The sequence below is a fragment of the Curcuma longa genome, chromosome 1, assembly GCF_044706935.1.
Source record: "Curcuma longa cultivar G26 ecotype Majalengka, Jawa Barat chromosome 1, ITB_CL_G26_1.1, whole genome shotgun sequence".
NCBI lineage: Eukaryota > Viridiplantae > Streptophyta > Magnoliopsida > Zingiberales > Zingiberaceae > Curcuma > Curcuma longa.
Window position 1 is genome coordinate 20740453 of NC_133861.1, and position 136787 is coordinate 20877239.

The 136787-nt window shown below is 37.6% G+C and overlaps 21 protein-coding genes, 1 long non-coding RNA gene, 1 other non-coding gene and 4 pseudogenes across 31 annotated transcripts in view; 14 read left to right on the top strand and 13 right to left on the bottom strand.

The window, feature by feature from the left end:
- Positions 1-352: 352 nt before the first annotated feature.
- LOC141825960 (putative mannose-1-phosphate guanylyltransferase 2) lies at positions 353-2063 on the top strand. The gene is made up of 4 exons (XM_074713227.1): positions 353-463; positions 945-1007; positions 1096-1335; positions 1401-2063. Exons 1-4 carry the CDS (start codon positions 353-355, stop codon positions 2061-2063), a joined length of 1077 nt encoding a protein of 358 aa, XP_074569328.1.
- Positions 2064-8938: 6875 nt separating this feature from the next.
- On the top strand, positions 8939-10429 carry LOC141825970 (putative mannose-1-phosphate guanylyltransferase 2; annotated as a pseudogene).
- Positions 10430-11344: 915 nt separating this feature from the next.
- LOC141836330 (digalactosyldiacylglycerol synthase 2, chloroplastic-like) lies at positions 11345-16186 on the top strand. The gene is made up of 5 exons (XM_074723800.1): positions 11345-11395; positions 12682-13063; positions 13337-13603; positions 15041-15390; positions 15494-16186. The coding sequence occupies exons 2-5, from the start codon at positions 12782-12784 to the stop codon at positions 16002-16004; spliced, it is 1410 nt and encodes a 469-aa protein (XP_074579901.1). The 5' UTR covers positions 11345-11395; positions 12682-12781; the 3' UTR covers positions 16005-16186.
- Positions 16187-20277: 4091 nt separating this feature from the next.
- Positions 20278-22486, bottom strand: LOC141833131 (transcription factor DIVARICATA-like). Of its 2 annotated transcripts, XM_074720526.1 has the most exons (3): positions 22261-22486; positions 21643-22230; positions 20278-21089 (listed from the first exon to the last, which is right to left on the bottom strand). In XM_074720526.1, exons 2-3 carry the CDS (start codon positions 22077-22079, stop codon positions 20723-20725), a joined length of 804 nt encoding a protein of 267 aa, XP_074576627.1. In that variant the 5' UTR covers positions 22080-22230; positions 22261-22486; the 3' UTR covers positions 20278-20722. The 2 variants fall into 2 exon arrangements, with proteins under 2 accessions (XP_074576627.1, XP_074576618.1); XM_074720517.1 differs by having other exon boundaries at positions 21643-22486.
- A 7029-nt stretch (positions 22487-29515) lies between these two features.
- Positions 29516-38357, bottom strand: LOC141833070 (diaminopimelate epimerase, chloroplastic). The gene is made up of 9 exons (XM_074720470.1): positions 38036-38357; positions 37763-37930; positions 37201-37271; positions 36897-36954; positions 36601-36780; positions 35081-35165; positions 30373-30432; positions 30183-30256; positions 29516-30049 (listed from the first exon to the last, which is right to left on the bottom strand). The coding sequence occupies exons 1-9, from the start codon at positions 38291-38293 to the stop codon at positions 29927-29929; spliced, it is 1077 nt and encodes a 358-aa protein (XP_074576571.1). The 5' UTR covers positions 38294-38357; the 3' UTR covers positions 29516-29926.
- A 559-nt stretch (positions 38358-38916) lies between these two features.
- Positions 38917-43393, bottom strand: LOC141816712 (putative respiratory burst oxidase homolog protein H). 3 transcript variants are annotated; one of them, XM_074704595.1, is made up of 15 exons: positions 43002-43389; positions 42383-42542; positions 42250-42298; positions 42054-42167; positions 41529-41948; positions 40826-41212; positions 40638-40733; positions 40403-40518; positions 40224-40326; positions 40052-40140; positions 39845-39980; positions 39623-39766; positions 39412-39540; positions 39262-39340; positions 38917-39185 (listed from the first exon to the last, which is right to left on the bottom strand). In XM_074704595.1, the coding sequence occupies exons 1-15, from the start codon at positions 43351-43353 to the stop codon at positions 39076-39078; spliced, it is 2484 nt and encodes an 827-aa protein (XP_074560696.1). In that variant the 5' UTR covers positions 43354-43389; the 3' UTR covers positions 38917-39075. The 3 variants fall into 3 exon arrangements, with proteins under 3 accessions (XP_074560696.1, XP_074560640.1, XP_074560587.1); XM_074704539.1 differs by having other exon boundaries at positions 39623-39980; positions 43002-43390; XM_074704486.1 differs by having other exon boundaries at positions 38917-39340; positions 39623-39980; positions 43002-43393.
- A 4870-nt stretch (positions 43394-48263) lies between these two features.
- On the top strand, positions 48264-50222 carry LOC141825979 (putative serine/threonine-protein kinase PBL25; annotated as a pseudogene).
- A 530-nt stretch (positions 50223-50752) lies between these two features.
- LOC141843907 (calcium-dependent protein kinase 16-like) lies at positions 50753-55167 on the bottom strand. Its single transcript, XM_074731930.1, has 8 exons — positions 54421-55167; positions 53937-54080; positions 53555-53707; positions 53251-53366; positions 53003-53170; positions 51793-52023; positions 51575-51716; positions 50753-51079 (listed from the first exon to the last, which is right to left on the bottom strand). Exons 1-8 carry the CDS (start codon positions 55079-55081, stop codon positions 50928-50930), a joined length of 1767 nt encoding a protein of 588 aa, XP_074588031.1. The 5' UTR covers positions 55082-55167; the 3' UTR covers positions 50753-50927.
- A 3563-nt stretch (positions 55168-58730) lies between these two features.
- On the top strand, positions 58731-60716 carry LOC141843918 (protein trichome birefringence-like 28). The gene is made up of 5 exons (XM_074731940.1): positions 58731-59293; positions 59365-59536; positions 59605-59804; positions 59895-60050; positions 60123-60716. Exons 1-5 carry the CDS (start codon positions 58887-58889, stop codon positions 60484-60486), a joined length of 1299 nt encoding a protein of 432 aa, XP_074588041.1. The 5' UTR covers positions 58731-58886; the 3' UTR covers positions 60487-60716.
- A 616-nt stretch (positions 60717-61332) lies between these two features.
- TRNAH-GUG (transfer RNA histidin (anticodon GUG)) lies at positions 61333-61404 on the top strand. The gene has a single exon. It is a non-coding gene; the product is annotated as a tRNA-His (tRNA).
- Positions 61405-62342: 938 nt separating this feature from the next.
- LOC141843317 (putative phytol kinase 2, chloroplastic) lies at positions 62343-63911 on the bottom strand. The gene is made up of 6 exons (XM_074731389.1): positions 63722-63911; positions 63369-63436; positions 63157-63288; positions 62906-63021; positions 62708-62822; positions 62343-62597 (listed from the first exon to the last, which is right to left on the bottom strand). Exons 1-6 carry the CDS (start codon positions 63848-63850, stop codon positions 62420-62422), a joined length of 738 nt encoding a protein of 245 aa, XP_074587490.1. The 5' UTR covers positions 63851-63911; the 3' UTR covers positions 62343-62419.
- A 2626-nt stretch (positions 63912-66537) lies between these two features.
- On the bottom strand, positions 66538-71331 carry LOC141841670 (protein FLX-like 1). Of its 2 annotated transcripts, none has more exons than XM_074729862.1 (5): positions 70744-71331; positions 68715-68878; positions 68433-68515; positions 68061-68182; positions 66538-66860 (listed from the first exon to the last, which is right to left on the bottom strand). In XM_074729862.1, the coding sequence occupies exons 1-4, from the start codon at positions 71295-71297 to the stop codon at positions 68093-68095; spliced, it is 891 nt and encodes a 296-aa protein (XP_074585963.1). In that variant the 5' UTR covers positions 71298-71331; the 3' UTR covers positions 66538-66860; positions 68061-68092. The 2 variants fall into 2 exon arrangements, with proteins under 2 accessions (XP_074585963.1, XP_074585956.1); XM_074729855.1 differs by having other exon boundaries at positions 68061-68188.
- A 612-nt stretch (positions 71332-71943) lies between these two features.
- Positions 71944-72560, top strand: LOC141831133 (uncharacterized). The gene is made up of 3 exons (XM_074718584.1): positions 71944-72028; positions 72127-72220; positions 72294-72560. Exons 1-3 carry the CDS (start codon positions 71974-71976, stop codon positions 72436-72438), a joined length of 294 nt encoding a protein of 97 aa, XP_074574685.1. The 5' UTR covers positions 71944-71973; the 3' UTR covers positions 72439-72560.
- A 2552-nt stretch (positions 72561-75112) lies between these two features.
- Positions 75113-80169, top strand: LOC141811925 (WEB family protein At2g38370-like). The gene is made up of 2 exons (XM_074700009.1): positions 75113-75334; positions 78652-80169. The coding sequence occupies exons 1-2, from the start codon at positions 75113-75115 to the stop codon at positions 80131-80133; spliced, it is 1704 nt and encodes a 567-aa protein (XP_074556110.1). The 3' UTR covers positions 80134-80169.
- Positions 80170-80533: 364 nt separating this feature from the next.
- Positions 80534-82388, bottom strand: LOC141821397 (uncharacterized; annotated as a pseudogene).
- A 597-nt stretch (positions 82389-82985) lies between these two features.
- On the bottom strand, positions 82986-84227 carry LOC141825988 (transcription factor WRKY45-1-like). The gene is made up of 3 exons (XM_074713253.1): positions 83962-84227; positions 83426-83530; positions 82986-83334 (listed from the first exon to the last, which is right to left on the bottom strand). Exons 1-3 carry the CDS (start codon positions 84225-84227, stop codon positions 82986-82988), a joined length of 720 nt encoding a protein of 239 aa, XP_074569354.1.
- Positions 84228-85877: 1650 nt separating this feature from the next.
- On the bottom strand, positions 85878-87395 carry LOC141846733 (unknown protein 1-like). Its single transcript, XM_074734776.1, has 2 exons — positions 87231-87395; positions 85878-87084 (listed from the first exon to the last, which is right to left on the bottom strand). Exon 2 carries the CDS (start codon positions 86937-86939, stop codon positions 86262-86264), a length of 678 nt encoding a protein of 225 aa, XP_074590877.1. The 5' UTR covers positions 86940-87084; positions 87231-87395; the 3' UTR covers positions 85878-86261.
- A 1200-nt stretch (positions 87396-88595) lies between these two features.
- Positions 88596-91380, top strand: LOC141838029 (uncharacterized). The gene is made up of 2 exons (XM_074725417.1): positions 88596-89015; positions 90783-91380. Exons 1-2 carry the CDS (start codon positions 88635-88637, stop codon positions 91317-91319), a joined length of 918 nt encoding a protein of 305 aa, XP_074581518.1. The 5' UTR covers positions 88596-88634; the 3' UTR covers positions 91320-91380.
- Positions 91381-91798: 418 nt separating this feature from the next.
- LOC141825999 (protein IQ-DOMAIN 5-like) lies at positions 91799-94207 on the top strand (annotated as a pseudogene).
- A 400-nt stretch (positions 94208-94607) lies between these two features.
- On the bottom strand, positions 94608-95750 carry LOC141834914 (uncharacterized). The gene is made up of 3 exons (XR_012602353.1): positions 95239-95750; positions 95054-95144; positions 94608-94969 (listed from the first exon to the last, which is right to left on the bottom strand). It is a non-coding gene; the product is annotated as an uncharacterized LOC141834914 (long non-coding RNA).
- Positions 95751-98204: 2454 nt separating this feature from the next.
- On the top strand, positions 98205-103239 carry LOC141820501 (uncharacterized). Of its 2 annotated transcripts, none has more exons than XM_074707858.1 (2): positions 98205-99746; positions 102496-103239. In XM_074707858.1, exons 1-2 carry the CDS (start codon positions 98205-98207, stop codon positions 102877-102879), a joined length of 1926 nt encoding a protein of 641 aa, XP_074563959.1. In that variant the 3' UTR covers positions 102880-103239. The 2 variants fall into 2 exon arrangements, with proteins under 2 accessions (XP_074563959.1, XP_074564033.1); XM_074707932.1 differs by having other exon boundaries at positions 98205-99740.
- Positions 103240-104626: 1387 nt separating this feature from the next.
- LOC141820654 (heterogeneous nuclear ribonucleoprotein 1-like) lies at positions 104627-109396 on the bottom strand. Of its 2 annotated transcripts, XR_012601154.1 has the most exons (3): positions 109093-109396; positions 105603-106859; positions 104627-105013 (listed from the first exon to the last, which is right to left on the bottom strand). XR_012601154.1 is itself a non-coding variant. In XM_074708050.1 (2 exons), exons 1-2 carry the CDS (start codon positions 109312-109314, stop codon positions 105690-105692), a joined length of 1392 nt encoding a protein of 463 aa, XP_074564151.1. In that variant the 5' UTR covers positions 109315-109396; the 3' UTR covers positions 105274-105689. The 2 variants fall into 2 exon arrangements, 1 of the variants encoding a protein (XP_074564151.1); XM_074708050.1 differs by lacking the exon at positions 104627-105013 and having other exon boundaries at positions 105274-106859.
- Positions 109397-115529: 6133 nt separating this feature from the next.
- On the bottom strand, positions 115530-117005 carry LOC141828157 (MYB-like transcription factor ODO1). Its single transcript, XM_074715532.1, has 2 exons — positions 116545-117005; positions 115530-116296 (listed from the first exon to the last, which is right to left on the bottom strand). The coding sequence occupies exons 1-2, from the start codon at positions 116805-116807 to the stop codon at positions 115777-115779; spliced, it is 783 nt and encodes a 260-aa protein (XP_074571633.1). The 5' UTR covers positions 116808-117005; the 3' UTR covers positions 115530-115776.
- Positions 117006-118228: 1223 nt separating this feature from the next.
- Positions 118229-119462, top strand: LOC141813623 (uncharacterized). The gene is made up of 2 exons (XM_074701582.1): positions 118229-118470; positions 118771-119462. Exons 1-2 carry the CDS (start codon positions 118392-118394, stop codon positions 119361-119363), a joined length of 672 nt encoding a protein of 223 aa, XP_074557683.1. The 5' UTR covers positions 118229-118391; the 3' UTR covers positions 119364-119462.
- A 661-nt stretch (positions 119463-120123) lies between these two features.
- LOC141828134 (endoglucanase 24-like) lies at positions 120124-124542 on the bottom strand. 2 transcript variants are annotated; one of them, XR_012601745.1, is made up of 7 exons: positions 124176-124542; positions 123393-123676; positions 121753-122190; positions 121276-121423; positions 120798-120964; positions 120286-120675; positions 120124-120203 (listed from the first exon to the last, which is right to left on the bottom strand). XR_012601745.1 is itself a non-coding variant. In XM_074715508.1 (6 exons), exons 1-6 carry the CDS (start codon positions 124378-124380, stop codon positions 120346-120348), a joined length of 1572 nt encoding a protein of 523 aa, XP_074571609.1. In that variant the 5' UTR covers positions 124381-124542; the 3' UTR covers positions 120250-120345. The 2 variants fall into 2 exon arrangements, 1 of the variants encoding a protein (XP_074571609.1); XM_074715508.1 differs by lacking the exon at positions 120124-120203 and having other exon boundaries at positions 120250-120675.
- Positions 124543-127509: 2967 nt separating this feature from the next.
- On the top strand, positions 127510-132274 carry LOC141828146 (protein XAP5 CIRCADIAN TIMEKEEPER). Its single transcript, XM_074715522.1, has 12 exons — positions 127510-127718; positions 129199-129264; positions 129387-129451; positions 129535-129647; positions 130401-130455; positions 130557-130633; positions 130704-130765; positions 130841-130972; positions 131081-131134; positions 131574-131639; positions 131818-131892; positions 132001-132274. Exons 1-12 carry the CDS (start codon positions 127551-127553, stop codon positions 132049-132051), a joined length of 984 nt encoding a protein of 327 aa, XP_074571623.1. The 5' UTR covers positions 127510-127550; the 3' UTR covers positions 132052-132274.
- Positions 132275-133140: 866 nt separating this feature from the next.
- The window catches only part of LOC141838566 (uncharacterized), a 5916-nt gene continuing 2269 nt past the window's right edge, over positions 133141-136787 (top strand). The window contains exons 1-2 of one of the 2 annotated variants that reach the window (XM_074726086.1): positions 133141-133961; positions 136708-136787. The exon at positions 136708-136787 is cut by the window's right edge and continues 11 nt beyond it. In XM_074726086.1, coding sequence (XP_074582187.1) covers positions 133240-133961; positions 136708-136787 — 802 coding nt within the window. In that variant the 5' untranslated portion in view covers positions 133141-133239. The remainder of the gene's footprint in view (positions 133962-136707) is intronic. The other variant, XM_074726079.1, reaches the window with a different exon arrangement.

A 136787-nucleotide genomic window follows, 5' to 3' on the forward strand; every position in this document is an offset into this window, starting at 1 on the left:
AAATTTTTATTTGCATATATTTTAAAAACTTCTCTTTTCAAAGAACTATGACCTATTAATATAGAAATTTATCATATTGTTAGAATTATATGTATCCTTTGCAGTTTGATAAAAGCAAAAAAAGAATGTTAAATTCTTCATTATTCTAAACCAGTTAAATCAGAATAAATTTATCTCATTTTATGATGTTTACCTTTAAAAAGACATCCTATGTTGGTTGTTTGGTCTGCAATTAACATAATATTCATCATATATTTTCTGTTTCTTGTCAAGGCGAGGCTTAATAAATTTGGTTTGTTGTTTGGTTTTCAGATCTTCCACCTGATTTATAGAAGTAAATCAATTATTCACCATGAAAGCACTTATCCTTGTTGGGGGATTTGGCACTCGCCTCCACCCTTTGACACTAAATTTCCCAAAGCCATTGGTTGATTTCGCCAACAAACCAATCGTACTTCATCAGGTATGTGCATTTTGGCCCTATACCATGTTGGCACATACATAAATGTAGATATAAAATATCAAGTTTGGTGATACAAAAGATATGTTTTACATATTGCCCTTGTAAATAGCCATGTACATGAGGATGCCAGGATGAGTTGTGAAAATCTACAACTATTTTACTTCTAGTTGATTTAAGTTTTCCTTTCAATAATTTTGCTGTCATTCATTTGTCAAGATTTGGGTTTCAGTTCTGCTTTTTGGTTAATTTTGTAATTCCATAAGTAACTTTTCATCCTCTTAATTTTCCTCTTACTCCACAAATCTTTCATCATCTAAAGTTTTCTTCCTGAATTGTTTTATTTTGAACAAGAAAGAAATTGGCATAATTGTGACTTGAATCTTGCACGAATAATTTGCTTGGTTTTCTAGTTGGGAACAATTGTGCATGAGGTTTTAGTTGGTCTTATTTCTTCTACTGACATGTCAGATCATTTCTTCAGATTGAAGCTCTTAAGGAAGTTGGAGTTACTGAAGTCATCTTGGCCATCAACTATCAACCAGAGGTATGAGAAATCATTGATATGCCATGAATTTATCTTCATACAGTTGCGTTATACATCAATGGAGAGCTCTCTCTTTGTGATTGTTTAGGTTATGATTAGTTTTCTGAAGGATTTTGAGGATAAACTTGGAATTAAAATCAGATGTTCCCAAGAGACTGAACCACTTGGCACAGCTGGTCCCTTGGCTTTAGCCAGAGACAAGCTAGTTGATGGTTCCGGTGAGCCTTTCTTTGTCCTCAACTGCGATGTCATAAGTGAATATCCATTCGCTGAACTAATTCAGTTCCACAAATCGCATGGCGGGGAGGCAACGATAATGGTGACCAAGGTACATTACCAAGGTACATTGATTCAGTTTATCGTACACCAGTAACATGACCTCTCCTACTCCAGGTTGATGAGCCATCCAAATATGGTGTTGTTGTTATGGATGAAGACAGTGGAAGGAGGGTTGATAGATTCGTGGAGAAGCCAGAAGTTTTCGTAGGAAACAAGATCAATGCAGGGATTTACTTACTGAATCCATCCGTCTTAGATCGTATTGAGCTGAGGCCAACCTCTATGGAAAAGGAAGTTTTTCCAAAAATTGCATCAGATAAACTGCTATATGCCATGGTCTTGCCAGGTTTCTGGATGGACATCGGGCAGCCAGAGGACTACATCACAGGCCAACGTCTCTATCTGGACTCCCTGCGGAAGAAAGCATCAACTAAATTAGCTGCTGGCCCTCATATCGTAGGGAACGTTCTGATCCATGAGAATGCTGTGATCGGAGAAGGATGCATCATTGGACCAGACGTTGTAATTGGTCCAGAATGTGTGATTGAGTCTGGAGTCACGTTGTCAAGATGTACTGTGATGCGAGGGGTTCTCATCAAGGAGCAGGCATGCGTCTCCAGCAGCATTATTGGTTGGCACTCAAGGATAGGGCAGAGGGCGCAAATTGAAAACACGACCATCGGGGAGGGCGCCCATGTTTTCGATAAGGTACACATCAATGGAGGGGTTGTTCTACCACACGAAGAAATCAAATCAAGCATCTTGAGCCCTGGATAGTCGAGTGATGCGAGAAGTGAGACCTGCTTGTTCCTCGAGTTTATTGATTAGTAGTGATTCAATTTCAGTGTTCTGACCGTAGACACCCCTGGATATGGAAGCTCATTAGGTGTGTTTTTCCTGTTTCTCTAGTTCTTCGCCTCTGCACTCAATCAAATAAAGCACTGAAGTATTCTTGTTTGCGTTGGTCGAATTCATTCTTGATTTGTGAAATGATTGCAACTGAATGTTTTGGTTTACTTCCTTGCAGACTTCAAACATCAATGGCAAACCAACAAATCCTACAACTGCTCCTGCATGCTATTGTGTCGTTCAGCTATTAACACGATCTCGAAAGAAAAACTGCCATAGACTGGAAGTTCAAAAGTGAATCCTGTGCTGATAGTTTCAGTTACAATATGATTCAACCATGAAATTCCTAACCAAACCCTGCGAGGAAAGATTGTTACTGAATGATTCATCCCGGAATATTTTAAATGTTTTACATCCATCTAAACAAGAACTTGGCAGTCGAAGTTACAAGAAATGCCCCCAGCAAAGAATATAAGAAACATGGTAAATAATGAAACAAGCTGATGTAGTAGAAAAGCTTAAGAAACATGCCCCAATGGCGAGTGCCCACAGTACGGTTAGAAGGTTGCAGAATGTCAACCACAGGATGCAGCTAGCTGAAATAAGAGGTTGAAGTCATATTAGGAAAGAGATATGTAATCTGGATACTAAAATGATATTCCTGAACTTACTGACTGAAGATATCAAGACAAACACCCAGCGAGGATGATCACATATATGGATTGCTCTTTTCGTTGATGGTCTTCCACGAATTACAGGCCTATAATAAGAATGCCATTATATAATTGACATGAAAGAAAGAGATAATATTAACTAAGTTCTCGAGAATATTAACTACGTTCTTATGCAATAGGCGGTTTCAACTTTGCAGCTAGATGAGGAGAAACCTGTGTGACAGTACTTGTGTTTTTCTCGTTAAAAGAAACTGCAAAGCTGTGAAAATTATCCCATTTAGAGTAAGTAACAGGGCTCAGCTACTAATAGTATACATGAAAAGAAGATGAAGAAGCAGCATCTAGTTTTCAATCATTTTATGCCAGCTTTTGTTTCACAGTACATAATTAAGATACTGTTAGCAGATTCACTACCTTGTTTCTCCTTTGATCTTAGCTTCAAAAGAAATGTAAAAATTTCCTCAGACAAACGATTGAATGACAGTACAAAATCATACTTACAGTTAATATATACTAGCACAAAAACTACTACTACTACACGCCAAAGGGAAAAAAAGAAACAGCAAACTAGAAGTTCTCTCATAAGGATTCGTTCTCTCTAAAGAGAATGGTTGTTTCTATTTGCACATCAAAAATCCTCTCTAAGATGAACTTGTTTGCATAATAACAATTATATATCACAATTAATTTCTTAATGTTAAGTTCACAACCTTGATAATTTATTTAGATCATTATTGCTCCAAACAAATGTAAAACATTATTCAGGATTTCAGACAGATACAATTTCAGCAAAAATCAATGTCATGATCACTGACAAAAATGTCAGATGTCTGAAAGACAATTATTATGTCTGCTAAAGTAGAGGCCAATTCGTCAAATGCTTATGGCAACTTGGATGACCAAGATCAGATTCCCAGTTAAACAAAAACCCCTCTTAACTTCTAGAGCTCTTTGGCAGCAACAGTGTAGCTAGGACATCCTCTCTTTTAAATATTGGTTTGATCAATTCCTAAGCTCATTTCTAATATCAATAAGTGAAAATTCATCATTCTGCATTTTTTTCCCCACATGAAGCCATGTGTAAGATGATATCATGACAAACAGATACACAAACATGTCTTTTTTTCTTTTCATCCTAAAAAACTATCTGAAACATAGCAATTTATCGATAATTCAAGTCCATGAAAGCTCCAATGACAAGTTTGAGCTACAAAAAAATTATTTTGTTGTTCAATGAGAAGAGATTTATGAAAATCCACAAGAAGAACATCTAATCCAGTTCTTTGTGTAGTTGAGTGTCTTTAAGTTACAAGAAAGATGACATATTTTGACATAATTTATAACCTTGCAACGCGAAGGAAAAACAATGCAAAATGTCTGTAATTTAAATTAGTGTAATAATCAACCAGAAATTTTGGTTGATGAAAATTGTGCATCTGCATAAATACTTAATTTGCTTCTACCACCAATGTCAAAATGTCATTCGGAGTAGATATCTAGTTGATACAAACAATGTGTTGATCTCTGATTCCAATTCCCTCCTATAGAAGCAAGTGGTCGAGCCATTAGCCATGTGAAAGGTGTGATATGAAATTGACCTGCATTTCACTAGAGAAAAGAAAATAACAGGGACCTGATCAAGGAGTCAAATGTGCTTCAAGAAAGAAAATTGGAGACTGAATTTCAGTTCCTTAGACGGAAGGAAAAGCATCTGCTGCAAAACCTCTTAGAAAGCTTCAGACACACCACTGACAGAAGTATTGTAAGTAGGAGCCCTTTTACATATTGGCTTATATATTGTTTCAATCAACTTAAATGCTTGGTTTTAATTATCAGGGCACCATTAGCTCTGTTCACATTGATTAATGTTTAGATAAGCATATTACCACAAAAGGCACAAAGGTATTATTAAATTTTGCCTACAATGTAAGCCCATGCGAGCTCCAACAAAAAGCTGAGTTTTAAAATTTTATTTTGATGTTCAATAAGGAAAACTTGGTTCTTGAGGTACCAAAAATTCAATTGTGAAATAGACAAGGAAACTATTATACCTATAGAAACCATCTTTACATCTGCTAAATAGCCATCTACTTGAAACATCCAAAAGACCAATATCTAGTCTAGTTTATTCTTGTGGAAAGGATGTTCAAGTTATAAGAGGAAAGGTTTGTTGACATACTTTATCTAGTAACATAAAAGGATATCAATGCACAACACCAGTATTAAGTAAAATCTACATAACCAAACAGAAAATGTGACCACAAGCATGCAGACTCAAATGTGATTTTAGCACCCGATGTCAAAATATATTAAATGATCAAGGTGACACTTACCACATGATCCCTTCTTCCAATAATCTCTTATTAGACAAGTGGCTAAGAAATTGGCCATCTGTGATATTTCTTGTAGGAAATTGACCAGCATTTCACTACAGAAATGAACAGGAGAAGGTTCTAATGGAATAGCATCATGTGATTAAGTTGAAAGGTGGATACTGAATTTCAGTTCCTTTGGTGGAAGACAAAGCATCTGTGCAAAGCTTCTGACCATAGGAACAGTCAATTGCCTTGTCCATTCTCACAAATTACAACATTATAATAAATAACTGTTGTATAATAAGGAAATTGGAAAGCAACATAGCAAGACCCACCTAAATGAAAAAGGATTTGATGTACCATCAAGGGATGCCAAGGATCGAATGTAGAGAACTAATACAATGCGCTCACTGCTCTCATCTCAGTCATCTGCTATCGACTGACAATTGGATCGATAAACAGCAGATGCCATCATAACTTTCTCTTTTTTTTTATTAATATAACTCTGCTTTAGTGTATAAAAAATTAGTGTCTATCGGTATGATTCTGAAGCAACCTATTTATGGCCAGAACCTTACCTATCATTTAAAAATGCAATGCTTAAACCAGTGCTGATATAATAGTGAGAGGCTTCAAAAGAAATCCCACTTGTTGTAGTAAGGAGTGCAGAAAAAAGAGTATGGGTAAAATAACACAACCTATAACTTACATCAACGAAATTATGCACGGCCTAGCGAATTAATTTTTAAAATAAAAATAATTAATAAATTTTTAAATAAATGAATTTATAAATTTTTAATTTATTAGTAAATCTTTAATACTTAAAAAATTTGATTATTTTTCAATCGAATAATTGATATTTTATTCGGTTCAATTTGTTCGATTTTAATTTAGAATTTTGATTGATTCAGTTAATTCAAAAAAAATAAATTCGATTCGGTTTCAATTAATTCGATTTGATTCAATTCGATTTTAATTGAATATAACTTGTGAAACTATCTACAAGAGGTATGAGAAATCTCCAACAGACTATACAAACTTCTTTGGAAATTAATACCTTCATATCTGAGTTAGTATATATTTATGAATCTATAAATTAATATCCATGAAAAAAAAATCCTAAAATAAAACCTAGTTATCAACCAACTTTTAAGAAACTGGAGTTTAAAGAACCTAAAGGAGCATGCATGAATCATATATTCTGCCGAATCATATATTCTGCCGATCTTGTCAAAGTTTGTATGTCTTTTTTCAATATACTCAATTAAATTGAATAAATTGATCAAATCGATCGAATTTAAAAATATAATTTGATTATTTTAAAATTTTAATTTTTAAAAAAAATTGATTAATGCGATTCGGATTTGATTTTAAAATTTTTTATTCAATTAAATTGAATAAATCGAATTAATTAAAATAAAAAATAATCAATAATTTTTTAAATAAATGAATTTATAAATTCTTAATTAATTAGTAAATCTTCAATAATACTTAAAAATTTTAATTATTTTTCAATTGAATTAATTGATATTTTATCGGTTTAATTTGTTCGATTTTAATTTAAAATTTTGATTGATTCAGTTAATTCAAAAAAATTAAATTCGATTCGGTTTCAATTAACCGATTCGATTGATTCAATTCAATTTTAATCGAATACTCAACTCTACCGACAATGATCTACTAAAGAATCATTGATCTATCCAACAGTACTATACAAACTTCTTTGAAAATTAATAGCTTACATACTTCAATAGAAATATATCACTAAATCTTAAAAAATTAATACCCCATGAAAAAGAAGTATCCTAAAATAAAATAGAAAGTTGTCAACCAACTTTCAGGAGAGACATAATTGACTACTCTCACGGCTTGTTTGGGAGGAGGTGAGGGAAGGGGAAGGAAGGGGAAATAAGGGGAAGGAAATTTATAACCTTGTTTGTAAAGAAGTGAGGGAAGGAGAGAGAAGGGAAAGGAAGGGTAAACTTTCCCCTTGTATGCCCATAAATAGACATAATTCCTTACACTCCGATTTGGGGTGTAAAGAAAGGGAAGGAAATGTTAAAATATATTTATTCCAATTTTACCCTTATATTAAAATATTAATTATTAAAATAACTTATCTATTAGATTTTTGCACCGTTGCTCCTCGTCACATAACGCAGTCGTCACAGGATCTCATCACTCGCACTCCTTCGATGTCGACCTTTGTCACAAATTTTTACATCAGTAAATTTTTATAAAAATATATAAAAATGTTGATTTATCTTTTATCGTACCAAAGTGTACAAATTTTGTATTTCGTATATTTTTTATATATCTACTTATTATTTTTTTAATTTTTTATTTATTTAAATTGTAAATATTAATTTTTGTTAATCTTATGAGCTATATATATTTTTTCATATATAGATTTATTTTAAAAAATAAAGGTATTTTTGTAATTTTATATATTTTGTTTATAATTTCGATTAACGAACTCATTGAACGAATAGTTATAAGGCATTAGATAAAATAAAATATCTAACGAACAATTATTTCTAAATTATTGTAGATCTATTTTAAAAAATAAAGATATTTTTGTAATTTTATATATTTAACCTTCATTTCCTTTCCTTCCTCCCAAACAAGGTAGCACATGTTACGTTAATGAACCTTTCCTTCCTCCCAAACAAGAAAAATATAAATACTTCTCTTCCCCTTCCATTCCCTCTCTTTCCTTTCCTTCCCCTTCCGTTAATGAACCTTTCCTCACCCCATCCAAACAGAGTGTTCAGTCTTCCTAAGTGGCGGTGACGTCCATTCTCCGATCGAGATGATCTGAGCTAAAGTCAGTGTTAATAAGGGTCGGCGTTGTTAGCGTGACTGCTTCGATAGTCAAGTTAACGTTGTGGGCTGAGAAATTAACCTTATACATAGGTGTGATCAAGCGAAAGAGCTTGAAGAAGAGGACGGTTGCGCCAGAGGCAACAATCATTGGTCTGTACTCATAATATTATCGAGTTATTAGCCCATCGTTGCTTTCCCAGTGAGCAGTCTCGTTGGAATTGGTTTAGCGTTAAGAACTATCGTTGGAATTGTTTTTTTCTTTTTACTGCTAAAGATATTAGTATGCCACGTCGGATAAAACGGTATATTTACTTTAATTTTTTTTGTTTATTTTAATGATGTCATAAAAAAGTTAAATTTAATTAAATACTCATTTTAAAATCCGCGCTTATAAAAGAGCAAAGGCGGGATCCGAAGACAGTCGTCTTCCTCTTCTTCTTCTCCTCTTCGTCACAGGCAGCGCAGAGATCGGTTCCCTTTATTCAGATCCGTAGTTCTGGTGAGATCCCGATTTCGTTTTTTTCCCGCTGGTTTATGTTTAGAATCGCTATGAGTTTTTGATCTTTTCTATGGCCTCCGTTTTTAGTTTTGAATCCGCCGTGAGTTCTGGGATTCGTGTCGTCCTTCCGGAATTCCAAAAAGAAACATAACTGATAGTCGTCTTTTTCCTCTTCTTCTCTTCCTCACAGGCAGCGGAGAGATAGGCTCTCTTTCTTCAGATTCGTCGTCCTGGTGAGATCCGACCCTCTCTGTTCTACTACCGCTGGCTTTTTGTCTAGAATCGCTATGAGTTCTTAATATTTTCTATGGTCCTCGTTCTTAACTTTGAATCCACCGTGAGTTCTGGGATAGATTCGTATCGTCCTGCTAGAATTCCGAAAAGTAACATAGCTTCCCTTGGTTTTTGCTTTGAATTGCAGAAGCAAGTTTATCGTTAATAAATTTGACTTGTTTGGTCTTCAGATCTCCCACTTGAAAGTACATCAATATGAAAGCAGTCATCCTTATTGGGGGATTTGCCACCTTCAACCTTTGGCACTTATTTTTTCAACGCCATTAGTTGATTTTGCCAATAAACCAATGATCCTTCATCAGGTACGTGTTTTTTGGCCCTCTTAGTTTTTGATCTTTTATGTTATGAAGTAAATGTTTTATATGTATCATTTCTCTAATAAAAATTTGTAATATTTTATTTAGATTGAAGCACTTAAAAATGTTGGCGTCACTGAAGTGATTTTGCCCGACAGCTATCCACCAGAGGTATGAAAATCATTGATGTGTCTAACTACACTCTGCAAACTTCTTTGGAAATTAATACCTTACATACTTCAATAGAAATATATCTATTCAGCGGTCTCTCTAATCTTCCTCATTGTTTAGGTTATGGTTAATTTTCTAAAGGATTTTGATGATACATTTGGAATTAAAATCACATCTTGCCGAGAGACTGAACCACTTGACACAGCTGGTCCCTTGGCTTTAGCCAAAGACAAGCTAGTAGATGGTTCTGGCGATCCCTTCTTTGTCCTCAACAGCAATGTCATAAGTGAATATCCATTTGCTGAACTAATTCAGTTCCACAAATCGCATGGCGGGGAGGCAACAATAATGGTAACTAAGGTACATGACCGAGGTACATTATTACTCATTTGTGTATAAACCCTGGTAACATGACCTTTCCTACTTAATAGGTTGATAAACCATCCACATATGGCGTTGTTATGGATGAAGACAGTGGGAGGGTTGATAGATGCGTGGAGAAATCAGAAGATTTCGTAGGAAACAAGTTCAACGCAGGGATTTACTTACTGAATCCATCCGTCTTAGATCGTATTGAGCTGAGACCAACCTCTATTGAAAAGGAAGTTTTTCCAAAACTTGCATCAGATAGACTGCTGTATGCAATGGTCTTACCAGGTTTCTGGATGGACATAGGGGAGCCAAAGGACTACCTCACAGGCCAAGGTCTCTATCTGGCCGCTCTGCGGAAGAATGGATCAACTAAATTTGCTGACGGCTATTGTAGGGTAGGGAACGTTCTGATCCATGAGAATGCAGTGATCGGAGAAGAATGCGTCTTTGGGCCAGACGTTGCTATAGGTCCAGGATGTGTGATTGAGCATAAAGTAAAGTTGTCACGGTGTACTGTGATGCAAGGTGCTCACATCAAGAAGAACTCATACATCATCAACAGCATCATCGGTCGGCGCTCAATAATAGGGCAGCGGGCATATATTTGTCACACACCACCACCATCATTGGGGAGGACGTCCATGTTTCCGATGAGGCATGCCTCCGTGGGGGATTTTTTCTCTCATAATAAGAAATTAAATCAAGCATCTTGAAGCCTGAGATAGTCATGTTAGACGAGAAGGGAGACCTGCTTGTTGGTGTTACCTTGCTCATCCTCTACATTGCAATCAGAACAAAGCATCAAACATACAATAAATCACGTTTGCTTTGGTTGATTGGTTTGTGAAATTATTGCAACTGGATGTTTTGGTTTACTTCCTTGCTTCCTTCAAACATCAATGACAAAGCGACAAATTATACAACTGCTCCTTCACGCTATTGTATCGTTCAGGTAACAAAACAATTGATCTCCAAAGGAAAACTGCCATAATCCTGCGTCGATAGTTTCAGACTTTCAGTTATAATATGATTCAGCCCTGAACAGAAAGTTCCAAATTGAAACCTGCCTGGAAAGATTCAGTCACACCGAATGATTATTCGTCCCTGAATATTATAAAAAATTTGCATTCATGAAACATTACATGACGTAGTAGAGAAGCTTAATTAAGAAACCGGTACCAGGCAATCACACCAGCAAATAGGGCATCTGTCAAAGCTTTAAATGATTTTTTTTTTATAAAGTTCCTCCACATCAAAAGTACAAAAATTTATTATTCTCTCCCCAATCAAAAAATCTTCCTATAAATTTGAAACCACATTATTAATTAATTATTGATCCCATTCACCTAATTTTTTTTTTTAAATTTTGAATTTTCAAAACTACTCTTAAACTAAAAATCTTAAACTCCTTACCCACGGTTCGAATTTTTTAATTTGATTTTTTAATTACACAACCGTCGTTAAAAAAATCTTATATTAGAGATGCCCTTGACATCAAATAAGATTACAATATGCAATCATTGCAAAGCCCACGTGCTGTCACCTAAATCTCCATCACCTTCCAGTCCCGAACAACCCGATTGACTGATGATGTCGGACCCTTCGTCGTTGTCACCGTAACGTTACAACCCCGACTGCAACCATTCTTCTTACCCAAAAGTTTACCTTATTCTTAATTGGGTTATAGTGGACCCCAACTGCTTAATCAAATGAAGAGCACCTATAAATGAATTGCTTCTTGCGGGGTTTTTTCCTTTCGCTCTTCCACTTCCTCTTCCTGTAACATCACATCTTTTGCCTCTATTCGCGAGAGGTAATGTGTTCTGGGTCAATCCGCCTTCTCCCCTCCTCTTTTCCCCATTTCTTATGTTTTGTTAGGTCTAATTTGAATCGCAAATATGTTGTTTTTTGGGATCCCTAATTCGTTCAATAGCCTATAAGATCTGAATATTTTAGCAGTTTGACGTTCTTAACATGCAATAAGGTAAACAAAATTGTTATCTTTTCTTCATTGATGCCGTTTGGTGTGGGAATGTATTGGTTGTTTATTCGTTTATCAATCTAGAATCAGGCAATATAAGAATTGGGAGCGTTTGCTGGTACTTGGAATAAAAATTCATGAGCATGCTTATTGATAGATGTGGACGACATGTTTTTTGAGAGAACTCCCGATATAGTCAGAGATGGAAAGAACGTAGAGAGAATAAAATCAGGAAACAAGCATGAATTTTAGTAGAAGATAGACAACACAAAATTCGTTTTGGAGGGTTAACATAGGCAGGATTGAAAGATACAGAAAATAAGGTCAAGCAAAGTTAGGATAGAAAGATGCAAGAAACAAGGCCATATGAGTTCATATGCACTTCAGGTGAGTCATTGCTTGGTATACGTATTGTTCTTTTAATTGGAGATTTAAGTGCACTAAATCTTTAACCATGGTTGAGATTTAAGTCAATCTTTAACCATGGTTGAATTCAATTTGCACTTCAGGTCATTTGTTTGCATCATCTGATTAGTTTGACTTTGACTGTAGTTGATAATTTCTTCACAGGAACAACCAATAGAAAAGTTTTGACCTCAAGGTATATGTTTTAGAATTTCGTTAACAAAGTTGTTGTTGACACATGATCTTTTTTGTATCCTCAAAAGGTTCTCATTTGATTGTTGTGCTTTATGGTATGATATATGAGCTATCTTCTTTCTTGGATTTTGACAGAGCTTCTCATAGAAGATAAAATTTCTAGTTTACCATAATGTGTTAGCGCATAATTGTTTCACCTTAAGGAGTGTTTCATAGCCAAGGTTGGACATACTGATCTTTGGTTTTTCCACCATTTGAAACTTGTTTGTGTTGCAGTTATGGATTAAAACCTCCAAAATAAGCTTAAGTAGTGAGGTGGTGCCACGCCTTGGACTCTGGTCATTACTGTAATTCAAGGACTGTTGTCAATCACAAATAGATTTTTTTTTCTTTTAGAAGTAGCTTATAAAATTGCCACTAACATGTTCCTTTTTCCTCAATAAACTTTCTCTAGACATCTTATTATTTTGCAAAATTTTACTTCTGTAGAATTGTTCATTTCTCTTGTCTGAATGCAGCTGGCATTGGGCTTTTACTTGATGTGCTGTTTCTGTTTGCCTATTTGGCACAAGTGAAAAATCACTCACATGGCAACCACCGGTAGTATCTAGTGCTTTGATGGCTCCGAAGCAGCATATAGCAATTTTCACAACAGCAAGTCTACCATGGATGACTGGAACTGCTATCAACCCTTTGTTTCGCGCTGCTTACCTGGCCAAGGATTATGAATGGGAGGTCACTCTTGTAATTCCTTGGCTTCCTTTGAAGGATCAAGTTTTAGTGTATCCAAATAAAATTAGGTTCAATTCACCAAGGGAGCATGAAGCCTATGTTCGTTTGTGGCTCAAAGAGAAGGCTGAAGTTGCCTCAGAATTTAATATTGCTTTCTATCCGGGCAAAGTAAGATACTATGGGTCAATCATGCTGTTACATGCTAAGTATATTTTAATATAGTTTCCTGAGCTCTTTGCCATCAGATACAACTAGAGTAAGGGCTTTCATTAACAAAATATGTTTGTTGCAGCCGTTTTGTTCTGGTTACTCCTGCTTTCTGATCTAATTTGTTAAATGCTATTAAGAATGACTTGAACTAAGTTTCTGACCTCACATGCATACATGACTTCTCTTTAGATTATCTGAAGAACTGATTTTGTTACTTCTGAAAAATTGCAGTTCTCCAGAGAGAAAAGAAGCATTCTTCCTGTTGGGGACATCACTGAGACCATTCCTGATGAAGTGGCTGAGATTGCTGTCCTTGAGGAACCAGAGCATCTTACATGGTACCATCATGGCCGGCAATGGAAAACCAAGTTCCGGAGTGTGATAGGTGTTGTTCATACTAATTATTTGGAATATGTTAAGAGAGAGAAGAATGGACAGATACAAGCCTTTCTGTTGAAATATGCCAATAGTTGGGTTATTCAGATCTACTGCCACAAGGTTAGTGTGCTGAAGCATGTATCAATTGAATTTTCTATTCTTTTTTTTCACACACCTTCAGGGTTTTGCAAGGAGAAATAATTTCTGCCTAATTATGTTGTGGATTTTATTTTATTCTTTCGTTGGCTGAAAGAAACAATCCCATGCTGACAGTATGGAGTAAGCTATTGGAAATAACATTATGCTTGGATGAACTTTATATTTAAAATTCATCACTTTCTACCCTAACTTTACTTATTTGTGATTATAGGCACTAAATGGCTGAGATGTGGATTATCTACAGGAGCGGGCATTATTAGTTTGGTGAGGAAAATCAAAATCAAATCAAAGTATTTTGGTTTCAAAAATCCAAACCAAAATTGAACTGAAACATCTCGGTTCAGTTTAAAATCAAATCAAAAAATTTTGTTGGGTTTCGGTTTGGTTTAGTTTGAAAACGTTAATTAAAAAATAAATATAAATTAATTTAAAAATTAAACAAAAATTCATTAGGATTAATAATAAAAATTATTATAATTTAATGTCTATGTTGATTACAAAATATAAATAGTAAATAACAATAAGAAATCATGATAATCAGCATACTATTTATCTATGTATCTATCTACATAATATGTGCATATTAAAAGAAACTTTAATAATTCAGTTTGGTTTTAATGTTTTGTACAAGTTGAATCTGAAACCAAATGTAAACTCTTATTTTTACCTAGTATGTAAACTGAAACTAAGCCGATAAACTGAAGTTTTCAGGTTGGTTCAATTTGGTTTTGGGTTATATTCAGGTCCACCCCCAATTAATAACGAGTATAGTTAAGCCTCAGTCATTTGCCTGTCTTTGATGCTTTGTGGCAATTCACTAAATTTGATGTCAAAACCTTCAGAATATGCTCTTGATTACAAAGGATCATCACTTTGAAATAGTGAGGAAAAATGCTATTTCTACTTGAAATAGGCTTGCTGAACTTGTACACTAAAAAAATTTATTGTCATTTAGAACAAGTTTTGCTAACCATTTATTCTAAAAGCTGAATTGGTCTATATGATCAAGAGCAGGCAAATAATTATTGTTACTCTGTTCATGAAAGACTTGCAGTTAACTTTGTCGAGGCAGGTTGCAAGAAAGTATATATTTGGTGTTAGGAAAATAAACTGAGATAATGGAGCTCCGGTTGATTGGCCCTTCCTGTCGGCAAGTTGTATATGATGATTAGATCTGTGTCTTATAAATGGGAGACAAACTGTTGGTTGTTGTCAGATAAGATTTGGCAAATGTTTCTAATAAGTTGTTATTCTGGTGACTAAGATAAGGATTTCCCTCTAATGTTATTATAAAATAAGATAAATGGAATACAATAGCAAATTGGTGTGTTTAACACAAATCAGCCTTTCAATTTCAGGATAGCATTATCTGTAATCATCCACTGGATTTTCTTCTAGGTTGTGAGATTATCAGGTGCCACCCAAGATCTCCCAAGGTCCATCATCTGTAATGTTCATGGTGTAAACCCGAAATTCCTTGAGGTTGGGAAAATGAAGCATGAGCTAAAACAGAGAGGTCATATTGCCTTCTCTAAAGGTGCATACTTCATTGGGAAGATGATTTGGAGTAAAGGCTACAGAGAACTTCTCCAGCTACTCTCGGACCACCAAGATGAACTTTCTGAATTACAAATTGACTTGTATGGTAATGGTGAAGACTACGACGAAATTCAAGACTACTTCAATAGATTGACCCTGGGTACAAGAATTTATCCAGGTCGTGATCATGTAGATTCTTTATTTCATGAGTAAGTTGGTAAATGATTCATATTTGCATCACAAGTCACTTCTCTTATTTGTATTTTTCTCTGGGAGTAATTCTATTTCGCTAAATCTGTCTTCTTGTTCCAGCTACAAGGTTTTCATTAACCCAAGCACTACAGATGTGGTTTGCACAACGACAGCAGAGGCTCTAGCAATGGGAAAGACTGTAATTTGCGCCAACCACCCTTCAAATGAATTCTTTAAGCAGTTTCCGAATTGTCACACATACAACAGCAGCAAAGAGTTTGTGAGATTAACTCTTAGAGCTCTCAATGAAGAACCTACGCCTGTCACGGATGATCATACATATGCTCTATCTTGGGAAGCAGCCACAGAGAGATTTATCGAGGCTGCAGAGCTAAATGAGGTCATACATGAGAAAACACTTTCCCCGTCCAAGCCTTTCATGTCGATGTTCCCTGATGACTGGAAGAAGAGTGCAGAGGAAGCAGCTGCTTATTTGCATAATATAATTTCTGGAATTGAGGCTGCTCGGCGAGCCTTTGGTGCAATTCCGAATACTCTACAACCTGATGAACAACTGTGTAAGGAGCTTGGTTTGTCTTTCCCTCGGCCTAAACTGTTCGTCGGACATTAATTCTGTTGCTCCTCGTTCAAGCCTGTCAAAATGGCTTTAGTCTAATACCAATGTGGTTGAGTTCTCGTGTGTGGTTAATTGACTTCCTTGGCAGATTATGCACTGTATTAAGAACGAAACATTGTACAATGCAACGAGTAAAACTAAATATTTGAAGTATAAACATTGTAACATTGGATCTACCTTTCTAACATTTACCAGATATTTGCAATATGCCCAGAAAACCAAGATATGGTTAACGCATAGAATTGCAAAGGCATTAAGGCAGTAGTTCAACATTGCAAAAATACAGTATCATCATTTGGTTTGTTGATATTAACAACATTTCTGTGTTTCTTGTAAGAGTTTATAAGGCTTAGTTGTGATCTAGAAGCATTTCATCTTCAAATAGTGATAGCAAATATGATAGGAGAGAGTGGAGAAGTAATGTGAATGATTTGGATGAGTTAAGTGATTTGAATTGAATCACTAGATCAAACAATTAGCTTAGATCAACTACACACACATTAAGTTCGATAGTTAACTGACAAATTATACAACTAAAACATATGATATATGCCACATATTGATCAGATCGTGTAGGATGAATCGATCAAGAACATGCACCTTGAATTATTATTCAGTGGACTGTACCTCTTAAAGCACTTTGTTAAATTGCTCCATGAAGCAAGACAAGCCTAAAGCAAAGCTATTTCACTACTTTTTTGACCAAATCATCTCCAAAGTCTCAAGAAGCCACGCACCATGAATGTCCACCACGACCAACGTGCTCTCAGTGCTCCTTTGCATCAACACAAAGAAACATGCTCAGCAGAAGAGCAGCAAGGCGCACTCTTTGCGGAATCTCTGACTCTTAATTTGATGGTGCCAATAATTTAGTTCGAAAAGCCACCTCTGCGAGGACTTCGACACATCAGTATTCAGCAATTTGGAGCAGCAGATGAGGGACCCTTTTGCTCAATTCCTGGCATTCCCTTCACCCACGAAATCTTATTGGATCTGGTTTGCAGGAATTCTGGAATCATGTAGATTTCAGAAACTGATACTGGAACTGTACATGCCTTACTTGGCCTCGATTGAGCTTGACTTGCACTCATCCTATTGTTGGAATTTTGATGGATCTAGGATGAGAAAGCAAGAATGTAAGAGAACCTTTTGTGAGAGAGTATGAAGAGAGAATTAAAGAGAGACTTTCTTATTCTTATTGTACTTGTTGATTATCATACAAAGTCTCTATTTATACACTTAGACTCATCCTTCTACAATTAATATATCACATCATTAAATACAAGACAATTGAATTTTGTTCTTTTATATACTAGTGACTCTTGTCATAAAGAGTTTCATTGAACTTAATAAGATAATTGAACTTTGTCTAGTTGATGAAGAGTCACATGAAATCAAATTGATTTTGACTACTTCCTTGCATGGTGGAAGAAGTCAATTTGTCTTTAGCTTTAGAATAAATTTACATGCCAACACCTATGTCCTCATCCATAAATGAATCAAGAAATAGACTGCATCATCTTTTGTCATCCCAACAATGAATAGGGCTGGAAATTCTAAGCAATGATATATGGGAATGAGTGCCACATTATTGACTTATTGATCTACACCCAAAGGTAGCACTGGAGTTGGTGCCCCACAATGAGAACCTTCTCCATTTTCAGAATAAATGGAAATTGAAGCTTCCTCATGGGTTCTGCCTCTGCTTGTTAGATCACACAAAGAAGGAAGATTTCAATGAAGGAATCATAGTCCATGAGCTTTGTGGTTTAACTTGTATCTGGTGATTTTTCTGATTCCATCATAATCAGGGGACAGAAGAGTGCTGGAAGCAACCATTTTGTCCAATAACCAGGGCACCATCTCCACTATGATGTGTCCTCTTCAAGTGTACCATGAATCAGCCATTTCAAATCCAATGAGCTAATCTTTTCTAGCCAATTCACTTTAACATTGAGTTTGAGTTTATCGCGAAAGATGTTTGTTAAAAAGGGACCGTCACCCGGTTCACAATCTATTTCAAAATGATTAGTCACTCGCGAAGAGGGCACGGGTTGCCCAAGAGTCTTTAAAAGGCCATGTAGGTGTTCAAGGAAGACATCTTCTCTTTACTGTTGCATTGTTGCTGATGTGGCCACGAGAGAGAAGAGAAGAAAAGAGAAGAGAAGAATGCAACAACACCTACGGCTCAAGGAAGCATCCAAAGGGATCGCATTGATCTAGTTTTTCCTTTCAGAAGCTATGGCAATAGAGATCAAGATTGGATCATGCGATCCATTTGGATCCCTCCTCCAGCCATAACTCATGCTTACCTTCTTCTTCTTCTTCCTCCTGCCATCATGATTTCTTCTTGGATTCTTTGCCTTTGCATGATCTCTTGTGAAATTTTGTAGTCATTTAGCGTCATATTCAATGGATCCATGATTCAGGGGCTGTCTACAGACTACAGAAGGCCAAAAATTTTGTTGAATTCTACAGGTAAACTTCCTCAAAGATTATATTTCTTTTGATTTTTTTTCTTTCAAAAATTGAATCTTTTTTTTATTATTCCTGAAAAGAGCAGATTGAGAGAATTGGGGTTTGAATGACGAGCATGTAATTGCTTCAAAGATTCCTCACAATGCTAAATAAGTTGATTAATTATATATGCTTGTCAGATGTTGCCGTCCAATGAATGGCAATTTTGGTGGCTAACAGTGAGCACTGTTTACAGCGTGAAATCCGCCACCTAACAATCCCACACAATTAGTCCCACGATCATTATGTACGGCACAAACCTAAGCAATGTAAATGCTAAGGTCTACTTGATTCCTGTAAGTATAGGCAAATGTGGTATGTCTATTGTCAATGGGCTTGATCTATTGTCGATGGCTTCAAACCCGGACCAGAGGTTCAGTTCTTAACACGATTTTTCTCGTTAAATAGGTCAAAAATCAAGTTCAATCATAATATTAGATTCAATGTCATCACCTCAAGTGGGAAGTGAACTTCATTCATTATTTGTGATATTGAGAGGAATGAGTTTGGCGAATTCTGTTTGATTCAAATCTAAGCTATTTTATAAAACAAAATTATGCATATTTTTATGAATGTTGATCAGTTATTCTATAGCTATCTTAATTTAAAATGAAAATTTATTTAATTTTTTTGGAATGATATTTTGATAGAAATACTAAGTACAAGGAAATACATTACAAAACGAATAGAAGTAGAAAAAAAGGATAAAATTTTAAATAATTATTAAACTTGTGAAAGAATATATATGAAGTAATTAATTTATGTAATGATAAATTATCCGGATACATATGTGTTTGCCCTTTTAATTTTTAAATAATTAGATTTTTCCCTTGACTATTATATCATTAAACAGGAAAAACAAAATTAAGCCCTTTAGTTGTTCATTATTTGCAATATTTCAGGGTCCACCTACTTTCAACAATAACTAAGATATAGAAAAATGATATCTAACAACACTAAGATATGAATAAGTTAACAACACTAAGATAGGAACAACAAAATTAAACCCTTTAGTTTTTTTTCTCTACCATTAATGATAAGGAACTCTTCCGTTATAATATATTCCTTCAGCTAAACAACTAACAAACATCTTCGACAAATCTTAAGAAATGCAATATAAAGTCAAGCTCACTTGTACCAAGCTACTTGAGTTTATGGGATTATTTTTAAGAAATGTTATCAATAAAATTATTCCACATTTAGGATTATATTTTTAATTATCAATAAAGTTTAGTAGAATTATTTTTAAGAAATTATATCAATCATGATTTTGTTTAATACAAGGATGCATTATAAATACACTACAAAAGAAGAAGAGATGAACGAGATGCCAAGCTAGTGTAATGGGGACTCAGATCCAACTCTAGTTAAAGTAGCCAGACCGGCAATGGAACACTGATAAGATAAATGGAATGACTACAGATGACAGAATCAGTATGGCAAAAATCAATACAGTTAAAGTGGCCGAACTGGCCCATAAGCAAAGTTGCCTTGTAAGAAATGCCCAGTGACTCATCTCCATAACCCTTTTTGTTGCCTGCAAGAACAAATAAGCAGCAATATAAGTGAACTTAACTTTCACATTGTCGATCTCTCTCACTTTCATCCTCTAATTGTAGATTTTTCCTACCTGAAGCCCTGCAGTTACTACAAGCAACAGAATCGTGATAATCTCAGACGAGGAACAAGAGTAAACCAAAAAAAAAAAAGGGGGCCTAAAACTGAGGACAAATCTCATACAAGCTCATGCTTAGAAAACAAGTAATTTGTCCTCCCATTGATACATCCAGTGTAAAGCCAATTTATCTGATGGCCAATAAACTAGAAGTCATTTTTAGTGCATCAAAACATATGGGCTTTTGGCCTTCACAAACTGTTACGGTATATGGATGTCAAATTAGAAAGAGGTGTAATTCTTGCACGCGTATCATATAGTATTGGAGTGCATAACAGAAAGCACACAGCTAGTGCCTTGCTGCAGATGCAACTTTATTTCTATACTGTATAGTGGCATCTTATAAGTAGTGAGGAAGGAGAAGAATAACCACAAAATCTCCACAGTCTGTGGGCATTCGCTTGCTGCTGTATTTATCATCTCAGCCATGAAGTTGATGATGGCATTTGGAAAAACAGATTGATGCTTTGAAACACAGGGCCATGAAGAATCACTCCTAGATGAATGAGCTTCTGACTTCTCATAAGGTTGCTGATCCACGATGTGTTTGCACGAACTGTCTCCCTTTCATTAACGAACTTAGAATACCAATTGCTTCATCAGGCTGATTCAAATCTTGGATAGATGAGGAGGAGCTCGACGCTGAGATTAACTGAGTGCTGAGAAAAGGTAGTTGAGATGGAGAAGAAGGCCTGTTATCTGGCAAATTGGCAGTAGTGATGTCATGTATGCTGGATCTTCTCTTATCTTTGCCACCTGAATTTAGTCTGATGAAGTATTTCTGGGCATGACTAGCAACTTGAGTAGGGTTCCTAGTAATCACAAAGTTCCTAGAGATATTTCTCCAGTCCCCTTTACCGTGCTTTCTAAGTCCAAGTAGGAATCGCCTGCAAAAAGAACCAATTGAGCACTTAGTTAACATGTTGAATATTGATTATCCAGTAATCGATCCTCAATGATAAGTTTTACTAGGAAGAACCCAATTAGAGATTTATGGTTTAGCATCCTCATCCCATATCAAAATCAAGGTGGATTAAACTTGAGCCATGGGCAGTATGCAATGGTTTGAACAAAAAAAAAAAAAAAAAAGAGGCTGCACTAAGGGTGAACAACAGAAGAATAACAGTAGAGCATGACTCAAAAGTCATTCTCCGATATCATGGTAAAGATTCGATTGAAAAAAAAAACTACCACTACTAAAAGTTTAAGCAGACCCATTTAGATTTATCATTTAAAATACCAAAAAGGAAGGAAATTGTAAGATTCCAGAACCAAACCAACTCAGTTCAAGCACCAGCAATCCTAAACTACATCAGTTAGAAAGTAGAATTAGATGGAAGCCAAACAAGTACATAAATCATGCACCAACTCCATAGACAACAATATTATATTGAATCAAAGCTTGCGAAACTAAATGAACATAGTATCTAAGTGACTTACTTGTGCTCTTCCTCAGTCCAGGGGATTCCTTTTTTTCTTTCTTGATCTGATGCACACACCCCTGACCTCTTCCTACCGATGCAATAAGGTTGCTTCATAGCTTCAAATCCGTAATTGCCGTCCCATTCCCGAGAAAATGAAGAAGAGCCATATCCAGGGCACGGAAACCGTCCAGCTTCAATCTTGCTCACATCCTCCACCAAATTACGGTAATGGCTTTCCACGTCCTTGGCGGTCTTGCCCGGGATATACGCCGCGACCTTCTCCCAGCGGTCAGGGGTGTCTCTGTCGAACTCGGCCAGAGCATTCTCAAAGAGCTTATTCTCCTCCCGGGTCCAGTTTCCAGTCAGGAACCCGCCCCAGTTCCTTTTCTCTCCAAGGAACCAACTTGATCTGGGGAACCACTGTATCGAAGGAGGAAGAAATCTCGCCATCATCTCCCAGATTCGCCGCTCGAACTAATAAACGGGAGAAGAAAAAAAATCTAACGGGATATATTCCCCCGATCGAGATGTGCACTCACTGAGCGGCCAACGCATCAATTTTTGTGGTTCCAAATTAAGATCTGCCAACTCGAAGAAATCAGACCTGGAGATTAGGTTTTTCGAGAAACCAGACCTGGAGATTAGGTTACGGAGCCGCCCACTAGAAGTCGCACGAAGCCAGCGTCGTCTTCTTCACTGACCTTGGTTGGAGGAATTGAGGAGAGAGCGAGAGAGAGAGAGAGAGAGAGAGAGAGAAGAGAGAGAGTGACGAAGGAGAGGATCTACATGGCCATGGATGGATGAAGCATAGCTTCCGCTTGTTAAACCGATGATTGCCTTTTCCAGTGCTCCCTCTGAGATATGAAACTGAAGGCCACGAGACGGAAAGGGCAAAGGTGTGCTGTGATTGGTTCATGGTGGAGATTGGGGCCCACACAAACCATTTCAACAAGGATTTGTCCAAGCGTGATTAATTACGAAAATAAGGGATAACTTTCTTAAAATGATTCCAAAACTTTATTAATATTAAAATATTTTCTTCCTCTAAAATTGTCATTTTATTATATATTCGAACTCAGAGATACCTAAAAAGAAAAAATAAAAAAAATCCAACAATAAAATCGAATTAATGTTGTCCAATCCCTGCCGCAGCTTGAGATCAACTTTCTCTTCTTTATTTATTCATCATAAAATATATAATTCGTTAATAGTTTATTAATATTAACGAACATGATTATTAGATCTACATGTGAAATTCACATTCGAAATTTAAAGTCACTCCATACAAAATATATTAGATCACTTAGCATTGGAGTTTAATCTTAATGATAATTTTATATATTATTACTTATTAATTCATATATAGCCCACCAAAATATCATACTAATAATTAGTGGAACTTTGTTTTCTTTCTATTAAAGCCCACCACAATATATTTCTTTATCTCATGGAAAATAACTCAAACTACTTACTTGCATTAATTATTAATTTGGTGTGTGTGTGTATGTATATATCCTCACGTTTGATCCACTTGATATTTGTGGTTTATGTCTACGATTTTTTTATTAAGAAAACGTGTTTTTATTTTGGGATGGAGTTATTAATCCAGTCTGGGATGTGTTCTTCCACTGAAGAAGTTGACTTTGAAGATCTCAATGCAAAGATTGCTCTGACTTCAAGTTTAAAAGTGAGAGTCAACTTTTAAAGCAACCAAAAAAAAAGGTAAGACTTTTGCAAAATAGTACCTCAACTAACTCCTTTCTCCTTCAAATATAATTTAAGTAAAAACATTATATTTAAATGTCTCAATCTTCTCTTAAAACCACAAGGTCGGACTGAGCTGGTAGTATCATTCTTTGCAAGCATTTTAAAACCATCAGATAAACAAGTTTAACAAGGTTACTTGACAATGAGAATGAAAATGTCTTTATTTGATGGAAAACTCTAAGTCGATGCTTCCAGCAGATGATACATAGCGTTCACGGAGCAATGGTGATCAGAATAACTGTACTCTCTTCAAAATCAATGAACATTAACACCTGCAAAGCTTCACTAGAATGATACAATTGATGCGAAGACAAAAAGAGAAAGAAAGTAGATCAGTATTTGTTTCAAAGTGGCAGTCAACCAGAAAGATACTCAGCCAACTTGTCTCTTAGTATGATGCCTTCATTGTCGGTTGTGTCGCAAAATTGTTGCTTGTAACTTGTATCATGTTCTTGTAACAAGGGCATCTCATCCGTCACCTCATTTTCTATGTCGATGACAATGTTATGCAGCAAGCAGCAAACAAGGATTATTCTTGGCAGTCTATGCTTATCGGGTCTCCACATCTCACCCTGAATGATCCTCCACGTATCTTTCAGCCTTGCCAATGCCCTTTGTGCCATCCCCCTGGCTGTGAAATGTATCTTATTGAATTCAATTTCAGCATCCGAAAGATCCTTCCCCTGGTACGGAGTTATAAGCCAAGGAAGAAGGGGAAATCCTGAGTCTCCAATTATGTACTCCCTCACTTCTACGCCATTGCCAAGCTTCACTTTCTCACCATTCAGTCTCATACCTTTCTCGCACATTTTGAAAAAGCCTGAGCTGCATAACACTGGCAATTCATTCATGCTCCCAGGCCAACCAGTGACTATGTCTCGGAATCTCATATCAGGATCAATAACGGCCTGCAATATCATACTGTGTTTCCGTTCGTGATCGATCCATACTTTGCTAGAAGTGTCCACTGCAGGAAGACACATCATGATATGGGTGGTGTCAATGGCTCCGCAACAATTTGGCAAACCCCAAAGTGTGTGAAACTTGTACTTATTAACTTCTATTTCGTGACAGTTGGGCCATTTGAGATGGTGGATCCCTCTCTCTTCCATGGCTTCTACAAACCGCCATGTCACCTGGGAAACAGTTGAGTGATTTATCCCAAATGATACTCCGATATTTAATAGAGACTCCCCAGAGTTTAATCTTCTCAAAGCGACAGCAACTTGATCTTCTACAGATAAGATTTTTCCATCTGAAAAGGCTAAATGTGATACTTTTGCCATGAGCTCATCCCTGACCAGTGAGCATATGTAGTCGAATGTCTTCCTTGATACTTTGAAAATTGACTCAAAGTTTATTGGTTCTTCTGGTATGGACAAGTGCCCTAGAAATATTCAGAAGAGGAAATTCTAACTGGTCAAGTCAAAATGGTTTGAGATTATCACATGATATTCACATAACATTCATTTGTCAACCAATTAGATAGAATTAGGATAAAATATAAGGTTGAATTAGACTAAGGAGCATACTAATAACCTAAAATGGAAGTCCTTGATTTAAGTATAATGCAGAAAATCATCACATTATTTTCATAAAGACAACCAATGCTTTGTAAATCTAATCAATAAGCATTCCTGAGTATTCTCAAACCAAAGTTTTAGACAAACAAAAAAAATCCACAAACAAAAAATTGAATATATAGCAAACTATTAACAATTACCAATTGTATAAACAATTAGAAAGAACACAAGCCAACATTCAAAAATAGTTCATATTGGATCATATAGCTGAATAACAACTACAATCTCCGCTCAGAATCTTAATCTGCCCCATCATACTCATGTCAGACACCTAACATTCAACACTGACACTTTGAATTGGATACAGACAACCCCATTGGCCACGTATATAAGTTATTAGAAAACCAGATTTTAGACAACTAGATGTATTCCTGTTTCGGATACTCATTCTTAATTCCAAGTAATATAGACTGTATTCAAGAGCATCAATTGACCACAAGGGCTCAAATTTAATAAAACACAAGCAACATGAAATATTAATTAGTTCTACGCTGCAAGTCAATCAGCATTTTGTCATTCATTTGTAGGAAATAATATACATGGCATCTGTTAGAACTACCTCATCAGAAACTCATGACCAGTTAGATTACCATCTTCAATCTTATTCATAATTCCAAGGAGGATGGTAAAGACTGGTGTGATATTGAAAAGAGATATTACAAAGTTGTGCTGAATGGTGGAAAAAGGATAGGCAAGAAAATTTATTAAATGAATATTCAGTGTAGGCCATCAATACATCTCCATTTTGTAAGCTATAGTATAGATATCTTGGAAATATTACTCCTTAGCAACATTCAATCTATTTGCAAAAGTAACTTTCTAAATTTATCAATGCATGCATGATAACTGCATATTTTTCAACCAACAAATCAGAAGTTGACCATAATTTTCCACAATCATAATATGTTTTTCAATTGGAAATGCACAAGAATTAGGAGGTTATTATGATTACAAGAAAGCATATAAGCCGAAAATAAACAAGTGGCTGAGAACAAATGAAATGCTTGCCATTTCCCTTTTCTAATGGAAATTAGGGAAATCAAAAGTTATAATTGGCAGGAGTTTCAATTCTCAGCTTTCTTTTATCATGGTCCTTGGTTAGATGCCGATAGTGCAAAGTCCCATGCATCTTTGACTTGCAATCTGCCAGTCTCTAGCATTTTGGTCCACAACTAAAGCTTTGTTTGGCTTGATTCATGGAGGGGGCTGATAAACGTAATCTACAAGTTAGTTGTTTATCAATTAGCTTAAGCTAAGGAATTATCTGTTATCCTATCAACACTTAACAATTGCTTTACCAATAGTGTGTATTTTTAACTGCATAAATACACAGTTTTCTCTCACTACCTATGTTCTCTTTTAACGACCATCTTCTGTCACACTAATAGCAGTCAAGGACAACTTACCAATTGAAATCTTTCTGACAAGCAAAGCAACGGCCTTTATTCAATGATAAAGGAGATATGTAAATAATAAAGGATAAAGTGTAACCATTATGACAACAATAGTGTGCAGCATGTAATTGCAGAGTCATTTCTACATCTAAAGCGTATAATATTTTTGATCAATAATCAATGATATTGTTAAGCAATTACTTTTTTCCCATGGGAAACTCTCTTAACATGAAATACATAAATTGCTTCATGCATTTAATCCCAATTCTTAGCTCCTGACTCCTTATTTCACTTTAGCTTCCTTTCCTTGGCATGATAGAAATTTTGGTCCTTGTTAAAGCATTTGACAATCTGAATATTCCTTGTTTGAGTTGCTGAAAAAAAGTACTTTATTATGAGAAAAGATGGCTGCACATCAACCTTAAAAAAAGTTGTGGTGCTTGTCATAACCTAATCGAGCAATTACCTTATGTAATAAGATAACTCCACTTTTTATCATCACAAAATGTATAATCTATTAATTTCCATCAGATAATCTACCCACTAATTCAAAGAAAGAGAGACCTATTAGACATTTTTCATGTTTTGCAGTTTCTGCTCAATTCAAATCACTATTGACTAAAACACCAGTTTTCTTTTTTGACTCCTACACATTTGCTGTTATTACCTCATGAACTATGAATCTCCCTGTCAGTAAAGCAATAATAGTAGACAATGCTTCTTCAACAATGCAACATATGACATAAGATTACATAGTTTCAATTCATTGAGCTACCAAGATAACTTCACATAGACCCTTTCAAAATACAACTTATGAAATATTTGACGAAACAAAACCATTACAAAATAAAAAGAACTATGCCCCTTTCCTACTGGTGTTTTTTTCTCAAAGACAAGGTTTTACAACCACCAAGTGAATCTTATATAATCAAACTATTCCAAAGCACAACACTGAAGACATTGATGAAATACTAGCTTGCCTTCAATTTTCATGATTAAAAAAATGCAAGAGAGCTTAGCCAACAAAATTTCCTTTGAATTCATGGTTTACAGTACACACAAACCTCTATGTCCATGGGGTTTCATAGTTTTGTGTGACTATGTTATCGTATTTAGATTCAGTTTCAAAATTTTTCCTTGGATAATTACACTGGTGGTTCCTCACTTCTGTTAAAATTTAATGCTACATTTTTTACATTTCATGCTCGTTGGTTCTCATGTTAACAGAAATTACTCGTCAGATAATCATGAACTGCCAGAAATCAACACTTACAAGGCGTCCTGATTTTCTGGTATTTTTATCGGTAAAGAAAAATTAAACATTTTCTATGCCTAAAATTCAAGATGTGACAGCTACAAATACAAGTTCGAGCATTGGCATTCATAGTAGAAATCATTTGCATCCAAAGTACATCCCTACTTTGAATCCATGAAACTACAACGGCAGTAGCAAACTAGCAATGCCCTTAAACTAATTACAACATCAAATGTCTCGATGCAGAGCATACACTAATAATCAACACTCACATAGTAATTGATAGCCACCTGAAGCTTATAACCAGAACGATATTGATGGATATTATATGATAATTGATAGTTAACAAGATTCCAATTTGGGCACATATGCATCACCATAAACAACTTCAAAAATCCTAATCTTGCAATCTAAACAAGACGATACTCATCCACTTTAAAAAGAGAGACTTGTTCGTCTCCTCGACCACAACTTCGCTAAAATTGATGCGGACACGAAAAATCAAACGACAGCCAACCAAGAAGAACAAGAAGAGGGGGAAGAAGAAAGAGAGCACCTGCAATCCTCGCCGAGAAGTCAACCCACCAGTCGCCGCTTCCCTGGACTCCAGCCGCCGCCACGCTCTTGTCGGCCCTCTTCCGCCGCCTCGACCCCCTCACTGGTCCCATCACCGAGAACTCAGCAGACTCGCCGACAAGAGATCAGCGATTCCGAACACCAAAAGAAATCAAAAGGCCGAGTTCGGAGAAGACATGCAAGCGTGGATATATATGAAGCAGGGAGAGGAGTAAAGGAGGACGATTAGTGGTGGGAGAGAGAATGTTGTGGTTGGGGAGTGCTGCTACTGCTCGTGCTTCTGCTCATCCATGGCATGCACAAAAGGATGGTTCCACGGATTGAGATCGAGTTCGAGATTGGTTTGTGTATTACCTCAAGGAATAGTTTGTTTGGCTTCCCGAGTCACTGCAGAGCTTCCGAGCCACCTCCAAGCACTTCATGCAGCACTACACAAATCGCAAAGCTAGGTCACGGTGATCGATTCTTGAATCACGAGCGGAACCTTTTTTTTTATAAGATTTGGATTGAACGAGAGAATCGATTGGGAGACGATGGCCTTAATTTTTGTGGAATTGGAACGGATTCAGCGAGTGTAATCCACGAACCAGAGTTTGGTTATAGGAGTGATAAAAGAGGGTTAGATTTGACAAGCTGAGAAATTTAAGGCAAGGTTGGTGTGCTACCTGCCAATTGGCAGGAACGCCCTCAAATATTTATATTTACTTTTTTTTTAATTTTTTTTCAGTTTGACACCCTAATTTCATATGATTTACACACAAACAAATTTAAAGACAATGAGAAATACAAAGTTTTAATATTTAAATCCTAAGAAATTTTTAATGAAATTTGGGTTTTTATATTATAAACATTTATAAGATTTGTGATTTACTTTCTAAAATTTGAATTGTAAAAATATTATAACAATTAAGATTTATAAATCTATATTTAATTATTACCTCAGAAATAATAAAACTAAATGAAAATTTTAATATTTTATTATTCAGATTTATAAATTAAAGAAGAGTAGAACGCATGGAATCTGGAGCATTTACTTCTTTTTTAATAAATGTTTTCTTTATAAGATTTTCTTAGGGAAGCAAAATAACTAAATTACCTTACGATCTGCTTACTTTTTTTTTCAGAATTGTTCAGTATGGAAAGTAGCTCACTCTGACCTCTCAATCAAATTCAAAAAAATTAAATTGCGAAGTCTTCCTTTTCTTCTAATTTCAACGTCCAGTAAACATCCGATAAATATTGCATTTAAAGCCTTTTTCTCATCTTCTTCATGACAGTTCAAAGTTACAAAAGTTAACTCCAATTCAAACATAATCTAGGAAAAAGACACCCATATTTATTATTTAAAAAAAAATCAAAGATGGAGAAAGACATTCTTTCAAGAACAACCGGAAGAATATGTTTAGGAACAGGATTGTTCAACGACAATTCTGTCAACGTGTTTGCAGAAATGGTTCAGATGTAATAGCTAAAATCCAACATGCGAACAGGCCCAAAACAGTTTCAATAACACAAGACCGAGATATCCCACCGAAACTAATGCAGCTAGACGTTAGGTCCAACGACGATTAAACACGCGAATAGAAGAGCTATTCTACATGAAAACATAGACAAAGTTTTCCAGAGTTAAAACTTGATCACATGTTGCACTGCAGCACAGAGTTAACCTTATGGATCAGTCGGTCTCTTCTCTTGATCCGAGGTCTTCGATATCTAAACTGATGTTCATTGTTGAAGGGAGATACGTCCGTGGAAAACTAGCTCGGCAGGTCCCGTCATGTAAATATGATTGTCTTCCTCCTTCCATTCAATCTCTAATGGGCCTCCCGGCAAATCAACAACACATTTCTGCTTCAAAAGAAAATGTGCACTCGAATAGGTAATTGTCATGGGGGAATATCTACCTCTAACGGCTTCCAAAAAACAAATGGAAGAACAAAACCAACAAAATAAAACAGTTTTTTTTTAGAAGAGGGGGTACCCTTTCTGTGTGACCTTCAAGAACAGCTGCAACGACAACAGCACAAGCTCCAGTGCCGCAGGCTAGAGTTGCTCCTGCAATTTGAGAATATTTCAGTCATGGATCTCGAGAATACTGACTTTAAGAATCAAAATCTCTTAGAATAGTATAAAAGAGAGGACTAAGAGGAACTTTATATCAGTGTTCATACCTGCACCACGCTCCCACACTCTCATTTTTAGGTGTGAATGAGAGATTACTTGAACAAATTCTATAAAAGAAGACAGTCAGTCAATACAAAATGGAAAATACAAGAGACAAGGGGAATCGATAAAATGCAGAAAATATTAGTATGATAGGTACAACAAAATTATGCGGATATAAAGGTATCAGTTATCTGGATAAAGTATAAGTTACATCTCAAATAGCAAGTAGATGTTGAAAAACAGCCTGTCAGCATTTAAATGAGCAATAAGAGTCTACATGTTAAATGTACTCTCCTGGTACAATCAATATGTTAAATACACACTTGGTCTTTCATTGAATATTCATGTTGGTACATTTCTACTTACTAAGCCAAGAAATAATATTCATGTTGGCCTGTTATCTCCCAGCAACAATAAAAACATATAAGTATTTGCAGCCTAGATAGGGCTTGGGCAGGAGGATGAGAGCTGGTGCCTTGGCTGCCAGTGAAGGACCACAATAGTCAGTCAAATCCACACCATGATAGCATAGTTGCAGCTCCAGCTCCAACGCATAGTATACTGTTTGTTGGACAAGCACAATTTTTCCTCTATTTTATGATTTTTAAGTGAGGCATCAGGAGCAGCAATGGATTTTCATCTCAGGAAGCAAGTTAGAGGTCAGCAGCAATATGGGGTGCGCGCAGAGGTGATTAGACACCAAATAGGTTGTAGAGGAAGGGTTTTTTCCCCTCTAGAGAGCTTGTAGTTCGTGAGTGAGCTGAGATTTTTCTTAATTTCTCCATTGATGTTGACATACGAGTCTTGGAATGATAGGGAAGACTTCTATAGATAGTGTGGGTGGCAACTTGTCCAACTTCTGATGTACTTCTTACTCATATAAGCTTAGGATTTTCGCCATAAAGTAAACATTGGTTAGATCACATTATATTATTTTGTTCATTTCTTGTGCTTTAATGACTTGGTGTTTGTTCTCCTTTTGGTGTTGGAGAAGATTGTTCCAGTTTGCATGCAATATCTTCAGAATATTGCTTCTACAGCAAGAGGTAAAAATTGTATTGGGTAGCAACACAGTGAGGTGACTGACACATTCAGGGTCTGCTTGGTGCTGAAGTTTGATGAGAGGATGAAGGTGATAACTTCATACGTCCACCTTAATGGAGTTGATTCTAGCAGTGGTTGCTTGGTAGCATCGATACCAACGAGTGATGCTACAGAGATTTCAACCCAAGTAACTCTAAAAGTCGGTTGCTAAATTAAATGGGTATGTACCTAAGGTTCATAGTACATAAGCAATTAGCAGAGAAGATGGATTAGTATCGAAAGTGAGCTTGATGGATGGTTCGAGGCAGCATATTTAGATATCCAATGTGATCAAATTTAGATAGGTGAGATCAAATTGGATTGCATCACAGATTAGATTAGGTGATGCAAGTTCTCTTTGTGACAATTAAGGATATCAAATAGATTGATGTAAAGAGGCAGACAAGATCTTTGACAAACAGAAAGGCAAGCCACCAGAGGAGAAATTAGTATCATCATATTGAGAAGCAACAAAACACCACAGGGTGTCACAAAGAGATTAGAGTGTCAATGTAGTCCCAGAGGGGTTTTATAAGCTACATATCATAGACAACAGACCTGTTAGAGCATCTACATTCTTCAGAGTGTCATATATGGGTTAGCCAAGGTTGATGTAAAAGATATAAAATAGTGACTAGGTGAAAACTTTGACTATTTCTCTCAAGACATAGTTAGCTGGCAAAAAACAAAATAACTCTACGAGTGATAGTGAATGAAGTAGTCACAAATGTTACTCAAAAGAAAGAAAATTTATTATTTCATAATCAAGCAGAGGTGCATTAGTTATATAAAGCAAAGTCATAATCACTAAGGCTCGAGTACAGATACAAATCCAAATCTAGATCACTAAAGGATGTTTAAGAGTTCAAATCCAAGATATATGGTTACTATAAAAGAATTTCACTAAAGGAAAGGCCTATTGTAGAAAAGATAATTGATTCTAAAACATTATTGTTCTAGCTATCTCAGAGAAATAGAATGCATCTTCTATGATTTAGTATTTTGATTCAATGTGCACAACGAATATTTGCACCAAGAGAGTGGTTTACAACATGTGATGCAAGTGAGACTAAGAAACTGAATTTGGAGGATAATGGAGATCCTAAATGTCAAATAAGTTAGAGATAGTTTCCATCAAAGAGCACAAAGTTTGCGATGACTATGGGTATTCAATAATCAGATGCTCACAGGTACTCAACCTGTTTAAGTCTAGTTTGGGTACTTGATTATGCAAAATGGAGTTTGGATCAGGTTCATGATTGCTAAAAAAATTTCAGGTACTCATAGGTATCCACATATCTTGCTAATTTAAATTGGATACTCATAGGTTTTAGACACAAGTTATCATCCAATGGGTATTTAAATGAGTTCAAATAGCAGATAAGTAAGGCATGAGTTTGGATAGTATCCAAACACCCGGCCTGATGTCATACCTACACAACACATCTTCGAGTAAGTAGTCTTTACCCTAAAGATTAGGAAGAATTAGATCTCATTGAGCTTGTCATATACAGGCAGATGCCATTACAAAGAAGCTGCAAGAGTTGTAAAGGTGGGTCATGAGAGGCAGATTTACATGAGAAAAAGATTGTAAAAAGATTTGTATCCTCTAGGTACGATCCAAGAACACAACGTGCATAGCATGTGAACTCAAGTGGCATAGTGCAACTCAAGCCCCCAGATGGACAAAAGATCATTTCCCTTTATGGTTGGGTAGCATCATTGACCAAATCAACATCACATGGGCTCAGCCAAGGTGGAGTTGGAAATGTGAATGTTAGCATGTGCAGCGGAGGAATAAGCTGACAGGAGCAAAACCCTAAGGCACAATGGAGTTTTAGATGGGTTGATAGAGCAGAATTTCACTAAGGTGATGAACTATTTGTTCAACTCAAATTAGGCAATCACAGCCTAGACCGGTGAGCCAGACAGAGTGCAAGTAAGCGTACACAACCAAGCGCATGCAATCCAATTTGATCTATGATGAGGCAGCATATTTAGATATCCACCTTAGTGAGATTGATTTTGCATGGATCATTTGATGGTATTGATAGTGACAAGTGTTGTTAGAGCAACCTCAAGCCAAAGAAAGTTAGCATGCAATAAAATAATGAATTTTGCTGGAAGTCAGAACAGCAAGGAAATTGTATACTCAGAAATCTACCTTAGTGAGATTGATTTTGCATGATCCTTCAACAGTATTGGTAGCAACAAGTGTTGTTAGAGTGACCTCGAGCACAATAAAGTTAGCATGCAACTAATAATGAATTTTGCTGGAAGTCAGAGCAGCAAGGAAATTGCTACTAAAATGATTAACCAAATCATGTTATCCAAGTACATTGAGCTAACAATCACAACTCTGATTGACCCTCAAATATGACCAACATCTTGCTTTACCACCCTCTTTAAAATTTGAAGATGCATACATGGTTGGAAGTATCGGCCAGATTGACTGGATCGACTGAGTTGGATCAGGATCAGCCGATTGCAACCCAATTTTGGGTGAAAAATAGGACACCCCTTCAGGATTTGTGAAATTTAGATTATTTGAGGAAAATTTTATAATGAATTCATATTAGTCGCTCGTAACAATTAAAATATAGGAAAATAGGTAAATTTGAGAGAAATAAAGCTAAAGGTGTGAGAAATATCAAGGATTCAATGGAGGTGGAGAGGTCGGAAACAATCCCCTCTTCTCAAATGCTCTCATGAAGGAAGACAAGCAAAAGTATCAATCAATTTAAACTTAATTAATCTAGTTGGAGTAACACAAATAATTTTATTAATTAAATTAGTTAATTTTAACTAATTTTATTTTATGCAATTGGTTAGTTAATTTCAATAATTAAATTACATTAGATTCTGGTTTTAAATTGATAAATTAGATTCATACAGATTTTAAATTTATATTAAATCTAAATCTAATTTAAATCATTAATATTTATTAAATTTTAGCTACAATTTATTTTAATCGGATATTAAAATTAATTTAATTAAACATATTAAAATTAGTCAATTTTATTAGATTTAATTAATGATATTTAATTAAAATTAAGTTTGAATTGTTTTTGGTAACTAAAATTAAGTAAATTAATTAAAAGATGCCATTAAATTGATTAAATTAGAATTACATTGATTAAAAATTAATTTAATTAGGATTAAAATTTGATTTAACAGAATTGAGTTAACAAAAATCGATTTGAATCGTATTTTAAACTTGATTTAATTAAATTAACTAAGTGAGACAAGGGTGTATTAATTTAGTGATATAAACAAAGTAAACTTTTAAGTTACAGTATTAGTATATCCACATGAAATATAAACAACTTTTTATATATCTTTTTTAGGTTATTTTAATCTTTTCTTATTTTTTCCATTTTCTTGAATTTTTATGCCGAGTTGATCCCATCAATCCCACCATTCCGATAGGATTATCAGATTCTTTTGAATTTCTGATAACAATACTGATACCGATGCTATCCCTCATGGCTAAAGATGAATATTTATTTTTGAATTGAGAAAAGTTAAGTACACTTGGGAACAAAAGAAGATACTCTACACTAGAGATCCTCAAAATTTCAATATTATGAAATTGAAAAGTAATGTTTTTTCATGAAAAGAAAAACCAACCAGTATTAGTTCGAGCAGGAAATACTTCATGGTGCTCAAACAGTGGACCAATGTCGCCCAACTTTAATTCATCAACCTGCAGAACCTGCCAAGATAATGCAAGGATTGAATCAAACTAAAGTACCAAAACTTGTACCACAATACATCCAGACATGATGTTAACATTTTTATTGAATGACCTGTGTCAGTAAACCTACAGCTTTTGTATAATAAGCATATTTTCAGCTGCTTAGTAACCAGGTCTAGCAGAAAAATAAAGAATATATGAGATGTTAAGTATAGTGAAGAGATGATGATTTTGAACACAACAGGAGTTGTTTATACTTAAAATTCATGGATGAAAACATAATAATGTTCTACCCATACAAGAAATAACTTGCTATAGAAGATATTTGTTCATTATTACTAAATTATTTTACTTATGGACCAAACTCTAAGGCTAAACAACCCAATTCCATCTGTCCGACCAACTTCAGAAAATTCAACATTTTTCAACACCATCAGAATGAATCACATTAATAAAACAAGTATCACATTACTTGAACCAGAGTGAGCATAGAATACAAAATGTGATACTACCATGCAAGGGGTATAACATGCATACGATGTAGATACCAGTGATTTTTTTGTCACAAATATTTGGTTAAAGGACTTGGCAGACCATCTAGAATATACAAAGAATGGTCAGTTAATACAGTTTAGCGTAGTGACTGGTGATAAGACAGGTCTAACAATAAGCTGATTGCTGAATCTGCCAATATATGACTTCTATTGGCAATCAGAAGGATGGATATGTTATAATATTTTAGCATTTGTAGTCTTAAATTTCTGAAGGTGGCCCTCACTGAGTATTTACATATGCCTGGAATTTTGAGACTTTTACAAGGTTTTCTTCTCCCTTTAATCTAATTTGCATCTTTGATTCTATTAATCTATAAAAAGATTCTAGAGGAAGTGCTAGTAAAATTCAATTTAAAAAACCTTCATTTCTGGAGAAGAAACCTGGAAAACTACATTAGTCAAGTTATTCCACAGCTCACAGAGGCGGAGAGTCAAGTGAATATATTATAATATAATTTAATCATCTTATGAATTCTATGATTAATCTATGTGCAGTGATAATTTCACATTAGCACGTGAAAGTAAGAGAATTAGTCAAAACTTCAAAACTCATTTTCAACATAAACATTTTTCTAATTGGACAAGAGACATATTTTCAGTTTTATAAAGCTAACCGGCATTTCCTCTTAAAATTATCTGCAACCTTCGATTCCTATCAAGACCATAAGAGATTCCAAAGGAAGATGAAAGGAGGCAACACTTGGTGCGAGGATGTTTCATCACTACAGTTCAGAGCAAAAAGCTAGTCATTCAGGTCCAGAGAACCAAAAAGATAACTGCATGCATATACAAAACAATATGAAGATATTCAATGATCATACTGTGTTACGCTACTAAAAATAGGCGCATGACAAACAGTTCCATTAAACTGATGCAATAAATAGTCCTCAATTACTTACCTCGCCCTCTTTTGTACCAAAAGTTACACAATGTGGATTGCCCATGCTAACACATGTCACATTCCAAGCTTTGCCATCAACTGTAAGTTCACCTCGAACAACAGATCCATTCTTGTTTGCTGGAAGTTTAGTAGGAATGTTTACTGGATCAAGTATAGGCTGTCCCATATCAACCTTTACCTGAAAGCGTCAAGACAAAAAAAAACTTTAGCAAAAACATTAATGTGCATGACAAAACAGAGATGTTGATTACCAGAAGTTCAGAACAGTGCATGTGACTTCATCCCACAACATACCTTGCCATCATTTTGTATTTCCGGAACAATCAAGCCAGCTCCTGTGTGAATCCTAAAGCTGCAAGGTAAGATCCAGTCAATACAAGATGTTATTAATTGTACAACATAAAAATTAAATGAAAAATAAATGTGCACATCACATAGAGCTTCTTTCGGTTCTTAATGTGGATAAGCATTTAAAGGATAAAAAAGGAGAAAACAAGCCAACAAGTAGCATCTTTCAGAAGGTGAATCTCTGCCGGTTAACATAGGTTTATAGTTTAAATGGATGGCACGAGTAAAAGGAAAGGTTCAGCAACTGCACCTTCTTATCCCAGTTGAATTTTCAAGCTCAGCAATGAATCGAGCAAAGCAACGAACTCCATTACCACACATCTGGATCCACCAAATACTTTAAATTGGCATAAGAGAATTCAAAATAACTATGGAAACTGAAGCTGAAATTACAAATTTTTAAATTGAAAGTCATTTTTCGCATCAAATTTTGTTGCTTCGACCAAATTATGCTCATATAAAATCATGTGCTAGACAAAGTTATACTTCAACAGCAGATGTGCACATTTTCAATATTATATATATATAGTTGAATTCTACCATAATTGCAGCTGGCAGCCTTTGAAATGCTCGATGATACTTTTTCCCCTTTTTTCTTTTGAAAACCAGAAGAAACATATTTTCACCCAGATAATTACAACAGGAGGTGTGCAATAAAAATCACAACCCTGCACAAGACCTGCTAACAACACTCCCAGGAAAAAAATACCACACTACAACTACAACCAAGACCGTTGCAGGGAACACAAGCTTGACGATACCTTTACAAACTTAAACCAAACAAGTTAAAGTGTTAGCGCCACGTAGAATACCTCTGGTTCGCTACCGTCCGAGTTAAATATCCTCATGGTGTAATCAGTGCCATCGACCCCCGGCAACACAAAGATCACGCCATCAGCACCGACACCAAAATTCCGGTCACAAAGCTTCACAGCTTGCTCTGGAGTGACCTTAGGCTCGGAAGTGTCCCGGTTATCAACCTGTTTCAAAACTTGGTCACCAGTTACCCTCATCCAGGATCAACTTCAAAGCAATCCAAATAGAAAAACGAACAGAAAGGAAGTGCGAAAAAAAACGTCGGATACCATGATGAAATCATTCCCGAGACCCTGATACTTGACAAATTGCAGGAAATCGGACTCCTTCCTATCAAGGAACGCGATGCTGGGTGATCTCTCCGGGGCCTGAACGCTCATGGTAGCAGCAGGAGGGCGAGATCTAGACTTCCGGAGCAAGGGAAGGAAGATCGTGGAGCGAAGCGGCGAGACGAAGCAGAGGGCGCGTGCGGTGGCGAGACGATCACGAGGGAGAAGCGAGATCGTGGGGGAGATGGAAGCCGCCATGGATGAAATCGCACTCGGCGCCAAGTACCGCCTCTGCGAGCAGAAGGGAGGCGACTTTGGGGTTATCGACTTTTCCGAACTGGCCCTTTGCAGTTTTCAAATCGGCTAAATGCCCAATAATTTCTTAGGATGCCTTAAAATAAATAAATAAAACTTTCTCATTTCACCTTCCAATCAATAATAATTTAATTTTCATACCCTTGAAAAGTTTCAAAGAGGTTGACTTAGGAATTAATTTTGTTAATATTTTTAGTTTCAAGTTTATTAATTGATATTTACGTTCAACAAGCTTTGAAAATCATTTTCATGGCAATAAATACATTACACATTTATGAATAAAATTAATCAATTCAATAAAAATAAAAATAGATAAATTTTAACATTAATAATCTTAGTTCATTAAATAAATTTATTTATTAAACTATATAAAACTTATTTCTAAATTTTTTATTCAAATATCTAAAAGATATAGTAATTTGTAAATTTTATAATTTTAAATTATTTATAATATATTAAAAATACAAAAAATAATATACATTTTATATATTAGATAAATATTTAACTTAATTTATAAGGAATTTTGTTACTTGAGCTCGTTGATAGTTTTAATAGATAAGTTTAAATAACTTCAATAAATAAACTTAAATTATATTCCTCATAGTTCACAACTATTCAAACTTTCCAAACATTCTTATACGACACCAGCCACTGTTACCCTATCTTTAAGTTGTACCAATACCGTACATTAATGGATTGCCTACACAGTGCATATTGACTTTTCTCTAGAAGTTCTCCTTGTGGAAATAGAAACGAGTGGTTGTATTATGGCTGAACTCTAGCGAAAGATCTCTGAGTTGCTTTGTGAGGGCAGAGGAACCACAATAGAAAACACCTGCAAAACCAGAAACGAGGAGACAATAAATGGAAAAGGCAGCACTGGATGAATCGGAGACTGAAAAAATATGCACCTATTCGAGAAGCTTTGTGGGCATTTGCCAAGTCAGAAAACACTTTTCTCCAGTTTGGCCTTGCGAAGTGTGTTCGTATCTGTCATGCATGAGTTAGCAACTACATGGAGAAAATGGTTTTCTTGTATCCAAATTGTTCTGGACAATTACCCGACTTCCCGAGACAACATCAACACCACTCTTGGAGTATTGAAGTGCTTGAACCGTGGCGATAAGGGCTGATCTTGCATCTCCTTCTTCATACACACTTGTCAAGTAGTTGTGCATATCTATAATATTCTGTATATCCAACAATTTTCAGTCAGTTATGGTAAGAAAAGTGGAAATTATAAGAAGAGGTTCCAGAAAGCAAAAATGTTACGTTATGGTCGCTTTCTGCAACTTCATTCATGACACCTTTGAACCATTCAAATGAACCTTGTTCCCTGGTCACCCAGTAGAAGTAAGCCCTTTGAGGACCAGTTACTTTGAAGTCATTAACATCATCATTCTGGTTTATTTCCATCTGAATGAGAATTGCATATGTCAAAAGTAAGTTCAAGAATTTTGATCTGACAATTTCTGCTGTATCATTGAATTTTACATTGTTCAGAAGATCCTTCAGTATGCTGATAAAGGGAGTTGCGCCAATTCCCAAACCAATGAGCAAAAGAATGTCATACTTGTCGTAATTTTGAGCTGGGGCACCATATGGCCCATCAATGTATAACTTTGGGAAACTGAAATCAGTGTGATGTTATTCAGTTAAGACCGATATGCAGGATGTTACTTGCTTTATGACTATCAGTACCTTGTATCATCAGATTCAATATCTGCGATGACGGTGGTCTCAAGCCTAACAAGGTTAGCTTTCTTCAAATTGACCTGAACCTGGCAGACCTGGGTGAAGAGAGTTCCTTACAACTTAATTTCGACTTCTAGCATAATTTACCCAGGTATCAATAACTTTATGCTAAACTAACCTTTCCAAATAGATTTCTAAGCTCAGTTGTCCAGTCACCCAAAGTTCGGATATGAACACTCAAGTGCTCATCTCCAGGAGCTGAAGTGATTGAGAATGGATGCCTGTTTAGATCAATAAAAGGGTTCAATAATGCTGAGGCAATTTGTCAACACAATACATTTGAAGCTAAGATGATACCACTCAAAAGGTGAGACATCTGGACATTTGATGAATAGGTACATTCCACTTTTGTAACTGAAACCTGGAGGCTTTTTCATATGAATTGAGAGGACATTACCTGGATATATTGCTGCCTGCATGATTATGGGAAGGGTAAGAATTTGATATTAACACTGTTCTCTTGATCTAAAAGTACATGCATATTATTCTATATCTTGGTCATTAGTCAAACATATTTCACTAAATAGCATACCTTCACGATGCTGACACTAAAACCTGTCTCACGAACTTTCCGAATTGATCTCTCAGAGACAAAAAAGATGATGGGAACCGCAAGATACATCCATGTCTGAAAATTGCATACAATTATTTTGTGTGTAAGTGCCTAAAGATGGTCCTTACTTAATGATTGTTAAATGGACAACGAAAGTCAGGGCCTACCGTCTTCTTGTACCACTCCTTGGTTAGGAATATGAAGTAAGAGTGCACTATCAGAAGAACATAAGCAACAGCCAGAAGATGATGAGCGTACCAAAATGAATTGAAACCAGCCAAATGGTGGAGGGGTGATGGCAATTTCACAACATTTCTCCTAAAAGAATGTGTTGCGAGAGTAAAAGAAAATGCCATGATGACAAGAATGAGGATGCCAGTGACCCCAGGAACACTCGCCAAAAGAGATGGATAAGTAGGTTGCTTATAGTGGAAATTAGACCCAAGGGTTCGCATGAATTTTGAACTTGGGCATGTGATTAACCTTGGGAAGTCGCATGTAACATGAGCAAGAGTATGTACCAGAGCTCCAATTGTGACTGCCAGTGCAATGATCTGCATAAATTTGCATGTGCATAGATAGCATTAATGGATAGTTATAAGTATCTTCCTGGAACATATAAGCTTCTTCTGATAAATTTAATTGTCTAACCATTGCCCATTTATCTCAAAAGTCAAGCCATTAAAAGGAGATCAAAGTATACTTACTATCTTTTTAACAAAACACTCTCCTTCACATGTGGGTAGGCATATTGAACTCAATAGAAATCAATCCCAAACCAAACACATGAACCGGTATGAAAATATAATCAACATAGAATTCAAACACAGGTTTTGCACTAATACCACTAATCTATACATTAGCACTTACCTTGTGGAAATTGATGTTGTCATCAAAAGGAAACACTGAATTAAGACAAGTTGATCTGAACCATGTGAGGGTGTTTCGACAGACAGTGAAGAGAATCAAAGCCATATTCAGTTTCACAGTCTCAGCTGCAGCCTTGGCTATGCAAACACAGTAGCCCATAACTTCAAAAGCTGCTTTCCTTCTATATTGATAAAATTTCCATGCTGCTAGAACTGCATTTAAGGTCAACCAGAAACAAAGAACCCAAATTCTCTTCCAATTATCATGAAAAAAGTCCACAGTCTTGCCTACAGATCTTGTGATTGGATATCTGTATTGCTTTGGTATCATTGATCTTGCAATGCTGTGAGTGCGCTTCAGTTTTTTCTCAGTTTTTTGTGAGCTGGCCATCCCTCGAAGTAGTGTTTCAAGTTGCGAAATCTGGGGTGAACCCATGAGCCACCAAAGTAGTATAATTAGTCTTGCTAGATCATTTGTTTGAGAAATTTGTCCAAGTTCCTGATAAGCTCAAAACTAGCTTCTTACCTCAATATAGCCAAGGCCATCTGGATCAAGCTCCTCCATTATGAGAGCTGCATAAGTTGAAGCATGTGCTTTGAACTTTGCCAATTTGTTTGCCGAGGCACTCAGCGCAATAACCTGACAATGAATTTTTGTTATCAAAGGTCCACAATTGAAAGAAGAAAAAAAAAAAAAGATATATGAAAAGTAAACATGTTACCTGCTCCACTTCGTTTTGTGTGAGTTTTCCATCACCATTCTTGTCGCACCTATTTCATTGACATAACAGATCAAACCCTGAACACAATCATCAAGACAGTGCTGAACTTGAATAATAAAACACGACTGCTTACATGTCAAAGAATATCTGTAGTCGAGAATCAAAGTTTTGGTCCATTTCTTTCCAGAACTCCTTCAAATCATCTTTAGTTATACCTATTTCTGCATCCAAGCTCTTCCTCCTCGTTAAAGCAACAAACAGCTCCCCGGCAAACTCCTTTGACTCGCCCATTCCTTAAACAAATGAAAACCAATCAGTTAGGATATATGAGAAATCATACAAATCCCTAGATCTGATGAATCAATTGCACACACTAAGATGACGCAAATTGAAATGGCATCTCCAAGTGCAACCATTTATCTCTCATAAACTTGATTTTGATGTGCTCTTCTTTTTCTCAGAAGCACTTCTTTTGAGCCAGCAGATTTTTAGATTCACTGCTCCGTTCATTAGTAAAATCAGTTGATGTAATGCTCGAGATCTAGCCTTACTACATGAACAGCCTGATCCACTAATGACTAACCGCTGATGGAAGAAAAAAAAAACAACGACAACCATTTTCCCTTTCGATTTGGACAAAAAGGCTGTCCTTGTCCTGCAGCCAAATCCAGGTATTTGAAGCATTTAACCTATGGAGGGTGGTGTGTTCGCTGCCAAGTCTAAAGTTTTACAAAGTAGATCAAGGGAGTTACCGATGCAGCGGCCGAATTGGTCCTTGGGAAGCCTCCCGTGCACGGCTAGTTCGTCGAAGCGCTTCTCGACGGTCTTCCACCCGTCCTTGCCACCGGAGGCGTTGTCGAAGAAGCGAAGCCCCTTCCGCGCGCTGGAGCCGAGCCTCGAAATCTTCCGCTTGTCCATCCCGACCATCGTCACGAGTTGCTGCACTCCGGACTTGAGCTTTGCGAGGCTCCTGGGCTTGGCTGGCCGGGCTTCGGCAGCAGGAGCGACGGGGGCGCCGCCTTCGGAGACGACGATGCTCTCGAGCTCGGGAACCGGGGGCGGAATGCTGATGGGCTCGTCGACTGCCCCCATCGCCATCGCCATGCTGCTAGTGGAGATTTGGCCGCCAGCACTAGCAGGGGAATGAGCGAGAGAGAGGCTCGTATGATTAGTGTGCTAGCGAGCTATGGAGGTGAAGTGAAATGCTGCTGTATTTGAGCAGACAGGGAACGTGCTTTCCCGCACTATTCTCATGCCCAATAAAAAAACACCACACCAAGTTGTCAGTTTAAACAATGATTGTCGGACCTGTTTACCCCCACGAAAGAAACAAAACCCTTCCTCATTGTTTATATGGAGAAAAAAATAAATAATTTATAAATCGAATATTTATAAATAAATTCAATACACATAAATTAATTAAATAAATAATTTATTAAATTAAATAAATAAATTTAAATATGTATATATTTAATTTATTAATATTCATAAATTATATTCATCAATAAAATTCTTATCAATAAATTAAATAAATAAATAAAAATTTTTAAAATAAATAAATAAATTTATATTATCAAATTTAATAATTTATTAAATAAATTTATAAAAATTTTAAACAATTAAACAAACTTATATTAAGAGTTTGACAACATTAATCAAATTCAAATTAAATTTGAATCGAACTTAAATTCATAAAAAAAAAATAAGATCAAAATTGAATAATTATTTCAATAAATTAATTTATTTTAAATTTAATTTAACTTAATTTAATTACTTTATCAAATAAATTTGAATATCATAAAACTTAACTTGTTGTTTACATCTGAACTTGTCTTGTCACTCATCCGTGAGATCAAAAATTGAGTAGATTGTCCTCCGGACATAGCTAAGCTGAGTTGGTTACGACGGAGTAGACTTGTAGAAGAGGGCAAGGGTTCGAATCTTAGACGAAGTCAAACGAAGCCGAGCAATACCCTCCCCCGTCGTGACCAACTGTAATTTCTCGATTTACCTCCTCATAAATGATCGTGGAGCTGACCGTATGAGGCCGATAAGGTGACGAATTTCACCTTTTTTATAAAAGAGAATTGAGTAGATTATTAGCAGAAGAGCATGTGGTGGGTTGTTGGTGGGCAATGAACCAACTGTTGATAGTCTCCCAATTGGAACATGATACCATTCATCATTTAGTTGTCACGCACGCCCTTCGTTTACTATAAATGTATCCCTTGATCACCGCCTTCTATTCAACACTTTGACGTTCATTGCCCAACAACCGCGCACTAATTAAATGGTCAATTGTCATCGTCAAGGGCCTCAAGGCAATAGTTCGTTCCATTCAGACAATAATCACCAAACACATGATGCATTCTTTAGTTTTGGCACAATTTTCAAATGGCTTTGCCATATATCCAATCCTTGTTCGTAGACACCTATGCCCTCAATTCTACCATCATGTGCATTGATTCTCCTGTAGCAAATTCATTATTATAATTTCACCATAAGAAACTCGTGTGGAGACAACTACTACTTCTGCCCATCTCGGACACAGTATTTTAATCATTCGTTGCGATCCCTTGGGAAAGGTAGATAATAGCAGCACAGGCATCGTGCTGCCAGACGAAGCCATGAAATAAATACTGTATTTTAGATGGTGAAGGTTCAATTAGCCGAAAGTATCATTAACTTAAGCTCTGACTTGAATAGCATAGGACATGTGGAATCTTATGAATGAACAAGGACCACCTTTAAAATTAAATACTCTTAGATGACTGATAGTGAAGTAGTACCACGAGAAAAAGGTGAAAAGAATTCCATTAGAGAGTAAAATAGAACATGAAATCATGAGCTCCCATGTAGTGGGAGGAGAAATTTAAAAGTGTGATCGTCTTATTTGATCCCCTAAATACTTTATGATTGCACTCATCCACGAGGTCAAGAATTCAGTAGATTATTAGCAGAGCAAAGCATATGGATTGCCAGCTCATTCTTCAATAGATAGGCTATCTCGTCCATCTCCACCCCATCATATGTCAGATTTCAGTGCAGACAGATTGACCTCATTCTTCAACAGATGACCAATTTAACAGCTCAGATTTCTCGTAGTAGATAGGTAGAAGATCATTGAGCGGGGAAATGTTTGAGAAAAAAAATGACTCGATTTTTTGCCAAGCATCTGCATGCTTTGGATGGTGAGATTGAGCCCATCGAAAGCAAATAACAGCCCATTAAGTCCATATAATAATATTATTGTCACTGAGATCGATTAGTTTCATAACTGCATGCACTAATAAAGAATAATTTTCAGTATAAAAACATACAATTGATAATCATCCGCATGTGCATGACAACAGAAAATTTTAAAAATAATTTAACAATAAAAAATTTTAAAAAATAATTTGAATGCTTACAACAGAAAATTATTAAAATAAAAATGGTTTTACAAATTATTTAAAACCTTTGGCATTTTACCAAATTCAATTAAAACTTAGTTAATGCTAAAAATATATTTTTTGCATCAACTAACTAATTTTTAGTGTTAATCCACACTTTAACTTGAAAAGAAGAAGAAGAAAAAATTCAATTTTCCATTGGAATTAAAGAAGAAATTAATAATAATCGAAAGCCCTCTGTTTTCATGTCTACGCGCCTCCTCGTTCCAATTCCGTGATACGTCTGATCACACACAGCGAAGCGCGTGAGACGCGGTTGGAACTCTTTTAACTTTTGATTTCAACCAGCACTTGAACTTCCACTTGCAGCCGATCCAACCAGAAACGGACCGATGGCAGTGGGCCCCAAGCAAAAGAATCCATGCTAGTCTAGATTTAGTCAAGCAAGTCTTAATGGCCCCACACCGACGACGCATTCAGTGTGGTCCCGGTCCTGCGTCACTTGCACACGTATAACAGGACCACGTGATTCACGAGCGACAGTAAGATGCCCAATTCAAGTCCTATATAAAGCAAAGCAATAGTTGCTGCTCCTCGTCGTCCTCGCTTAGGTAAAATTGCCGAGGAGGTCCATGGAGCGCCCATGCACGAGGGAATGCAAGATCCCGCCGAAGCGAGGCCAAGTGAAACCTCAAGCGTTGAAGTTCATCATTCGCCCGATAATAAATTGCTTCCAAAAAAAGGAGGAGATCATAGTAGAGACGGCTCAACTTCCGTCTGCGGTTTGGCCAACCGAAATGGTGCCGGTAAGTAGGAGCTTGAGAGTATTTTTTTGTTGAGTGTGTGTTTTGGTGCGAGTTTTGTGAAGATAAGCATGGCTAAGATCAATGTCCTCTTCTAAAGAGAGTTAATGTATAGAATCTAAGGTTTGAAGGGTGAGCTGAGTTTTTCGGTATCAGTTAGACAATTGTATGTTTTTGTCTACTTGTGTGGAAGCCTTGTGTCCTTTACGGAAGGCCCATGTTAAAGTTCCATTTTGATCATCACTATCTTACGTTGACTTGCTCGTCGACCGCATGAAACACAGAAACAATATTGAAAAAAAAACATATTTATTAATTGAAAAAATTGAATAGACAAAACTGTTGATCGCTCCTATTTTTTTAATAATCCAGATATTCCAACTATAAAATTTTTTCATAGATCATTAGTTAAATCTATAAACATCATAGTACTATATTGGCAGACCACCAACTTCCATAATTCTTTCTACTACCACTGTAGAATTAGACTCCGAATCAAATACTTTAATTGTGAATTCCTCGATACAACTTACTCATTTAAATTAAATGTCCAAGTATATATGCTTTCATTGAATATCGTAGTATTCTAAATGTCTTCCAAATAACCTTACGTACGGTACGCAGATCACCCTTTAGTTGAAGGATCTAGGCCTGATCATAATAATTGATTTGAACAATCATCACGAGGACAAGAATGTGGTTCTTTTTTCTTTGTTTTTAATTCCTTTTCCCTTTAACTAACATTCAATGCATATCATCGCTATATTAACTGACATTCATATGCATATCATCGCTATATTCTTCCTGTGAGGAATGAGAAAAGGTAGGAGAAAAAAAGCTTGTGCTTAAAGGAAGATTCGTTACTAATGGAGGACAAGAGGATTAGAGGAATTTCATAAAGTTTATGAATTTAATCACTAAAGCATTGAGTTGCACACAATGTAATGATTTCATCGAGCAGAGCTTTGAGTTGGTGACCCTTATTAGATATGGTCAATTTTTGTCATGGGTAGTTTTTAAAATGAGTTTTTGTCAAGGGTAATTAATATTAAAATAATTTTAATTTTATATTTAGAATGTCCTCCTCCACCTTTCAACTAATGATGAGCACTTTCATAGTTACACGAAGAAAAGAAAAGAAAAACTAAAATGATTTCATAAAAATCACAAAGATTAAAAAGAAGTTATTATATATATAATGTCTAATCAACTGATCAATAACTTCGTAAGTAATATTTGGGTGTTTTTAGGAAACTTGATTTTGTTTATAGGTGTGAAATACTAAAATAATAGTTAATTATAAGTGGCCAAATTGGCAAACACATAGTTGATAAAGGATTTTAAATTTTATTTAGAAAACAAACTAAAGGGTTTTATTATAAATTATTTAAAAGGGTACTCACCGCATAATGAAAAATATTCAATTAATTTTGCAAATTTTTTATGTAAAAATATTTATATTTAGCAAAGTTTCAATTTTTCCTTCCATTTAAAAAAAAAATCAAAAATAGGCAACGGCTTCTCCCCCGATCTTCTCATCTCTGTCGTCTTCCACCGCAAAATTTGGATCGACGTCCGGCCGCCGGAACACTTCGAGTATGCCCTCGATTCCCACCCGTCCCTTCCCAACGAACCTCCGGCTGCCGTTGCGCCCTCAAAAGCACCCTCCTTTCTTGGCATTTAACCGCCGCCGAAAAGATCTCTTTCTCGAGCCGATTCACGTCCTCAGGCAGAGCTCGACGTTCGACCTTGCGGCGTCGCTGATCTAGTCGTGGGGCTTCTGGGTTAGTTTAAAGTTCACATTGTGTCGAATGTTTTAATCTTGCCAAGGATTTTTCGCCTGCGAGCCTGATGATTCTGAAAATTTTTGGGCGGAGCTGTCTTCATACTGTTTGAGGAATTGTCTGACTTGACAATCGTAGGAAAGTTAGGTTTTTTCCGGGAGACTTGAGCTTGGCAGGAACATAGAGAGTGGGAGGCGATTCTAAGCGTTGGATTGAGAAATGAGTTGCTTTCCTTGTTTCTCGTGGAAAAGCATCCCGGAGGAGGAACAATCTCCCGTTTTATGCACCACAAAGAAAATGAACTCAGGAAAAAGCCTGGTGAGTTCCCCTTGATTCACTACTGATTAATATATCATAAGGTTGCTGAACAAGTTGAGATTTCATAAAATAAATTATTCATAAGGGTGTACGCGCGTTCATGTCACTTTGATTGTGTATAATTTTGTCATGGCATTTCCATTACGCGTTCATTTGGTGTTTTCATATCATTCAATTTTTTAACTTTACCAATGCATGCACAAATGTTATCATTCGACAGTGTATGCTACACAAAAATCCTCCTATGAACCAACTCCAAAAGATTCTGGAAATGGCAGTATTGCATCACAGAGTTTCACAGAAGCAAGATCAAAAAATGCTGCAAATGGCAATATTTAAGCTCGAAATTTCACATTTCGTCAGCTTCTTCAGCTACCAAGAATTTTCGGTCTGAGTGTCTTTTGGGTGAAGGTGGGTTTGGTAGAGTTTACAATGGTCGCCTTGAGAACCTTGCACAGGTCATGTGTAATTATCGTTCTTGTTGTTTCTTAGACAACTCTTAAATCGTGTATAGAGTTATTCATGATCTTCCAAATTCTGTTGGGTTTAGGTGGTAGCTGTTAAGCAGCTTGACAGGAATGACTTCATCGTCGATGTAATGTTGTTTAGTCTCCTTCATCATGAAAATCTAGTCAAGCTTATTGGCTACTGTGCTAATGGTGCTCAAAGACTTTTGGTGTATGAATACATGTCTGGCTCCTTAGAAGACATCTGCTCGATAATAATCTTCTTCATTGGATCTTTTTCAAGATTGTAGTGCAGTAATGATTATTTGTCCTGGATGAAAGAAAGCTTGGATGATCCTAAATTGCTTCTGAACTTTGTATACCTATTTGATTCTATAATAATTCTCAATTCTTAGTTATTTAGATTATAAATTTTAGCTACTCAAATATGAAACTCTGTGATTTATGATAACATGTTTTTTTTTTCTGTTTTCAGATATCCAGCCTGAGCAGAAACCTCTAAAGCTGGTACACTAGGATGAAAATAGCATATGATGCCGCCCGAGGTCTAGAGTATTTGCATGATCAAGAAGGCCAACCCGCCTATGATCTACCGCAATCTCAAATCATCCAATATCCTACTTAATGAAGGTTTCAATGCAAAACTGTCTGATTTTGGTCTTGCAAAGCTAGACCCGATGGGGGATGAAATCCATGTCTATTCTAAAGTGATGGGCACTTATGCAACTGTGCACCTGAGTATGCTAGAACAGGTGAACTTACAGTGAAGGCAGATGTATGCAGTTTAGGAGTTGTGTTGCTTGAGCTAATCACTGGGAGGACTGCAATTGACACATTGAAGCCAACAAGCGAACAGAATCTTGTCTCTTGGGTATGCAATCCTCAAACCATGTCTTGTATGACAAAAAGCAATTGTAGCTGACACTTCAGTACTGCAAACTTAGGATCACAACAAACTGTACTTCTTTGACTACGATCCTATCTGTCACTAGCTCTAATTTGCTGTTCCAACAGGCAATGCCAAAGTTCAAAGATCAGAAGAGGTTCAAAGAGCTAGTCGACCCACTTTTGAGAGAAGACTATCCTGCAAATGGCTTGAGCCAAGCGGTTGCTGTTGCTGCTGCATTATGTCTTCAAGAAGAAGCTGCACCTCGCCCAGTTATGGCTGATGTCGTCACGGCGCTAAGCGTTCTTATAGATGCTTCATGAGTGCAGACCCTTGTCCAGCATCAGCATTGGATGATTATTTACAGATGAGAAGAGCGTCGAGGAGCTGACAAGTTTGAGAGCCTCTTCCATCTGAAAATTTTGGACGTGGTCGAGTTACGTTTTGACAACACAAAAAAGCGCAAGTTGGTCGATCGATAATTTTAGCCATTAGAATGATCATTCAGGATATTTATTGGGGCTTCTCGTTCGATTGTGGATTTGCAAAGAGGAATTTATGTCAAATTTGGATAAGAGAAATGATACATTACATGAAAATGCAGTATGAAAATACAATATAATACACTATAAAAAAAATAAAATCTGGATCATACAATGTATCATGCTGCATTTTTATTATTATTGTAAAAAATAATAATTTCAATATTAAATATACTGGTACTATTATTTAATAGAAGTCTTGGAAAATTATAGAATCAAATGCTGAAAAGTATGACATGCTGTTCTAAAATACTAATTTAGTTGATTTTCTAATTGATCTGAATCAAAAATGTGCTAAAGTTATACCACTCTGAGTATCAAACTCCAACACCAAATAAGATGTATATATTTGACAAGGAAAAATCCATAGAAATCGACTTACAAAATCCTACATTGAATATTGAAAGTTAGTTTCTTGAATGGAATTGTAATTTCTCAGGATAGAATGAAACAAGTACAGTCTTGCACCAAATCATTAGCTCCTCTTCAAACAGCAGCATCATGAAAAACCTTATGAACTTGCCTAACTTTAACTATCATCTTTGTCGGAAAAATCAAGTGTAGTGCATTGGAGAAAGGAACAGATGAAGCTGAGAAATCATTGTTCCTCTTCATCATCCACAAAACCAGAGCACGCCCTGCAGACAACCAAATAGATATCATTATTCCTTGTGGGTCATAATCATGTTGCATTGCATGTGAGAAAAAAAGGCATTAAAAGATGAAGAAGAAAAAAAGCTAAAAGCACGCTATACTGTCTCCGGAAGTTTAGATAACAAGTGGCAATATTTATAGAGGATACTGAACACGTAATAATCCAAAAGGAAAAAAAAATGCATACAACATGATCACATAAAAGTCCCATTTGTACCAATATCTCTTCTTTTTAACCAATGCCCATCTTCATTACAACAAACCCTCAATTGGTACAAAAGTCCTACAGCTAACACAACACGCTGTACCAAAGATAGTGGAACTTGCACAAAGCAACAAGAACATCCCTGCACATCTACAGTGACTGAGAAGAACTAATTCCATAGGAAGCAAATCGAACGAGTCCATCTAACCGAATACTGTCTAAGAAAGTGTTAAGACACACAACAGTTTTGTCTATCAATTTAATGGTTTCTCACTGCCTAAGTTCAAGGACCCATCCTTCATTAATTTGACACTCAAGCTGTTGAATCTTCCTCTCGAGTAGTGTCGAGAAGCCTTCCTCCAATCTGTTCCAGTCTTCATCATTGCCGCAAATTCATCATAGCTGATTCGCCCATCCTATGATAAAAAAAGACCTGGCTTATTAGTTATGAAGATGAGAAGATTGGTAACCATCCAAGTGAAAGAAATATACCTTGTCAGTGTCCACTTCTTGTAAGATATCCTTGGCGGCATCCATACTATCAGGAGCTCCATCTTCAGCAAGGGCTTGGTGCAGTTCCTCAGGTTCTATAAAGCCATTCGCATCTTTGTCAAAGTATGAGAAGGCCCTTCTGAGATGCTCATCATTTGCCATTCTTTGCAAGTGAAGAGATACGGCTAGAAATTCACCATAGTCTAGGGTACCTTTTCCATTCATATCAACCTATTCAACAAATTGAAATCATTTAATGATGTTGCAGTGCATTTACACATTTCACCAAACAATTAATCCATCCTCTGACATCAGTTCTTGTGAAAAATCTTAATTCGATAGAAGCTTTTGTCAATTTCTGAAACAATCACAAATTATGACCATATGTCCTGTTGGTTCATAGAACTTGTAAGATCCTGGCTATTACCAAGACTTGGCGAGGGAATGATGCAACATAGGTCACATAAACAGCTAGTTCTGCTGCCATTTTACACAAAACTAGAAGAAACTGATGTGTCTTCCATATTTTCAGTATCTATAAGGCTAAATAAGTTCTTCAAAGTACATTTTAAGCTTGTGCAGCTTTTACCCAAGCTTATTTATCCAGTTCTCCTTCAAAGATAAGTATGATCTAAGATGATGTTGATATGGCAAAGGAACCTAATAACCCTCAGAAATCAAATATTAAGGAGATTAGATTCTGCATAACGAATACTTGCTAATTTCCTATTCTCCATCTTAACTAACATAATCATAAGAAAGACATAGAGAACTTCATTAAATTAAAAACAAACATATTTCTTGATGGTTTACCACTCCCTTACCAGAGTTGATAGAACAAAGCAAGATAGACAGTTGAAAAGACAATCTTTAGGTTAATTTAAAATTTATAGTTTTTACAAAAAAAGAAGAAAAAAAATATCCCCCACGGCCATTAGATTTTTATGATTTTGTGTTTCAGTTTGATTGCATATGTGTATAACAATTATTTTAAAAAATGTTCATAGTAAAAAATTTTCACCCTGAACAGTAATAACTTGGATAGATAGGTTAAGGTTCTTGTACAGAAATTAGTTGGTCAGCAATAATTCAGACAAGATCTAGAGTTTGAAAAAAGTGCAAAACACAAAGAAGTAGATGCCATTTTTTCATCAAAGCTTTGAACATGTTTCCCATTTTCAATCCAAATCAATTTAACTAATATACTCACTGCTTCAATAAGCATCTGCACTTCAGACTCCACCAGATGCGAACCAAATTTAGCGAGCCCAGTTTTGAGTTCATCATGGGATACAATGCCATCATTGTCAGCATCCATCATCCTGAACATCTCTTTAATGTCTTCCACTTCTTCAGTAGATAAGTGATCAGCAATAACCTAATGAATAATCAACCAAACCAAGTTATACTCTGCAATCAAAAACATCCCGTTTAACTACTAATTGCAGTGAGACACACCCTTAAAGCTCTCCTTTTGAATCTGTTCATCCGTGAAAATTGTTTAAGTCTTGACTTGACAACATCACCAAGAGGTACATTTGGGGCTTTCTTTGCATTCTGAAGCCAATGATGCTCTGTATGGGGCAAAAATGTATAAGCATCAGTTAAACATATGAAAGAAAACAACACCAAATATAAAACCCAAGAACTGGATGACAATCTAAAGAAATATGGATACCATGATCTCAATTCTCAAATTATCAAATGTTAGGGACACTTCCATTGAAGTTATATTAACAAATAGCATACAATGTAAACATACCAAGCACTTGCTTTGCAGTTAACCGAAGCTTGGGATCAGGTTCCAACATCAGCCGAACTAAATTTTTAGCACTGTCAGAAATACTAGGCCATGGTTCCCGTTTGAAATCTATTACACCCCTAAGAATTGCTTGTGCAACTCCCTGTTCAGTTTCTGCAATTCAGAAATCATAGCTCTTGTTAGATAGAAAATGTGTCTGAAGAAATACAAAAAGTGTATTAATTAATAGACAATAAGTAACTTATTAGCAGAAAGTGGTAGAACAAATAAAGCATAGATTTATTCACGGAAAGCTTACAGTAGACAATAAGTAACTTATTTGCAGAAAGTGGTAGAACAAATAATGAAGTGCGCAAAATTGATTGATTGATGGAAAGCTTACCAGCCCAAAATGGGGGAACTCCACACAGTAAAATGTAGAGTATAACTCCGGCACTCCATATATCAATTTCTGGACCATAATTCCGTTTTAAAACTTCTGGAGCCATGTAATAAGGGCTTCCAACTATCTCAGAAAATCTTTCACCTAGAATTGGGGGGAAAAGAGAGAAAAAAAATTAAGTAGAGCATGTCCTTATAGTAAACTAAACTACAAGTTAGGTTATTGAACAGAAGTGATCATTAATGAGGCTCAACAAAAATGAAGATCATTAGTATGCATTCATATGGTAACTAATCATTATGCTCTGGAGAAATTTTTTCAAAAGGATCAATAATCAATAATAAACATGAAAATATGAATCGAATAGTTATGCCACTATGTATTTTATTTGGACAATCTCTTTGGTATATTCCAGACAAGTTTACACTATTAAAGCATTTGAAAACAGTAAGCAATTTTAATATGGATCAAGAAATGCTCTCACCAGGCTGGAAGAATATTGACAACCCAAAGTCAATCGCCTTCAAGGGCGAGTTCTCCTTCTTGTTTGCAAACAAGAAATTCTCCGGCTTGAGGTCTCGATGGATCACCCCATGGCGGTGACACAGCTGCACGACCTCGACAATGGTCTTCATGACCACCGCTGCCGCGCGCTCTGAGTAGTGGCCCCTCGCCACAATGCGGTCAAAGAGCTCCCCGCCCTCGCACAGCTCCATGACCAAATGCACGGCCCCGTCGTCCTCGCAAGCCTCCCGCAGGCTCACGATGCTGGAACTCCTCGGCAGGTGCCGCATTATCGCGACCTCCCGCCGCACGTCCTCCACGTCAACCGCCGTCCGCAGCTTCCGCTTCGAGATCGACTTGCAGGCGAGCAGCTCTCCGGTGAAGCGGTCCAGGCAGAGGTAGGTGACCCCAAACTCCCCGCGGCCGAGCTCTCGGTCCAGCACGTACTTCTCCTCGATCCCGGCCACCGCCCTGGCGTCTCCGCTAAGAACCGCCGCCATTCGCTTGGAGTGCCCGCCGCCGTTGTGGCGGAGGTGGTTCTTGTTGGCGAGCGGGCGGGCGCCGTGGTCATGACGGGGACGTGGGAAGGTCTTGACGTCCTCCCGGGCGACGGCCTCCGGCGAAAGGCAGCAGTTTCCCATATCGAGCTCGGATCCGATACCTCCGCTTACACAAATCGACCTAACAGTGGGGTTTCACATCAAATCAACCTCTCACAACCACAACAAAAAAGAACCATTTTTTTCCCTTTTGATTGGGGGAAAAGGGACGGAAGCAACTGAGAAAGCGTCCGATTGGGGGAAGGTGGAACTTTTATCGTCGACTGGGAACGAAGGAAAAAAAAAACGAGACTGCGAGAAACGAGGTGGCCGAGGTTTTACAGCGCGGACTCCTCCTCCTCCTCCTCCTCCTCCTCCTCCTCCTCCGTAACCGTGGCCGTGGTTGGTGGAGCTACAGGCGATATGAGGATGAGAAGCGGAAGCTGCCATGGCGGTAGCTTTATCCTCCGCTTGGTCGAGTGCGAAGTGTAATGAGGACATTTGCCGGGCCGTGTTCCGTCTTCTTCCTCGTTTTGTGTGCTTGAAGCCTTGCGACTTTGATTAGGGAACAAGAGTGCAAGACATCTACACATGCGATCTCGACAGTTTTTTCCCAAAGAAATTTTTAAATATATTAAAGTGAAATAAAAATTCTAAAAAATTGAATTTAAAGTAATTATTTTATAAAACCACGATGGTTAAATATTAACTATATCGTAAATTCTTAATATAGAGACAAACTATTTTTTTTTTTAACAATTCGTCTTTAGGTGTCATTCATCTCATAAAAACACGAAGATTTCATCTGATTTATTTTTTTTATAAATAAATTTTAAAAGTCAAAATGATAAATAAGATGAACATTTAAAACTACTTTTTTTTATATATATTAAATTTTTTATCATTGCGAGACAGTGATTAACTTTGGGGATTTATGGTCGGAGGACAATCATCATAGCTCTATTCAAACATTAGGAGCACGATGTTATTTTTAAAATTTAAGGGTCAAAATGAAAAATCTAATGAGCTGCCGTGTGAATTCAAATTTCCCCATAATTCTACATTGGCAATTACAACTAAAATTAATAAAATTGTAGATGTTTATGAGTTTTCTAAAATAAATTATTATTATTATTATTATTATTATTATTATTATTATATAAATTTAGATCTAATGAAAAGTTCTTAAATGTATTTATTATAATCATTAGTGATAGGGTGGAGAGACACGGGTCATGTGATAGGTTTAAGATTAAATCAACGCAGGAGTCAGGTGATGGATTTAGAATTCGATCAACATAATCAAAATTCAATCTATCGAACTGGTCCAACCTATCAACCTGTTGAGTCGATTTATCGACCTCCCGATGTGTTACTAGTTTGATCTCTCGATATGTGAAAGGACACAATAGTTATCCTAATGTAAAAAGACATAACTGTTATAATGACATCCTTTAGTAAAATATGTCTCTTAAATTTCTATCTATAAGTTATATTTTTGAGCTTGCTATATAAGATAAGAGGAGGAGACTCTCTAGATATATTTGATCTTATCCACTTTTTTTACTTAATTATTTATCATTTCTTTTTTATATTATTTGAGATTCCATGATAATTTAGATATAGAAGGAGATTTTATCTGATAATTTTTATAAGCCTTTAATGTGTGTTATTCTTTACATAATCAATCGTATCGAAAAAAAAGTGAAAAGACAAATTTTGATGTCATGCGAGATAGATTTCTACTGCCGCGTGAGTGAGATTTCTATAGTATCAATTATATTAAATAATTGTTGACATAACTTGAATTGCTTATATATTTAGACACTGTTTCCATTTGTTTGTCTTTTAGGATTTCAGTTATGTCAATTCCATGCCAAAATAAAACTTCCTTTGATGGATCATTTTAAAAAATAAAATAAAATGATACTAACATACTAGCTTTTCTTTTCAGCCTATAGAGAGTCCATTTATATCAAGGGCACTAAGGATTAGTTAGGTTAATTCCTTCTTAAAATGATATTAATATTCTTTAATACTATTTATTTCCCACCTAAAATTCTAAATTAGTCGAATACATCATAACAGCTATCATTTCATAGCTGCTACAACATGAAAAAAATTAAGATTAAAATTGTTCGGAGATTCTAGAAAAAACAATGACTCTGAAACTTGATCGTTATGGATTTTATTCCATAATTGATTGTAAATCTACAAACGAGTTTTGATATATTATACGTCTTGTTATTCATTTAATGTCAAAATTATGTTATTTCAAAATTTAAGATTTAACATTCACATTTTCGTAGTTACGAAATCATAATTATTACAATTGTATAGTAGTTACGATTTTATAGTTGTTACGAAACTAAACTACGACAATATAATGTTAAATTTTTTAACTTTGAGATATTATAAATTTTGATTTAGATTGTATCTTAACACATAATATATCAAATCAAATTCGTTTAAATTTATATTTAATCATGAGATAAAACGCATAATGATAAAGTTTCAAGCTAAGAAATGTGGTTTAAATCATTTTCAGAAGTTCTAAATAATTTTAATTAAAAAGGGCAACTTTTTGACTTTTACCTAAAATATTTTTAATATATTTTAATAATTATAACTGTTATAACTATGTGATAGTTCAATTGTAACAGTTATAAAATCATAACTATTAAAATTATATAGCATTGTTTCTTAATTACTCCAACGTGCTTATAATTAATTTAGAATTTAGACCCCAAAAAAATGAACAGTACTTTTTTTTGATAGAAAATAAATATAAGACATCCTTTACAATTTAATAAAAAAGGAGTGTAGTTTTTACTTTTACCTTATATCGATTACAACATAACAAGCGGTCAAAATGACCATAAAAAATCTCTAGTTGTTTAACATTTTAATTTATGATATAGTTAATTAAAACATTACGTCCTGTTAATTTCTGAAAATTGCCATTTAAAATTTGCAATAGCGAATTTTTATTTAGTATTCGTATATTTAGAATATTTATTCGTCATTTATGTTATAAAAAATCCAGTAGGCGAGGCTGGCGTGTAATTTAAGCTTAATTCTACTTTGAGATACTCCACTCGATGTCTGTTCCCGTACCGATCTCTGTCGGGTTGGCAGATGAGACCTTGGACCAACCTACCTACCTACCTACCAACCTGTGACCTTGCCTGCTATAAAATATAGATTTTTTAATTAAAAAAAATGAGGGGAGAGGGACTTTTATTTTTTTTTAAAATATTTTTTAATGATTCTATTCTATTTGATAAAATGTATTTGTTTTTTTAGAATACAGAAAAAATATATATTTTTCATATTTTCAGTTTAAAACTGACAAATTTGTGATTTTATATTTCCTCGTGTATTTTCAAAGTTTTGTGGAATGACAAGTCCTTTTATTAACTCGTTGGATGTGTTTTCTAACAACTCTGGAGATCAAAGGAGAGTTAAAAATAATGTTTAAACATAATTGAGTGGGTTATGATGAAACAGAATTATAGAAGAGAATAATGATTCGAATTTTAATGAAATTGAGATAATACTCTTTTTCGTCATGATCAATTATAATTTTTTAATTTATTTTTTTTATATATAATCGTAAGATTAATCATGTGAGATCGTTGAGACGAATTTCACTTTAGTAAAAAAGTGAAATTTGATTTATGAAAATAAAAGTAAATAAAAAAGATCGCTAACTGCCCACTTCAATGGAAATCACTTGCTGTTCATTCTTTCCAATCTTCGTATCCGTGCCTTCGTAGCCAAGTGCATGTTCGTCCCGGTGATGATCGAGCGCTGAAGGCGGATTTTGTAGGCCCGCGACATCCGCCGAGATCCGTCCCCTTCGCGAGCAAGAATCGCAGCACTGATCGAACTACTACCAGGCGAGATGAGCTGGAAGTCCCTCTTCCGCCCGCCGCCGGAGTTATCGATTACTGCGGCCAAGCTCGCCGGATCCTACCTCCGGAAAGGCGGCAAGCTCCCCGTTCTCGTCGTGGTCGTCTCCGTCTTCGTTTTTGCTGCCGTCATGTACGGCGAGGACATGCGGAGCTTGGCCGAGTACTCCTGGTGGCGCTACAAGGCCGTCTACGCTGCAGACTACATCCCCGGCGAGGTCTCCGTGCCGGAGACTTGCGACCTCTCCGACGGAGATTGGGTGTTTGATGAGAGTTATCCGCCGTACCGGGAGGACAGGTGCGAGTTTCTGTCGAAGCAGGTATCCTGCTTGCAGAATGGCCGGCCAGACTCCAAGTACCAGAAATGGCGGTGGCAGCCCAAGAACTGCTCCTTGCCTAGGTAAAGATCACATCTTCCGCCCTCCATGGCTCGATTAGAGCTGACGCAAAGTCCAATTCGTGTAACCCTAGATTCGACGCGAGGCGGATGCTGGAGTGGCTACGGGGGAAGCGGATGCTGTTCATCGGCGACTCGATTAACCGAAACCAGTGGGAATCGATGGTGTGCCTGATGCAGATGGTGGTGCCTCGGGGGAGGAGAAGCCGCATCGTCGACGGATCTCGCCTCATCTTCCCAATCAAGGTACTCCCGCCGATTAGGGTTTTTCCAGATCGAGTACCCCGATCCCTAATTTCTCATCTGCTCTGTAGGAGTACAGTGCTTCGATCGAGTTCTACTGGGCGCCGTTCCTGGTGGAGTCGAACTCCGACGCACCGGAGTTCCACAGTATCCCGGTAAGGATCATCAACCCCGACACGGTGGAGAAGCACGCGGTGCACTGGAAGGGAGCCGATGTTCTCGTCTTCAACTCTTACATCTGGTGGATGAACGATCCCCAGATGAAAGTGCTGTGAGTTAATTAGCAGCAGATTTGATTTGAGCTCAATCAGCTAGTACCACTCGTTCACTGTCAAAATTCCATCTTTGCGATTGCGAGCAGGCGTCCAGGAGGCAAGAATTGGACGGAGCACGACGAAGTTGGAAGAGAGGAAGCTTACGAGAGAGTGTTGCGGACCGTATTCGATTGGGTGGATCAAAGCCTCAACCCCAACACCTCCTCCGTATTCTTCATGAGCATGTCCCCTCTCCATGGCAGGTGATCATTCATCTCTTCATCGGAATTCCTCAACTCAAGCTTCTTCTCCGCAGCTAATCTTCTCGAACGCAGCGGCATGGACTGGGGCAACCCCGATGGGATCAAGTGTGCAAAGGAGACGGAGCCGATATGGAACATGACCGGAGTGCACGTCGGCACAGATATGAACCTTTGGGCATTGGCGAGGAAGGTGACGGGCTCGACAGTGCGCGTGCCGGTCACCTTCATCGACATCACGGCCATGTCGGAGCGCCGCAAGGACGCCCACACGTCGGTGTACACAATGCAGCAGGGGAAGATGCTGGCGCCGGAGCAAAAGGCGGACCCAGCCAAGTTTGCCGATTGCATCCATTGGTGTGTGCCAGGGCTGGCTGACACTTGGAACCAGCTTCTCTATGCCGAGCTCCTCTCCGGCCGGCCGCGCCAACGACAGTAAGGCTGTCATCTTTGATCGCCGGCAATGCTGGCGCCATTGCTTTTTGATCAGTGTCTCTATTCTTTTTCTGTTTCGCAAATGGGGGAAAGGAATTTTGCCAAGGTTTGTGCCACAAATGATCCTTGATCAACAATTGTTCAGAGTAGAACACCTTAAAATCCTTTTCCTCCGTTGTATTATCCAAAATTTATGTCCATGAAACCCAAAGAAAGTGAGATTGATCTTGAAAAGCTGGTGACATGCTTGAAAATAGCGTAGTGAACTCTTTCAACTGTATCGATCATACTCCTGTTAAATCCCATACAGGTAAATGTGGTGCTCAATCATATAAATGCAAATTGTTTTTTGAATAACACTAACTCTCGAACTAATTAAGCTACTTCAATTTAATAAGACTAAAAGGTTTATGGTCTAAATTCTAAATGTAAAGAGGAAAAAAGAAAGTTTGTCCACTTAAGAGGGATGTTGTAGTTTGTAGAGCTATGAACAAGCATTAGTAATCGAATAGAATAGCTTGCCATTGAACGTACGTTGTATTATTATTAAGTCCAAATCTTGGAGGACATGCGACTGTACTGAAGATATTTCCAAGTGGTCTTCAAGTTTACGTCCTCCCTAAATCCTAAACCACAAACCTTGACTATCATTGTTTAAATGGTTGAACATGATCACTCAAATATAGAGGTTTCATGACAAATATTTGGAAAAGAATGGCAAATTGATCGATATTGACGGTTCGAATGCAGTGTTAGTGTTGCAGTATTCATTTCCTTGTAGCAAGAAAAACTGAATATGTAAACATTTATATAATTTATTTATATAGTTATTAAAAACCTCTCATCAAAAGTGGCTGTAGTTTAGTGGTCAGAATTCCACGTTGTGGCCGTGGAGACCTGGGCTCGAATCCCAGCAGCCACATTTTTCCCATTTTTCCCCTCTTCCTATATTAGAACACGTTCCTTTTTTGTTAACAACAAATTTTAATTTTGATAGGACACATTATATATATATATAATATTTTGAAGTATACTGATATCTTGAATGTTATCACATAGAAGTGTTATTGGGGAGGATAATCAATATACTTATGTAGCTTATCCATTAAATCTTTTTGAAGAAAGTTTTGTTACTAATATATTTATTTCCATTGTGGATAATGTGTTTGGTTTCAAAGCCTTATGAGCTCTACGTTTGAAGGATCTACGAATTCTCACCTCCTATTCCAAAACTTTCTAAGACTCATCTCACGACATTCAAGTTGAAAGAGATAAGTTGAACAAATATGATCGTCCCCTATTAGGATGTACTAAATCAAATTTGAAATTATCTATAAAAAATTATGATAGAGTAGTTTATAAGTGTCTATATAGTTGGCTTGATTTTATCAAATATGATGAAAATCTGAACTCACAATCATTTATGTATTGAAGATACGATTTCCTATTTTATGTTGAAGTAATTTATAAAGCGTAAGATGAAACAAATAAAATTAAAGGACATTACTTAAATGCTACTGCAGGTATGTATTTGAAGGGAATTAGGAGTTCCTTTTTAAATTTTGACGTCAAAGTCAAGGAGGCGGTGTTTCACGTACGTTATATCAGACCCAACGGCATTCTTAATTCAAAACAAGAATAATAAAATCAAGTTCCTCTCGCACATTGTCAAAAAAAAATCCTTATTACGATGCATGCTCAACAACTGCCATTTTTTATAGTATATTTTTACAGAATCCAAATGTATAATTAATCCACGGAACAATAACCAATTAACACGTATCGATCGACAATGCGAAAAGTCAAGAAGATCGGAATAGTTTTAACAACAACTATATATATATATACCACTGCAACAACAAAAAAGAAACCATACTTCTTTTATTGCCATAAATCAGATTGTTGGATCTAAACAGACGCCATCATCCAATACAACATCAGAAAACAAGGCCACCAACTAACATGGATGCCACTGTAACTGTTAAGTTATCATCCAACTCTGTGCTAACTGGCAGCGATTCAACAATTGCAGCAGCAAGAGACACAACCAAGAATCCCATGACCATGCTCCAGCTCTCTTCGATAAATCCAAAGGTGTGGAAGTAATGCATGAATCTAGTTCATGAGCAGTTTCAGCAATCCACAAAGGCTCAGGTTCTCAATTTAATTACACACACATCAGAAAATATTAATTGCAAGGAAATTAAGGAAGCATACATACATACCCGACTGAGGTCACAAAGCCTGCCAAGAAATTCGCAATGCTACCCGCGAAGGATTTGCTAGGGTTGTAAGGAAGTTTAGCCTTTCCAAGTCGCCTTCCTACGATGTCGGCCACACCTGATCGATGGCACATGAATGTTGTTGGCCAGCTCAAATTCATTAAGTTGTTCATTTTGATGAAAGATTAGCCAAATATGTACCATCTCCAGCACACAAGTTGCAGATTGCAGCTACTGCAATGGGAGATGTCCTCCAGAATACTGCTGTAGAGAATGTTAAAGTGCAGGCGTAATACAGTGGACCCTTCAGAAGTTCCCTAAGGAACAAACTCAGAAGATTGAGAAGAGTTTTGAAAGACCAAAATTAAAAAAATGCTAGTTTTATTCAGCAACAATTATCATCTCTGATGAGTGGTTATAATTAAAGTGTTATATATCAAAAGCACTGGAACCTGTAGTCTCCATATCTGCTCATCGACTTGACTGTAGCTTCATTTTTGGATATTCCAAGACCCAAAAGAAGCATCCTGAAAATGTTAATTCCTGGTGAGAATGCTGCAAGAAATGGTGCCTGAGTTCCTGAGCTGCAGCCAGTAGAAGTGGATCAATCTAAAGAGGAAAATAATCAATTTGTATGGGACTACTGTATCGAACTCTAGAATACCTGAAAAGAGGCCAGCAGAGCATGGTAACCAATCCTGCACTTATATGGACAAGCTTCCTGCCCAGTTTCTAACACAAAAGGAATTTGTTAGTTTAAGTTATTTGTTTTAAACGATTGAAGGTTTAATTTTTCAGTATGAACTTTAATATCTGAGTTTAAAGTAGACACTGTGGCCCGCCGTGTCTCAGGAGATCTTACTTGCAGATCGCATAGCGCTAGAACTCAGAGGAATTCAGTAAATTTCCCACGAATTTTAATGGAATTTGGCAATCAAACAGTAAATAACTATACTCGTAAAAAGAAATCTCATCAATTTGACGAGGCGATCGAGAGAATAGGATCGCCGAGCTGACCTGTTCAAAGACGCCTCTTTTAGCCAGCACCTCCCAGAACCGAAGGAGGAGGAGGAGAGCAGCGGTCGCCGCAGCTGCCGCTCCCAAATCGTGGACGAGTGTGCTCTCAAGTAATACGGGAGCAGCCATAGCGCGGCGGCGGCCGGGAGAAAGCTTGGAAAAATCAAATGCGGGCGGCGGAGGAGCAAGTGCCAGCGCGGCCGTATCCGGCGGATATAAACGACCAGCTCTGGGTTACCAAACAACATTATAACGGCATGTCGCCGAATCGGTTCATTGTAACTATAACTGCTACAAAGCACTGTAGCGGTCATCGTGACCTCTTTGAAATCATTTTTAAATTTCACTGCGAAAATTAAACAAAAATATAAATTCCCATTTTATAAAATTTTATGACTACGTAAAACAGTTAGGTCAAAATCAACTTGTGGGACAGAGTGAAGGACGATCGAAAGAACCAATAAATAATGCCGTATAATTAAGAGATAAATTTTAAAAATTATTATTAAATCGGTAAGAGCATCTGCAACGCTAAAGACGTTATAACACTTCCATCTCATCAAAATGCTGGGGTCCACTGCCACATCTGCATTATAACATGTTACATTTTTCACCCCACAACACATTTAACGTTAATACGAGTCTCAATTGTCGTGGTCGATCAGCCGGTCGACCACCACATGTGGTGGTCGATTAGCTGGTCGACCACCATGTGTGGTTCATATCTTTTCCCTTGCAAGCCTTCTAGGTTGTGTGGTCTCCTATTCATATCTCATATATACTCATCCAAGCTATTCCATATACCCATCCAAGAAGATAAAACATATCCATATATCTATGAAATCGAATCAAATTGACATGTAATTATAAAATTGAAATACAATAATAACTTATAATAAACCACATATAAAATACTAAATCACAGATTATTATTGTATTGCTCCCAAATATGCTCAACTAAGTCGGCGCGAAGTTGGTGATGAACTTGAGTGTCACGTAGCTCAGAATTTGTCCAAAGATAATCCTGAAATCCTCGATTTGAGCCATGAATAGGCTGGACGCGGTTCATATGGACTTCGAGCTCCAAAACCTTGGAAATTTTGAAGATTTTGTGGAGGAAATGACATATTTGAAAATGGATATGGGTATTGATAATTTGGTGGAATTTGAGGATTTTGGGGATTTTGGGTTGGATGCGGTTCATATGGACTTCGAGCTCCAAAATCTCTATTATTTTCATCCATTTCGAATGGGACTGAAGAGAAAAATTTAGAGAATAGAATTGCAGAGTGAGTTGGAATGAAACAGATTAGATATTTATAGACAAAATAGAACCGTTAAAATAGCCGTTATATAAAATCCAACGGCTATAACGGCTATTTTCTGAAATCCAACGGCTCAATCCACAAATCCAACGGCTATAACGGCTATTTTCTGAAATCCAACGGCTCAATCCACAAATCCAACGGCTAAAGGGTCAACCACCATGTGGTGGTCGACCAGCTGATCGACTACCTCCTACCGCAGAACTACGTAAAAAATTTTAATATTAAAATAAAAATTAATTTAATAAATTAAAAATTAATTTAATATATCAATGGAGCCCACCACATTCGTTAAAACGCGTTCAAGACTCTGAACGCGTTAAAAACTTTTAACGCACCGCAATGCGGCCGCCATTCATCTGAGGCGTTATAACACCTTTTGAACGCCTTTTAACACGGCGTTGCAGATGCGAATTAATTAAGAAGAGGCAAGCAAGGCCACCACCCGCCCCGGTCCGCCCGCTAATTGCTAATATTAAAGTACAAACGTTCAAAATAAATATTGTTTTTTAATCGAAAATAGTATTAAAGTTTATATTCATGTGCGCCATGCAAATGCCCTTCTTTACTAGAGTTTGTTGAACTCGAAATTGTGTATATTTATTTATTATTGCTTGCCAAATACTAAAATATTTAATTTTAAATTTGAATTTGATTTTATTCGAATTGGATTTCATTTGAAATTTATTTGAAAAGGGCCTTAAAATAATGGGGGTTTTGAAAATTTTGAAAATTGATTTTAAATAGATTTATATTTAAGTTTCAAAATATCAATAAAAACTCAACTGCATTATTTTTTTTCAATTAAAAAATCTACCAAAATAGAAATAACTTGATTAAATTTAAGGATTTTCTACTTATCTTCTATCAATTTATAATTAATCTAATTTTAAAGGAATAGAGTAGATGTGTCATTATTAACAATACATTGATACGAAGGCTCCAGTGTTATGATTATTGCTAATACACTTATCGTAAACTTTCTAATTTCAATATTAATTATTTTTAATGAAGATCGACTAAATATATGGAAGAAAAAGAAAAGATAGGTGACTTAGATAAGGAATCAAGAGTTGTCTTTAACTAATAAAGAAAATTAATTATACCTAAGATTTTAGATTAATAATTTATACCAGCTTTCTAGAAGGAATCAGTGTGCAAAAATTTATTTAAATTCATTTCTTTCGTCTAAGTATATATTCCTTTATAATCCACAATTAACCAAATTAAGTAGAATATTAATTATATTTTAAAATTTTTAAAATATTATTATTTGTTTGAAGTAGGTTAAAGTATGAAATCTAAATTTAATTACAGAAGATTACGAACAAGTATTTTTAACATTTCAATTTCTCCCAAAGATAAAAAACCATTACTGATTAACATTAAACAACAGATACAATAACATATTAAAGTGCTAATAATAAAAAAATCAAATTATTATAAACACCAGGACTTTCTGAAAATACGCAAAACCACCTGAGTCATCGATATCTGAACTCGGGCACCCAACCCGCAACCCGTTAAATTGAGTATTCACAGATATCGTATTGTTAAAAAGAATCCATTGTCGCCCATAGAATTAGGAGGAAAAGTGCTCCAAACTACAACATATGCCAGCCAAACCAGTGGCACGTTTACTGCCATAGAAATACAATTTTGTACAGTTTGCATATTCAAAGGGAAAACTAAGAGATCATAATCTGGAAGATACAGATTGCACTAGAGGTACAAACTTTCGATAGTTAGCTTTGAAATAATGAGATGGAGGGTGGTCAGGCTTTCTTTTCCAAAACTCGATATCGCCTATGGTCCTGCAATATAAAAGCAAGATACGATGAGGATGTAACCTCAATCATTGACCACGCAGGGGTACAATTTAAGATAGCAATTTGAAAATATAAACTGTGACCTTCCTTATCAAATCCAAACATAATTTAAATCTACTCAAATCCACTTTCGATAACAAGTTTGAAAGTTGTTGGGTGAACACCGGTTGTAAACAAAATAATACACTTCAAATTTCAAATGCAGACTAACATTGTCAGCACCTTCTTTATACAGCACAAACTTGGATACAAAACCAATAGTATTTTGAATGACTGAAGATTACCAGCTTTTAAGATACCGTCAATAGAAAATATATGAACAATAGGAGTGAGGCTATTACAAGGGGCATAGTTATGCATAACCATAAAAAGGATTGAAAGAACTGATTCTTGTAAAAACTAAATTGAATGAATCTTTAGTATGCTTTAACTAAGCTAAAGATTATCAATAACAATAACTAACTGATAGATACATATCAGCATATGTAGTGAACCATATTTTTATCAAAAAAAAACTATATATTTACGCAAACACATTGGGAAGCGGTGGAGAAGCAAGTTATAATTGGCATATAGGCATGCATCTGTTGGATGTGAATACTACCTCAAGCACGCTGGGTAAGATTTATCAAGATAACTTTTAATCTATTCAAAAAACATCCTTCTATTACAATTTTAATCTCAATTTAATTTTTTTAGGGGACTGAATTGTGATTCTGAAATTTCAAGAATATTTCTGTAAGAGACTGAATATGAAAAAAGAGAGAAGTCAGACACATCTCATAAAATATACAAGTTCATAAGTAACACATACATATCAAATTAATGCAGGTATTGATATCACAAAATTTCCACACATTCACTATATCAAACTAATCATCCTAAGCAATTCATAATCCTATATAAAACCATTTTACATATGAACCTAAGAAATTTATTACATAAAATCCACAACATAAAGAACCTTTTACATTTGACCCAAGCAATTAATAGTTTTTTTTTTGGTTTATATGGATTGAATAGATTAAAAAAATCGGTATCAAGACTTTGAGATATTCGGGAAAGATATTGCATAATATGCATGAGGACCAACAGCAGATGGAACATGGTTCTTCACTGTATAAGCATATACAAAGCAGCATACCATACTGTTTTAAATAATAAAGGCACATATGAGAATATCACCTCGGGTAGGATTTTGCAAGCTTTTTTTGCATTTATCTATGAGTGTACATCTGCTGGATGTCATATTGACTTAAAGGAGCAACTGCAGGTCCAAACTGAGAATTGGCATCAGCAGCAAATGGCTGGACCTAAGAAGCAACAAGTGAGGTGTATGTTAGCCTTCTATTGTGATAGACAATAACTGAAAATTAAACTTGCCAAGGTTATCATATAATAACAGTAAATGCAGTTTTATGGAATAAAAATGCAACTTTTTAGAAATAAATGACTTTAAATGCCACTGATGATGAACGATATTAAAGAGCACAAGGTTAACCATAAAAGTTATCATATAAATTTATATGGTGAAATGAAAAAACCCAAAAGATAAACCTGATGGAAAGGATAAGTTCCTGCATATGAAGTTGCTGCATACATAGTCTCAGGAGTCCCATAAGCTCCAGCATATCCAAGACCTGTAAAACATAGCTTGAATACCAGCTAAAGTTTCTACAGTTCTACTTACTATTATAAACTGAAGAACAATTTCAAGCATAAGGAATCAGAAGCAACGCCCAGTAGAGTAGAAGAAATGGAAGAAGAATATAGATGGAAGCAGAGAATAAGAAATTTAAGAAAAATGTCTACTGCAAGAGATCAACCATGTAAGAGTACCTGAGTTAGCTGCAGCTGCATCTGCCCGTGCTCTCTTTTCTATGTTTGCAAGTTCAGCACGTAATTTTTCAACTTCATGAACCATTGAAATCATATTGTTCTCCATTATCTGGCTCTGACCAAGGTTATCAGCATGAGCCTTCTTCTCAAATTCTATTGCAGCCCTATGCAGAATCAAAAGCTAAATAAGAGAATCAGCAACTACAAATTTAAAATGATAAAAAACCATTGGTACTCAAATAACATATTGGCTATGGCTATTCAACATTGTTTTAAAACGTGGTCAAATGTGTACATGCAGCATATGCTTTTCCAAATTTCATAAGAAACTATAGTTGTTGAGGAAAACAGGCAAAAAGAAAATAATAAATTCAGACAAGCATACAATCCTAACCCTATTGATTAACTATAGTGGAAGAAAGGAGAGAGGCAAAAGAAGTAAAAAGGAGCATAACAAATTTGGACAATCCTAACACCAAGAAATATAGTAGCACTATAAGCTACACAATGGCGTCACAAAAGGATTTTGGTCCAAGATACATTTGACAACATAATATAAACAATTTTCCACATGCATTATAATCCGCATGTTTGCTTCTACGCATTTGTCCATTTTGATGATTAATATTGCTGCTCAATCTAATTCAATGATGGTTGATGTTGTTGTTAAATCATAAAAAATAGGTACCATTTTAGAGTTTTGATGCATATCAAGCATCCATTACTGTCTAAATAAAACATCAGATCATTCAACAGGAATTCAGCAGTTGATCTTCATGCAATGCCCAGGTTATACTGTCTTTCTAGAAATTGAGGGCAACTAGTCTTCCAAATAGTAAAATCTAGTAGAACAAAAGTATTCTTTCAGGAAACATATACTTTTGTAATCATGTTTTTAAAAGCCTCTGCTTGGACCACATATGTGACCAACTAAATGAATTTTAAAAGAGAATGCTTATAGGATATTTGGTTTGCATATGCACATCCAAAAACATCATATTTGGTTCATTTGAACCAATTTAGATTTTAGAATTTAGATTAAACCAAATTGATTTGAAATCCTAAGCTACAATATTTGAGAGGCAGTTTGTAACTTGTAAATATTATCTCAGACATTTATTTTGTACGTTATAGATACTTTAGATATTAAATATATTCATTTTTTGAATTTTTTTTATCAATACCGATATTATTGGATGTACCAATTGATATCTAAGTTTTTAGAATGACCAATAAGGCTATCATATGACAATCATGATATATATATATTATTGGTCATTCTAAAAATTATATATATATATATATATATATATATATATATATATATATATATATAAATATATAAAACTCATATAACATTAATGATTAAATATAAATTTAATAATATTATCATTTCTACTATTAAACATGTAAATATGATTAATGAATAATAATGTAAATCATTTTAACATATTTATAATTTTTATCTAACGCTTATTATTCATGGTTTGATATGATTGATTTGATAATTCTTCAAAACAATTCACAAGACAAACCTCAATTTGAAATCTTGGGTCAATCCATTTGGGATGGACAAAGCTTGAAAACTATGATATACACACACTCATATGTTGCACAAATGACATTGTATTATTTTTGATGAGTTGGTAAATAGATGATATTGTACGTATGATATACATTATTATCCATATAAATTTCTCAACAAAAGAAACAATTATTAATTTTTAAGTTTGTGATGCTCTATGGATTGTGGAATACACGAGCAAATTGTTAATATTGATTATCACCATTAACATATCAGATGTTGCATTGAGTTTGACCCTCAGAGACAGGAGGGACTTTATTTGTCTCCAGTATTCTTGATGCAGTTCATAGACCAAGAAGGGAAACAGTTCCTATTAAGCATGGCATATATTGTACGTCTTAAATCAAATATTAGTAAGAATAAGAATAATTTACATGTAAAGGAATGCGGTTATCTGCAGTAATATTCGGAAAAGAGAAACTGAAGCTTTCACAATTAACGCACCTGCCCTTTTGGATTTCCTTGCGCATGACCTCTATCTCACTTTTGATAGTCCCGACTTCTTTGTGGTTCGATTGAGCTCTAGCCAGCTCTCCCTTTAGCGATTGCAGATTCTGGCCGAGCTCTTCCTTCTCAGCACTGAACGCCCGGATGTCGGACTGCACCTGAGCCATATCGGCGCGCATCCCGTCGATCAGACGCACCTCCGCCTCGGCCTTGCACAAACGCTCGAAGATTTCACGGACCTCAGCGTCTGTCTTGGCCTTGGACTCCGCAACAACAGCCGCGGCGACGCGGAGCTCGTGTTGGGAGGCGTCGAGGTCCCGTTTCAGCGACACGTGGGAGGATGCGAGCTCCTCGTTGTCATTGATGAGGAGATGGATGTCACGGAGCTGCGCAGCGAGCCTCTCCTCGAGGGCGATCACGGCGTGGCGACGGGACACGAGCGGGTCGTCGACGTGTCGAAGGAGCGCAACAGGCGGCGGGGCGCGTCCCAAGACCCGCGGAAGAGGCTCAGGGAGCGGCAGTAAGTGTGCGGGGCGGCCCCTTTCCGCCATTGAAAGATGGAGTGAGATTGATCTCACTAGGGTTTCGAGGAAGGTAGAAGAGTAAAAGATGACAGTGGCACTATATCAGGCCTTGAAGGCCTTTTTATATGGGCTTCAGTCAGGCCTGCAAACTGGCCTGCTTGATTATTAAATCATATTTTAAAAGAACCGATTTATTTACCGTAAACCCTTTTTACACAACGTAAATTCAATGACATCATTTAAAATAATTTTAATCAAAATTATTTTAAAATAATTTTGAAAATTACAGGTGGAGTGTTATTTTTATAACTTTTAAAATAAAGGATATCCTTTTAATTTTCTACCAATAAGATAATAATAATAAAATTAAAAGAGATTTTGTTTTAAAAAACAAAAGACCGAGGGGTAAAATGAAATTCACACTAATTTATTTATTTATTTAACTCCCACGGTGTTGCCGAAACCACGGCAACCTGTAAATGCTAAGACTCGAATTCCTTGCTTTCCATCTCCTTAGTCAGCGTGCGTGTCCCCGGATTACACTCCCTGAAACAAAAAGGCAGCAGTTGGCCTGCGGTTTTTGGTCATCGTTCACGGGTTCCAACCAAAACCATGGGGCTCCTTACTAGCTATATACCCACCACCCCCTCCACCTCACTCTTCAAACCTCACTGAAAGTACCAGGAAGAAGAAGAAGAAGTAGATGAAGATGATCTCCTTGCAGGAATGGGTCGCCGAGCACAAGCTCACAAGCATCGGTAGCCATCACCTTCCCCTGCTCCATCACTCTGTTTTCCGGTTCCTTCCTCGCCGAGATCAACTAATCCCGTAGAGTTTGTGTTTGTGATTGATTAAGGTGCTGTTTGGGCTTCGGCGCTGGGGACGTCGATGGCGGTGGCCCGCTGGAGGACGCCCATGGTGAAGACCAGCCTCCGGCTCATCCACGCCAGGTACTCGTTAATTTGCCTTCGAATTGCATGCAGTCAGATGGGCGGGGCTGATTGCTTGGTTAATTACACGCAGGATGCACGCGCAGGCGCTGGCGCTGGCGGTGCTGTCGGGGGCGGCGCTGCTGCACCACTACGACGTCGCCGGGGAAGACCGCAGAGCGGCCGCGGCGGCGATGGATGATGGCGAAAATGTCGACACCCCCAGTCCATTTGCTTAGTTGAGGAAGGACGGGCATAAATAAAACGGTCTAGTGTCGCTGGCCTCTAATATGAACTGTATACCGATGAAGTTTCTGAGCCATTAAATGCTCTATTAATGCTAGTTTCTTGGTTGAATCGATCGAGTTTTTAAAAGAAAAAACAAGCCAAATTTTCAATTCGATCGAGCTGAATGATCATTTCATTGGATACTGAAATAATGAGCCCACTGTTTGAGCACTCGGAATGGCCATTTTGCCTCAAGGCGAGGATTTCAACTCAAAAAAATAATAATAATAATAAATCTCAGTCAATTTCATGGACTCAATTTTTGAGGGTGGTCGGTCCGATCCCACGGAAGTTTTCCATCGACCATCAAGGTAAATCGGGAAGCGCATACGACGGTCAATCCAGATGTCTAACATCATCCCCATTTGGAAAAAAATTCGGGCAAATACGCCATAGCTGGGGATCGAACTGCAGGTCCCTGAATCACAATCCGAATATTCTACCATTGCACCATTGCCCCGGAGACAAGGATTTCAACTCAAAAGTGTTATTCAAAGTCGCCATCGTACATTCAATTAATAACCGAGGACGGGAAAAGGGCATCCTATGCACGCCGCGTCCTCTTCAGGATTCTCTTACAAATTACAATAGTGCGATTTGGTGGGCATTAACTTTTGATAGTGGACGCTTAATTAATAGAGAAAATTTAAATATATTAAAAAAAGTTATTAAATACATCACCATTCCAACAATAATAATAATAATATATCGTTATTCGTACCCATCGCTTCGCATTCTCTACCGCCGTTTCTCGTATGCGGAGAATGGAATTTTGATGGCCACGTGGCGTTGGAATCTACTTATGATCCGGATTCGACTCAAACTATCACCGACTTTACTGAATTTAATTAATTAAAATATTAAAGGATTTTTTAATCTGATTAAATAATTAAATAATAAATATGAAGACTGATTAAATAATTAAATAATAAATATGAAGACTTTTGGATATGAGTATTGATGTAGCGGATTCTAAGTAATCTTACGTGGTAGTGAAGGTCGAAAGACAGGTTAATGTGGTAAGTGAGAGGGTCAACAGTCAATCTTAGGTGGATTGGCTCGACCCTCCCGACCTCTCACGAACTCGGTCACTCGGCCTATTTCTCGGCCACTCCAGACCTCCATGAACTCGGTCACTTGACTTATTTCTCGACCACTCCCGACCTTCATGAACTCGATCATTCGGTTTATTTCTCGGCCAAACCTCCACGAACTCGATCACTCGCCCTATTTCTTGAGCACTCCTGATCTCCACAAACTCGGTCACTTGACTTATTTCTCGACCACTCTCGACCTCCATGAACTCGATCACTCGGCTTATTTCTTGACCACTCTCTCTCTCTCATCCCAAAAGGTGCCAGAAGCCCTCAAGCGTGCGAGCCTTGTCAGGCCATAGGGCGGTTACGAGATTGTCAGAACTGATTCTCTATATCCTCGTGTGTGCACCTACTGTCAAAAGGCCAGAATATTCCGCATTGCCAAGCCATAGGGCGGTTACGAAATGATCAGAGTTAGTCCCCTAGATGTCATCTGTCAAGATCACTCGTAGTAATTGTCAAAACTTACCCCCTCAATCATGATAGGGGGCTACCCCCATACCAGCATGGAGATTCCTTCTTTTCGTGAGTATATAACCTCTCCCTCAAGTATGAAGATCTCTCTCTCGATTCTCAATTACCTATCTCAATTACTTCATACACTTCTTCTTCTTCGTCTTCTTCTTCTCCTACTAACTTGACCGTGATCAGTCGGGAATTTTTGACACCCTGCTAATCCGTTCGCTCAGTCTCCTTCCTCAAGTCCTTTTGCAGACAGAATTGACAGCGCGTGAGGTGACAGATTCTTGACTAATGACTTGATCGTTCACGACATCCCGTCGTAACAAATTTGAAAATGAATCTAATAAAATTACTGACATCGATTTGATTATTCAATAAATAATATATATAAATTTATTTTTTTTATTTTATCAACGATCACTTAAAAAATTTTAAAAATAAATTTGATTTTATCCCATTCTTACTTAGATTTTTTTTCCTTAGATATTTATTTTATTTTTTTATTAAATTATATATATTTTTGGATATAATTCTATTATATTTTTATTGAACGATAATAATTAAATAAAATGAAAAAAATATTAATATAAATAATATTTAATTTTTAAATGGATGTAGGGATGAAAACGAATAATATAGATACAATCCAAATGAACCATTCCCCTGCGAACGTCCTCCCTCCCTCGTGATGCGATGCCTCGCGAGGGCTCCCACAGGGCTCGCTCACGGGATCGCTGTTTTAAGCCGTGGTCCACGGCGCTTTGTGACGACGGCACCCCTACGTTACTATGCGGCACCAGATCCGCCCGCACGTTTCGAAACCGACAAAACTATCTCGCCCGTAGCTCCGAGATGAAGTGCTTTAAGAGCTGTGTTTCGCTCGATGATTTAGTCGCGTGGATGATCGGACGGAGGAAACGCTCTCCGCATAGGAGAGAGTGTACGTGGTGAACATGCTTCGCATATTCGGTGCTGCTCCTCTGCCCTCGCTGCCATGGCGCTCGCGCTGTTTCTCTCTCTCATTTGGGTGTGAGCTTCATCTCTCTGAGTGAAAGAGAAGGGAGTGATGATGATGAAGGTACGGCCGTCTCCGCCGCCGCCTCCTCTTCGTTCGGTTGCTTCTGCTGCAGGGGTGATGGAAGAGGAGGCGAAGAAGAGGAGCGGGAGAGGGGAGGTTGACAGTTCTGTCCCGTTCCGCTCGGTGAAGGAGGCCGTCGAACGGTTTGGCGGCGGAAGTTCCGCCGCGTGGAGGCCGCATTCCTGCTCCTCGCTTCTACTTTCTCCCGAGGTGAGTGAGAAATCAATAATGGCCGCCGTCTCCTTTTTTTTTTCTGCTTCTTTTCATTAACTTTCGTGTCGTTTTGCTGCTGGGGTTTGTTGTGGTGTTGTTTTCTTTTATTTGACTGCTCGAGAGGCCGATCGAAGATCTTGGGGGCATTCTCTTCAATTTTTAATTTTTCTCGCTTGATTCGGGGAATAAATTACAGTGTAGCTTAGAATGCGAAGGGTATCGATAATGAATGATTATATGGTTGATTAAGGCTTACAGCGGCACTAGGAACATGAATGTAGACGTGGAAATCAAACAGCAGCTAACAAGTATGGCTTTGAATCCTTTGAGGAGTCTGATGGTGATGCACTCAGAGTAAATAGTGATCGGGTGTTGGAATATTGGCCTTTTGAGCCCTGTGGAAGCATTTTAGTATAATTTTTCTCTAGATTCAGCAATTAGGAACCAATATGTTTGTCCCCTAGACTGAAAGAGAAAGAACTTATCATCAACTTCTTGTAATTTTTGCAAGGTTTCTGAAGAATGACTTTTTATGGAGCAAGGCTGTTCCACTCGCCTTCTTCATGCCAATGTTCCTAAAATTAACCCCTCAATAGGACAAGATTTGTGGTGATGACCTTGCCATTCAGTAGTAAGGATTTTGAGAAAAGTGGTTCTTAATTACCATGAATATTACTATTGATATAGTCATAGAACTTGATGAAGGAATAAAATTCACATATCTGACCCTTATTCCACAAATGGCTGGGACAAATACGGGTTGATGATGATGATAATGAAGATGGTTCTTAGTTGCTATCATAAACTTTTTTAGGTTTGAAAATCTGGTAGATTTTCCATAATCAAATGTATAGAAATCAGCCATATCAGGATCACAAGCACCTTTGATACTATTTGATGGAGTTGAAGTTAGTTATAACACCACTTGTTATGGTCTATCTTCTCAAACCATGCGCTTACAGATCCAAATTTGGTCTCTATGATACTAAATAGCCTCCACTGCAAGCACACATAATAGAGTCCTTGTCTCCCTTTTCCGCAAAGCAATTAACTTGGTTTAGCACAAGCCTGTGTCCATCAAAAATATCCAACTCCATATAATAAAAGAGCACAGGTATCATAAAGATCAGATGTCTACAACTTTTACAACTGACTTTTCAATCCTCCCTAAACTCTTCTTTTAACACTGATGGATGATGGATAAAAGTGAAAACCTAACCTCTAGTTCTCTTCGAACACAAATATTGACCCTGAGAAGTAAATTTTTTCTCTATTAGTCTTTTGGTATCCTACTGTCTCCAAACACGCTTCCACATGTCTTGTAAGCTCTGGAATGCTCTGACTGTATGTAAAACTTTGCTGAAAATCATACAAGAAAATGGTTTATTTGGTACTTGTGTTATAGACCTATCTAGCACAATAGGTTATTGGGTTTCATTTTTGTGACAACGACATATTAGCTTCACTGCTCCATCTGAAACTCTATGGTGATATTCCAGTGCTTGTTGACTCCTGTCAGTCTGGTTCACTACTGGACACACCAAAGTACCCTTAAGTGGTGTTTCCTTAAAGGGAGAAGAGAAAGAAAGTTACAAATAGAAGGTGAAGTGTTGAGGGAAAAAATGATATTTTCTCTAGTTAGGTTTCCTTAAATGGATGAGAAAAAATTGAGATTCTTTCTCACACTCTTATTATTACTATTATGATTATTATTAAAGTTTGAGATTGGACGATGATTGGATACGGGACAAGTGAGCATGAAGGCATACATGGTAGGTAGCAGCGAGAGCAATTGAGACAACTACTCTCTTACTTTCTGTCTGAATGAATTTTGAGAGAAAAGAAAGGAAAAGATAGTTTTCCTCTCATTCTATTTTCCTATCTAACTGGCGCATAGAAGAGGCTCCCATTTTCTTGTTTTCTCCCTTTTTCTTCTTTCTTTCTCTTAAAAAAGGAAACACAACCCTGAATCTGGGTAATCACACATAAGATGAAAACTAAAGAAGTGAGAGATGACCGGCTACAGGCATGAATAAAGAGCTTTTTCCATGCCGATACAAGGAGAAAATGAATAGAGAAACATGGCGTTCTATTGATTAATGTGGTCTCAGGTTTTCAATCTGATACAGTTTATCACACAAATGCTGACCACCCGCTCCAATTGTACAACCAGTAATGACACCATAGACATTTCATCACGAAAAAAACAATGAAAAGTTCATACCCAAGACCCCTTCAGCTTGTAACTTATAAAAATTTTATTTGTCTGAGTTTTATATTCTAATTAGAAGTAATCAATCTTCATTGCTAGAAAGTAATGACTCTTTGCTCTCTGAAGCATTAACGTCAGGAAATAGCTTTCACCAAAATGCTTAATGAAATATTGATAAGTTCCTACCAAATAAGCTGATAATCTATTTTTGAGTTTGAAAGTCAACCCATGGCATATTTATCTATTCCTGCAATAAGCCGATCATTTTGAATCCAATTTCTGGCTAGAATCTTGCCTTTTAGGGCATATTTGGTGTGCAAGTTTTGCTCTTTAGTTGGTATCCTGATCACTTGATTTGAAGTTTTACTTCGGATGACCCATTTCTTCACTTTAACAGTCTTTTGACCATCTCAGTGAATTAAGTGGAGTGGAGGTTAGGCATATATTGGTTCCCAATTAATGCAAATAATCATACCAGTGAAGGGCGTCAAGTGGTGGATGGTTCACCTTTGAACCCTGTTTTTTGGTTGATAGAAAAAAAAAGAGGAAAATTTGCTCAAGAAAGTAAATAAGATTGGAAAAACTACTAACCTAACTGGAGTACGCAAGAGGAAAGAGCATTAATGTGAACATTTTCTCCTGCCATTTTATATTTTGGAGAGAATAAAAGTATTTCTTTTACTGATTTGAGAAGGTAATTTCCTAGGGACAGCACGAGTAAGACAAGTTTTGCATGGACCATCAGCCAGCCAGGCAGGAACTACGTACTGGCGTGACCATTTATTACTTCTAATTCCTGACTCTTTTATCTTTTGAATATTTGGTAATTTTGCCTGCTACATCATCAAACTGTCTTTTGGTTATCATGTTGGAAGTTCGTTCTATTGATTGCTCTATAATTTTGCAAATAAGAAGTTCACAGAAGCTTTCACGCTAGGATGTTTGGCACAATTTTGTTCGTTAGTGCATATAGTGATGCTTATCAGAACATTTTTAGGCTCCTTTGTTCTTTTGATAAGGATTTGCCACCTCTATTAGTGATCTCCTATCCATGCTTAAGATTCCTAGTTAGATTCATCAAAAAACCTGTGACTTCTTCCAGGATGTTGAGCTTATGAAGATAGAAGAACAAACCGTGAAATTGGAGATGGATCTTTTTCTCAAGGAAAGAGAAACACTTAGTGTGCTAAAAGAACTGGAAATGGCTAAAAAGAAGGCAGATGGTTTAAAATTACGACTGCATATGGAAGCCAATAAAGCCATTGAAGAACCAGAGAGATGTTCAGATAAAATGATGATGCCTTCTAGTTTAAATCAGCAACAGAAGTGTTTCATCTATTACGGAAATCATAGAGAATTCAAAGATCAAAGTTTTGATCATAGACAAACCAAACAAAGCCCGTGTTCGACATTAAGGGAGTTGAACCAAGCTAAGTTGTACCTGAAGACTACAAGCGGTTTAGTTGGATGTGAAAATTCAGTTGAACATCTAAGAAGTGCAATAGAGATGGAGAAAAATTTGCTCAAGGAAACCTGTGAAAGGCTAAGCTCAAAGACTGTTCAAGTCTCGTGCTTGGAGAAAGAAATAAGCCGAACATTAGATCAAACAAATCTAATTAAAGGCACGAAAAGGCGAGATCATAGAAGTTCTTCCGATGTATTGACTTGTATGAAAGAGCAAAGATCTGACACAGAGAAGTTCAAAAGAATTGCTGCAGCTGCTAAAACGGAAATGTCCAAGTTATCTCTTGATATCCAACAGGCTAAGTCTGGCATCAAGGCTGCTGAGCTGAGGTTTGCCGCAGCCAAAAAGGTGGAAGCTGCAGCCAGGAATGCAGAGGCTACAACTCTTTCCAAAGTCAAATCATTAACAGATGGAGTTACCATTACTGTTGAGGAGTACAACAGGCTGATCAAAAGAGCCCAAGGGGCTGATGAAACTCTGAGAAAGAGAATGGAAGCTGCTATGAATAATTTGAAAGGAGCACAAGAGTCCAAACTGGAGTTGCTCGAAAAGGTGGAAGAAGCAAATGCAGATGTTGAAACAAGTAGGAAAGCCTTACATGAGGCCCTAAAGAAGGGAGAAGATGCCAATCGAGGTAGGCTTGCAGTCGAAGAAGCACTTAGGAAATGGAAGTCCCACCATGATAGGACTCGTCCTTCTCATCTAACCAACACCAAATTCAAGAACTCGGCAGCCCCTCGTCAAAGGCGCTCGTGGATACTCGATGTGAACGGAATGAGCTTGATTTCTGCAGGACCAAGTCAGAGAGCAGACACCCCTTCTCTTTCGATCGGGCAGATCCTCAGCAGAAAGCTCACTGGTTACGAAGAGCATGAATCACAAGCTCTTCAGATCGTGAATGGAAGACCTAGGGTTTCGCTACGCCAAATGCTGAGCAGAAAAGACGACTTTTTGTCCCCTAGAATGGTCACTGATGGAGCACAGAAGCCATGTTTGACAAAGAGGAAGAAGTTCAGTGTCCTACTACTTTCGCTTTTCTTGGCGAAGCAAAAGAAGCAGCACCAGAAGCAGTCTATGGGTTCACTAGCTAGCTTCCGCGGCAAGAATATCTTGCGATAAGGTATCATTTTCATTTTGTTTAGCTCTGTCAAATGTTATGCCAAACATTAAAAAAATTAATAAAAAATAAATTATAAAAAAATATCGATTCGTTTACAAATAATAAATAATAAAAATCAAAGAATACGCCATCAAGCAGTGTCAATTAATCTATCGCCAAATTTACAATCCACAAAATACTACACGAGGACTTGAGAAGCATCCTCCAGACGACCTTTTACCAAAAGTCAAAAGGAGGAAAAAAGAAGTAAAAAAGATCACACTTGAAGGCCAATCCAACGTTGTGCAAAAAAGGAGCTGTAAAGCTTGACATTGAAGTCAACAGCAGCAGGCCATCTGTAAGCACATAAGAAGAAGAAACACCAGTTTTCTTCCTCCGAACAACATACTGCAAGATCTAGCTAGGTGGCAAAACAGAAGATGAGATTGTATAACAGAACGAGAAAAAGAACCACCAGCAACTGATCAGTTAAAGAGATCGTGTTTGTTTCATGATCAGGCTCATGAGACAGAACTAGGGGACAGCACGTGTATTCGAGCGAGAATGAAGTAAATGAATCATCTACTGGCTGGAAAAGTGCCTCCGCTGAGGCACTCTTTAGCTCTCCGTTGCACAATTCCTGCATGAAACCAGAAAACCAACTTGGATAAGCAAAAGTCATTGCCTCCCCCATGAGAAATTATACCGTGGATCGAAGAATTACCTGGAGTGTTTTACCGATTGTAACTAGAATGTCCCCCGCTCGCAACATGATAATTATAGAGCCTACTGGATGATGGATGCAAAATTCATGATGATCCCCGCAAATGTGGAGACTCAAAACATCTGAATACTGTGATTTAGTTTCAAGAGAATCCAGTGTTTTACTTGTGATGTAAGGAGATACTTGCTTTCTCAGATGAAGGGTTGACTGAACCTCGCTGAGTCTTTGGTGGGTGTTGGATTTGTGACATATTTAGAAAGAATTTTGGCAAGGCAATCCGCTACAGTATCCAGCCTTAACGCAATAGACTCCATTTTGTCCCTGAAAAGAATTATCTAACTACAATGTATATGAAATTCACTTTTGAAGGTCGAACCACGGAGTGTAATCACATTCAGGACTATTCAAATATCCAAATTTAAAGAGCAACCTGGCATTCTAGGATATGCTCAAAAGACACGATCAGAAGGGATTATGGAACCTTTGGACATTGATGATGAGAATTTAACAGCAAAAGCTGTCAAAGAGTATTTGACTTGTCATGTGAAGCATGTCTAATACGTTAGAAGTATCGTGTGAAATTGTAGATGAGGTCTATATAGGTAATGATCTATCTCAATTGTTTGATGCATCATCAAATAGTCAATTCTTCTTCTAGTGCTGAATGGTAGGTTTCAAATTGTCACATCTTACGAGACAAGCTTACCCAAATCCTTCAGCTAAACGATTCAAATTTAACACTGATCAATAAGAGCTGTCGACAAATTTGCAGCAACAAGCATATAATATCTAGCTAATTTCAAAAGCGATAAGATTTTTAATGATAGCGGGAAACAAACACAACAATAGAACAAACGATATCATGGGGAAGTAATTAAAAAAAAAAGTTAGTAAATCGTATTGAAATTCACAGCGAAGTGGTGCTTTGAGTTCGTTATTAGTCGATCGAGTGATAGCACAAACATTTTTTCTGTTGGTAATCACAAAAGGGAAGAAAATGTAGCATTTTGAAACATACCTGAGGGCAAGATACGATTTAGGCCAGGTCCGCTGGAGAAGCTGCTCCGTCTCCGGGCTCCGCAACCGATACCAAACGAACTCCTGGAGGGTTCCATCCCTCCGTGGGAACCACTTTTTCTCATCGTACCTATTCAACCTCTCCCCTTCAGGCTTCATGACCCCCTTGCCCGCTTCAATCGCGGCCCTGACCGCCTCCGCCAATGCCTCGCCCCCGCCGACCACCAGGACCGCGCCAAGCTCCGCGGCTGAGGCAAGCACACGACGGGCCATGGACTCATCTCCGGATATCAAAGAATGCAGATCAACCTCCACCGGACCCTTGATTGGGGACTTCGAACGGAAGTAGGATCCCCGGAGGGAAAGATCGGGGACGCGGAGCGAGTTGTCGAGGTACTCGGAGAGCACGCGATCATCGACCGCGGCCGATCTGCGTCCCTTTCCGGTTGCAATCGGTGAGGGAGGCGGCGCTCGGAATCGTTGGTTGTGCGCGCGCGTCGCTGAGACCGTCGCCGTCGCCATCGCCGTCGCCATCGCGATCTCCGATGGAAGCCAAAGCGAGAGGCGACCCAATTTGAAACGGTTGATCACGACAAATCAAATCGTAGCATTCCAATTATGCGATGGACGGTGGAGATGGATTTGAGTTAATAGTAAACTAGGCAATTTTCAAAATGCCCTTAACAATTTCAGGGATTTAGCAAAAATACTCGTAATATTTCTCTAATATCAAAAATGCCCTGATATTTTTATGTTACTTTATGTCACAATTCGCTTTATTAAGGAAGAATTTTCTCTAATGCCAAATGATGATCACAACACCATCCTTAATTTTGTCTCATGAGGAAGAAAGCTCATTAACTTTTGGAATTTAATTGAATTTTCTCCTAGAGAAACGACAAATATAAAAGAAATTCCAAATTTGAGCTAACAATATAATCTCTTTACTTATAACAACAAATTAACCACAATATAATTTGGAAGCATCACACAAGCATGCATTTGGCTTAAGATGACACAAGAGTAATAATTAGTGTATATATATATATATAATCATTATATTGTGATTACTACTCAGTACTACTTAATTTGAGCAAAAATATATTGAAATGGACTAGCTAATTAGATGATTTACTTCTTCTCATCCAAGTAGGTATCCATCATTGCCTCAAACAATGCATCCAACTCCGGCGATATCGGTAACTCTAACACCGTCTCATTCTTGCCCTCGCATGGCAAAGGATGCATCACCTTTTGCTTCGATGAGAATTCGTTGGTTACAACATGTTCTAAGTCGAAGGAGGTATCAAGTAGAGGCACCAAATTGTTGTTGGGCAAGGAGGTCGAAGTGCTACCACAAGCATGCACCATTGCATAAACTACACTATATTTTGGCGGATACGATTCGATATCTTCTTCTTGTATCGTCTTCTTTGCGAGGCAACCTTGTTCCTTGTCATGAACACATCTATAGTAGCTCCTGTGTCGATTAAATAACATATACAATATAATTAATTATATTCAATGGAAATGGAAAAATTAAACTTTATGTATATAGTCTATATATGAACCTTGGATGTTTGGAGCCACGGATCAGCTTCTCACCATACTTCCTCCATTTATGCCCATCTTCATGAGGGATTGTTGTAATTATCGACTGAGAATCCTCGTTCCTCCTGCGAAATCGATCGAATTAAACTAGCTAATTAAGTAATTAATTAGTAGTCTAATATAGATTACCATAGAGATGACCTACGAGATTTTGAATGGCTCCATAAGAACGTCTAAAACCCTAGCTAGCTAATTAATGTTGGGAAAATGCATGGAAATCATTGATATATAATTACAACCTCTTGTGTATGTGAATTCTTGAGAAGGGGTTGGTGATCAGGAAACCCTAATATTGACTTGTGTGATAATTACTAAGAAAATTTAAGCAAGGATTAATAATTGAGACAACATCGATCTTCTTCTATATCTAGATCATCAGCATATATATAATTAAGATCTCCTAATTATCACATGCATGCGACAATCTAATTGTTCTTAAATATATATTACAAGGAGAAGATGAATAATTAATTAATGAGCTATGTACAGTACTTGCCTTCTCTTGGCATTCCTCACTTTCTCATGCTCGGGACTCCGGCGCTGGCCGTTGGCGGCGACAGTATCGAACCGCGAAGCGCAAGCCTGCAGCACGGAGAGGGCGGAGGTGGAGCACCTGATCATCTCCCTCAAGTGATCCCTTGCCAACTCCGACCATGGGCTTCCAGGCGGAAGCAACGGCAGCAGAACAGCTTGGAGCTGGCTCGTCAGCTCTTGAGCTCGGTTGAGGTCTTCCACCACCATCAAATGCTCATCGCAACTCATCTTTGATCTCTATCAGTTAAACAATTTGTGCTATATGTTTGGAGTTAATGTGATAATGGAACGAGTAATGAATCAGATCGATCGATAGCTGATCGATCTACTACAATCGATGATTCAACGTATGGTATGGCTGTTGGTGTTAATTATATAATAGAGAATTAGACTAGTGGTCTTATTAAATTAAAGACTAACGCGGTTGCATGATCATCATGCAGTGTGTGAGTGTTCCCGGTATTTTACATGTCGTACGTCGTCAAGATCCGCCAACCCGTTCCAATTAGCCCGGAAAAGTGATGGACAGGAATGAGATAATTTACAAATGAATTGAATTGAATCGAATTAAATTTTAAGGAACCATAGCTAGAGTTCATGTCCTATCGATAATCGATGTGAATCCGACCGATCCAATCAGAAAACAAGAATTGGAGCTTAGCGATCAGTTCAAAAAACGTGCCGAATGGTGGTCGTGGTCAGAAGCACGTTCCCCGGCTACCCCAGCAAGAGTCACCTGCGGCGGCTAAGGAGATGACATCAGAGACGATTTAGGGGATGGCGTCCGATCTTCAGCCGTACCAGTCAAATGCAAATGAAATTTCTAGATATTTAGTTAGGTTAGGTATTTAGTCAAAATTTGGACCTGGAAGAATTGCCATGGGAGGGCCCACTGACGCGGTCGGGTCAGACCGATGAATCCGGTTGTGTTCTCAAAATCCCTCGGCCCCTCCATTTGACATCAGCAGTCGAGTTCAGTCAGGGACGATGAGGAAGGGGTTTCAACCAAACAAACAATAAGAATGACCATTCAGTTCACACTTTTTAATTCGATTTTAGAATAAAAAACAAATGAGTTTGCCGATTTACTTGCTTGCTAGTTAGCTTTTAGGATAGAAACACATGAAAGCAATTCAAAGATCAGCAAGGTGGTATATATGATACTTTATGAGAGCATCTGCAACGCGCGGTTAATCGGACGTTAATAGCAGACGTGGAGGAGCGAAGGAAAGACGTGGAAGAGTAAGGAAGGAGTGAGAGAGGAGTGAGGTAATGAACGCGTTCAGAGTTCTGAACGCGTTAATAAGTGGGTCCGTGCGTTTTTTTTATTTTTTTAATTTTAAGACGCTCAGTAAGAGATATAGTGTGAGTGGTGGTTGACCAGTGGTTGTCGACCACCATATGGTGATCGACCAGTTGGTCGACCACCAAGGTGCAAATTGTTGAGTGGTGGTCAACCACTGGTCGACCACCATATGGTGATCGACCACTGGTCGACCACCACAGGTCAACCACGTGTCAGTGGACGCGTTATAACGCCAGCTGCGTTGCAGCTGCTCTGAGAATGATTGAAGTGTTTAGGTTGTAGAAGTAGCCAATTTTTTTTAGATTGGATATATAAAACAACTTGACACAGAGGAGAATACTTGGGTACTTGGATGAGAGGGAGAAGCCTAATACAGGAGCCCAAACTCAGAATTCTTTAATAATAGAGAACAGTGCATTTTCACCATTTGAAAGTCAGTTATCCTTCACCAAGCATAACTCACCACAATGATGTAAGTTCTCAATCCAAGGCAAATCATTGTAGAACACGGCAAATGTTTGGAAATTAGCTAGCCTCAATTATGCATAATTCACAAGGGTAACAAGAGGATAAGAAGACATAAAACAGCTTCCAATAGATGACTTCAGCCGTAAGAATAAAAGACCTCCAAACACAAGTACAAGAGTTACGGCCTCGGGAAGTCATTTAGTGTTCCAATTTAAATGAGACCAATGACTCTCCTAATGCCACCAATAATTGTACAGAATGTAGGCTCAAAACTACAACTTCAATCAGGAAGCATGACTAAACTACAATTATAAGCTGCACTTACTGTTGCTAATTTTTACATCTATCATGCACTAATCTAATCTAATATAACCTAACCAAGATAGAACACACCTACTAACTATTGAATAATTTTCAACACTTCAAATAAGTTGGGTGGCATAAATAAGAACTCCTCGCCTGCAGATTATGTTAAACGAGTTGCCATATCAAGTCAAACGTCCAGAAAAGTCAAGCTTTCGGCATACTCCAGGATTGAATTTCCTTGATTTTGCTGGTTGTCTCTTAGGAGCAGGCGGGCATGTTTCTGCAATACCTGTTAGGAAAGGTACTGAGACTGGTGTGTTGAGATGATCAGAGTTTTTGTATGGATCCGACTTCTTGTATGCAGATATCCCATGCAACTGACTTGAAACAATTAACTCAAGAAACGATTGATAAACTAACTCTGAGAGTTGATCATCATGAACATTGTCTTCTATTTCACCGAGATCACCACAATCATCGAAGTTAAGCTGCCGGCGAAGAGGGATATGAGTTCCCTCAGGAGTCTTCTTCTTAGGGGCAAAAAGTAGTTCTTGCGACAAGGGAGCAAACGGATCAAAGATGTGCTCTTTCGGAGTTTGGCTGCCCGAAAAGGTCTCATGGTCCTTAGAGCCATCAGAAGAGCATGGAAGATCTAAACTTTCTCTGTCTGTAGAAGGAGTTGCTGGACAAACTTCCTTTCCGTCAATGAATTCAATAGAAGGATCAAGACCATAAACTTTTTGCCCACCGTCCACTTCTTCCACCTTAGTTAAAGACCCCGTCTTGAAAATCCCCATTACATCTGATTCAGAACCTCTAACCTTCTCAAAGGAAGGACTTTTGAGTGCTTCGGATTCCATTACTAAAACACGGAGCAAGAAGTGCTTGTTCTACGATGCAGTTTCCCGGCACAAGAAAATAAGGTAAACCCCTTCAGTATCAGCTCACGGGCCAAAAAGAATGCAATCCCGTGCTACCACCTTTCAAGACTTTCGCGCTGGAAACCTAGAGAAGTGGAAGAAACCCCATTGATCGAAATACAACAGGGAAAATCAAATCCCCGGCCAAACTAGAAAGTAGAAACTCGATAAACGAAAAAAAAACAAATCAATTTTGAAGAATATGGATGAGAAACAATAGCAAACCCTAACCTCTGAAGGGCTTAACCCCTCGCGATAACTCTTCGACACAGAAAAATAGCCGAGCACACAACACTCATCGAATCCGATAGGAGAGAGGGAGGCCGGAAGGTAGGGCTTCGCGCAATGGCTCTTCGCCGGAGGAGAGAGCGAAAGACAGGGAGGCCGCTTCAGAAGCAGGAGAACAAAGAAGCGAAGGAAACCTGTGAGGAGGGCAAAGCGTGCGGGTAGATCATTAGATCTGTGCAACGGGCCGATCTATCCGAACCGGTCCGGTCTACTCATCATCTATGTTAGCATGAAACTCCACAATTTTTGACTATTTTTCTTCTTCTCAATTTCACCTCTTTAATTATTTTGTTTTTTCTTCTTCTTCTCAATTTCACCTATAAATTACATGCCGCACACAGATTTCAGTACTCCGTCATCATCTTCCTCTCCAATTTTTTACCCAAAAAGCTATAAAAAAGAGAATCATTTTCATATCCTCTTCTCGAATTAGACAAATCATGGCGGCGAATTGAAGAAGGAAAGCAACGTCGTCGTCCGCCGCGGGGCGCCGCGCATGGAGGCTACTGCGCCTCGCCGTTCTGTGGATGCGCAAGGGCGGCGCGTTCAAGCGAGGCATCTTCGTCGAGCTCCGCCTCCTCCCCGGCTACCTCAAGGGCCTCAGACCTGGGGGCCAGCGCGCCGCCGCCGGCGACCAGCTCCGTTACGGGGAGCGGGAGTTCTCGTTCCAGGAAACACCGATATATCATCCGCTTCAAGCGAGGCATCTTCGTCGAGCTCCGCCTCCTCCCCGGCTACCTCAAGGGCCTCAGACCTGGGGGCCAGCGCGCCGCCGCCGGCGACCAGCTCCGTTACGGGGAGCGGGAGTTCTCGTTCCAGGAAACACCGATATATCATCCGCTTCAAGACGCCCTCCCTCTGCGCGCTTCCTCCGTTTCCCCTGCATCGCCGCCCCGGCCGCGGCCGACGACGACGTAGAAGACTTCTTCGTCGCCGCCGCAGCAGGGCAATTTAGTAGAAGCGCCAGCAGTTACTTGACCTACGACAGCGAGGCGAAGGCAGCGAGAGAGGAGAGCTCCGGCGACGACGCGCTGGAGTTGAAACTCCTCAGGTTCGCTATTTTTGAACCATTTTATGGAAAATAATTTTATTTTAATCAATTAAAACTATTAGATTTAATATTTTACACGATTTACATAAATGGCCTTCTGGAGTAATAATTCAGAATTAATTCTAGCAGTTTTAATTTAAAAAGAAAAAGAAAAAAAAGAAACGCCCTTTCTATTTTTCCCAAAATACTTATGCTTTTTTTCATTATTTAATTTGTGTAAACTGTAAATCGACCTTTCGGCTGTTTTTTATGTCGATTATTCTCCTGTGTCGACCAAAAAGGATAACAGAGATGACATGATTCGTTGCAACCTCCTCTCCCCTCGTTCCCCGCCCCTTCCACTCCCATCGTCGAATCCAAATCCGAGCTCTCTACGCCGGAACCCTACTCTTGTCCTTTGCCCTAAATTTTCGTCTCCGCTTCCCCGTAGTGGCACTCGCAGAAGCTCGTCCTTTTGCGGGGTTACTGGGGGCGACGGCGGTGGCAGTTCCTCTGGGGACGAGAGATTCAAGTTCCAAGATGGCAGCGGAGGAGGTGGAGACCAAGATGAGGGAAACCCATGGAGGAGCAAAAAGAGGCGGTGGTGGTCTGACGACTCTCAGATTGATGTTGATGAGGACTTCGAAGACTTTGATGATGACCCTATGGATCCCTGGGATATGATTTGGATCTTTAAGGTATTGCTACTCTCGGTAGTTTTGTCTGCCTTGAGTTTTTTTCCTTTAAATTGAACATTTACATCTAATTTGATGTTGTGATGATTTTCTTGCGACACACGTCCTTGATTAATCTCAGCTTTCTATGAATTTATTATTAAAGAAACAAGTCTGAGGTTAAATGTTAAGCTATTATAGTTGAATTTGTGGGATAGTTATTGTGATTAGAGTCTTATAATCTTTTGTGATTTATTTTATCTAGATAGAATAAGAGTCGGTTGTAGATTCAGAGATAAAGTGCAAAATAATCTTTAATCTTTGACATTATTGATTCTGAATAACTTGTGGCAAATGTACTGCAGGATAATTTCACAAATATAATGGCATTGAGGAAAATTTACAAACTAGTCTAATGATGAATTCAACAGAATTTGACATCTTGGCTGTATTTTTTTCTCTCTGAAATAACCTGAACTATCCTTGAAAAAGGAACCATAATTTAAAAATATAGAAAGTAAAGGGACCTAAAACTATGCCAACTTCAAATTTACCACTCACAGGAAGCTGGTTAGTACTTTGATGAGGTGATATTTTCAAGACTAGAATTGAAGGTAGGAAAGGATACACTCTCAATAGCTACTAGGTTAAGTCAGTGTAAGAAACTGTGCCACAAGGAATTGAGTTTCAAGTCTTCTACCATCATTAAACTTGAAAGAAAAAAGTGTGCATGCTTGTTTTCCTCCTTTCTTTCTATTCAATGTGGTAGCCAACTCCAATGGTTACCCATCAGACCTAGGTCTCTGTTGTGTTGGCTTACCAATTCTGCAACCTAGATGCTCTATTACACTGCCTTGGAGCATGTAAAACCATACATGAAGGATGCAGCTGGAGTGACAAAAACGACAAAACTGTGTCTCCTTATCCACATCTTATGAATTGTATGCCTCCGTTCGTGTCACAACAAAAGAATAACTATAGAACAGCTAAAATTTTATTAATACAAAATATAATCCAACAAGATGATATTGAGGTTCCTTTTAAAATCCTAACCATGACCCAAACTTGGAAATAGATACACACAGTCAATTCCTAAAATATCTTATCCTACTCAAACCAAATGTAAGTTTACTTTGTCTTGACTACTCAATATTTTTTTTGTTAAAATACTTGATCATGGTTTAGAACTTGTAAAACAGTAAATGAGGAAAAAATTATTGCAGTTCATTCATACATCCCAAATTCATTTTACATTATGCAACAAATGGTCGTGGGGCCGATGTCGGGGATGCTAGCATCACATTCAAATAGTCATGCATATATGTAAATCAAATATTAGATAATGTTCACAGAAGAAGCCTCTATCATCATTTGAGAAAGTTGCCAATCAACAAACAGTAAATGAGAAATCAATTAATTCATTGTTTAAGTGTTGTGAACACTAGCTGTTACCATATGAAGCTTAGTACATTAGTTAGTAAGACGAGAAAAAAATGGTATTCTTCCATGTGCAAGCAAATTTAGTGATTTGATGTGTATCATGATGGCATTACCAAAAAGTTTTCTTAAATCATTGTTCCCATACTATACCGAACCAGTTTATGTTAGACAGGAAACTCTTGATAATATTCATACATTGGTTAACCTTTTCTTTAAGTCAAAACTTTACTGAGATTGTTTTTAGGTGCAGAACTTTGTGGTATGTTAATAGCTTGAATGTTTAGTCAGTGCTGTATATTTTCTTTGAACATAATTTTGAATGATTTTTGATTCGGCAAATGGTGTTAGCAGGTGTTCAAATCTTATGGATATTTTCTACCAGCTATTATAGTTTCAATGCTTCTTGCAACTGGTCCAAAAGCCTTCTTGTTGGCCTTGGCATTACCTCTTGGCCAATCGGCAATCTCTCTAGCAATTGACAAGGTGTGGGGGAAGGCAGAAGATGGTCCACGAACCAAACCCAAGGCCAGGAAGAGAGAATTCACAAGGTCGAATTGGGGGTTTGGAAGGCGATGGCAGGATCAAGGTAGTGATGATGAGGAAGGAAGAAATGGTTATCAGTCATGGGCGTCAACAGATACCGGTGGAGCAACAACCTCTGGAACCAGTTTAGGGGGGTGGGATGAACTAGATATACATGGCAGAGGCAACACTAATGGTTATGTGAGACGCCAAAGAGAAGGACCATCAAAAAATGATTTATCCCAGTTTAAGCCCACTAGAAAGGGGAAGTTATCCAAGAGGGGAAGGTACAAGGATGAGCCTCTGTTGTTAAGACTGTTGATTGCAATTTTTCCATTCTTGGCATCTTGGACCAGGTTATGGTAAATTGAACAGTTTATATGTCGCGCGCGATGTCAGTGTAAACTGTTCATTCCTCATTGCTGAGCATAGAGGGCACGATATCCCTGAGAGTTGATATGCCGCGCGACTCCTCATCCGCGACTCCTCCGCGACAGCTGACGTGGCGCGATTTTTTCGCTTCGCGTGCTTCCACCGTGGCGACGAAACAAATCCAGGCTCTCCCAAAATCGCGCGGCCTAATCCTTCATTCCCGATCTCTGAAATCCTTCGCCTTCGTCGCCGCGGGAAGACGCAGCCGCCGCCGCCCGATCTGTGCCATCCGTCGCCGCGGGAAGATGCCGCCGCCCGATCCTTCGCCTTCGTCGCCGCGGGAAGACGCGCCGCCCGATCCTTCGCCGTGGCTAGCGATTCCGCCATTAAAAAATAGCAAAAACCCTAAATCCTTGCTCTAACCTCCAGATCCCGATCTCTCCCCCTTGTCGCCTCTCCCTCTCGTCGACTCCATGTCCCGATCCCGATCTCAGAGACCTCGTCGCCGCTCTCACCTCTCCCCGTCTCGATCTCACAGCTCTGCGAGAGAGTTCGTCGCCACCGTCATCGCCTCCCCGTCCCCATCTCGCAGCTCTACTCTGCGAGGTTACGCGCCGATGCCCGAAGTTAGGTTTTCCGCCGTCGCCGTCGCCTTCAGTCGGCGGCACGCCGCCGGGAATTCAACCTAAATTAGTTAGGTAACTAACAGCTGTGGAATGGGCTGCCACAGTCATTCAAACTGCTTTCAGAGCATTTCTGGTATGTTAATTGATTTTGTTAGTTGTATTGCAAATATCATCAAAAAGTTTCCTTCATATCAAATTAGTTTAATTTTTCTTTAAATAATCTCAATTACAGCAAAGTGAGGTAAATTGAGATATGAAACATTAATCATGAAGTAGAAACCTAAATGAACCCTATTTTATTGTCAATCTCATTCCACCCAGGCTGGAAGAGCTTTACGAGCTCTGAAAGGGCTGGTAAGGTTATAAGCCCTTGTTAGGGGTCATGCTGTAAGAAAAGAAGATGCAATAACTTTTCGCTGCATGCAAGCTCTTGTCAGAGTTCAGGCTCGTGTAAGAGCTAGATGAGTACGCATGGCATTAAAAAGTCAAGGATGTGCCTAATTTTATGAAAATTTGACCTTTTGTTTCCGTGTCTTAGTTTCATCAAGATAAGTTAAATTGTTGTTTCTGTTTAAACTGTTTTGAGTGACTTCTATTCTACAATTATAATACAGGAAGGATGGCGTGACAGTGTTGGCTCTGTGGAGGAAATCCAGGCAAAGTTGTTGAAGAGGCAACAGGAAGAAAATAGCAGTACAACACATGGTATTTGGCTACTTGTGTAATCCGAAAGTTTCCTTTTTTCATTTCTTGAATTTTTCATTTCCCAATTTCTTTTTATAATAATCTTTTTCTTCTTTTTTTGGGAAAGATTAAGCATCTTTTGTATATAAATGAATTTTATTAACCTAAAAGATGATGATAAATGTTCTTTTTCTTTTCAATTTCAAACTGGAACTGTCTATATATTTATTTTCTATTCCAGCAAATGAAACCGATGTAAATTCAAATATGGCATTAGATTTTTGTGAAAATCCAATAAGGCATTCTGCTTTCATTTTTATAAGTATGCTTTCTTTTGAAGAAGATCACTATTTTGCTAATATTGATTAGTTGCTGGAGTGTGTTAATTCTTGATAATGTATCTACTAATCTTTTAGTTATAAATGCGAGTGTGTATATCTAGTGTATATTTGTGGTAATATATCTTCTAATATTTGGGTATGTTTTCCCTCCTTTTCTTAGTAGTTAATATTATATGAGCCAGTAAATTGACTTTACTTATGCTCTAGTGGCAAGCAAGTTCAAGGAAGCTAGCTGCCCCTGCAGGTTAGGAACCAGATAAAAATAATTGGGGTTGGAATTGGTTAGAGAGATGGATGGTTGTACGCCCATGGGAGAATAGATTCCTTGATATTAATCTCAGAGATGGGGTTAACCTTAATGAAAATGGAACGACTGAAGGAAAGAATGCTGTCAGCATGTCCAAGACTCCCTCCAAAGCTACTGGCAGAAAACCCATTTCAACTCTGCAATCCAATTCACTTCAATGTCTGAGGGAAGTGGAGAAGTTACTTCCCGATCTGCTAGCTTAATGACCTCTTCTGCCCTTCATTCCAGTAAGCCAAAACAAAAATCATCTGATGAGGCATGTGGAGAAGTTACTTCCCGAGTTTTGGCAATTGGTTCTTGATCATACAGCAATCCCAAGGAGAGGACTTTTCAACTGGAATCATAGGCTAAGAGGTTGTCGTTGCCAAACAGAGGCATGGCATTTCCCAGAAGTATATTATATTCAAAGTTTACCCTATACATTGTAGCAGTTTGTTTTCTCAAAATCGTATGTCATTTTTTCCTAGTGTTATTATACTTTTTTATGCATCTCTAGTTCCTATGTTATGTTTTTGGATACTATACAGCAAATCTTGAATGAATAATTCATCTAGTGTTCTCACTTGCTCACAAATATGTTTTTGACAGCATGCAGGCTTAGGAGTTGGAAAACCAGCTTCCTATAAAGTTGCAATCAACCAGTCAACAAATACGAAGCCGTTTAAAGATACACAAAAGTCTGAAAGGGAAGATAATGAGATTCCTATGAATCCATCTTCAAAAACAAAGGAAATGAAGACATAAGAGACTAATTCTATTTGTTGTTGTAGTATCTAGTCCTAGGTTTTTTTTTTTATCTTTATCAAACATTCTATTGTACATATTTACATGAGCTTGTTCGGGTATTTCCCAGTTGGTGTAATGTGTTACCCCATACATTCAACTTCGGTCTCGGACCAAGATGATCCATCATGGTCAGATCAGATTGCCATGTTGTATTATGAGTTGCAATTGTGTACTATTCTTATGTTTTATGCAATATTCTATGTAATCGTCCGTTTCATCAACTATCTGTACTCAAATGTTTCCATATCCTTGTTTTAAGGATGTAATGGTTTTGTTTAGATTAACCGAGTGAGAGTTAGGATGGTTGTGTCATGGATGTGTGATAATGTCTATATTTTAGTTTGATTATGAACTGCATTCTTAAGATGTGTATTGTTGTGTATTCCATGAAGCCTGATACTCCCATGAATTAAAGAGTTTGAATCTTAATAGAAATGAATATTCTAAAAATCGATCTTTAACTGTAACAATTTCACTTGTATAGGCTTTCCAAGAGTTTGTACAGAGATATCTCAGAAACATGGCAAGACTTCTGGCGTTATCACAATATGTACATTTAGTGCAAGTAACATGAGAAATCAGATGGTTCTCAGCAAAATGCACAAGTGATCGAGTGATGGCAGGCAAGTTAACCATCCTCGCTTTTGAGCTAAAACAATTTAGCATTCAGTCTAGGAAGATTCCTTCATATCATCAGCCCAAACGTTATCCCACGAACCGCTAGCTTTAGGACCCTCGACGAAATGTTGCCCGGCGGCAGTTGGAAACTCACCAGGAGGTCTCAGTTGCTGCTGTTTTCTAGGCTTTGTGCGGATGCCCAGTATTCTCAAAACAAATCTCGTGAGCAGAGTTGCAGAAGAAGTGAGCTCACCAATGTAGCATTCCGGAACGATCAAAAAGCTACAGGTGTTAGCTAAGTGGTCAAATAACCTTGTGACATCCTGGAATAATAAAGACAGAGCTAAGTTTGGCTACATGTCTAACCTGAAGAAGAGCAGTCATGAACAAGTGGAAGGCCTAAGTTCTGATCGATTAGTATAGAAATTCAACCGAAGAAATTCACAACATCATGCATCTGCAAACAATATTGGAAGTACAATAAGTTACACATCTCATCTTGTTTCATCAATCAGCAGTACAGTAAAACAAATCGATGGCAGATTGTATACTTGTTTATTGCAAAGCATGCTCCGGTTGTTAATGGAGGTCGCAGATCTTGGCATCGGCGGTGTAGCAGCCCAAGATCCTTGAGAACTCGGCGATCAAGGATTGTCAAAGATCAGTCTAAAAGATTTTCAAAGAATAATTATCTGTACAGAGATTTTCAAAGACCAGTCTAAAAGATTTTTCTCTCCACGATGAAGTTCTTATTTCCTCGCAGAATGGTAGAGCTGTGAGATCGAGACGGGGAGAGGTGAGAGCGGCGACGAGGTCTCTGAGATCGAGATCGGGACAGGGAGTCGACGAGAGGGAGAGGCGACGAAGGGGAGAGATCGGGATCGGGGGTTAGAATAAGGATTTAGGGTTTTTGCTATTTTTTAATGGCGGAATCGCTAGCCACGGCGAAGGATCGGGCGGCGCGTCTTCCCGCGGCGACGAAGGCGAAGGATCGGGCGGCGGCATCTTCCCGCGGCGACGGATGGCACAGATCGGGCGGCGGCGGCTGCGTCTTCCCGCGGCGACGAAGGCGAAGGATTTCAGAGATCGGGAATGAAGGATTAGGCCGCGCGATTTTGGGAGAGCCTGGATTTGTTTCGTCGCCACGGTGGAAGCACGCGAAGCGGAAAAATCGCGCCACGTCAGCTGTCGCGGAGGAGTCGCGGATGAGGAGTCGCGCGGCATATCAACACTCCGATATCCCTTATGAAGTATTTACTGGCCAACCAAGTCACCAAATCGTTCGGTCTCACCTTCTCTTGAAGTCCTTGCATGTGTTTAGCAAAGCTCGGTCTCAATGTAAATAAAACCCGATTTCGGGAAATATTTCATGACTTCTGGCTAAATCTCAATTCATGCTAGCAATAGCTTTTGGTCCCCTAGCCATCTGCTCATTGATACGAAACCACTTGTGTGATGCCTTGGCGGAAGGGAAAGAGCAACAAGGTGAGGGATCAGTGGTGAGACAAAAGAGAAGGGAACATGGAGTTCTTCTTTGTGGATCCTTCATCCCTTTAGCATGGATAATCCAATTAATCAAATGCACCCGATATTTTTCGATTCGACTGGACCAACCGCACTATGTTTCACTTGCTCAATCTATCCACATGATTGATCTATTTACTGGATTTGATCGATCTAATTACCTGATCTGATTGATTTGTCAATCTATCTAATTTATCCATTTGGTTTAATCACTTGCTTGACTAGTACAATTGTTTGAGCTATTTTGTGGATTGAATGTCGTGATAATATGTATTCTTTGAAAAACTAAAACAAAGAATGGACTGAAACTATTTTTTTAATGAAATATCATATTCCTTATCATTTCAATTTAATAGAGATAAATAAAACAACCCCGATAAATAAAATTAAGCTTGATTGGATTGAATAAATTGCATCGAATAGATTGGCTAGATTGAATGAATATGCAACGTGAACCAATCGAGTAGAATGATTAAATTAAATGTATCAAATGACAAAATCAAGTCGAGCATTAATAATAGATTTAGATCATTAAATAGATTAAATTAATCAAAAGTATGATACTAGAATTTTAAAAGTTGATCTTTGAATATAAATTGTAATCTAAATTTATCTTATAAATAAATTAGAAGGAAATGCCTACCACTCTAACTGAAACAAATGTATTCAAAAAAAATAAAGTTAAGTTGGACACATTAGACTGAACCAAATAGATGAATCAGATTTAACATTACAATGAAATTTAAAAAAATAAAAAATGCTTCATTTTATTTCATTTCAATTTTTTTTATTTTATTTAGAATTGTCAAACAGATTCACTCATAACGGGATGAACTAATCCATAAAAAACTTATCATATAATTGGGTGAATCGATCCACCAACTTGACATATTACGAAATCTTCAATTCAACTCAATTTAAGACGGATTACGGATTAGACGAGATAAGCCACGGGCCTATTAAAAAAATTAAAAATAATAAAATTTTTAAATTTAAATTACAATTTAAACGGATTAAATTTAAATTTTTAAATTTAAATTGCTATTTAGACATATCAAACCTATTAATTTATTAAGTTTATTAATTTTAAATTAAAAAATATTTTTTTTTAATTCACGAAACAATTCAAATCCATCATAAATCGTCCTACGTGAATTGTAGACCTAAATAGATTGATCAATCTAAATTCATTTTAAAATGAATTAATAAAATTTTAATTTAATCTGAATTATCGGATTCTATCCAAATTGGACTCTAATTTTGCACCAATCTGATTGAACCCGATCTCATTTTATTCCGTTCCATTAACTGAAAGATGGGGCCCATCACAGTCCCAGAAAAAGCACATGGTATTCTCGTGATTCGATCGCAAAAATAAATCGCATCATTTTCCTCTTCGCCCTTTCCTTCTCTCTCTCTCTCTCTCTCTCTCTCTCTCCGCGTAGGGGAAGAGAGCGCTCCTCCCCTCTTCCCTATCAAGTTCGCCAACCGAATCATTATCGAATAGATTCGGTTCCGGATATCAACCTCCGATTTTTTTTTCTCTGGCAATTGATATTTTTGTCGCAATCATCGCAGATCTCTCTTCCTGAAGCAGGCCGCCGGTTCCTTTTTCTGAATCCCTGCCCGCATCTGTTCGGACAGTTTTCCTCTTCCCCTGCATACAAATCTCTTGAGCTTTGCTCGCATTCTTGGTTGATTTCGCCGTCCAATTGCACTAGTGGACGCGATTCTTTCTCTTCGGAATGACGCAGTAGCGTAGATTCCTGCGAACACTAGAGGTAATTCAGTTTCGATCTGTGCTCTCTTTCAAGCCGTCTAGGGTTTTTTTTTTTTTAATTTAGTTGATCTGTCGATTTAGACCGCAAAATGAACGATTTTGCTTCCTGGCTTGTACATGTGATTTGTTGCTTAGCGATGAGCTGCTTCAGGTCGTAGGGAAGAGGGGAGAGGGGGGGGGGGGGCGGGGCGGGGCGGGGGAGGGAATTTTGGGATGGAGGAACCATCTATGTACAGTCACAGTCCAGCCCATTTCGCCGTATTACGAAGAGACCATGTAGGCCTCAAGCGGATCGTCGCCGCACTCCCTCGCCTCCCCAAGGCTGGGGAGGTCACCACTGAGGAGGAATCCCTTGCCGGCGAGCTCACAGCTGATTCTGTCTCCGCGACCATTGACCGCCGTGATGTTCCCCATAGGGAGACCCCCCTTCACCTTGCTGTCCGGCTTCGTGACCCTATCTCTGCTGAGATTCTCATGTCAGCTGGCGCTGATTGGTCTCTTCAGAACGAGAATGGCTGGTCTGCGCTCCAGGAGGCAGTTTGCACCCGTGAGGATTCAATTGCCATGATCATTGCTCGCAACAACCAACCCCTTGCCTGGGCTAAGTGGTGCCGTCGTCTACCTCGCATTGTTTCGTCCATTGCACGGATCCAGGATTTCTATATGGAGATCACATTCAACTTTGAGAGCTCAGTGATCCCATTTATTGGAAGGATTGCACCATCTGATACTTATCGAATATGGAAGCGAGGTTCAAATCTCAGAGCTGACATGACATTGGCAGGGTTTGATGGATTCCGAATCCAGCGAGCTGACCAGACATTCCTCTTCCTTGGTCAGGGTGCTCCTGCTGAGAGTGGGCATCCACAGCTGCCTGTTGGGTCTCTAATTGTGCTTGCTCATAAAGAGAAAGAGATCACAAATGCACTTGAAGGAGCTGGAGCCAAGCCCACAGAAGCAGAGGTGGCTCATGAAGTTGCTTTGATGTCTCAGACAAATATGTACAGGCCAGGAATTGACGTTACACAAGCTGAGCTCATCCCTCATCTGAATTGGCGGCGACATGAGAAATCTGAAATGGTTGGGAATTGGAAAACTAAGGTCTATGATATGCTGAATGTGATGGTGAGTGTCAAGTCAAGAAGGGTCCCTGGTGCTATGACTGATGAGGAGTTATTCAACATGGACAATGATGAAAGGGGGACCAATGGTGGAGATGTTGATGGGGAGCTCGATGAAATATTGACACCAGAGGAGAGGGTGCAGTTGGATTCAGCACTTCAGATGAGTAATTCTCAGGGTTTTGATGAATTTGAAGGAAAAAATGGGCCGCATGAAAGTATAGTAAACTCTGAATCAAGTGGTATTTCCAAGGAAAAGAAAAACTGGTCAGTATGGAGTAACAAAAAAACTTTGAAGAATAATGGAGTTGAAGATACAGATGACACAAAAGATAGACATTCAAAGTTTCCAGATAATGGACATCATAAAGATAAATTAACAAAAGAAAAAACAGATGCTAAGAAGGGGAATGAAAAAAGCACAAAGAAGAAGAATGGTCACAGTGAATCTAGCAAACATGAAAGTGAATTCAAGAAAGGTTTGAGACCAATTTTGTGGTTGACTCCAGATTTTCCTTTGAAAACGGATGAGCTTCTTCCTTTACTAGATGTCTTAGCTAACAAGGTGAAGGCTGTGAGGAGGCTCAGGGAGCTTTTAACCACAAAGCTGCCTCAAGGCACATTTCCAGTTAAGGTAATTTTTGGGTGCATGTTTTAAGTAGATTCCTCTCTTGAGTATTGTCTATTTTTATATCAATAAAAAGGCACATTTTTTATGTCGATTTTTCTCTTTTGATTATTTTTTAGTTTTTTCAATAAAAGTGAAAGCTACATTTGAGTAATTTCATATTTAGGATTAAGTCTTCCTTTTTGGTTTAACTTGATTTTGCATCCAAATGAAAATTCTTATTTTGTAATTTTTCTTCGATGTCACTGTTTTACTCGTCCATTCACATTTGTCACAGCTTCATTATGAATTTACCTTTGTTTCTTTTCCATGTTCCCCATTTATAGAAATCTAGTTTGTCTGGTTCATATTTATTTTATTTTGTATCCATGCTACAGATTCTGAATTTCTCATTGCATAGTGATGAATGCTAGGTTTGCATTATCCTTACTGGGAAATTATCTTTAATTCCTTATTGAGCAGTTTTAGTAGAGGTAAAAAGATGTCTGAATAAAATATTGCTAAAGCATGTGCATTGTTATAAGTAAACTATTGAGGGTTTTTGTGACCTGCAGAATTGACCTTAGCAGATTTATATCAAATTTTACCTTTGGTATTTTATAGCTTACCAAAAACTATAACTTTCTTGCTTAGTCCCTCTTTTTTTGCCAATGCATATTTTGTTATATTTTCTTGGTGAGAGTGAAACATGTAATTCATTTGGTATTAATGAGGTACAAAACATAATTCTTAAGGAAGAATTGGTTTCTTGATTCTTCTATTTATTTATCCTAGTAATCAGCCCCTTGAAAATGTGAAGATCTGCAGGTCATGTTTGAGTAAATACATCCATGATGATAAAATAATCACTACTGATAACATGGTTAGGGCAGAAACGGTTGCAAGTAGTAGTTACAGTTGTATTTGACTGCTGGACCGCTGCCTTCAAGCTCTTCTCATTAATTTTAGTGTTATTCTCACATAAAGGATAAACCACTAGATAGATTGAAGGGGTGAGAGTTACATGGTAGTTCATTGTTATTGGCCAACGAGGGTGGGAAGACAAACTGAGAGAAGACAAGAGGGAAACATAATGATACAGGAAGAATATCAATCTAATTTCTATTCTCCATCCTACATGTAAGTACAAAATGTACTGTTTCAAGTCATGAGCAGACCAAGCATGTAGGCTTTAGTTTCTAAGCATATGTGCTCAAAGCGGATGCGCTGGCCAACAAACAGAAATCTGCAACTGGTCATTTGCTGCAGATTTTACTTGTAGGCTGTCCACCTGCAATTGTTTTTTTTTAATATATATTTACAGATAAAAAAAAGTGTGTTATGTGATCTTTTTCTTTTCACTCTACTTCAAGATAGAAGTTCTCTTTTGGTCTTTGAGATGAAATTTATTCTTTTCCATCATTTAATTTTCACTTCTTTTAAGCAAACTGCATCTCCAAGTTTCAAAAGAATAAAATAAAAAATCTGCCATGCTTATAGCTTTATCCCCTAATGATATTTTTTTGTGCAATTTTGTTAAGCCACGCTTTATCACCATGGTTTTCTCCATGCTCTCTCATATGTTATAAATGAGATGTTCAGGCTCATTGTGGTGAAGCTTGCCAATTACTTTTGTCTAGGCTCCTATGGATCTGTTTTTCAATAATTGGTAGGAAGTTTTACATCTGCATAATAATTCATTATGCATGCTACCTAAATTGTAAACAAGCCAAACCGAGCCTAAGTTTGTGTTGTTAAAGGTTATTTGATAAGGTAATTGAGAGTCAAACCAAGCCGACCCTAAAATTAACCTGATTAAGCTTGGTTTGGTTTCTTGTTTTTGAGTTTGAGCAACTTGAGCTTGGGTCATTTAGATATTAATGAGCTTTTAATTCAACCTTGTTTGAAACGTTTGCAATTTTAAGCATGTTTGATTAGTTAGTGAGCTTAATTTTACAAAGTGTATTTTTGGTTGTTTTAAGAGATTTTTTTTGTTTATTTATAAGTTTAATAAAAGTTTTATTAATAACTTAGTTCACAACCTTTATTCGTGGACATTGTTCAAACACATGTTGATGATTGCTCATTTAGTTTAATGAGTTGTTCAAACTTATCATCTCTCTCCAAGTAGAATGAGCATGAACTCGATCTCCTTCTCACAATTCTCCTCTTCCAGAGTAGATGTTTGGAGATCTCGTTTCACTTTTGTCCACAATACTTTGATTAGCTTTTTTTATTGATTGCAATCTCAAAGCATAGTTCCATTATTATCTCGTTTCTAGCATATACTCTCTTGAGTAAATGTCATATCCTTATTCAGTCTCCTCTTGATTATTCTTGAGTAGGTACTGGAAGCTTAATTTGTCTCTTTTACTTAGTCTTCGCTAACTTCAGAAAGAAGATTACTCAAAAGTGATCTTATTTATTTGAAGATTAAATCAAATAATATCTTTAATTTCAAGTCTAACCATCAACTCTTTTGAAGATCAGTCAACAGTCTCTTCAATTGTATCTTTTTTATAGTGTTTTGCTCTATATAAAAGCTGGATATAGATCAATAACTATGCTTCAGCTTAAGGGTGTTAAAATAATTATGGGTATCAAAGTATTATGTGACTAAATGTTTTTCATTGTTTTAATGCTTATAATTTGGTCGCTATTATTCCCAAGTGAATTCTTACGTCTATGAAGTTATGAAGGGTTAAACATGGTTTCAATTCTACAATATGCTGTATTCATTTTATTGACCACTGAACTGTAAATTCTTCCATTTCAGTTGGCCATTCCGATCGTCCCTACCATCCGGGTCCTCATCACCTTCACTAAATTTGAAGAGCTACAACAATCTGATGAATTTTCAACCCCTCCTTCCAGCCCCACCCATTTCCAGGAAAGCAAAGTCAAGGAAGCACAAGAATCAGGTTCCTGGTATTCATGGATGAGAGGAAACCAAGGTGGGCAGACTAGTGATAGCAATGAATTGCGGAGCTCGAAAGATGAGGCTGATCCTTTCAGTATTCCTTCAGAATATACCTGGATTGACGCAATGGAAAAGAAGCGTCGCCTGAAGGCCAAGAAGGGAAAGAGCAAGCAAGGTGCAGGTAGAAAGCAATCCTCAAAAACTACAGATAATCACCAGCTGGTGGATGGTTTCGTATAGCAAATTGAGTGTTGTACATCAGGTAAGTTAGGTGATTTAACAAGGAAGTGATATGCATTGATAATTTCGTGTTCATTTATATTTTGCTGAGATGTGATGGCCGTCGGTGACATGCTTTTGTAGTTCCAGTTTTCCAGTAGTAATCGGCAATATTATGTCTATTGGAACAATCGTAGGCAATATGCTCAGCACATAATGACTACGGTTAGAAATTTATGTCGCAGAATTCCTTCTCTTTATTTTCAGGGTGTAGAGGACCTGACTAGGGTATAATAACTGCTAGCCTAGTAAATTGTAAAAGATGCATTATTTTTTACCCTAAATCTCAGTGTATATCTAATTAACTTAGATTGCATTTTTATTTTATTCATCATGTTTGTTTCAACTATTTCAACTCTACTACAGGAATCTTATTTCTTGAGATTTATACAAATTGTATCACTAGTGATCTGTTTAAGTAATTTAAATGTGTCTCGCTGTAAAAATTTTACTAGTCTTTATTGACAGCATCATTTTAATTTTCTCAGTAATCATATTTAATTGTGTAGTAAAATACTGAATTTTGATGTTTTATTGTGCATTTTCTCAGTTATGACTTGTGATCCGCCTTTCTTGAGATCCCGTATTGAATTTCATATATCGAGCTACTTTTTCTTATTATTATTATTATTATATATGCAATTCTAGGAATTTGCAAGTTTATTCACAAATACTATTGAGTAATTCACTAAAATATATGAAATGAAATTTGATGATCTGTTTGTAGTGAAGTTCAGTAAGCTAAGCCAATTCAGTGAGTAGCCAAGAGCGAGTTAACTTTGGTCAATCTATTCGCAATGACCCAAATCAATTTGTACCCTTTTGTAGTCCTCCAAAATTTCATTGCGAAATCCATTGTAATGTGTTCTCATTTCCACTCGAGAACAAGGATCCTTGAAAGTAGCATCACAAATGTATGATGGTATGCCTTGCTCTACAGACATAGAGCACTTGCTACAGATTACCAACTTTCTTGTCATGCTTTGTCACCAGTAAAATCTCGTGAAATCTTTGAACATCCTCCCATTGATAAGGTATTAACATCGAAGCATGAACACCTTTTAAGTAGCTCGTCCTTGGGTTGGGGTGAACTCTACCACTTTTCCCAAAACTTAAAGATGACGATTATCTGACTAACCACTTTTAATCAGCATTACGAAGGACGATCCCCTACGACAATATGTGCAAGATCCTTTAGGATTTTCTTCTGGAAAAGCCACTAACATATTAGTTTTGTTTGAATGATAATTGATAGCACTAGCATTTTATATTTTGTAAGGTCCTTGAAGGTGAACACAATGGCAACTTAACTCCAAGTTATGAACAAAGTAGTTACACTCATTCTCCATAATTTGTACTGGGGCGTAGGCAAATACCCTCTTAACATAAAGACAATTTGTAGCCTTTGGATAGAAGCATCAATGTACACAATGAAACCATCATCACATGAAGCTCACCAGCCGTCAGCCTGTCTCTGTCACAATCTGAAGTTGTGTTTCTAGATATTCTAAACATTTTGGTAAACTAAAATGCATCACTGAGGAAAAACATTTGGTTAATGATATTCTACACTGCCACATATTAACGTGCTTCTATATGAATGACACAACTTTAACCTAGTCCTTTAAACACAAAACTCAGCTGCAAGCACTCTGTAAATAATAGGGCATTTGTAACAATTCACAAATATTGAATTATGTCCTTAACGAGCATGAAAGAATTTTGGCAAAATCAATTGGTGCATAATACATTCAGGCTAATCAGTTTTTCAGCAAGACAATCATTCCAAACCTGGTAAGGAAACAATATTTTGCAGATACAGCATATAGAAGGAAAATTCATTGTAAGTTATAGTCAGGAACCTCCATGCAATCACAACAAGCGCAATGATGGACACAGCAGTTAATGTTAAAGAATACTCCATAACACCTTTGTGAAGCATGACTTCCGAATAATGCAAACCAGCAATGATAAGTGTTCCAACTTCAAACAAACACCACAGGCATCTGACCTCTCCTTGACAATGCTTCTCTCTCTCAACCTGTAAAAGGCTTCTCAATTTGGCGATGGGGCCAAAGTGCAAATGCTGCAGCGCCTGTACAAAGGGCATAAAAGGGAAGAACAATTATGCCATTGACAAATATCTAACCTACTAGGCTGCCATATTCCTTAGCAATAGTCTACTTCAGCTGTAAGTAGCCTCCATTACTCTGTATTCTATTACTCTAATCTTCTACTCTACATCATACACCAAAGCTACTGATGCTGCATCAATAAAGAAACATCACTACACCTTTATCTGGATGCAAAGCAAATATCACATATTTGCAGCTAATTTTCACCAGAAAGCTCACATCAAAGAACCACAATACAAAAGTTCAAGTAAAACTAGTCATACAATACATACTAAAGTTAAACTACATCCAAACAGAAGTCCATAAACTATTGATTATTACTAGAGGTGCAGAGAGCAAATTAAAGTTTCCTGAAGTATAGCTGCAGAAACACACCAAACTTAAAAGAGGGAGAAGCTTTAAGTATGATACTATGAGGTATCTACTACTCCTCAGAATACTGATTTATACTACGAAGACGAGAATGATAGATAAACTACTCAGATGATAACTACTGAGATGATATCAAGTGAGAATAGCATTTAAACTACTGAGGTCAAGCAGTCCAACCCAGGATAAATTTAGCTCTCCATAGATGCCAGATACGATATACCCCAATAAGCACTAGAGGGTGAGCTTCCAACCAAGGCCCTGCCTTCACTGCTGCTGGACTTGCCTGCCTTGAGGACCACCATAACCACCTCCATAACTAGCTTGACCACCAGGACCATTCACCTGAGGAGATCCATATGACCCAGCTTGTGAAGGTTCTGACTTCCAAGAATTGGGATAACCTGAGCTTGCATTAGTATAACCTCCACCAGTGTAAGCAGAACCTCCTTGTTCTCCTGCATTGCCTGAAAAATTATTAATAGGGCCACCATTACCACGAGTGCCATAGGAGCCATAGCCACCTTGATTGCCATAAGGTCCTTCTGGCCCTCCATATCCACCATACCCATAACCTTGGCCCATGTACCCAGAAGTTCCACTTTGACCTGTCGGTGTTGTAGCAGACCCTCCACTGGGTGTTGAAGCATTCCATGAAGGTGCTGGACCATAAGATGCAGTTCCACTATATCCTGCAGACCCATAACCAGGAACCTGATTATTCCAGAGATTTCTTTGAGCTCCTGGAGAGCCCCCAACATAACCAGACATAGGAGCATTAGGATTTCCATAGGCACCAGCAGGTCCAGTATACCCAGTAGCACCAGTACCATAACCCCCAACACCATAACCTGCATATCCAACACCATTATTTGCTGCTCCATACCCATAACTAGGTGCACCATAGCCAGAAGAACCATATGGTGGAAGCCCACCACCTGCTCCTTGAGGTTGAATGTACCTATTAGAATCAGTCCTGGCATCATACGAGCTAGCATTACCACTAGAACCGCCATAAGATTGATGAGATCCACTTCCCATGGATCGGCCACTGCCGGTATTTGAATTTGCATCTTTTGGAAGAGCACGCTTAACTTCGACAGCCTTTCCATTCAGATCATGAAAGGTCTTCTGAAGAACTTTATCCACAGTATCCTCTAATTCGAAGGAGATGAACCCAAAGCCTCGAGGTCGATGAGTGTTTTGATCATACATCACAACTGCATCCGTCACTGTGCCGAAGGACTCAAAGTATTGACGAAACCCCTCCTCTGTTAGAGTAGGAGGCAAGCCTCCAACAAATATCTTCTTGGTTCTTATGTTTGCACCAGAACTTGCTCCAGCTGACCTACCAGCATTAAGATTTCCAGAATTCAGATTTCCAGATCTTGCAGATGTTTGTTGTTCTTCCCTTGAAAGCGCCCTTTTGGCTTCTACCTATTGGTTAGATCAGAAAGTCCAGAAAACAAATATAGAACTTATATCAAACAGAAATAAAAGTGAAGTTCGTTCACACACATCAAAGAGGTAATATATATGATTCATATTTTGACATAGTGTAATGAAAAGGTTCATAATTGCAGAGGAACATAAAATTTCAAAACATAACACCAGAAATTATACCTGAAACAGGAAAATGATCAGACAGAAAAATAGCAATGATATTGTAACAACTTTAGCTTTATGGTGAATTAGTAACCTTTGATGGCGAATTATTCCCAAAAGAAGCAAAATTCCCCACCACAAAAGCAATCATAGTTATGAACCACAATTAACATTGGTTAATTTTTTGTCAAATTTTATAATCCTTATACTAAAAAATAATCTATATTTTGCCAGTATTGGTCCAGATAAAATTTTTGACGCCAACCATGGATTTCCTTTGCTAAAGGGATAAAGCTTCCTCCATGAGGTATCAGAGAAAAAGAGAGAAAAGTGATAATAGAGATTAGATAAGAGAAGAGAGAGATGTTAATATAAGCTAAGAAACAAGACCAGCGCGTAATGAGTTCATCAGCTTGTTTGTGACTAAGGAATGAGAATTATGTGACTAAGGTTCTGTTTACTTGCAAGGAAAAAATTACAGTGGAAGGGAGGCAAAGGCAAGAGAAGAGAAGAGGACGAAGAGAAATCCTTTATGTTGTTTGCTTGAAGAAGGGGAACGAAAAGGAAAGAAGTAGTAGTGTGTGAAGGAAAAGCCACATCACCTTCCTTTTCTCACCTCTCCCACAAATTTTCAGATGAAACCAAATGTTTCATAATATGTTGAGATCTTTACTAAAATGATAGTTAAGTTTTGGTGGTTGCAGGCAGTTGCACCATAAATAAACTCAACTATAATAGGCTGATATTGATTTTAAAAAGAAAAAATAGAGGAGAAGAAAAAGAAAAAGAAAGCAAGGAGAGGAGATGCAAATGGGATCCAAGATGTCATCATCAACCCATATTTGTATCAATAAAAAATCTTATTGAATCTTAAATGCTCTATGCAATGGTCAAATCAACTAAATCTTTTGTCCTCACTACCCATTGCACCTTCTTTTGTAATTAATTCAGCTAGTCTAACTATAAATTCTATTGATGGATTTGACCAAATTTATACCATCTCAACCTATTTTCTCTTGTTTATCACCCTATTGTAGCTTCACCTAGTTGCTCCTAGATAATAATATGTGTGTGTGCATTAACTTTATCCTTACATTATTTTTTCTACATGTTGTCTAACAACCCAACACTTTCATTCATAACATATAATAGATTGTACAAAAATCTTATTTTTCTTTTAAGGGCCTTTTAAGGATAAGTACGGCATGATAATCACATGAGACTCAGGAAGTTCATTTTCATTTCAACAAAGTGCCCTTTATCCCGCAAATGAACAATTATACAAGGATAGAAATACTAATTACTAACTCATGCAAAATAGTCCTTCTAGAGTTGTCGATTCAATCCATGGTAAATGATATATTGAACTGTGGGTTTCTTAATATCTTATATCCTCATATCACATTTATAAATGGTGCAAGTAGCAAAAACCAACAAATACAAGATCAGATGCCATCAAAGTAAGAACAATCAATAGCAAGCATGAAGAATAATTTAAACACAACATTTCTCAAGATTGGTTCGTTCACTTCTAATAAACATTACACAATCAGGAGACAATTTCCCTTTATGAAAACAACATTCAAGAAGCTAACAAAATCCTATGCTAAGCGACATAAATGAACCATGAACGTTACAAAGTAACTGAATAATTGTTTATCTGGACAAAAAAGTGCCTACAGGAAATTACAAAATAAACAAGCAAGTGCTTATCATTGACAGAAACAAAAGTCTAAGTATTCTTTCTATTATCTATCATTCGTAAAATAAACAAACCAATGGTAATGGAAGATAATCTACATAAAGAAATCAGTTTAAGCAAGTAAATACACATAACAAAGATATGGAAGATAGATAAGCTTGAGAGGAAAAAAAACTATAATAACTTTCAATTTTCAATGGAGCACAAGCAAAGGAAGATCCCCAAATTCTACCAACAAGGAGAACCAACTAATCAAATATGAAATCATGAACAAATCAAATATGAAATCATGAAACCTAGATGCAGAAATCAACGAAAACAGGATAGAGGAATCGACCACAAAAAAGGGAGAACAGAACTCACGGTGCGGCCATCAAGGACGTGCTTGTCCTGGAGCACGCGCTCGAGCATAGAGGGGTCGGCAAAGACAACGAACCCAAAACCTCTGGGGCGGCCCGTGGCCTTGTCCCTCATGATGACGGCATCGAGGACCTCGCCATAGTCGCTGAAGTGCTCCCTGAGCCTTTCCTCCGTGGTCTCCCACGAGAGACCCCCAATGAAGAGCTTCCCGTCGTCAGAATCCATCGCCTGCACGTAGAGAGAGAAAGAGAGAAAGCCGCCGCCGCCGGCTGTGGGAAGATGAGGGAAGGGGGAGAGGAGGTCTTTCGTGCGCCGATCCGAGGGTTAAGGGGATCGATCATCGGGTCAAGATTAGGGCTTACGCTGGCCGCTGGGATATGCAATTGACATTTGGCTCTCAGAATTTACCATTTTAACATGTTGCCCCAAAATTTTGATCCTATGAATAAAGTTTCAACATTGGCAAATTTCTAATATCACACACACCCAAATTTCCTTTTTGTCCAAAACACACTCCTACTTTAGAAATTCCTCAAATTCCCCATAATTTACATTTTTTATCAACTTTTTTCTCAAATAAATAGAATTTCAACATTGGCAAAAATTGAGATATAAAAATTGAAAAAAAGTAGAGATCTTTCTTTATAAAAAAAATGATAAATCTCAGTTAATCTCGGACTAAAGTTAAAACTCGATTTGAAGTTTCCACTGACCACCAAGGTAAAGAGATATTTCTTTATAGATTCAGCCTAAAGTTAAAATTTTGAATTTATACAATAATACTATTAAAAAGAATAACTCTTCTTATCTTCAAATGAAGAGTAATTTTACATCAAAGATCCACAAAATTAAATATAAAAAAATCTCCCAGCTTATATTCTTATTCTTGTGTATTTTTTCACTGGTTGCCTTTGACGGGCTCTAGCATATCTGGGCCTAAACTTCATTCCAAGCCCAACTCATGAAGCATGATGGGCCAGGCCATTTAAACATTTTTCAGTCATTACATTTCACTATTTTTTTTAATTTCATTCTCTAGATTTTGATAAATTTGCACTTTACTCTAACAATAGAACTTTTTCAAAATCTTACCATTTACCTAAGTCAACATGATAGTCAACGCTAAATCATAGTGAAAAAAAATCAATTTTTTCCTTGTAATTTACATGTTTTTAAGTTCTCCTTAAATTTTTAAAATTATAGTTTGCCCCATATTTCGATCATTTTTATCACTAAACACTTTTGTCATTATAAATACAATTAGTTTGATTTAAATTTGAACTAGAAAAAATCTTAAATGCAAAAAATAGAAATATAAAAAAAATTGAATTTAATTTTTTTTTTTAAGTACTCTTATTAATAGCTAGCAATGTGAAAGGGCAATGAAATAAGCACTGGAAAATAAATTATGAATGATATTAATTGAAATATGAGTTCAAACTGTCATCTAAATTAATATTTGATAATTAAAACATAAAATTAGTCAATGATAAAAATATAAAAACAATAAATTAAACTGAGAAAATTATAGAGACATTTTTTCCATTCTCACCTACTTCTTAAGTTAGTGATTACGTCAACATTATGTAAACCAAAACATTAATAATATGAATTTATAGTCTCTTTCACTTCATCCATCTTCTTTAATTTAACAAGTAGATTAATTTTTAAATACACTACTTGCCCATTTTCTTTGTTCAATATTTAAAAAAAATCTATTAACTTTTATTATAAAATTGAATCTGTTGGACCAATCATGGCAAAGCATATATTCCTTCCTTATCAATATTTTATGTGAACATATATATATTTAAAACTAAATCCTCATTTCAATGGAAGTGGAGAAGATCCTTAACAATCCCTTTCAAGATGTTTGAATGCCAAATTGATGATCGTGTGTTTGGTGGTTGTGTGCAAAAGGTCCATCCATGAGAGTGCTTCTTAATTCGAATCAAAATAAATAAATGTAACTTTGCTTCTCTACGATGCGAAAGGAAAAGTTTTCGATGAGTTCTACTTGCTTCCTTGTAGCTCTCTATCGACGAGGAAGAACATAAATATTTTATAATGACATTATGTAAATATTAAGAATGTCGAAGGGTATAAGATGATATCACATTTAAATGTATTTTTCAATAGTGTCATCGTAGTATAACATTATTCTACTAGTGAAGTATGACTTGCATGATTGTTTTATCAGTTCAATCTTGAAACTAACTATTTTCAAAACATTAAAAAAAACTTTTCTGAAAGAAAAAGTCTGCCGTAGAACAGCTTTTGTGACACGTTCTGCAGTAGATCATTGCAGTTACTCTGTTCTTGTTTATATTTTGATCAGTCAAGTCAAATAGTTTGATAGGAAGATTTTGGCTTGGTTGATCTCTGTTCTTTGGAGGATGACAAACAACTTAACCAGTTGACTTTCATTAGGCCAAAACGTTGAACAAGTTTTAAGATCATTTTTAACACTTCATTAATAATTGGCTGCAAGCTCATCAACAATGCCTCTTTTTTATTGACTGTTGAAGTTAAAGTTTTTTTTTTTCCAGCAAAGTTCTTTCCATAAAATTTCAGAGGAAAAATGATAAATCAAAGAATAATACATTTAACTATACATTATTTGTAACTCTTCCTTCTCAAGTAAGAGAAAAATCAATTAATATTCATTAAATGAATTCATTGTCTTCCCACACACGCACACACACAAATAATGAAAGTAGTTCAGCATCAGATCAAGTCACAAAGTAATAATAATAATAAAAACAATATATTTGTATTTTTTTAAGTCTACGAATATCTAGTTTAAAATTCCAGTCAATATGATCTGACCGAAATTTGATATATAGCAATATAACTCAGTCAAAATCTAGCTAACTGCATACTTTATAATCACTTGCTATATATATATTTATATTATCTTATTTTAGGTAGGTGTCATTGAAAAACATGATAATCTCCTCAAGTCAGTTGGAAAATTTTGTTGCACTGTCTGATGCACAGTGTTCCACCCTCGACCCCCGCCGCTGCCACCGCCCTCGCCGTGCCGTCCAACGAGCGATGCGTCGATCGTGCTCGGGCCGGTGGCCAAACGGCGCGGCGATGGGTCGGCTGTGTTGCTCACGGAGTCGCGCAGCGCGGGTCGCATAAAATATCAAATATATATATATATATATATCGCGTAAAATATCAAATATATATATATATATATATATATATATATATATATATATATATATATATATATATATATATATATATATTTATGAAGTTAAGTGGTACATGACAATCATCTTTATTGATGTTGAAGCTAAAGTTTTTTTTTCCAGCAAAGTTCTTTCCATAATTTTCAGAAGAAAAATGATAAATCAAAGAATAATACATATATACACTCTTCCTTCTCAAATAAGACAAAAATCAATTAATATTCATTAAGTGAATTCATTGTCTTTACACACGCACACACACAAATAATGAGTCAAGTCAAATAGTTTGATAGGAAGATTTTGGCTTGGTTCATATTGTTCTTTGGAGGATGACAAACAACTTAACCAGTTGACTTTCATCAGGCCAAAATCCTGCAACAAGTTTTAAGATCATTTTTAATACTTCATTAATAATTGGTTAAGCTCATCAACAATGCCCTCTTTTTAAAAATATTATATATATATATATATATATATATATATATATAGAAGGGCTATCCTGAGCACCTCCATCCTGAGCACCCGTGAGCACCTCATCCTGACCGTTCATCCGATCGCGCGCGCAAAGCTCAGCCGTCCAAAAATCGCGATTGAACAGTGTTTCTCCTCGGACCTCTGCCGCTTCTCGCCCCCCGTTCATCGCCGTCCGACCACCGTTGGCCGCCGGACCGGACCCGTTGGAACCGCAACTCGCCGGCGGTCCGGCGGTGGCCGGATTCCGGCCGCGATTTGGCCGGAATCCGGTCGGATTTCGGCCGGAATCGGCCAACAGACACTGTTGTCCGATTCCGGCCGAAATCAGCCGGATTCCGGCCAAATCGCGGCCGGAGACCGGCCGCGGTCGACGCGCCGGCGCCGGGCGCGTCGACTGCGGCCGGTCTTCGGCCGCGATTCGGCCGGAATCCGGCCGGATTTCGGCCGGAAGCGGCGCCAGTCACTGCTGCCGTGTTTCGGCCGGATTCCGGCCCAATCCGGCCGAAATTCGATACCGGAATGTGCGCCGTCGAGTTGCGGTTCCAACGGATCCGGTCCGGCTGCCGGCGGTGGTCGGACGGCGATGAACGGGCGGCGGAAGCGCGTGAACGTCGGAGGAGTGCGCACGCGGTGCGTACGAATCCGGTGCTCAGGATAGAGAACATAGATTCCAACAGAAGTATTTCTGTCCAAACATAAATAGAACAAAAGAATGGAACTACGAAGAAGAGTCGGCCGACGAAGGCACGGGGGGCGCCTTTTTCTCGCGGGGAATGGACGCCGACGGCTCGCAGAGATTGTGTGGCGGCGGCGCAGCGTCTAGTACGGGCTAGGGAAGGTAGGGACCTTCGAAGATGAGTCTGTTGACGAATCCAGGGGGGCGGCGCCTTCTCGCCCCAAATGGACGCCGACGGCTCGCCGAGATTGTGTGGCGGCGGCGTCTTCTCGTGGCGTCTGGTACCGGCTAGGGAAGCTAGGGATCCAATAGCGATTTTCGCCCGACGCCGTGGAGCAAATGAAGATTCAGCCGCGCGATTTTGGATTTTGGGATTTTGGAAAACGCGGGATGAAAGTTTGTTTATTGCTAGCGCCACGCTGTCGACGGAGATGCACAGTGAAACTTCTCGCCACGTCAGATGTCGCGGACGGCTCGCGGAAATGAGTTGCGCAGTATATCATATCTGTATATATATATATATATATATATAATGAAATAAGGATCCATCCTTCTCTTGACAAGGACTTGCAATCCGTACGCGTACTGAATTATGAAATTCATTGAATTCAGATTAGATTGCACAACCACAACACGCAATATATTAATCATATTAACTCTCCTCCAATTACATTAATTGAATAATCATAATCAAGAACCAATAGAATTACAATATATATTATCTTCAAGCTGGCTAGCAGTAGTCAGAGAAGGAGTACAACTTGGAGTTTTCTTCTCGTCCTGTAGTCTCGATCGATCGAGTTTAATTTCCACACCACAAGGCTCCATCGTTTTTGCTGATGGAACGCAACACGAGTGCTAGCTTTTCCCATTAGGCCACTACTCCTGCTCCTGAAATGGCGATGCATCATCATCAGTCCTTGACTCTGGACCGACCATCTCTGCATTTATCTTATTGGGAGTGAGCATCGCCGAGGCATAGAATACATGCTCTGAAAAGGATTCACCAACCAACCTTGATTCTTACACACCTTCCCTTTGAAACTGATGTGCTCCACCGAACCTGATAACTACATGAAGGGGCCGGGACGTTGCTTTGGAGAAAGAGATGTTTTCCTGCAGCTTGCCAACTTGCTCTGGGCTTCATCTATGCCTTAATTAATTATCTACAGAAACCTTAGTTTACTCTTGCATATTGTAATTAAGGACCATGGGGGAATCGTTTTTAAAGCTAAGAGATAGATTTTGATAATAAACGGGTTGCTTTCTGATTACTGTTCCTTGTTTTCTACTATTTGCAGTCGCCTACATTCCCGCAGTTGAGTTCTCCAGTTCATCTGGAGAAAATGCAGAAACTTAATTTCGTCACCTCCGTAAACAACTCGACTGGTGCAACTAAAACTCTACGCCAAGTCTCGGTCAAGGAGCAGGTGTTGAAGCAAACGTGCACAATGGTCTGTCTTTTTCTTCATTTGTCAAGAGATTTGGTAGCAGATAACCAAACCCGTCTTGAAATCCTTGTGTGAAAATGCAACCACTTATTGTGATGCAGTAGTCAAAATCTAGTTTGTCCAATTTATTAAGCATAGTCATCCACCATCCAAGGAAATGCTTCAGATGTTTTTTGTCAGGAAGGAAGAAATCAATCGTGGAGCACCCAGAACCGCAAGCAGAAGAGAAAATTCTGGTTAAAAAATCAGTTTGGTCTTATAGTGTTGGATTAACTATTATTACTTATGTTCTCTAACTGGTGCAGCAAAATCAACTTCTTCTTTTTTAGTTGTCACTGCTCAATATTGATAGTTGACTTGAGCCAGACCACAAGAAATTGGCATAAAAAGTATTCCAACGTTATTCACTGCACAATATATATAAATGTCCACGTCTAAAGATGGACTGCTTACCTTACTCCAGCTTTGAAAGGTGAAATTTCTCTCTCAGAATCAAAGAAAAAAAAACTGCCGAAATAAAATAAGGATGTAATCAAAGTCAATAGCTGAAAGTTTGTGGAAATGTCAAAGTAGAGGTTGATTCTGGAATAAACTCAACTCGAACAAGGCAGTGAGAGAGAGGGATGATACATACTGTAATTCAACATGCACTCTCATATGTATGAACATCAACCTAATTATATTGTTTGAACAAAAGTTTCTAGTGCTCGTGTAAGATACAGTTTTATACAACTTGGGCATGTGTGTGTTTGTTTGTTTGCTTTGTCCTTTTGCTTGGGGATCAAAGATCATCGCCCTTGCTTCACCAGTCAAACTTATTGATATGTAATTAATCTACACTTGAGTCCACATACACTGCGCAAAGAACTCCGCTCCAGTTTTTCTACCTACTTGACGCGCCAGTCGTGGATCTCTCTCCGTCCAAATTCTCGGATTCCACATCAGCCACGATGAAGTCCTGGTAGTCCAGCAGCCACTCGCAGATTCCTTCGTTGTTGTCCCAAAGCATCTGGTCGGCGCCGGCGCCGGCGCCGGCGCTGTCGTAGTTGTCTTCGTTGGTTGTGAGCTGCCATATGTCATCCAGGAGCACCGAAGTGCTGTCTTCCCATAAGGAGCTTAGCAAGGCGTCTGTGCTGCCGGAGTCAGAGGTTGCCTCGGCCGGGCTTGTGTTGTCAGAGGAAGGGACTTGTCCTTCGTGCTCATGAGAGTGTAGCTGGTCGTCGGAGCGGGACTCGGCCGTCACGATGGACGGCGAAGGCACAGGGCTCGGTTGCTGATTGAGAGGCTGGTGAGTGACAGGATCAATGCCCATCTTAACTAGTTTCTTCTTGATGTGAGTGTTCCAGAGGTTCTTGATCTCGTTATCTGTTCTTCCCGGTAAACTTGCAGCAATCTTAGACCACCTGCATAGAATTCGAGAGGTCATTCAATAAACTAAAATATATAACTATGCAAATTCAATTAAGCATAAAAACGAAGAAAAAGCAAGAAAATATCACAGACAAGATGTATCATTATTTGGAATCGAGCAAATAGAGATGGAAATGGAAATTGCAAGGTTCAAACCTGCTTTAGATTTGTCTAGTTCATTAAATTGATCGACCAAATTAACCATACGAAAATGCACGAGGGGGAAATTTAGTATGGCAACCTATTGCCCAAGCGAGCATGGAGATCGATGACGAGCCTCTCTTCGGCCTCACTGAGCAAGCCTCTCTTGAGGTCCGGCCGCAGGTAGTTCGTCCACCGGAGCCTGCAGCTCTTGCCGCACCGGAGCAACCCCGCGAGCTTGGGGACCGCGCGCCAGCAGCAATGGCCATTGGCGAGGATGAAGTTGATGAGCTTCTTATCCTCCTCCGCCGACCAGGGCCCCTTCTTCACTCCCAGCTTATCACAGCATGGACGTCTCCCCATCTTCTCTGGCAACCAGGGGAAGGATACGGAGCCACCACAGATACACCCACCACGCCCTTATATTTAGAGCACCTTCCAAACTCACCTTCCCCTTGATATTGCTGTTGCAAGCATCCCGGTTGAAAAGAACCCGGCAACTGCAATCGAACTGAGCTCTGTTTTCTTTGATCGAGTGTGATGATGACGGTAGCTGATGTGCAAGGACTACAGGGACAGCCAAAACTCCTCCTTCCTTTTGTTTCCAGCAGGAATTTCCCATAGTTGTCAATTGTCGTATCTGTGAAGTCAGTGTATGACTGTGTTCTCTAAGCTACTTACCTTATTTGATTTTGTATTGACAAGTATACTCGATGGAACATTTGTTGTGTCAGCATTGCGCAGGGCCTACGTTTGCTTCTCCAACTCATGATTTAGTAGAGATGAGCACTCTCATGGTTTGATTTGGTGCTGGGTGGGATGACGATCGATCTGACACACTAAACTCAGTCAACTCCTCTGTTAGTTCAGATTTTACTTCCCGAGATACACTATCCAATATGAGATGAAATGGAAAGGATTTGTAGACTCTGGCAATGAAACGCATTTTTTTTTTAAATTAAGAAATAATAAAGAAGAACCTGATCTCCCCTAAGAAAGAGTCCTTAGCGACAGAATGATACCTCTAACCAAACACTCTTTTTTTTTGTACGTACTTCAACAGGACTCCACAAGGACTGCCATATCTCTTTCTTAAAGAACGAACTAGCCAACTATTTCCAAGTATTTGACCTAATTCATTCATGTATGTAATTGACAGACAAACCTACCAACAACCATTGCTTCACAAGGTCAACCCCACAAAAGGAAATAAGGTGGAGATGCTAATTGATAAACGAGAAAAAACAAATTAAGCATACTTGCAGAGTAGAGGACAAGATACCTCTCTTTTGTTCATCCTTCAGATAGGTACACTGGACCAGCATTCATAAGAAAAGTAGACTTCCTATTGTAATTCAGGAATCACAGTAGGAAGTCTTAGAAAATAACTCTTAAAATGTGCAATCTATCAGATATGAAAGATTCCATGTATCTGTGGGATTCTACAAACTAGATTTGTAGGATTCAGAAAATCTGTGAGATTTCATACTGCCCTTAATTAGGTAGTCTGAAGTGTCAGTCCAAATTCTGTGTTTTCGATTTAGAGGTGCCATTGAAACAACCTACTTATTCTGCTGCCATGCTCTGTATTTTGATACAACTGGATCACCACAAAAGCAGCTTCTAAAGGACACGAGGTAATAATGTGCATCTAGCAACCCTCATCAAAACATCAACAGCCTAGCAGGGTCCACCACCCAGCCCCTTTTCGGGCTTTCCTCTGGGGTGTCTGTCTCCATCTCCCCAACCCTAAATACTGTCCTCCACTTACGCCACTACCCTCATTTCCAGGGTAAAAGCAAAGCAGCATCCAACTCAAGCTGCACTCACTTGTTACCTCCATCCTGTGCATCTTCCACCGGTGCTAGGATTGCGAGGAAACTTCTCCATTCGAGTGCTATTTTGCTCTGGAGGTTGATCTGATGTGAGGTTTGCCATTGTTTCTCGATGTGGAACTGTAAGATCTACATTTCGTCTCTCATACTTCTTCTGCCAGTTGTCTCAGCCCAAATCCAAATTGACAATGGTACTTTCTCCTCACTTTTTTTTTCTTTCTTAATCTATAGTACAGATTGCATTTTTATCCCTTCAGCTCACTGAGAAGTTACTAGTAGAGATGTGATTGTTAGATTTGTCGTTTGATTCCAACTAGAATTGGGAATAATTGGTTTCTTAAAAATTATAATTTGCATGCTGCAAAGGTCTTACATTTGAACATTGCAGTGGATAAGGTGTATATAAAAACTACTCATCATTCAGTAGCATGGAGTATCGTATCAGACTCAAGTGATCTGCTACCAATTCTTGCACCTGATCTTGTCTCCAGGAAATCCTGCAAACCAAATTGTGAACTTGATAAACAAGAATAGAACAGCCACCAAGCTGCCAGAACTCTCGAACAGCGCAGGACTAGGCTGTATGGCCTTGCAGCTCTTACTGAAATGCGCTAAAAACTGCACCGGCAACAACACTCTCGACTGCCGCCCTCCCGAAGTCGACATCACTGAGGTCTATGCGCCCAACTGCGGGGTAGAGCTGCCGACCGTGGAGGACATCTCCGGCCACATCTTCGGCTGCTCCTGGGACCGCCAAGTAGACATACAGCAAGCCTTCACTGGTGTTCTAGTCCCAAACAACAGGTCACTCTCTCTTCTGCAAAGCAAAGAGCACAATGAGGTCGGAGTTGGCTATGTCAGAGAGGACAACCAGGGGCCGTTCCTCTGGTGCATCTTGTTTAGTAATGGGAGCTCCAGCTCCAGCTTTGTTCTTGAGGGTGGAAAAGGGATTGAGCAGAGGACTGGCTGCTTCAGCGGGGCAAATGTGACATGCAGTGCAGGGGAGGTGCTTATGGTGCAATTGAACATTATGGTGATGATGATGATATGTTTCTTAGTAGTTCAACTGGTGGTAGTAGTTTGATGAGTAGTAGATGTGATTGTAGTTTGTTTGGGAGGCTTTTCTTTTTACGAGAACATTCAATTCAAAGTTGAAATTGGTTTTGTCAGATTGAAAATACATAGAGAGCATGCTTGTTTAGTTCTTTCCCTTTGAATTGTACTTTGATAAAAGTGTTAGATTCGATAGATAGAATCCATATATATCTTCACAACGATATGATATTATTTATTTTGGATTCAATCATCTTTATGATTTTATTTTTGAATTGTACCCAAAATGCTTCATACCAAAATAGATATCTCCATCTTACGAGAACATTCAATTCAAAGTTAAAATTGATTTTTGTCAGATTGAAAATACATAGAGAGCATGCTTGTTTAGTATGATATTCAACAGTATGATAATATATTTTAGGTCAAGTTCTCGTGATTTTATTTTTGAATTGTACCCAAAAAGTTTTATACCAATATAGATATTTTCATCGATCTTTTCTATGTATTTTCAACGTGAAATTTTGATTGTATTCCAATAAAAAATTTATTGATAAATTTTATTTTTAGAACTCAGCATGAACAAGATCATTGGGATACTAGTCGTTGTGAATGAAAGCGTAAACGGGGTTATTTGCTGTTAGTTAACAGTTCCAGTACGAGAAGAATTCCAGGATGAAGGGGAGCCTTCACACTAACTTGCATGAGGCCCCCTTCGCCTGAGTTGTGCTTTAAGTTTGAGAAGTTAAAATGAAACTTCGCCTAAATTTTATAGGTGTGTGTACCTTAGTTTTGCTGCAATTAGGCTGTAGCACTTGAGAGGAGCTGTCGGAATCAAAGTTCGTGAAACATAGCAGCGGAAACTCACTCACTGAGAGAGAGATGCAATTTGAAAATCATTAAATAGATGTGTAAAATCAACAGATGGGAGAGATATAGCAAAGGAAACTCACTCACTAGACAGATATACAATTTGAGAAGACATCAAATCGATGTGTAAAAGCAGTGGTTGATCAGCGGAAAGAGGTGCTAACGGACGAGGTGGTAACGAGGCCAGATAATAATCCAACAAGTACAGCACTGTTGTAGGTACTAGGTTCATTCTGCATCGAGTTGTTTCGGAGATCAATATAGGAGTCATTCTTAAATGGCCCGCCCACCAGCGCTCCCATGGCTACATTTGGATTTGGTTCAGTAGAAGAGAGCCACTGGAAACCATTACATCCTGTGCTGGCGTCCGCGGGGATTGATGCTCCCCTGTGGTGAACCTGTTGCGGATAGCTGTCTCCATATCCCACAAGGTAACTAAGCTTCATTGGATTGTCACCCAAGATGTAATCAACCTGATAACACAAACCAAAGGTTAAGCAAAGATCTTGGAATGCCTGATACTAATCATATAGTCATCAGCTATTCAGCATATTAACATTATTTTGACCAAAAACGAGAGGCGTGCGAGAATCACCTGGGATGTAGCAAAGCTTCGAAGATCAGAGGGAGTAAAAGTTTTCCCACTGCATTGGATTTCTGGTGTGCGAGAAGTAAGCATGTAGTCACTGTAAACAACAGCCAAGAATGATGCAGCCACAGGATGTTGAAGAGCATCCCACTCATCTATCCATACCAAGCCACCTGCAGTATGAAAACTCATAAGTTTAGGATATGAACAGATTGTAAAATCGCAACAGACCCTATACACACACACATGCGTAGAGGATTAATGAGTCATAGTCTTGCCTGTCTAAGTTCTTTTCCAAGAAAATTGCAAAAAATATTTTATTTTTTTAAAAAAAGTGATTCTAGACAAGTAAATTCATACTTACTATATTCTTCCAATAACTCAAACATTTATGAGGAAAAAAAAGATGAAATATATGGAAAGAATATTTATGGCAGTTTATCTCTACTACAATTCTAAGATAATGTGCTGGTGGTTCATGTACCTTCTGTTCTACTGGAAGTGGCCGTTGGGGAATCTGGTAACAAGCCACATATAACAGCTTCAGCTGTGTCTCTATACGATTGGAGGCCCTTCAATTCCCCACTCGAAAATTGCGTTGAACCAAAGAAATGTACTCTGGACAAAAGTACCTGCACAGCAGATTGTAAGTTAACTTCGACAACTTGAAAATTACAGGTTCTGATCCTGATGTGTATTTTAGTAACATAGCAATCAAACAAATCTTTTGAGCTATCAATTATTTAGTATTTATGAAACAGTTGGATAGTATTATTCAATAGACAATCACGTTACATTAAGAGGCGGCACGGAACGATTTTAGGATCTAAATGGTTGCATCATCAAGCAGAAATATAAAAAATAAAAAATGACAGTGTACCAGATGGAATCTGGAAAGAATTTAGATGAATTAGTTTGAATTCTTGAAGCAGTATATCACATTATGAACAAGAATATGTACCTGAGTACCGGCACGTTTGTCATCCCAGCTGAACCAAGTTGGTCTACCCCAGTCAGCAAAAGAATTTCCATTTTTTACAGTCACGTAATCTAGATAACTTTGATCACCAGTGGCATGATAAAGCCAACTAGCTGCCCACAAGAGTTCATCCCCATATCCAGTAGAATTATAGAATGTCTGGACCTTTGTAATGCTGTCACTGTAGATGCCTCTATAATTATCCGCGAAAGTAAATAATTTCTTGGCATGCTGAAGGAGCAAATCTGAATATCTACTGTCAGTCCTTTTGAAAATCAAGGAAGCTGCAGCCATGGCTGCAGCAGTTTCAGCAGCCACATCACTTCCAGGTGCAGTTTTGTTAATCTGTGTCAGCGGTCTATTCTCAACCATTGTTTCTGCTCTTTCCCAACATTTGTGGTCTATATCAGGATCTCCTACCTGTAACAAAGAAAAAAGACAAACAAAAAAAAAACAGTCATAATGTTAAAAGAGAGGACAGAATACCAGAATCTTATGAAAAAAATATAAGAAATTAAGAATTGGCTGAAGCGTCTTTCAGACAGGTACGACATAATTGCCATATCAAGGTGTATGATTAATTTTCTGCAAAGTAAGTGATTAAGTGGTGCAATATGGAAGCCAAGGAAAGAAGGATGTTAGCACTCTAAAGCGAGTGATTTCACTTACAATGAATGGTTTAGGGGCTGCACTGCGTCCTGTGTTAACTGCTTATTTCATACATTAGCCAATATTACCAAGAACTTACATAAGGTACAGTTGAAGTTACACTTTCAAACAACCTAATCAAAATTAATCCTGGATGACATAAGTATGCAATGCCAAACGTGTTCATTTGCTGTCATGTTGATAAAAAAGATAGTAATAATAATTAAAAAAGGGTAACAAAAGGACTAGAATTGCCTAGTATAGTCCTGGCTTCTTTTGCAGGTAACCATTTTCCCTCTGCATTGACAAAAATGGCTATGGTAAAAAAAAAAAAAAAGGTAAATTTTCATTGAACTCGGAGTTTCCCATTTTTTCAAATTGTATCTTAGAGTTTTAAAATTGTCAAAATTCCCTCCCCATCCTTTAACATTTTATCATTTCACCACCAATCATCACCACTATTATTTTACTCAATGGACAAGTGATGTGACACACATGTGGCACACCACCACATCATTATTCTTATAGATGAATTAGTTATGATCATGGTTAGAGGATGAAATGACAAGAGGCTGTAAGATCCAGAAGGTATTTTTTGACAATTTTGAAACTTGAGGGGTAATCTGAAAAGGAGGTAAAATTCAGGTGGCAAAATAAAACATTTCCTACAAAAACCAACAGCGTAATAAATCAGATCAAATGTGGAGAAAGAGAAGTGAATTAAGAATCTATCTACAAGCAAAGCCACATCATAGGTACAATTTAAACATAACCCATGCATTTTGCCTAAATTGCTTTCCCTCTTCGACTCAAAAACAGATGTTGAAGAAAAGTCAGGATGATGAAAATGCTCAATTGACAAACATTCCATGAAATCAAAAGCCACCTTAGAGATTTAAGAAAGTTGAATCTCTAACTTTGGTGCCCTAATTTATGCAAAAAAGGAAATAGAAGAGCATGCAACTCCTTATCACCTGAACAAATAACACACTGTCAGAAGGGTGGGCATTAATCAAATAATCTGTGATCCACTTGAGAGCATCTAGAGCTGGATCCAGCTGCTTGGCAGTAGACATTTGATCTCCATATTCAAGAATTGACCACGACAACACTGTTGCAGTATATGCCATCGGAAAACCAAATTTCATGTGGTCACCTGCATCATACATTCCTTTTGAGAGGTCTAGTCCTTCCTCTTTTCCGTCGTCCAAAGCTGAGTCCCCTCTCCAAGTGATTTTATTATCGACCAGTTTACCAGCTGCAGGGCATCGACAAACAAGGATCTGTCATGCCCACATTGTGTAGAGGAAAACAAAAAAGGAAATCTGATCCGTTTAGATGTGAATAATTATTTTACTGTCGAAGTCAATGGCCTGTGAGAATTCCCATAATCGATTCGAACCAAACAAAAAAAGGGGAAATTTCTAGGTTGACAAGAAAAAAGAAGGCAATTAATAGATTCAATCCTTTTGCAGTGCTATTACCAGTAAGTAATCAGAAAGAAGAAGAAGAAGAAGAACCCATTCACATAGAGCAAATTTTGCCAAGTTGTTGGTATGAAGTGTGAAGAACTACACATTGCACTACAGAATACATATTCTTACCCAATAAGAAGAAACAGAAAAAGAAAGAGCGAGAGAGCAAAAAAAAAAACTAGATGCACAGCCCAGCAAATCCATTTCACAATGAAATATGATCTTAAATGTGAATAAGAGTGGAGCAAAGGATCAGAAGCGGAATAGAGTTAACGAGCATACACTTTTGAACTTGGAAGAACTGCAGCGCCACGCCTAGCGCATCAGCATACTTCTGGTCGAGGCTCCCGGGCGGCCCCGGCACCGGGAGCACGTCTCTGTGATGGTGCTTCTTGATGACGGCGAAGACAACTGCGGCGACAACCAGCGCCGCCACCAAGAGCACGATCAGCCACCCGGTGCACCCCCTCGTGTATTTCGCACCCATTCTCCCACCTCCGCTTCCCCCTCGAACCCAACCCCGCCTACGGCGGACACGCAATGAAGCAATCAGCAATGGTCTTCAGACCTCAGATTCCGCAGGCAATGCAGCGCGACACGATCGAACCGAGAGGAGGCGGCGAAGGTCTTGGAGTGTTTATAGATCTGGAAAAAGAAGGAAAATCAAGAAAGAGGCAGCGCAGCTGTGTGGGTGACCGGTGACCGGAGGCAGAAAACGACGATGTGATCGCTCGTTAACTTCTACTGCTTGGGTAACACCGACACAACATTGCATCGTGACGTGGCATATTATTATAGGTTCATCCTGAGCGTATGGTGCCCGTCGTGGCGCTTGATCTGATTCCCGTGTCGGCTCACTTGAGTTACCGTAAAACGTGGGGCGGCCGTCCAAATTACGCTGATGTGGGCCCCACAGGCTGCGGCTCAACGAGGGGCCAACCACAAGGTAGGGATGCAATGAGTTCCGTAGCGGATCCGCTGGATCGGCTCACAGACAAACCAGGGTTAGCGTGCAGAGACGTCAAAAGGGGTGGGTGAAAAATTGAATGCCAAATCCGATCCGAAAATCCAAACCGAAGCGGTCCAAATTTTATTTATTTATTTAATTTATTTTCAGATTTCAGATTAAACTTCAGGCCTTTTCGTTTTAAATTACTAAAAACGACTAGTTGACTAGACCATTTGCTTCTTTAAAAAAAATAAAAACTATAAATATATAGACATTAAAAAATCTAATATATTTTGTCTTTAAGATCATTTTTTTAAAACAATTTTATTTCAAATTTCTAAATGATCAAATATCTCATTTATTATGCCACAAAAGCGGGTGCAATTTTGATTTGTATGCATGGCGTCGCACGGAAATATATAATAAACGTTCGGTAGGTGAGTAATGAAGTGGATTAAAGAGGTCGGTCGGCACCAGCAATCATGTGTGCATCTCACCATGCGCGTATATTGTATTCTTATTAAATTAATCCCGATATATTTTTTTTCGTCAAATCATAGCCAACTTTGTTTTTTTCCACTAAAATGATCCTTTGGACCAATTGAAAATAAAATAATTAACTATAATATGATCTAGCATATCTATTAATCATTGATGGTAGCCGTCCAATATATATTTTTTAATTTCTATATTCAATTCCTACTATCTAATTAATCTTAGAGATACTGATTGAATCCTATAAAAATTTTCTACAATTATCAAAATAAATTGGAAAGCACATATTGATCCTAACGATCGATCCAACATTATAATTTTTTCAAACTCCTCGAATATGTACGAATGAAATTTAAACTCTTACTACTTAGTCTATCATATTTTTTACCCTCCCACTATAAATTTTTTATCCTCCCGACGATTGATCATAATTAATTATTATTTTTTTTCTTTGAAAGCAATTATGAATGCTCAGTTGATTACTACTTGATAGATATTGTTACAATAAATAAGAGTTAACTTTTAATGAAATCAAAGAAAATATTTTCTCCTGATCAATTATAATTTTTTAATTTATCTTCTTATATATAATTGTAAGATCAATTATGTGAAACTGTTGCGTGGCAAATTCCATATAATTATGAACTTATGTTTTTTTTATTATATACTATTATATAATTTATAGTGAAATAAGTTGAGAAAATTTAAAAAATCCATGTTGCTGTGACAGAAATGAATATAAATAACTACGCTTTAGGTAATATAATAAGGATGACAATCGGATCCCAAAGACTATCCCTTTTTAATTAGAAAAGTTTAAAAATTATTTTTACTTGCTTAAAGGATCACTATTATGTTAAAATATTATTTTTTAACTTGACTTCAAACGGAAGAAACTCACTTTAATATTGTTATAATAATTTTGATCAGAATTTGCTATAAATAATTTTAGTCAAAGATTCTAAATAATGATAGGGGGAGACCGAACGGGTAGAAATCGATGCACGTATGGATCACGTGGCATGCTTCAAGATTTGATCCATGTAGATATCCGGTACTTAGCCAGTATCTAATTGATCTAACCTGTCGAACCAATCGGACTTGTTAATCTTCCGATGTCCTTGATTGTTGATTTCTCAATCTCGTGAGTTGTCGACTTCCCAACCTTTTTAGTTTTCAATTTTTCAACCTCCTGGCATATAAAGAGATATGATGGTTTTCAATATGAAAAAGATACAACGATAACAATGATGTCATTTAATAATCTTATTTTCATGAGGTGAGCCCTTTAAAGATCTCTCTCTTTATTTTTTTGTTTTTTTTTACTTGCAGAAGAAAAGGATGAAGATCAATATGAAAGAGTTTCCCATGCAATCTAATTTTATCATATATTTTACTCCATTTCATTCTATTTTCGTTATCATTTTTCTATTTTATATTATTTTATAGCTCAATGATGACTTGAACAGTTTCCGAAGGAACTTTGTCAGAGTAACTCGTGACGAGTCCTTTTGATGCATATTATGCTTTGCAGAGTTAGCTACATCATAAGAAAAAAATGAGAAAAAAACTTTGACATCATTGCTCATACAAAATGATCAAGTAGATTTTTGCCACCATATACAATACGGTCAAATTTGCATGCCGCATTTAATAATTTTATTCAAATTGTTTGATTTTAAATACAATGTATATTAATTTTGATTAAAATTGGCACAAGAGCACTGAAACAAAATAATTTTTTAAGATAAAAAATAAAAAAAAAATTAGTTTAATATTTTTAAATAGAACACCCTTTTAAAGATAAAAAAGAGTCTTTTTACTTTTGACTATTTCTTAAATAATTAGCACTTCATGAACATAAAAATTAAAGATGCTATTATTATTATTATCATTATTATTATTATGTACAATGCTGCAGTTTGAATGTCTCAAGATTAAAATAAAGGGGAAATCATTTAATTCGATTTCGATTAGAATTTTGTTATGTAATATGAATTTCAATTATATTTATAATTGACAATGATAAATAATTAATTAGTTATGCCACTTTGCCATTACCCAATTCAATTGTGTCCATTTCCCTGCACGTGTATCGCGCGTGCGCTTCTATTTAAGTACTGGTTACCGACTTACCGTGGCTGCTGCCCTTCGGTTCGTGCGAGGCGAGGCCAGGCGAGGCGAAGGGAGTAAGAGAAGTGACAGAGGGAAAGATGTCGGGGATGGGGGATGGGTATGTGGGCACCGCCCAGGACGCGGTGCGGATTCGAAGGCTGGAGAAACAGAGGGAGGCTGAGCGCCGAAAGCTTGAGGAGAAGAAGAAGAACGCTTCCGCCGGCGGCCAATCCGGCCTTCTCCAATTCGGCTCCGGAACCTCAGAGGTATTATTTGTTCTAATTATTTCCTCGATCTGTCCCTATTTGGTCTTGGTACTTCACCTCCGTTTTTTCTTATTTGCTGGTTAGGGTTTTACCTTCTTGATTTCACGTCTGGTACCTTGTCTCCTGTCCAGTAAAATACCCTAACTGTAGGGCGTTATATTTCTAGGAAATAAGCAGCTGTCCGAAAATTGTATCTTTCAGCTATTTGCAGAAACAGTTTTTTTTGGAGTGATTCCTGAAAATACGACCTACCAAAGTTTTGCACATGCGAATCAGTTTTGGGGTATCGTTTTTGTGGGTGGAGTTTAAAGAAACAAATTTGATCAATTTTATTTTATATGGGTTGTTTTCTAATTTCCCACATATCAACAATAAAGTATTGGCGATCAATCATATTTCTTTAGCACAAGAGACAAATGACGATCTTCTACGACTTCAAAAGTTTCTGTCCGTTTTCAATCTTTCTTTTAAATAATAGTCCTATGTTTAAACTTTATTGGAATTTCCTTTCTATCCATCTTAACGATTTTCTAACTCCTTGTATTGAAACTGTATTTCATATATTTGCATTTGGTTCTACTTACAAAATTTCACTTTCTAAACTCGTGTTTATTATATCTACATTCTCATTAATTAACACAATATCATTTACAAATAATATGCATTGGGAATGCTTATTTAAATATGATTTGTACATTCATCTTGTAGTTTAGAAATATGAGTTGGCCAATCTATGTCAAAGAATCTACCTCTGTGTAGATCAAAAAAAAAAAAAAAAAACCTGGGACTCTTAGGTAGTTGCCTAGCCAAACTAGGAAGGGGACTGTATTGGCGGTTGCAATACAGCCCAATATGAAGTTGGAAACAATCTTATTTAGTTCATTTAAACCCATTTAGTCTTAACTAAGTTGACTTAATCTGAAATAATCTTATTCGGTTCCTTCTAACCCATTTAGTCTTAAACTAGTTGGCTTAAGTCCAGATAGCTTGTAGCTTTTATGTGTTTACTTTTGCAAGTGATACATTGATTATATGCATCTTACTTGTGTATCTATTTTATGCTGCTGGTTAATGTGATTTGCATTGTATTATTGACATATTTTCTAGTTGTGGAATAATTAATTGAATGTGTCAATTAATATACTTTATTGGATACTATAGATATGTGCCCCATATGCCCACACATACTTTATATGTGCTATGCAGTTGATCAATTGCATATTGCTCGGATAAATTCTTTCCTTAAGCATTAAATTCTTCGTAGCTTAATTCTATGGTGACCAGCTCTCTACATGTCTGTTATTTCTATGTTCTCAATTTTTTCAGAATAAAATGTTACAGATGTCTTTGAATTTTGGTGAAGAAAACATTTATTTCTTTAAACATTAAATCTGTAAAAACAATCCATCACATCACTTCTACATCTGATAATTCTTCCTTTGTACTATATTTATTTATCTAATTTTCATATGGCTTTCAGATTCTTGAGACAGCATTTAAGAAGGAGACAATTGGTCTAGTGACTAGAGAACAATATGTTGAGAAGGTAAGATATTACTGGGTAGTCTCATTTGCTTATTTCAGTGCCTTCACAAAATTGTACTGCAGTTTGTGAGACCAAGTGTCTTCATTTCTTGTTTATTCATGTTCTTTTTTGGACTTTGATAGAGGGTCAATATACGAAACAAAATTGAGGAGGAAGAAAAGGAGAAGCTTCAAAAGTTGAAGGAAGAGTCAGTTTCAGTCTTTGAACAATTCACTCTAATAATTCTCTGTTTTATCATAAATTTTGTGATAATTTGTCTATCAATGTCAGGGAGGAAGAGCTACAGATGCAAAAAAGGAAAAAGAGGAGGGTAAAGGTTGATTCACGCTTATCCTTTGTTGATGAAATAGAGAATGAGAGTGATGAGGAAAACATGGAAAAGAGTTGAGTTCATTCTTTTCTCCGGTACTCATTATACATATATTAGTGTTAGCAACCATTTTCTTCCTGAACAACCATGTCATTTGATAGATTTTCAATGTTAAACATAGTGAGGTTGATTTTTCTTCTTTGGTTCATTCTAGTCCATTAAATTGCTTTCTTTTGTGGATATTGTTAGTGATGTAGCCTTGCACTGAATTCAATTCAGCTAGCTAATCTATATTGCTGATCCCAAATAGTTGGGACTAACACAGCTTGTTGCTGAATTGAATCATCATATCATAGGGCACTCTTTGTTTGTATCATGCAATATAAATTATATAGGAGGAACATTGATTGTCCATATCTCTTTGATCTACATAAATTGGAGTATGGCATCTTTCTTCATATGGACAATCAATGTTGATCAAAGAGATATGGAAGTTAGCTTCCAGTTTAGGAATGAAATCCTTCTGTTGATTGTATGCTTGCAACAATTTTTAAAAATGTGGCCTCCTAGAATTAGGCATATTCATAATTACTTTGAGCCTGCTTTTTTTCCAGGTCTACATACCTCCATGAAATGCTGTTGCTTTCATGCATTTTCTCAAATTATTTGTTTTCAGCCAAAGCTAAAATGAGTTGATACTATATTGTCAAAGCATAACTGAAAACTTTGAAGACTTCTTGTGACATGTAAACCAAGTTATATCTATAGAATGTTTCTTTAGTTCTTGTCTATCAGGTTTAAGTGACGTCATCTTTACAATTTACAGAACAAAACAAACATGGCAAAGATCCAAATGTGGAAACAAGCTTTCTGCCTGATAGGTACGGTATAGATTTATATATTAAAATCCTAAGCAAAAGCAACATGTTTTACTTCTTGGTTGGCCTAAAACACTGCGCTGGTCGCAAGAATGATCTCTCAGGGAGAGAGAAGCAGAGGAACAAGCAGAGCGGGAAATATTACGACGGCAGTGGCTACGTGAACAAGAATTGATTAAAAGTAAGATGACGATTCCCCTTATAACTTCTGATTGTTTGCTTCTATGCTAAATTAGTTTTAAAATTCTCAGATGAACCTCTTGAAATTACATATAGTTACTGGGATGGAGCTGGTCACAGACGGGTTATTCAAGTAAGTCTTATTATTTTCTCATCCTAGATGATTCTTGTTAAGCTCTGTTAATAACTTTTTTCTTTGAATCGTTAGGTTAGAAAAGGTGACAGCATCGGAGAATTTCTGCGAGCTGTACAGCAGCAACTTGCTCCTGAATTTCGAGAGATTCGAACAGCATCAGTCGAGAACCTTCTTTATGTTAAAGAAGATTTAATTATCCCTCACGTATGTATTTCTCGCACCTTTTTGTTTGCTTATTGCCCCACATCCATTAATCTATAAGCTGCTAGCAAGTTATATAACTTATTCTTCCTGTGCCTTTTTATTTGACAGCAACACAGTTTTTATGAGCTGATTATCAACAAAGCAAGGGGCAAAAGTGGACCGGTATTGTTGATACTTTATATAATTAACTGCTTTCAGATTCTTTCTTTTCCTCATAATTGCTTGCACTACTATTACTTTCTGTCTACTGGTTGTCACTCTGGAAAGTTTTGGCACATGTCATTTTGTTCATACTTCCTCATTCCAATTTTTTGAATTCTAGTAACTTCTTGGTCAAGTGCCATTTATTATCAAATGTCTTGTTTTTGTTGATAACCTCACTAGTTTCTAGTACCATCCTCTCCGTGTATACACTGATTCTGAAGGTTGCAAAGGGTACCTTGTAAAGAGTAAAGGTTTTCCCTGTCTAGCTGTTACCTTTATAATGCCCATTTTTTTGTATTTTGTTATGTGCTTTGTTTTCCGCTGTCACTGATGAACCAGGGCCAACTCTTAGTTTTGGATTTGGAAATTATTGATCTCTATGGTTGTGCATTTGCAGCTTTTCCACTTTGATGTCCACGAAGATGTTCGAACCATTGCTGATGCAACGATTGAGAAAGATGAGGTACTGTATCCGATTTTACTGCTCTTCTTAATTATATTCTTCAAGTTCTAGAATCCTACTGAGCAATTTGTGGGATGATAAGTGATGCCACTGAACCGGGAAACTTGCAGTTTCAAATGTATTTGTAGGCAATGAATAGAAATTGTTTCTCATCACAATGTTGTCTTCACACTTGCAGTCTCATGCTGGTAAGGTTGTTGAAAGACATTGGTATGAGAAGAATAAACACATTTTTCCTGCATCTAGATGGGAGGTATTCCTCTTAAACATTCGTTCACAAACTTTTTACCACAAATTCCTATCAGAGATTACAAAGTTATGGTGGCTTTTTCTGTAACAACCATCCCTTTCTTATTTGCAGATATATGATCCTACTAAAAAATGGGAGAGGTATACTATCCATGGAGACTAGCAAAAAAGTTGAGTTTTCGACTGTGTTGCTCATACTATTCCTAGACTGTAAGAACTTAATCAGCAATCTCTAATAGGAAGAAAAATCTTCTGAGTGCAAAATTTGAATTCACTATGTAACGTTTGCGTTTTGTTCACAGGCCTAGGCCATATCTGAAAACTCTAGTATTTTTTAAGATTTAATTAATTCTGAGCTAGGATTGATAGAGATTCTTAGCCTGAAAGGTACCAAGTATATATATTTCTAAGATTAATGCTATGTGCTCCGGGGTATGATGCAATGGTAGAGTTATTGGTGGATTTTTTAGAGTGTCACGATTTGATTCTCAATTGGAATATGTATATATTCTATTTAGTGGAAAAAATTATGATAAACAAATAATTATCTAGGTGGGTGGTTATTATTTGAGGGAGTGGTTGTATTATAGCTCATAATTTTTTAATACTTTTATAATGATGGGTTATGGAGGTTAATTATTGATGATTTTAAGGTGAGTATTTTTCGAATTTATTGTGATAGTCATTTTTTATGGGGTCCGATTGCATAGAACTTGAAGGAATAGGTAGGACAAATACAAGTTTGATGGTGACGATATTTATTTCCTAGATTTTTTTATTCAATTATATAATTTTAAAATACATAATCGAATTTAGATTTGAGAATGAGAGGAAATAAGATTTATAATAAAAAAAACATAGAAAAAGTAAAAAATAGTTAAAAGTGAATTTAAATAATAATATATTATCAAATGCCCTTTAGAATTTTTAATATTTTTCTCTCAAAGTTTAAGTTTACTATATTAAACAATTATAGGATGATTTTACCCGAAACTCAATTATAAACATAAAATTAAACAAAATATAAAATTATCCAAATATATAAATGAGTGAAGGCCCACGTAGTCTAAGTGGTCCGGGCTGGGCCCCAAATTTGCATTGGCCCACCAGGTTGAGAGAGAGAGAGAGGGGGGGGGGGGGGGGGGGGCTGAAGCAAAGCGAGTTAGACAGGAGGCCGGACCGATGACACGTCATTGAACCGGTTGGGGTTTGCTGCTCCCTGGCAACGCCATCTCCGTCGCCCTCTATCTCTCTAATATATACATCACTCTCACCGTTTTCCACTTTCCTCTCTTTATTTCTTCTCTTCCCTTGAGCGGAAGCGCAGCGGAAAGAAGTAGATAAGTGGACGATGGACTTCTACCAGGAGCTTCTCCTCACCGGCCTCATCTCCGTCCTCATCGCCTTCCTCATCGGCAAGATCGCCTCCATCCCCGTAGACGACGACGAGGAGGAGACCGACCTCGCCTCCCCTGCCCATATCGCCGCCGGTTCTTCGGCCTACGCGGTCAGTGTGCATCCGATCGCGGGGAAAGAGATAGAGCGGAACTCTCCTCCCGGGGTTGCTTCTCCATCCGGAGTTTCCTTCGATGATTCCGATCAAGCCGAGTCCCTTTGCTTCGAAGTCGAACCACAACGGTTGGATCTAGAGAAAGAGGAGTTCTCAAAAGAGGTGGAAGTCGATGCTTCCAAGATGGACGAGTCGTCGACAGAGAAAGTTGGGGATTTTGTCAACAAAGAAGAAATATCTGTTAGGGATGAAAAAGTTGAAGAGAAAGTTTTGGAATCGGGTGGAGAAACTGAAGTGGAAAATGAAGATGCGAGTGCAATGGATGAGAAAGACGGCCTTTTGCTCCATGGGGAGGACGATTGGGAAGGGATTGAGTGTAGCGACCTGGAGAAATTATTCGGGGTGGCAGCCGAGTTTGTTGCCAGTGAGAAAGGCGGGAATGCAGTGTGCAAACTAAGTAATAAAGTACAACTCCAGTTGTATGGGCTGCATAAGGTTGCCACTGAAGGACCATGTTATGAGCCAAAACCCATGGCTTTGATGGTTGCTGCTCGCTCAAAATGGTAAGTAAGCGGTGGACTTTTCTTTTTCGACTTTTTGTCTTTTTCTAAACTTAGATTGAATTTTTATACTTACCGTAAGGTTTCGAATTGTTTTAACATAACTCTCGCGGATTAACCTTGTATTTCTTATCCTGTTAGCTCTATCATGTTAAGGAGAGCATTTTTGTGAATATCATATGGTTGGTCCGGTCATAAACGATAAGGATCATGATATGACGCATAAATGATAGTTTTCTATTATGAGTATCTAAGTATGTAAGAGATGATCTATTACTTCCTTTGGTGCTATCTGCAACATCATTTTTTTTTTTTGAAACAGTGAAAATTAATGGGGACAATACCATGAATATTGAGATTTCTGTAGTTGTGAAAATAGCATATACGGGAATATTAACCTTTTAAAATAAAAATCTACAGAATGGTGGCAATGGCCAAAATGATTCACTAAGTTTTTGTATTTTGGGCTTAGTCTTACTACTCAGGCTTTATCTGCTTGAATTAAGATCACATGCGATTGCCCTTTGGATACATGAGCATAACATATATTCTTCTTAAGATTTTTTTTTCTTTCAATTTTTAGCTAACTTTATTGTGTGTATGTGCATTGGTTACAAAGCTAGAGTTGATGAACATTGGTCTAATGGACATATCCGTGACCTTCAGTAAATTTTAGGGATTCTGAACAATAACTTAATCTTGAATGAAATGGCTTGGGCAAAGTTTAGGCTTGAATAGATTTGAAGATTAGGCTTAGAGGCAAAGATAAAAGTGGTTCATATTTGTGAGTGAGAATTTATTGTTATGCTTAAGTTGCTCATATATTACTTACAAGCTTGGATCGAGACTGGGGGGTGATTCATGTTTGGTTTTTTATGAGATCCATTAGTTTGAATCTTTTTGTTCACATTGTTTGTTGACGTCTATGTTTCAATGGTTCATGCACTAATGTTATCTTACCAAGTTCAAATACAATTTCTATGTTTGATTTGGTTTTGGACTGGAATTCGATGTCATAACAATTCAAGCCCATAGACCTGACCCATGCACCTTTTCTACTAAATTTGGTGCCAATTTAATGATGGTATAGCCTAGCCTCGTATCCTGTCAGAAATATGGAGAAATTATCAAGAAGAAAAAAGCATCTCTGATTATCAATTGATAGGCTCCTTTTTTCTGGTTGATGTTGAATTGTTGATGATTTTGATCATCATGCTCTTCTTGCCTACTTTGGTGCCAATTTAATGGCATAACATAGGTTTATATCCTGTCATAAATATGAAGCGATTGAAAAGACTAAACTCCATGGAGAAGCATTTGTGAAGACTAAACTCCTCAGTTATTAATTCGTAGGCTTATGCTTTCACTGGATGATGCTGGCTTTGATTATCATGGACCTGTTTTACAAACTTCAGTGCCAATCTAATGATGGTATAACATAGGCCTGTCAGAAGTATGGAGAAGGTACTAAGAAATATACCCCCAGTTATCACATAGGCTCATGCTTTTTCTGAGTGATGTTGAATCGTTGATCATTTTGATCATCATGTGCCTCTATACCTATTTTGGTATGGATTTAAACATAGGTTTACCTCTTATCAGAAGTATGGATAAGAATTGAAAAGAGTAAAGCATGCCTTAGATATTAATTTATAGGCTCACGTTTTCCCTGGACAATGTTGACTATTTTAACCATCATGCATGCACACTTTTTATGTCCTTTTTACTTTGCATGCACACTTTTTATGTCCTTTTTACTTTGCCATTTCAATGATGGTATAACATAGCTCTGTCAAAAGTATGGAGAAGCTAAAAAACGTTTTCAATTCATAGGCTCATGCTTTTTCTGAGTGTTGTTGAATTGTTCATGATTTTGACCACCATGTGCCTCTTTTACCTACTTTGTTGCATATTTGATGATGGTATAATAGGTTTATATCTTGTCAGATGTATGGAAAAACAATTGAAAAGAGAAAACGCACCTCAGTTATTAATTCATAGGCTCATGCTCTCTCTGGACCATGTTGATGGTTTTTACTATCATGCACCTCTTTTACGTTCTTGGGTGGCAATTTAATGATGGTATAATGTAGGTCTGTCAGAAGTATGTAGAAGCTATAAAGAAAAGGAAACATATCCCAGTTATCAATTCATAGGCTCATGATTTCTGAGTAACGTTGATGATTTTGATCATCATGTGCCTCTTCTAGACACATTGCCAATTTAAGGTGGTATAACATGGGTTTATATCTGAAGAATCTTGTTGAGAAAACAGAACGCACCCCAATTTGAGCTCTTATTTTCCATAGATATTCTTGATTTACTTCTTGATTATATCTTAGTTTGTCATCAAAGAGCTTGAATGTTAATGGAAGGAATGAGAATGGGTTTGTGGGGCTTCCAAGAGGAAACCATTCTGCATAGATCTGTGACTTAGGTTGCAGGATTTGATTCCTACAATCATTGCAAGCTGAATAAGAAAATTACCTTTCTGATTCAAATTCCACATTGTGTTTTATGAATTACCATTTTCAAATTTTAGTGTTGTTATTCAGAGAGATGAATTTCCTGACGTCCAAACTTGTTTTCCTTAGCTTCAGAAACCTGCTTCATCATGCTTTCCTCTTCCTCCACTATAGGATGATTTAAGACCATAGCTTTGGTTACATATTTTTGTTTCTAGTTACTATCAAAGTGCAAAAAGGTAATATGCTTCTAATGGAGGGCCCTCTCACTTCTACATTCCTAGGCATGCTTGGCAGAGGTTGGGGAACATGAGTCCAGAGACCGCAATGGAAGAATATATCAGTCTTCTCACTAACAGTATTC

Bases quoted from the DNA above. Each gene is read 5' to 3' on its own strand.
- LOC141825960 (XM_074713227.1), top strand. From the start codon at position 353: ATGAAAGCACTTATCCTTGTTGGGGGATTTGGCACTCGCCTCCACCCT. The intron at 464-944 runs GTATGTGCATTT...TCATTTCTTCAG, and splicing joins AACCAATCGTACTTCATCAG to ATTGAAGCTCTTAAGGAAGT. The intron at 1,008-1,095 runs GTATGAGAAATC...GTGATTGTTTAG, and splicing joins CCATCAACTATCAACCAGAG to GTTATGATTAGTTTTCTGAA.
- LOC141836330 (XM_074723800.1), top strand. From the start codon at position 12,782: ATGGCTCCGAAGCAGCATATAGCAATTTTCACAACAGCAAGTCTACCA. The intron at 13,064-13,336 runs GTAAGATACTAT...GAAAAATTGCAG, and splicing joins TTGCTTTCTATCCGGGCAAA to TTCTCCAGAGAGAAAAGAAG. The intron at 13,604-15,040 runs GTTAGTGTGCTG...ATTTTCTTCTAG, and splicing joins TTCAGATCTACTGCCACAAG to GTTGTGAGATTATCAGGTGC.
- LOC141833131 (XM_074720526.1), bottom strand. From the start codon at position 22,079: ATGATGGCGAGATTTCTTCCTCCTTCGATACAGTGGTTCCCCAGATCA. The intron at 21,090-21,642 runs GTAAGTCACTTA...TTCTTTTTGCAG, and splicing joins TGGACTGAGGAAGAGCACAA to GCGATTCCTACTTGGACTTA.
- LOC141833070 (XM_074720470.1), bottom strand. From the start codon at position 38,293: ATGGCGGCTTCCATCTCCCCCACGATCTCGCTTCTCCCTCGTGATCGT. The intron at 36,955-37,200 runs GTGCAGTTGCTG...CTTACCTTGCAG, and splicing joins AATTCAACTGGGATAAGAAG to CTTTAGGATTCACACAGGAG. The intron at 30,257-30,372 runs GTATGAACACTG...CTCAAATTGCAG, and splicing joins AGTGTGGGAGCGTGGTGCAG to GAGCAACTCTAGCCTGCGGC.
- LOC141816712 (XM_074704486.1), bottom strand. From the start codon at position 43,353: ATGGCGATGGCGATGGGGGCAGTCGACGAGCCCATCAGCATTCCGCCC. The intron at 41,213-41,528 runs GTAAGTGCTAAT...AAATTTATGCAG, and splicing joins ACAACATCAATTTCCACAAG to ATCATTGCACTGGCAGTCAC. The intron at 39,981-40,051 runs GTACTGATAGTC...CACTGATTTCAG, and splicing joins ATTGAATCTGATGATACAAG to TTTCCCAAAGTTATACATTG.
- LOC141843907 (XM_074731930.1), bottom strand. From the start codon at position 55,081: ATGGGAAACTGCTGCCTTTCGCCGGAGGCCGTCGCCCGGGAGGACGTC. The intron at 53,708-53,936 runs GTAAGCTTTCCA...TCTGAATTGCAG, and splicing joins AGTTCCCCCATTTTGGGCTG to AAACTGAACAGGGAGTTGCA. The intron at 51,717-51,792 runs GTATATTTCTTT...TTTTTATCATAG, and splicing joins AAGAAGTGGACACTGACAAG to GATGGGCGAATCAGCTATGA.
- LOC141843918 (XM_074731940.1), top strand. From the start codon at position 58,887: ATGAGCTGGAAGTCCCTCTTCCGCCCGCCGCCGGAGTTATCGATTACT. The intron at 59,537-59,604 runs GTACTCCCGCCG...TCTGCTCTGTAG, and splicing joins GCCTCATCTTCCCAATCAAG to GAGTACAGTGCTTCGATCGA. The intron at 60,051-60,122 runs GTGATCATTCAT...TCTCGAACGCAG, and splicing joins ATGTCCCCTCTCCATGGCAG to CGGCATGGACTGGGGCAACC.
- LOC141843317 (XM_074731389.1), bottom strand. From the start codon at position 63,850: ATGGCTGCTCCCGTATTACTTGAGAGCACACTCGTCCACGATTTGGGA. The intron at 63,289-63,368 runs GTATTCTAGAGT...TACTGGCTGCAG, and splicing joins CTCTGCTGGCCTCTTTTCAG to CTCAGGAACTCAGGCACCAT. The intron at 62,823-62,905 runs GTACATATTTGG...GCCATCGATCAG, and splicing joins CAACTTGTGTGCTGGAGATG to GTGTGGCCGACATCGTAGGA.
- LOC141841670 (XM_074729855.1), bottom strand. From the start codon at position 71,297: ATGGCGGAAAGGGGCCGCCCCGCACACTTACTGCCGCTCCCTGAGCCT. The intron at 68,879-70,743 runs GTGCGTTAATTG...GATTCTGCATAG, and splicing joins AAGGAAATCCAAAAGGGCAG to GGCTGCAATAGAATTTGAGA. The intron at 68,516-68,714 runs GTACTCTTACAT...TATGTTTTACAG, and splicing joins TGCAGCTGCAGCTAACTCAG to GTCTTGGATATGCTGGAGCT.
- LOC141831133 (XM_074718584.1), top strand. From the start codon at position 71,974: ATGAAGATGATCTCCTTGCAGGAATGGGTCGCCGAGCACAAGCTCACA. The intron at 72,029-72,126 runs GTAGCCATCACC...TGATTGATTAAG, and splicing joins GCACAAGCTCACAAGCATCG to GTGCTGTTTGGGCTTCGGCG. The intron at 72,221-72,293 runs GTACTCGTTAAT...AATTACACGCAG, and splicing joins CTCCGGCTCATCCACGCCAG to GATGCACGCGCAGGCGCTGG.
- LOC141811925 (XM_074700009.1), top strand. From the start codon at position 75,113: ATGATGATGAAGGTACGGCCGTCTCCGCCGCCGCCTCCTCTTCGTTCG. The intron at 75,335-78,651 runs GTGAGTGAGAAA...GACTTCTTCCAG, and splicing joins CGCTTCTACTTTCTCCCGAG to GATGTTGAGCTTATGAAGAT.
- LOC141825988 (XM_074713253.1), bottom strand. From the start codon at position 84,227: ATGAGTTGCGATGAGCATTTGATGGTGGTGGAAGACCTCAACCGAGCT. The intron at 83,531-83,961 runs GCAAGTACTGTA...TCGATTTCGCAG, and splicing joins GTGAGGAATGCCAAGAGAAG to GAGGAACGAGGATTCTCAGT. The intron at 83,335-83,425 runs GTTCATATATAG...TAATCGACACAG, and splicing joins CGTGGCTCCAAACATCCAAG to GAGCTACTATAGATGTGTTC.
- LOC141846733 (XM_074734776.1), bottom strand. From the start codon at position 86,939: ATGGAATCCGAAGCACTCAAAAGTCCTTCCTTTGAGAAGGTTAGAGGT.
- LOC141838029 (XM_074725417.1), top strand. From the start codon at position 88,635: ATGATTCGTTGCAACCTCCTCTCCCCTCGTTCCCCGCCCCTTCCACTC. The intron at 89,016-90,782 runs GTATTGCTACTC...TGGTGTTAGCAG, and splicing joins ATATGATTTGGATCTTTAAG to GTGTTCAAATCTTATGGATA.
- LOC141820501 (XM_074707858.1), top strand. From the start codon at position 98,205: ATGGAGGAACCATCTATGTACAGTCACAGTCCAGCCCATTTCGCCGTA. The intron at 99,747-102,495 runs GTAATTTTTGGG...CTTCCATTTCAG, and splicing joins AAGGCACATTTCCAGTTAAG to TTGGCCATTCCGATCGTCCC.
- LOC141820654 (XM_074708050.1), bottom strand. From the start codon at position 109,314: ATGGATTCTGACGACGGGAAGCTCTTCATTGGGGGTCTCTCGTGGGAG. The intron at 106,860-109,092 runs GTGAGTTCTGTT...TCTAACCAATAG, and splicing joins ACGTCCTTGATGGCCGCACC to GTAGAAGCCAAAAGGGCGCT.
- LOC141828157 (XM_074715532.1), bottom strand. From the start codon at position 116,807: ATGGGGAGACGTCCATGCTGTGATAAGCTGGGAGTGAAGAAGGGGCCC. The intron at 116,297-116,544 runs GTTGCCATACTA...AATTCTATGCAG, and splicing joins CATGCTCGCTTGGGCAATAG to GTGGTCTAAGATTGCTGCAA.
- LOC141813623 (XM_074701582.1), top strand. From the start codon at position 118,392: ATGTGGAACTGTAAGATCTACATTTCGTCTCTCATACTTCTTCTGCCA. The intron at 118,471-118,770 runs GTACTTTCTCCT...TCTTGTCTCCAG, and splicing joins CCAAATCCAAATTGACAATG to GAAATCCTGCAAACCAAATT.
- LOC141828134 (XM_074715508.1), bottom strand. From the start codon at position 124,380: ATGGGTGCGAAATACACGAGGGGGTGCACCGGGTGGCTGATCGTGCTC. The intron at 123,677-124,175 runs GTATGCTCGTTA...GATGCCCTGCAG, and splicing joins GTTCTTCCAAGTTCAAAAGT to CTGGTAAACTGGTCGATAAT. The intron at 120,965-121,275 runs GTACATGAACCA...TTCATACTGCAG, and splicing joins CACTTCCAGTAGAACAGAAG to GTGGCTTGGTATGGATAGAT.
- LOC141828146 (XM_074715522.1), top strand. From the start codon at position 127,551: ATGTCGGGGATGGGGGATGGGTATGTGGGCACCGCCCAGGACGCGGTG. The intron at 129,265-129,386 runs GTAAGATATTAC...GGACTTTGATAG, and splicing joins GAGAACAATATGTTGAGAAG to AGGGTCAATATACGAAACAA. The intron at 131,135-131,573 runs GTATTGTTGATA...GTGCATTTGCAG, and splicing joins CAAGGGGCAAAAGTGGACCG to CTTTTCCACTTTGATGTCCA.